The 144,179-nt window shown below is 37.0% G+C and overlaps 6 protein-coding genes across 7 annotated transcripts in view; 2 read left to right on the top strand and 4 right to left on the bottom strand.

Moving 5' to 3' along the window:
* LOC122048482 (NADPH--cytochrome P450 reductase 3-like) overlaps positions 1-1,695 on the bottom strand; it is a 3,802-nt gene extending 2,107 nt beyond the window's left edge. Inside the window, exon 1 of the mRNA XM_042610044.1 lies at positions 1,684-1,695. Within this exon, the coding sequence (XP_042465978.1) occupies positions 1,684-1,695 (12 nt within the window). The remainder of the gene's footprint in view (positions 1-1,683) is intronic.
* A 34,673-nt stretch (positions 1,696-36,368) lies between these two features.
* LOC122046476 (mitochondrial fission protein ELM1-like) lies at positions 36,369-44,622 on the top strand. The gene is made up of 10 exons (XM_042607193.1): positions 36,369-36,746; positions 37,264-37,502; positions 41,824-41,920; positions 42,003-42,152; positions 42,227-42,353; positions 43,219-43,331; positions 43,411-43,474; positions 43,550-43,643; positions 43,721-43,829; positions 44,098-44,622. The coding sequence occupies exons 1-10, from the start codon at positions 36,534-36,536 to the stop codon at positions 44,197-44,199; spliced, it is 1,308 nt and encodes a 435-aa protein (XP_042463127.1). The 5' UTR covers positions 36,369-36,533; the 3' UTR covers positions 44,200-44,622.
* Positions 44,623-51,450: 6,828 nt separating this feature from the next.
* LOC122046475 (protein CLT1, chloroplastic-like) lies at positions 51,451-68,484 on the bottom strand. The gene is made up of 10 exons (XM_042607192.1): positions 67,919-68,484; positions 58,300-58,445; positions 56,354-56,391; positions 56,157-56,272; positions 55,710-55,809; positions 55,600-55,635; positions 55,401-55,451; positions 55,191-55,314; positions 53,359-53,484; positions 51,451-51,788 (listed from the first exon to the last, which is right to left on the bottom strand). Exons 1-10 carry the CDS (start codon positions 68,332-68,334, stop codon positions 51,625-51,627), a joined length of 1,317 nt encoding a protein of 438 aa, XP_042463126.1. The 5' UTR covers positions 68,335-68,484; the 3' UTR covers positions 51,451-51,624.
* An 11,173-nt stretch (positions 68,485-79,657) lies between these two features.
* Positions 79,658-81,405, top strand: LOC122046474 (serine/threonine-protein kinase-like protein At3g51990). Its single transcript, XM_042607191.1, has one exon. The coding sequence runs from the start codon at positions 79,700-79,702 to the stop codon at positions 81,296-81,298; it is 1,599 nt and encodes a 532-aa protein (XP_042463125.1). The 5' UTR covers positions 79,658-79,699; the 3' UTR covers positions 81,299-81,405.
* Positions 81,406-83,313: 1,908 nt separating this feature from the next.
* Positions 83,314-99,492, bottom strand: LOC122046473. 2 transcript variants are annotated; one of them, XM_042607189.1, is made up of 2 exons: positions 98,555-99,492; positions 83,314-83,661 (listed from the first exon to the last, which is right to left on the bottom strand). In XM_042607189.1, the coding sequence occupies exon 1, from the start codon at positions 99,327-99,329 to the stop codon at positions 98,568-98,570; it is 762 nt and encodes a 253-aa protein (XP_042463123.1). In that variant the 5' UTR covers positions 99,330-99,492; the 3' UTR covers positions 83,314-83,661; positions 98,555-98,567. The 2 variants fall into 2 exon arrangements, with proteins under 2 accessions (XP_042463123.1, XP_042463124.1); XM_042607190.1 differs by having other exon boundaries at positions 83,314-83,658; positions 98,555-99,490.
* A 23,145-nt stretch (positions 99,493-122,637) lies between these two features.
* Positions 122,638-129,174, bottom strand: LOC122046472 (ruvB-like 2). Its single transcript, XM_042607187.1, has 2 exons — positions 128,285-129,174; positions 122,638-123,552 (listed from the first exon to the last, which is right to left on the bottom strand). Exons 1-2 carry the CDS (start codon positions 129,046-129,048, stop codon positions 122,913-122,915), a joined length of 1,404 nt encoding a protein of 467 aa, XP_042463121.1. The 5' UTR covers positions 129,049-129,174; the 3' UTR covers positions 122,638-122,912.
* Positions 129,175-144,179: the final 15,005 nt, after the last annotated feature.

Genomic DNA, 144,179 nt, shown 5'->3' with positions numbered 1-144,179 from the left:
GGATCGAGCGGTGAATCAGAAGCACAAATCTCCGATCTCTGTTTCTGTCTGCTTCGAATTGGGAGAATAAAGGAGGTCGAGATTGGGTCGGCGATGGGAGGGGAGGAGAAGATAGAGGCAGAGAAGGTGAGTCGCCCGAAGACAGCTCTCTCTCTCTCTGCCTCCCGTGGACGGCATCATATAGGGTTAGGTTAGAGGGAAGAGTTGAAATTTTAGCTAAGTATTGGTGGGAAAATTATCATAGACATCAGATTTTAAAACCCGATGTTAAAATCGGTGTCTATTAACGAAAAAACGGATGCTCATAGACATCGCCTAAAAAACCGATGTCTATGAGCGAAAATCTACGCTCATAGACACCGGTTTTTGAAAAAATCGGTGTAAAATACTCAAAGACATCGGTTTTTGCTTAAAACCGTTGTTGTTCCACTGATGTCTATGAAGGTTTTTGTTGTAGTGATGTTACAGTTGTTCAAAACTCGAGTGTAAGCTTGCTGGCACAAACAATGCAAGTTGCAAGTTCAAAGGATAAGAATCCAATTATAACATACATGATGTATTATGGTGTGATACAAGAAATATGGGAGCTCAATTACCATGATTTTCGAGTTCCAATGTTTAAGTGTGATTGGGTAGAGAATAACACTGGTATTAGAGTAGATGATAATGGTTTCACCTTGGTAAATCTTAAGAGAATGGGATTCAAATCTGACCCATTTATCTTGGCCACTCAAGCAAAGCAAGTATTTTATGTAGAAGACCCTCAAGATCCCACATGGTCTATTGTCCTTTCAACTACAAATAGAGAGTATTTTGAATACATCACTGATGATAAGTTAGGAGATCCTTCAATCCACTACCAATGCTTCACAAAAGGGATGCCATCAATGGATATTGACGAAACTGATGACAATGAACCATCCTGTATTCGTGGAGATTGTGATGGGATTTGGGTTGAGAATGAGAATTTTTAGTTTGGTAACTTTATGTATGGTTTATATATGTGACTATTTACTTTATTTTGGTAACTTTGGTTCATTGTTTGGTAGTAGTTTTTTTAAAAAATATACGAATGTTTACTTTGTTGTGATTTTGAATGATATGCTCTGCTCTATTTCAAATTCTCACTGTTATGATTAGGTTTTCGACACAATGAACACTAGAAAAAAGGCCCATTTAGCACGTGAAGATGATAAGTATTCACACACAAATGCAAAAGACAAAGAACAAGATCAAAAAGAGGGTGCTGAGGATAGCCAGGACATAGGATCAGACGGGACGACCCAAACAACAAGATCAAAAAGAGGTCGTACACAAATGAATAAGCTTGTTGTTCAAAGGATTCAGGGAGTCAAACAAAGTGTCAAATTTAATGAGTATGGACAACCAGTTGGCGAAAAGGCTTCTGAATTGCAAAGTTTTATTGGTGTGCTTGCTCGAGAAAAAGTTAATATTAATTACAACTCTTGGAAGCAAGTGCCGAATGAAGTTAAGAACATGATATGGGAATCCGTCAATGTAAGTAACATGAAACTTTCTTATGTGATGCATTTTTTTCTGTTCTATTATTTATATACTTAAGATATTTGTTTGTGTAGTTGACATACCAACTGGACCCAAATGGAGGAATGGGTGTTTGATCTCTGCAAACACCAAGTGGCATCAGTATAAAACTCACCTCACCAGGAAATTCATCCAGACAAATAGAAATAATCCGAAGCTTCTCAATAAGGTACCTCAAGGGAATTGCATTTCACGTGAAGATTGGAGTAGTTTTGTGATTAATCGGATGTTTGAAGACTTTATAGTAAGTTGTTTAAGGTGGTCTTTTTAAATTCTAGTTGATATATGTGGTTATAATTCATCTATCACTATGTAGAGGAAAAGTGAACTACAAAGTCAGAGAAGCAAGGCAAACTTACACCCTCATCGTCTTTCTCGAAAAGGATATGCGGGTTTGTCTGAAGAAATAGTAAGTATTTAGTTAACATTAATAAATTCCTACTTATGGTTGTCATAGTTGGTGTTGAGTACGTTGACTTCATGTGGTTTTTGGTATCAGTCCAGTGTTTTATGTGATGACGAAGAGATAAACAGAGCCATCCTCTGGAAGAAAGGGCGGCTCAACAAAGCTAGGGAATATGTTGGCGATGAGTTGAAGCAAACAGTGAATAAGATTGTAAGCAAAAGTATACATAAATTGCTTATTTTGTACATATATGATATATGTATATATTTAAAGTTATTGTATTTGGATGCATGACAGGATGATTATATTGTCCAAAAGAAGGATGGTAAGATGCCCTTTACCAAACCATTTGAGGATATTCTCACGAAGGCCTTGAATTCTAACGAACATGGTGGACGTGTGAGAGGCATAGGAGCAAATGTCACTCCATCATCCTTCTTCAAGCTTGCTAGAGGGAAGGTGCAAATTGATAAGGCTGCCTATGAAAGGCAACAGAAAGAGTTTAAGGAGGCAAAAGCTATGCTTTCTGATCAAGGTGACAGAATAGAAAAATTGGAAGCAATGGTGTTGAAACTTTCTGGTCGAGAATTTGAGAGTGAGGAGAAGGGTAGCTCCTCAGTTAAACCACAATGCCTCCTCGATATAAAACCTGAAGTTGAACGTCATACGCGCCTCTCAAATGAAGGCCTAGAAGAACATGATGATGATGATGTGAAAGTTATTGAGAAGGATTCGGCTTTACAGGTTAAATTTATATTTCACGTTGATATTATTATCCCATCGTTAGTATCTAATGAATCTGGCAGTGATGTTGAAGATTCATAAATTGTTTGTCTTATAGGGAAAAGCAGTGATGTTGTTATTGCAGCCTAATGACAAGACTGTTGCATATGGGACAATTGTCTCTGTTAATGGACCTGGCAACTTTATTGATGATGTTCCATTACCTGTGAATTGCATGAGGATTGCCATTGATAAAGCAATTGATAAATCAGCACCACTGCCTGTTGCAATCCCGTCTGCATGTCAGAGTATTGGGGATGCTGTAGGTGGCCATGTGGCTTGGCCTGTGCACTTAATCAGCATGCGGGATGAGGTAAATGTGATAAAGTGTTGTCTAAATTTTGTGTACATTTAAAGTATGTCACATATCTAATGTTGGATCGAGACGCGCTAGAGGGGGGGGTGAATAGCGCTCGCGGCTATTTGTTCGATTATCGGAACCGTAAAATGTTTGTAGAGTAATTAACGCAGCGGAAAGAAACAAACACACAGAAAGACAAGGGAATTTACTTCGTTCGGAGCCTGTGACGACTCCTACTCGAAGGCCCGCGATCCTTGATCGCTTTCCGTGGGCAACAACTATAAGCTCGACAAGAGTACAAGTATTACAGTTAAGTATAATGAAAAAGTACAGTTATACCGACGACAATATCGTAATCTGAAGATTTCGGAGCTCCGGGTCGTCGGTGTCTCGTAGCAGCACTTCGGGATCGTCTCGTGAGCAGCTTGTAGCAGAAAGATCACTTGGAAGTTGTGTCTTGAAGCTGCTGGTCGAGACCCCTTATAAAGGGGGTCCAAGGCGCCTTAACTGTTCACCAAGGCGCCTTGGACGAGCCGAGTCACCCGCGTGGATCAGCACGGACCTGGTCGAACTCTATGTGGTTCAAGGCGCCTTCAGCCTATCCAAGGCGCCTTCAACCTCCGGTCCAAGGCGCCTTGAACTCCATTCAAGGCGCCTCCAGTCTCAAGCGCCTCGGACACTGTTCATCCGAGTTGTAACTTGCTCCTTTGTTCCTGCAAAATGTGTTAGTCCCAAACACATACCCTGTAAAACAAAGTTAGCACAGAAACATAATGAATGAAGTATAGAAATATTTGACAGTCTCTGGACTGTCCGAGTCTGACTTCAGGTTTCCAACCGGAAACCCTAGGTCTTACCTGTTGCCAGTACGATCCTCCAGATCGACTGGACTTTTGCTCGGCACTCGATGCTTTCGGACTTTCTGCTGAACATCCGCTTCACCGGCCAGTTCAGACTTTCACCTGGTTCGCGACACCAGGACTTTCCACCTAGGGTTACCACCCCCTAGGCTTTTACCTTGCCTAACCGCAGTTAGGACTTTCCTGAAACACTCAGCAACAACTGTCAGATAACAAAGCACCTTAACTTTGAATCCTTTGCCATTATCAAAACTTAGGTTCGATCGTCGGATGCTTCCCGCACCAACAATCTCCCCCTTTTTGATTATGGCAACACGTAATTCAAAGTTAAGAAAAACAACATATGTAATAACTGTATAAAGTTAACCAAGCTTAAGTAAATAAACTTCAAATGCAATAACAGTTAAGCTGGAAACTTTTAACTTTGTAATATTAGACTCCCCCTTAATAAAAGCACTCCTTTTATTAAATACTTGAATTTAACTTTACTTTTACCTACTCTCTGCTTTGAATTTTCCTTTAACTTTAATTTACCTACTCTCCCCCTTTGCCATATATCAAAAATAAACCAGTTTGAAAGTAGATTTGTATTTTTCTGAAGGAAAATTTTCAAAGAGGGAAAAGGATTAATTTTCTTCTTAGCAAAAACGACTTAGCTTTTTGAGTTTTGGAATTTGCCAAATTTGAAAATACTTAGCTATATACTCGGCTTTGAAATGATTTGTATTGAAAAAATATTTTGCCAAATAGCTAAGTTTAGAGTACAATCTAACTAAGTCTAGTTAAAATAGTCTTAAAATTAACTAACTTTGAAAATATGAGTACTTGAATTTTCAAGAAAAGGATTTGCTTAGAAGTTATAAAATATGAGGTCATTTTTAAAAAAATAAATTTAAAATGTTATAAAAAGGTGACTAGATTTGAAAATATTTGAATACTCAGTTACATGGACAAGTGTTTTGAAAAATTGTAATTAAGTTTTGAATACTCATTTTGAAGAAAATTTGATATTAAAGAAAAACTATTAAGTTTTAGGACAGAGGGAGTAGCAGTAGTTTGGTTTCTAGTCCAAACATGAGTCAAATTAAATTATTGAGTTTAATTTGATTAAGTATCAGATCCTTAAAATAATCAGGTAAGGTAATTTGATTAGAACCTTAAAGAACCATCATGCTTAAAAAAAATTGAAACACACTTTTCCCAATTGTCTAACCTTTAGCTACTTGCTGATTGCCTAGAGGGCAGTAGCTTTCACATGGTTAGTCAAATTAAGTCCATTTGGTCCAGTTAGAGTTGGCTAGAGCTGGAAGACTTGACTTGATTATGATGTGTTTAACGCCCAGACTCATATCGATGCACAAATATAAGCATTCCTGAGTCCAGGCTGTACCCTATGCATCTCACGCCATTCTAAGTTTGTCAAACACAAGCAAGGTATACCTAGGTGATTGTGAGATGCTCTGGCTTTAATCTAGGGGTACATGATATCTAGGGGAAAACCTAGGCTTAATCCAAATTTTTTTGAAACTTCTAAGAAATTGGAATTTTGAAATAAGTATTTTCCTAGAATTTTAAAAGCAAATGATAAACCAATTTAAAAAAACATTGTCTATTCTACCCAACACATTCCTATTTGTCTTCTAAGTGAGCTGAACTCAAGTTCAGGTAAGGGTTTTGTGAAGATGTCAGCTAGATTTGATTTTGACTCAACATAGTTGAGTATAATATCACCCTTAGCTACATGATCCCTTACAAAATGGTGCTTCACTTCTATATGTTTAGTCCTTGAGTGATGAATTGGGTTTTTTGTTAAATTTATGGAACTTATATTATCAATTGAGATTTTTGTGTTATGATAGTTCAGTTGATAGTCTTTAAGAGTGTGCATCATCCAAAGCAATTGAGATGTGCATTCACCTAAGGCTATATATTCAGCTTCAGTGGTAGATAAAGCAACACAATGTTGCTTTCTACTTGACCAACTTACTAGGCATTGTCCTAGAAATTGACAACTACCACTTGTGCTTTTTCTATCTAACTTGCATCCGGCGTAATCCGAGTCAGAATAGCCAAGAAGGTCAAAGGTGCAAGTTCTAGGGTACCAGAGTCCTATATTTAGAGTACCTTTAATGTACCTAAGTATTCTTTTAACATAGGTTAAATGTGACTCTTTTGCACAAGATTGGTATCTTGCGCACATACCAACCGCAAATAATATGTCGGGTCGGCTTACAGTTAGGTAAAGCAAGCTTCCTATGGCACTCCTATAGTACTTTGGATCTACTGGTTTTCCTTCAGGGTCAGAGTCTATGTTAATGTTGGTGGCCATTGGAGTATTTATTATTTTTGAATTTTCCATGCAGAATTTTTTAATTAATTCCTTTGCATATTTAGTTTGATAAATGTGTATTCCATCTTTAGTTTGTTTTATTTGTAAACCTAAGAAAAAATTAAGTTCACCAACCATACTCATTTCAAATTCATTTTCCATTAATCTAATAAATTCTTTTAAAATTTAGAGTTATTTGATCCAAAAATTATATCATCAACATAGATTTGAGCTATGAAGATGTCTTTTTCTACAGTTTTTACAAATAGAGTTGGATCTATTTGACCTTGGTTGAAACCTTTGGATATTAAGTGATTTGATAATCGTTCATACCATGCCCTAGGGGCTTGTTTAAGTCCGACAAGGCCTTTTTAACTTAAATACATGATTAGGATATCCTAAGTCCTCAAATCCAGGGGTTGGCTTACATATACTTCCTCCTTAATAAATCCATTTAAGAATGCCGACTTGACATCCATTTGGTATAGTTTAAATCCTTTGTTTTGCATAGGCTAACAACATTCTAATGGATTCGAGCCTAGCTACTCTTGGGCATAGGTTTCATCATAGTCCAAACCTTCAACTTGGCTAAATCCTTTAGCTACAAGCCTAGCCTTATTTCTAATTATTTCGCCTTGATCATCTAGCTTGTTTCTAAATACCCATTTTGTATCGATTATTGATTTATTTGAGGGTTTAGATACAAGTTCCCAGACTTGATTTCTCTCAAATTGGGCTAACTCTTCCTGCATAGCTATGATCCAGTCCGGGTCAGGTAGTGCTTCTTCTATTGTTTTTGGTTCGATTTTAGAAAGTAGGGCAATCTGACTGTGGATTCTATAGGAGGATCTAGTTCTGACTCCTAGATTTGGATCACCCAAAATTTGATCAGATGGGTGAGAGGTGCTGGCCCTAGTTGGTCTTATAAGTGGGTCAGGGGCTGGTTCCTCTGGTTTATTAAGATTTGGTTGAATTTCATCATCTTCTATATTTCTTGGATCAATATCAATATTCTCATTTATATTTGGTAGATTATTTTCTTCATCAAATATTATATTAGTTGTTTCTTCAACTTTTAGGGTGTTTTGATTGTAGACTCTATAGGCTCGACTGTTTGAGGAGTATCCTAAAATATTCCTTTGTTAGATTTGGGTGTGAATTTTCTTAAATAATCTTTAGTATTTAAAATGTGAACTTTACATCCAAATACTTTTAAATAATTTAAGTTAGGAATTTTATGATAATATAGTTCATAAGGGGTTTTCTTGTGAAATTTGTTGATCAAAATTCGGTTTTGAATATGATTTGCAGTATTTATTGCTTCTGCCCAGAATTGGTGATTTAAATTATATTCATTTAACATGGTTCTAGCGGCTTCTTGTAGAGTTCTATTTTTACGTTCCACCAGACCATTTTGTTGGGGGGTTCTAGGACATGAAAATTCATGTTGATATCCATTTATTTTACAAAATTGGGTAAATTTATGATTTTCAAATTCCCCTCCGTGATCACTTCTTATTCTTTTAATTTTAGTATCTTTTTCATTTTCTATTAATTTACTAAAGTTACTAAATATTTCATAGGTTTCATCTTTAGTTTTTAGGAATTTTACCCATGAAAATCTAGAGTAGTCATCAATTATTACTAAGCAATACTGGTTCTTGCTTAGTGACTTAGCTCCATGTGAATCAAATAAGTCAAGGTGAAGGAGCTCAAGTAAGGAGCTGGTTCTTTCAAGATTTGTTGATTTGTGTGTTGACTTAGTTTGTTTTCCTTGTTGACAAGCATTACAGATAGAATTTTCAATGAATTTTAGTTTTGGTAAACCTTTAACTAGACCATTATGACTCATTTTTGAAATGAGTCTAGTGTGAGTGTGACACAATCTTCTCTGCCACAAATCAGTTTCCTCTTCTTGTGTTAGAAAACACTTTGTTGAGGATGTCGGTAGATTAATTGAATACATATTATTTATCCTAAGTCCCTTAAGTAAGATTTCAGGATTTTCAATGTTTTTAACTAAACACCTGGTTTTGTCAAAAGTTACTAAGTATCCGCTATCACACAATTGACTTATACTTAGTAGATTAAACTTGAAATTTTCAACTAAAAGGACTTTTCGAATAATAAAATCGGAGTTGAGTTCGATATTACCTCTTCCGATTACCTTAAGTTGACCTTCGTTATCGAATGCAACTGATCCTAAGTTTTCGTACGTGAGTTTAGTAAACTTCAATTTATCTCCAGTCATGTGTCTGGAGCAGCCACTATCCAACATCCATTGATCCAATTCCTACATAGGAAGTGGTTGAATTGTTTTAATGGATTTCACGATAGTTAAATTGAAGTAAACTTGTTAGAGATAAATTTTGAAAGAGTTTTGAAATTGATTTTTTTTTTTAAAATAATTAAAGTAATCTTGAAATTGAGTTTTAAAGATAATTTTGAAATTGAGTTTTAAAATAATTTTGAAATTGAGTTTTAAAATAATTTTGAAATTGAGTTTTAAAAGTAATTTTGTATTTGAATTTTAAAGATAATTTTGAAATTGAGTTTTAAAAATAATTTTGAAGTTGAGTTTTAAAATAATTTTGAAGTTGAGTTTTAAAATAATTTTGAAGTTGAGTTTTAAAATAATTTTGAAATTGAAAAAATAATTTTGAAATTGAGTTTTAAAAATAATTTTGAAATTGAGTTTTTTTTTTTTTAAAATAATTTTGAAATTGAATTTTAAAATAATTTTGAAGTTGAGTTTTAAAATAATTTTGAAATTGAGTTTTAAAATAATTTTGAAATTGAGTTTTAAAATAATTTTGAAATCGAGTTTTTAAAATAATTTTGAAGTTGAGTTTTAAAATAATTTTGAAATTGAGTTTTAAAAATAATTTTGAAATTGAGTTTTAAAGATAATTTTGTATTTGAATTTTAAAGATAATTTTGAAATTGAGTTTTTAAAAATAATTTTGAAATTGAGTTTTAAAAATAATTTTGAAGTTGAGTTTAAAATAATTTTGAAATTGAGTTTTAAAATAATTTTGAAATTGAGTTTTAAAAATAATTTTGAAGTTGAGTTTTAAAAATAATTTTGAAATTGAGTTTTAAAAATAATTTTGAAATTGAGTTTTAAAAATAATTTTGAAGTTGAGTTTAAAATAATTTTGAAATTGAGTTTTAAAATAATTTTGAAATTACTTTTTAAAACTTAGTCATCTCACCCGATCTAAATTTTCAATCAGGGAATCCTATGATTGATGTGAGATGATTTATTGTTGAATTCAGGAGTTTTGGTTTAACTTTGTGTTAGATTCAGATTTGGCTTTGGGTTCAACAAGTAAGCATTCTTTGGATAAACTTCTGGGCTATGGTGAGTCACAAGGAGCTCATTAAAGTAACCATGCCTTTGAGGTTTTCCAAATAGTCCTACCCATTGAACTTAATACCAATCCTTGGTCTAACTAGTCAGGATCCATTTAAGGGTAACTTCGGTCAGTTCCACTTGGCCAAATGCACCAGGTCGAAGTCATATCTTCCTAGACATGCGATGCCCAAGCTTCCCTAACGTACTATCATCCAAAAACTTCACCAGTACTGTGGTTCAAGTTAACCTTAGTCTGTTTTAATCTAACCTTAATTACCCTGCCGGGTAATCTACTCTTGTTTTACCCATTTCGGGTAGTTTAGTTGGGGGTGCCAGCGAGTCTGGAACCTCCATCTTTATTTTGAGTTTTAATTTATGATTTTATTTTGACTTTCAATTTCGAATTTTGAATTTAACTTTAATTTTTAATTTCAATTTTGAATTTAATTTTTAATTTTTAATTTAAATTTTGAATTTTGAATTTAATTTTTAATTTCGAATTTTGAATTTCATTTTCGAATCTTGAGTTTAACTTTAATTTCAATTTTGAATTTTGAATTTAACTTTAATTTTTTATTTCAATTTCGAATTTAATTTTTAATTTTTAATTTAAATTTCAAATTTTGAATTTTGAATTTAATTTTTAATTTCGAATTTTGAATTTCAATTTCGAATTTAATTTTTAATTTTTAATTTAAATTTAGAATTTAGAATTTTAAATTTTTAGGATTGTTTTTCTTTTTGCTCCCCCTGGATCATGGCCTCGATATGGTCTATCGAGGTAGTATATTTGATCCTTCGGAACCCAGTATTGGCCAAGTCCAACTTGATTGACCAAGTTAGACTTGGAGACCCATGCTTGGACTGATTTAATACTTTGTTTGTTTATTAGTGATAAATAAGATCTATATTTACTTTTGTATCCCAACCCAGTTCTGTTGTAGACGGCTCTTTGTGTTCCAAGAATCAAGTCCAAGTTCTTGGAGCCCAAAGTAAACCGTTCTAGGGTATTTTCTAAATCTTTAACCTGATTTGTTAGACTTGAATTTTCTTCCTCAAGTTTTTGAACTTGAGTTGGAAATTCAGTCTGACTCTGGTCAGGTAAGGGTTTGGTGTTAGCCACTTCTTTAAGGACACTTACTTCCTTTAGAAGTGACTTAACTTTCAGGTTTGACTTAGCTAATTTGCACAATAAATAGCTAACTAAAATGTTCAACCGGGAGATACTTACAGCGGGGTCTGGTCCTTCGGAAACGGATACGGATCCGTGGCTTTGCTCGGACTCTGCCTCAGACTCGCTCTCGCATCCGTATTCGACGACTTGGTCCCGTGCCATTAATGCGAGTAGACTCATTTGTTCGAGCTCGTCGTCGTCGTCCTCTGATGAAGATTCGTCCCATGTTGCCTTAAGGACCTTTTTCCTTCTTTGCTTTTTGACCTCCTTCAGGTTAGGGCAGTTGGATTTGATGTGCCCTCTTTGGTTACACCCGTAGCATGTAACTTCAAACTTCATCTTTGTATTTTGTGGGCCTTCCTTTGATTTTACTGCCTTCTTTAGATCCCTTTTGTCGAATCCTTTCGTCTTGTAGAGCTTCTTCACGAGGTTTACCAGCTCGGTTGTAATGTCACCTTCTTCATCGTCAGAGTCTGGTTCAGCTTCCGATGTCGGTTCGGTTCTCCGTCGTGGTCTCGGTTCCCGGGTTCGGCTTGTACCTGCAACCAAGGCAATATCTTTCTCGGTTGGCTGTGCATTAGTCTGCTCATGAAGTTCAAATTCACTAAAAAGTTCGTCTAGTTTTAAAGAAGATAAATCCTTGGAAACTTTGTAGGCATCTACCATTGATGCCCACAATGTATTCCTTGGAAACGAGTTTAGCGCATACCTTATTACGTCTCGATTTTCTATCTTCTGGCCAATTCCGTGAAGAGAGTTAAGGATGTCTTGTATTCTCGCGTGAAGAGAACTCGCCGTTTCGCCATCCTGCATTTTTAGATTATATAATTTATTAAGTAAAAGATCTCTTTTACTTAGCTTTTCCCAGAGCTCCTTTGCAGAGGAGAACGGGCCAACTCTGTTGAGTTCTTCCTTGGTAAGACCACACAGGAGGGTGCAGGTAGCTTTGGCGTCGGCTTCCACCTTTTTGATTAAAGAAGCGTCCCACTTCTCGCAGGGTGTAGTTTTGCCGTCGTCATCGATTGGCAGTTTCAGTCCCGTCTTTATGATCATCCACGTTTCGAATTGTATCTTTAGATACGTTTCCATTCTTCCCTTCCAGTAGCCAAAATCCTCAGGAGAATAGCGGGGCGATACAGGTTGAAACCCTCTTGTTGGGCCATTTATAATATGTAACAAAAGAAAACAACAGAATATGTTCCAAGACTAAGTCTTGGATTAGTAATGCTTGGAATAAAGAATAATAAAAGCGAGCTCGAGTGGTGTTGCACCTACTTGAGCAAAAGTCGATCGAGGAAGCAAATTAGAATATAGCTATAAGGCTAAATTCTAATTCGACCCAACGAAAAATATGAAAAATTTGTTTTGAAAGGTGGTTGCACCAATTCAAACCGACCGCCTCGATACCAATTGTTGGATCGAGACGCTAGAGGGGAGTGAATAGCGCTCATGCTATTTGTTCGATTATCGGAACCGTAAAATGTTCGTAGAGTAATTAACGCACGGAAAGAAACAAACACAGAAGACAAGTGTACAGCGTTCAAGACGACTCCTACTCGAAGGCGCGATCCTTGATCGCTTTCATGGCAACAACTATAAGCTCGACAAGAGTACAAGTATTACGGTTATAAAAAAAATGCAGTTATACCGACGACAATATCGTAATCTGAAGATTTCGAGCTCGGGTCGTCGGTGTCTCGTAGCAGTTGGGATCGTCTCGTGAGCAGCTTGTAGCGAAAGATCGCTTGGAAGTTGTGTCTTGAAGCTGCTGGTCGAGGCCCCTTATAAAGGGGTCAAGTATATGCCCAAATGCTGGGCTGATGGAGAAACTCCCGTGGATCAGCACGGACCTGGTCGAACTCTATCTGGTTCATTCACCTATCCAAGGCGCCTTCAACCTCCGGTCCAAGGCGCCTTGAACTCCATTCAAGGCGCTTCCAGTCTGCCCGAGGCGCCCCAAGCTCCATGGAGGCGCCTCGGACTCATCCGAGTTGTAACTTGCTCCTTTATTCTCGCAAAATGTGTTAGTCCCAAACACATACCGGCAAAACAAAGTTAGCACGAAACATAATGAATGAAGTATAGAAATATTTGACAGTCTCTGACTTCGGGTTTCCAACCGAAACCCTAGGTTGACCCGACGCCTCCTCTACGGGAACGCGTCCTCACCTACTCCACTCGGAAGATTTACTTGATGACGATCCTCCAGATCGACTGGACTTTTGCTCGGCACTCGATGCTTCCGGACTTTCTGCTGAACATCCGCTTCACCGGCCAGTTCAGACTTTCACCTGGTTCGCGACACCAGGACTTTCCACCTAGGGTTACCACCCCCTAGGACTTTTGCCTGAAGCCATCGACCTACCAAGACTTTCCGCATAGGGTTACCACCCCCTATGACCTAGGGTTACCACCCCCTAGGCTTTTACCTTGCCTAACCGTAGTTAGGACTTTCCTGAAACACTCAGCAACAGCTGTCAGATAACAAAGCACCTTAACTTTGAATCCTTTGTCATTATCAAAACTTAGGTTCGATCGTCGGATGCTTCCCACACCAACATCTAATATATATATGGTTGCATCTACATATGTAGAAGACCAGGAAAAAACAAGTTGACAACAGACAAGAGAAGTCTAAGTTACAATCGTCCAATGTGCCAAGACCCTTACACATCTTATATAGTTATTTTCAGCGTCTTGATGAAACAGAGAATGTGATTTTGGAATTAGTTCCTGATGTATTTGGCATGGAGTGCACAGTCCATGTTAATTCTGATGACATATTTCCCTTTTGTGAATTGAAGCCAATCACAGACACTTGTATAGTTGTGTATATGTGGTAAGCTTTCAATTGAATTGGACTTTATTTATGTGTTTCATTAATTTAGATTTCATCATTTTTTTGGGATATTTTCTGTCTCAATAGTCTCCTCTCTTGTAATCCTTGTCGTCTTTATGTTTGACATTTTGATGAATCATGGCTTGTCTACTATATCTCATTACACAGATTCACCAAATGCTGCCTCCCTATGAATGCATGCTGCCTCAAGTTTTTGTACAACTTCCCAGTCACCTAGAATTTCAATCTTTCATACAGATGAAACACTTTGTACTCTTTGTACACCATATTGAGTGATCAGGAATCAGTTTTGATCATTCACTCAAACTAGGAAATTATATCTCTAATTTACAGATTTGTGAACTCAATAGTTTCAGAAAGCATATGGTGAATTATGATAGAGAGAACATGTTGTTGTGGCACTGTACTAGGTATTAAAGTCTAGCGATAGAATGATTTAAGCTGCTTACCACCTCATGGATGCAGACACACTTGCCACGGGTTCTCGAAAGGCATGAAGCATTTTAAAGCATAAATATGAATTATTACCATGTCTACTTGATAGCAAGATTATCTAATCACATGGATGTTAGTACCAAAACCTGTGGAAACATTATTGACAAACTAAACCAACGTTTAGAATGTGTAGCCTAGTGACATTCTCATCCATTGCATGGTTATTGTAAATAACCATTCTTGAGCTCAGATCCACTCTTTGTAGGCATCTATATAGAAAGATGCAGGAAAAGATGTTGCTGCAAGATTTCAGATTGGTGGATCCAGTGCCTGTGGAATATGTACCATCAAGAAATCAGAATAGAGATTTCATCTAAGAACAGTTGAATAAAAGGGCTTGTTACTTAAGCAGTAGGCTAATTGGTACCTCATCTGGTCAATTGGTTGTTGTGCCATGCAACGTTGGGTGAGTAAGAATAACATTATATATCACTCTCACTTGCATATTTTGAGAACTTGCAAGATGCATATATACACTAATTATATTTCTTTGTGTAGTTTTCACTGGATTTTGACTATCATCAATGTTGAGAAGGAGATTATTTTTTTGTTGGATCCTCTTAGTCACCGCATTCGTGATCAAGATTGGAAATATGTTGTCAACATGTAAGTTTTTTGGCTTCTTTTCTTACCTTTGTTGAAACATGTAAGTATTTTGATGTGGCAATACAATTCCCACGGGTTATATGCATGTAGGGCCTTGAAAATGTATAATGCGGAGGCTGGAAGGAAAGGGAAAAAACAACCAACATGGGTAGCTGTCAAGGTATGTCCTTTTGATTAGCAACTGTTTCACTATCCTTGAAGGAGTTATTCCAATATTTCTTTTCTAACATAGGCTCCTCAACAACCGGATGCGGAGCAATGTGGTTTTTATATCATGCGATATATGAAAGATATAATTGAAAATTTTGGAGTTGACCACAAGGATTCACTTCCAGCAATGGTAATAATACAATATTTACCCCTGGTGATTTTAATAATTTCGATTTAGTTCCCCTGGTGCTTGCTATGATTTTTTGATACAAACCGGATGCTATGCTTTTGTTACAAACCAGATACTAGTTGGAGACTAAATGATTGCCTAAGAAGAAAGGAATTAGAGATTAGGAGATGCAGTGAGTAGAGTGGCTGGATAAGCTATCTTAAATGGTAACCTTAGGATTAAAGGATTGATTACATTTTTTGAACCTGCTCAACTTCCTCTAAATATCTAACACATTGATACTCGAATTTAACCTAACCTATTAAGATAAATGGGTAATCAATACTAATCCTTATTTTGATTGTTTAAATGTTGGGCTCCTGTTTCATAGCAAAAAGTTCATTTTGTGACTCTAAACTAAGTTTTTTTTATTGTTTAAGTGTATTTTCTGAATTTTGAGAACCAATTTTTTTTTTGTACATCTACCATCAAGTATGACCCTACTTTATTAGATGCTATCATGTTTCTTTTTTTGCTTCAATTGACAATCTGGTGGTTCGCAGAATCTGGAGTGTGGACAATCTGTTAAGGTTGTCTTTAATCAGATTTCGATTGTGCTACTAGAGATTCATAAATGAATATTTGTCAATCTAATCAGCTGGTTTGGCTTAAGAATAAGATCAGTAATAGCCAACCAAATTCTAGTAAAAATGCCCTCAAAAGTAACTAGAGTGGCCGAAAAGAGGGAATTAGAATTGGAGAAAGAGATGGAGATTATTAAGGATATCAATGTATATATTAGTCTCTTTCTCTCTTTCCTAACAACTTAGCTTTTAGGATAAATAGTCAGCCAATCAAATTTGAGAGAAAAAGAGAGGAGAACCTTCACTAGTGCAATTGCCGACCATGCACCACTCTTCATGCACATGGGTTTTGAAGATATACACTTTTAGACCCCCATCTTCATGCACATGGCTAACTGTAACCCGCGAGGTCTTCTGACTTTGTGTTTTTTAGTTCAGGGTCTACTAGTTTACTTATCACTTCTGGGTTTTGAAGATACTTTGTGGCCTGTATAACATAGAAGAACAATGAGCCGTGGATATATAGCATGAATATACTAATATGAATCACAAACTGTTGGATCAAGAAGGATATATCTTGAGACTAGCGAACCCAAAGGGCAAACAATGTTATGTCTTTTCCAACTAATGAATCTCCAACGGGAAGATAATGTTGAAAGAAACTTGTGATTTGCAGCGAGGCTATGGTTTCCTCAGTTGGGATGTGATAAGGTAGCTAAATAGAGGTAATACAACCTTTAACTTACCCTGACTATTGTATGAACTGATTAGAGGGCTCGTTGAGAATTAAGCTTCTAAACTACATGGAACAAATGATTATTGGAAGTTTGTAGGAAATAAGAACAAATTTGGGTTTATGCCCTCAGTATCTGTTACAAGAAGCTGATGCTGTTTTTGAGTATCAAATATTTTCAAATATGCATCTTACCCAATTTATCAGACACCCTCTTTCCTTGCAATATGGAGGTCTTCCACTGATTATTTCCAGTAAAACTACTCCAAAAGCAAAGATGTTAGCTTGAATTTCCATTTCTTGTTGCTCTCAAGGAACATTATATTCTGGAAGAGAGACTCTGCTGAAGTAACCAGCACTTTTCTTAGATTCTGAGAAAATAATTTTCCAGCTCTCAAAATCAACCAACTGAAAAAGAAATGTAAGAGGGTTTTATAATCTTAATCCATTCCGCTAATACAAAGATGTGAAAAAACAGAAACCAAGTTAGCAGCAAAAATCACTGAAGGAATTATCTGGGAAAGATGAAAGCCGCAAAAAAAGCTCAGACTTGAGTCATGATTTGCTGCAGTTCCACTTAATTAACACTTTCACTGCATATCAACCCACCTTGTGTTTGCCTGCTTCATTGATTGCGTGGTGATGGTGAATTTTATAGCTTTTGCTCCTTATTGTATTATGTCTATTAGCCATGTGTATACAAAGGGCACAGTTGCATTCTTGCTTATGAGATTTGGAAGATGGCATCAGAGGTAGTACAATAAATAGTATATCTCTTCATTTGCATGTTAACTATGAACATTTTCTTTGTTCTTCTATGCTTCCTTCACTGTTATATTCGTTATCTTCCACAGCAGCCTTTAAAAACTCAGTATTCTATTTTATTTGATACATGCACACATTTGTTTTAGTTATTTGACATATGGTGGATTTATGTGTTTTTACAGTTTACAAATCTCAAGTACTCCAGAGTTGAAATTGATGAAGTGCGGTTCGAGTAGGCTGAATGCATGCTAGATTACATTTGAGACAGTTATATCTTGATGTGTTAACAGAATGTTATACTTTGATTTTGACATCTATTAGCTAGCTTTTGATGTAAAAAGAATGTTTGGGTATTTTATGGATATTGCTGTAAGAAGATTATTTATATAATTTGTGAATATTTGTGTATTTTATGGATATTATTGAATGAAGAATATTTGTACAATTTGTGAATATTTGTGTATTTTTTTTTGTTATTGTCGGTTTTAAAAACAAATCTGTGATGTTAAAAAATATACATGTTACATCGGTTTTCCACCGATGTAAAACCGGTGTTATAAAGTAATATTACATCGGTCATTTACCGCTGTCAAAACTGGTGTTATTAACATACAATATTACATCGGTTTTACACCGTTGATGAAACGGTGTCGTTAAGTGATACTACACCGGTTAATAACCGATTCGAAGACCGGTGTCGTTAAGTGATACTACACCGGTTTTAAACCGATGTCTAAAATGGCAGACTTTTAAAATCGGCTTCATAGACATCGGGCGAAAATCAAATAGACACCGGTGGAAAACCGATGTCTATGAAGGTTTTTGTTGTAGTGGAAATGCAAAAAAGCAGTGAGTTTAAGAGAAACAAAGGAGGCTTTAATAAGGGTTGAAACTTACCCTTATCACATCATGGACAAAGTCGTCCACCAAGATGCTCAATGTTTAGTTGGTAGTTCATCCCACACAATCCTCCTAGGCGGCAGCAAGTTTCACCTTTAATCTAATCAGGTATTATCACCCGAGGGGGGGGGGGGGGGGGGTTACTGTACAAAATCTAATCAGGTATTATTACCAATTGTTGGTTGCTACTCGAAAAACCTAATGGTTTCACTGTACAAAAATTTTGTACAAAGGTCTGAACCTTTTCCTAGCTACCATGTGTTCTTTTAAATTAAACTCGGATCGCCTACGGAACTTAACACGTTTGATCCTAAGTTTAATTTATTTGTTCTTTTAGGTTTAGACTTGGATCTCCTACAGAACTTAACACGTTCGATCCAAATCACCTAGGTTATTAATTCCATTAAATATTAATTTCCAAAATTGGCTTCCAGGACTGCATGGCGAGGCACATGGCCTTCTTGGATATGGGAACAGCCACCACCGCCTAGACAAAGCCTTTTAAGGAAAACTAATATTTAATTTCCTTAAATAACTTTAGGTCAACCAAAAGGAATAATCAAATCACAAGGAAAACAAAAACAAAAGAACACAACATTGAAAACTAATTCGAAATACTAGAATCGCATGTCTCTTGTATTTGGTATTTTTACAAAGAAATAAAACTAGTATGATGCGGAAATTAAATACTAGTTTACCTTTTCTTTTGCAAACAAAAAACCTCTAGGTCTTCTACCGTATTCCTCTTCTAACCTCTGACGTTGTGTGGACAACGATCTTCCGAGATGAGAAACCACCAAAGCACCTTCTTCTCCTCCTTGCAAGGTTCGGCCACAACAAGAGCACCTCCAAGGATGAAGAGATTCAACCACCGCCAATGCTCCAAGGGATGCTAGAAAAGAGACTTCTTTTCTCTCCTTCTTCTCCTTCTTAGATCCGGCCACCAAAGCTATCTCCACCAAGAGAAGGTTTCGGCCACACAAAGGAGAGGAGAGGAAAAGGAGGGGCCGGCCACACCCAAGGAGAAAAGAGAGGAAAAATAGAATAGAGTCGTTCACCCATGAAGGCACCTCTACCCCCTCTTTTATAATCCTTGGTCTTGGCAAATAAGGAAATTTTAATAAAAACTTCCTTAATTCTTTTGCCATGAAAAGGAAAATTTAATTAATTAAAAATCAATTTTATTTTCTCAATTCATATGGCCGGCCACCATAAGCTATAAACAAGGAGAGTTTTAATTAATTAAAACTTCCTAATTTGTCTCCAAAAATTTATAAAAATTTCTTCAATAATTTTAATCCCTTCATGGTTAGTAAAAAAAAAATTATAAATTAAAATCTTTCTTTTAAACATATAGATAAAAAGAAAGTTATCTCTAAAAATTAAAATCTCTTTTAATTTACAAATAAGGAAAGATATCAAATCTTTTCTTAATCTTTTGTAGAAACTTATAAAAGAGAATATTTAATTTTTTAAACTCTCTTTTAAATCATGAACACGGTTAAAAAGGAAAGTTTTCTTAAAAATTTAAAATCCACCTTTTAATCAACAAATAAGGAAAGATTTCAAATTTTAAACTCTCTTTTAAACATGTGGATGATTTACAAATAAGGAAAGTTTTTATCAAAAATTAAAACCATCCTTTTAATCTACAAATAAGGAAAGAGATTAATCTCTTCTCTTAATCTTTTGTAGAAAGCTATAAAAGGAAATTTTTAATTTTTAAACTCTCTTTTATGATATCCACATAAGAAATAATTTTAATAAAAATCCTTTTTAATATTCTAGTGGTCGGCCACCTAAGCTTGGGACCCAAGCTTTGGCCGGCCACCAACTTGGCTCATCCACTTGGTCTTGGTCGGCCCCATTGGCTGGGTAAGAAGGTGGGTATAAATCTCTATATACAAGAGGCTACGATAGGGACCGAGAGGAGGAATTGATTTTGGTCTCCCGATGAAATTAAGCATCTCATGTTCGCTCCGAACACACAACTTAATTTCATCAATAATAATTCATTCCACTAAAGAACTATTATTGAACTACCACACCAATCCCAAATTACATTTTGGGCTCCTTCTTATTATGAGTGTGTCAGTCTCCCTGTGTTTAAGATAACAAATGTCCACTAATTAAGTAAGTTACTGACAACTCACTTAATTAATATCTAGCTCCAAGAGTAGTACCACTCAACTTCATCGTCATGTCGGACTAAGTCCACCTGCAGGGTTTAACATGACAATCCTTATGAGCTCCTCTTGGGGACATTCTCAACCTAGATCACTAGGACACAGTTTCCTTCTATAATCAACAACACACACTATAAGTGATATCATTTCCCAACTTATCGGGCTTATTGATTTATCAAACTAAATCTCACCCATTGATAAATTAAAGAAATAAATATCAAATATATGTGCTTGTTATTATATTAGGATTAAGAGCACACACTTCCATAATAACTGAGGTCTTTGTTCCTTTATAAAGTCGGTATAAAAGAAACGACCTCTAATGGTCCTACTCAATACACTCTAAGTGTACTAGTGTAATTATATAGTTAAGATAAACTAATACCTAATTACACTACGACATTCCAATGGTTTGTTCCTTTCCATCATGGTCGTGAGCTACTGTTTATAATTTATAAGGTACTGATAACATGATCTTCTGTGTGTGACACCACACACCATGTTATCTATAATATAAATTAATTGAGCAACTACATTTATCACAAATGTAGACATTTGACTAATGTGATTCTTATTTCTAGATAAATGTTTATACCAAAAGCTAGGCTTTTAGTATACATCCTAACAATCTCCCACTTATACTAAAAGACTAAGCTGCTATATCTGCTGCCATACATCTGATTCTCATCTCTTCAACATGCCCATCAAAAGCTCTTGCCTTAAGGGCCTTAGTGAAAAGAAGGTCATCATCTGATGCAATTTAGGCAGCAACAACTTCTCCTCGTTTATACGATTTCTCGTATTGGGTGGTACTTGCGCTCTATTGTGTTTATTTGCCTTATAGACTCATGGTTTCTTCGAGTTTACTACTGCACCACTATTATTACAATAAATTGTAATAATCTTTGGACAAACTAGAAATCATATCCAAGTCTATCTTGAGGTTATTGAGTCATTCAGCTTTTATAGCTACCTCAGAGGCTTGCCATATACTCAGCTTCTATGTGGAATCCATAAAAATACCTATGCTTATCGCTCTTCCATAGTTATGACTTTTACCTCCTAAAGTAAACACAAAACCCCGAGGTTGACTTATTATTATCCCTATCCGATTGGAAGTCAAAAACCGTGCAACCCACAGAGACCAAAATAACTGCCTTGTAAGCTAGCATATAATCTCAAGTGCCTCTAAGGTACTTCAATATATGCTTTACTGCAGTCTAATGTCCTTGTGCAGGGTTACTTTGATATCTGCTTAACTATGCACTAGGCAAAACAGATGTCTGATCTCGTACATAGCATACATTAGGCTATCCAACTGCCGAAGTATAAAGAACTACCTACATGTCCTCAATCTCCTTTGATGTCATCGGAGACATCTCTTTAGATAAAGACACTCCATGCTTAAAAGGTAGAAAACCTTTCTTGGAGTTTTGCATGCTAAAACGAGCTTGTTATATAAAGCTTGGGATAAGCACAACATTCTTTTCTTGCGAACCTTGTTCCCAAGAATATGTGCTCATTTTCCTAAGTCCTTTATAACGAATTGCTTGGACAACTATACCCATACTTCCGATAACACCTTGATATTGTTTCCAACTACCAAAAATGTAATCTACGTATAGTACAAGAAATATCACCACGTTTCCATCACACTTTTTGTATACACAAGACTTATCCGGTTACTAAATAAATCCATAGGTCTGGATTACTTTGATAAATCGGATGTTCCAAGACCTTGAAGCTTTGCCTCAGTCCATAGACTGATTGAGCTTGTACACAAGATGCTCTTAGCCCTTTGCAATGAACCCTTCTGGTTGCTTTATATGGATGCTTTCTTCAAAACTTCCTTTAAGGAATGTTGTCTTGACATCCACTCGCCAAATAGATAAAAGAATCCGGATAGACTTAAGCATGGCTACCAGTGAAAAAGTTTCCTTTTTCATCAAGCCTTGCTTTGAAAGTTTCTACCTTCCTGTCTATCCCTCTTTTCCTATTATAGACCTTTTTACACCCAAAGGCTCTTACACCATTTGGTGGTTTTACAAGCTTCCAGATTTTATTAGAATACATATATTCTAATTCTGTTATTCATTACTCTTTGCCAAGATGTTGCATCTTTATCTTGGAGTGCTTCGTCATATGTCCGGAGATCAGGTTCATGTCCTCCAGGGATCGAGTCCAAAAACTCTCCCAAAATATGAATCTTTTTAGGTTGCCTAACAGCACTCCCACTACGACGAGGTACTTTCTGCAATTGTGTATCATTTGTGATACGTGTTGCAGTTTCTTGTGATATTTCATCTTGTACAGTTAGTACTAGGTTAGACATGTCCTTTATTATTTCCTTAAGAACAAATTTACTTATGGGCACGTGGTTTATTATATAGTCCTTTTCTAAAAATCGGTCATTGATGCTAACAATGACCTTCTGATTTTTAAGACTATAAACCTACTTTCATTTCTCTAGGATAACCCACAAACAAGTGAATTCTTGTCCAACTTATCATTGTCTCTCTTCAGCATATGTGTTGGACTACCCGAATCCGAATATGCTTCAAAATAGGCTTACGCCTATTCAGCAATTCTATATGAGTAGAGAGTTCTGACTTTGGAAAGTATTATGTTCACTTCTGTTTCCAGAGTATATCTTTAAAATGAATTTGGTAATTTTCTAAATAACTCATCATCAATCTACTTATTTCCATAAGAGTCCTATACCTTCCTTTTTCTACACCATTCTATTGGGGTGTACCAGGTGCAGTTAGTTGGGATTGAATCCCTACTTCTGATAAGTGACTCCTAAATTCTCCCAAGAGGTACTTGCCACTACGATCTCACCGTAGTGTCTTGATACTTTTACTTTGACGTTTCTCCGCATCAGCCTCGTAGTCTTTGAACTAATCAAAGCACTTAGACTTGCGGCACATCAAGTAAATATATCCGTATCTCAAATAGTTGTCTATAAAATAGACGAAAAATTTGAAACAACCTCTTGCCTGGATAGTCAAAGGTCTTCACAAATCAGAATGAACCTATTCCTATATATCTTTGGCTCCAAACCGTACCCCTTAGACTTAAAAGCTTCTTGGTTATTTTTCCTTCCAAGTAAGACTCGCAGGTTGGAAAATTTTCCTCTACCAATGAACCCAAGAGTTCATTGATTATTATCCTTTGAATCCTACTCAAGTTAATATAACCTAGCCTTAGATGCCAAAGATATAATTGGTTCATTTCCGAAGGTTTCTTTTTCTTAAAGTTAGAAGATGTGTTACTAATTTCCATTTATTGCATCGTGGGAGTTATTGGATTTATAAATTGCCAACCAACATACCAGAACAGATAACTTCCCTCTTTTTCTTAATAACAACTTTGTTATTAAAAGAGGCAGAATATCAAGTTCTTTGAATAGTTTAGAAATTGAAAACTAGTTCTTTCTAAACTTGGTACGTAAAGACAATTACTTAAAATCCATATTTTATTCCTATCAAAGGATAAACATCTCCCACTGCAACAGCTTCCACTTTTACAACAGTGCCCATTGGACGGTGATTTTCTTTCATATAGTTGTCAGGTTTCCTGGAACCCCTGCAATGAATTGCAGACATGATCAATGGCTTCTGTATCTACACTTCAGGTTATGGTAGATAACACCACTAAACATGTTTCAACTAATGAATTAAATACACCTATATTGTTCTTAGTTCTAAGAAGACAGTCTACCTTAATGTCCAAGTCCTATTTCCAATCATTTCAATTGGGACTACTAAGTCTTTTCTATAGTATAACAACTAGGGGATTGACAAACATTTTAAATCCAAATAATCACAAAAATATTTGGTCAAGATCAACTCCTTAAAATCCCCATGAATTTTGTATGCCACGATAGTGTGGACGTATACAAAATCAAAGAGGAAATTTTATCCATTAATTTTATTATCTCGTCAACTTTACTTTATGACGAATAAAATTAATAGTTGATCTATCTTTGATCAAATATTTGGTCAAAACTTTTGAATTTAAAATAACATTGATTCCTCAAACAATATTATTTAAATTCACTAACACCGTGAATTTTGCATGCCACGATAGTGTGGACGTATACAAAATTAAACATTTGTAAGAGGAGGGGTTTACCCATTAATTATCTTGTCAATAAATCTTTATGACAAATAAAATTACCTCAAACACCATGAATTTTGTATGCCACGATAGTGTGGACGTATACAAAATCAAACATTTGTAAGAGGGGTTTTTAATTTTATTATCTTGTCAACCTATTTATTTGACAAATTAATAGTTGGTTTTCTTCGGTCACACAAATAATAGCAGTGACTCCGATGAGGAGGATACTATTAGACGTGCCTAAGTGTATACCATTACTTGACACTAAGTCCATTAATAAGATTGTGCCCCTTCCGATGGGGAAGATCACACACTCTTAATTAACTTCCTATAGTCATCCAAAATGGAAGTTTAATCTAGTGATCTGCAAACAAGTTCATCCGATATGGAGGAAGGCACTCAGAGCCAACGCGCAAGCTTGTTGCATCACTTATAAACTAGTAATGGAGACCGTGGAATTTATTTAAAATAAATCTCTCTCCCACTTAGTTATTTAAAGTGAGGAATTTTGACTATGCGAGCCTACTTAACATGCATACTAACAAGCACACACAGCACAGCATAAAAAGCAATAAATAGAAAAACTAATTTTCAACTATTATGGCTTTTATCTATTGTTGTCCTCCGTGTGTCGCTAACCCTAGCTGCTGCCATCTTTGGCCACCGCCACCGGGTCTAGTTGTCGCATCCATCTTGCTCCTTGTTCCGCTGTGCCTTTGATCCTCAAAAGGTTCCACGCCTTGCAAGATTCGATCCGCGACATAAATAGAATTTTACATTTTTTGATCCTATATTCCTCGAAGGAATGTACATGTATCTAGATCAAAAATAAAATCCTAATAAAACTAAATACAGCTCCTGCTATATTTTATAATATAATCATGCACACACAATAAAATGCCCTTGACATGTCCAAGGGTCCAATCACACACACAATATCTATAAGCCATAATAGTTGAATCATGCATCCACAAAGTTAGCACATCCTACTATTATCCTACCTAAATTATGTATGACATGTGCATAATTAAACTAATACCAAATACACAGAGGCAAAACCCTAGCTCTGATACCAATTGTTGGTTGCTACTCAGAAAACCTAATGGTTCCACTGTACAAAAATTTTTGTACAAAGGTCTGAACCTTTTCCTAACTACCATGTGTTCTTTTAAATTAAACTCGGATCGCATGCAGAACTTAACACGTTTGATCCTAAGTTTAATTTATTTGTTCTTTTAGGTTTAGACTTGGATCTCCTGCGGAACTTAACACGTTCGATCCAAATCACCTAGGTTATTAATTCCATTAAATATTAATTTCCAAACTTGGCTTCCAGGACTGCATGGCGAGACACATGGCCTTCTTGGATATGGGAACAACCACCACCGTCTAGACAAAACCTTTTAAGGAAAGCTAATATTTAATTTCCTTAAATAACTTTAGGTCAACCAAAAGGAACAATCAAATCACAAGGAAAACAAAAACAAAAGAACACAACATTGAAAACTAATTCGAAATACTAGAATCGCATGTCTATTGTATTTGGTATTTTTACAAAGAAATAAAACTAGTATGATGCGGAAATTAAATACTAGTTTACCTTTTCTTTTGCAAATAAAAAACCTCTAGGTCTTCTACCGTATTCCTCTTCTAACCTCTGACGTTGTGTGGACAACGATCTTCCGAGATGAGAAACCATCAAAGCACCTTCTTCTCCTCCTTGCAAGGTTCGGCCACAACAAGAGCACCTCCAAGGGTGAAGAGATTCAACCACCACCAATGCTCCAAGGGATGCTAGAAAAGAGACTTCTTTTCTCTCCTTCTTCTCCTTCTTAGATCCGGCCACCAAAGCTATCTCCACCAAGAGAAGGTTTCGGCCACACAAAGGAGAGGAGAGGAAAAGGAGGGGCCGGCCACACCCAAGGAGAAAAGAGAGGAAAAATAGAATAGAGTCGTTCACCCATGAAGGCACCTCTACCCCCTCTTTTATAATCCTTGGTCTTGACAAATAAGGAAATTTTAATAAAAACTTCCTTAATTCTTTTGCCATGAAAGGGAAAATTTAATTAATTAAAAATCAATTTTATTTTCTCAATTCATATGGTCAGCCACCACAAGCTATAAACAAGGAGAGTTTTAATTAATTAAAACTTCCTAATTTGTCTCCAGAAATTTATAAAAAATTCTCCAGTAATTTTAATCCCTTCATGGTTAGTAAAAAAAAATTATAAATTAAAATCTTTCTTTTAAACATGTGGATAAAAAGAAAGTTATCTCTAAAAATTAAAATCTCTTTTAATCTACAAATAAGGAAAGATATCAAATCTTTTCTTAATCTTTTGTAGAAACTTATAAAAGAGAATATTTAATTTTTTAAACTCTCTTTTAAATCATGAACACGGTTAAAAAGGAAAATTTTCTTAAAAATTTAAAATCCACCTTTTAATCAACAAATAAGGAAAGATTTCAAATTTTAAACTCTCTTTTAAACATGTGGATGATTTACAAATAAGGAAAGTTTTTACCAAAAATTAAAACCATCATTTTAATCTACAAATAAGGAAAGAGATTAATCTCTTCTCTTAATCTTTTGTAGAAAACTATAAAAGGAAATTTTTAATTTTTAAACTCTCTTTTATGATATCCACATAAGAAATAATTTTAATAAAAATCCTTTTTAATATTCTAGTGGCCGGCCACCTAAGCTTGGGACCCAAGCTTTGGCCGACCACCAACTTGGCTCATCCACTTGGTCTTGGCCGGCCCTTGCTTGGGTTCCAAGCTTGCTTGGGTTCCAAGCTAGCTTGGTCGGCCCCATTGGATGGGTAAGAAGGTGGGTATGTGGTGGGTATAAATCTCTATATACAAGAGGCTACGATAGGGACCGAGAGGAGGAATTGGTTTTGGTCTCCCGATGAAATTAAGCATCCCATGTTCGCCCCGAACACACAACTTAATTTCATCAATAATAATTCATTCCACTAAAGAACTATTATTGAACTACCGCACCAATCCCAAATTACATTTTGGGCTCCTTCTTATTATGAGTGTGTCAGTCTCCCTGTGTTTAAGATAACAAATGTCCACTAATTAAGTAAGTTACTGACAACTCACTTAATTAATATCTAGCTCCAAGAGTAGTACCACTCAACTTCATCGTCATGTCGGACTAAGTCCACCTGCAGGGTTTAACATGACAATCCTTATAAGCTCCTCTTGGGGACATTCTCAACCTAGATCACTAGGACACAGTTTCCTTCTATAATCAACAATACACACTATAAGTGATATCATTTCCCAACTTATCGGGCTTATTGATTTATCAAACTAAATCTCACCCATTGATAAATTAAAGAAATAAATATCAAATATATGTGCTTGTTATTATATTAGGATTAAGAGCACACACTTCCATAATAACTGAGGTCTTTGTTCCTTTATAAAGTCGGTATAAAAGAAACGACCTCTAATGGTCCTACTCAATACACTCTAAGTGTACTAGTGTAATTATATAGTTAAGATAAACTAATACCTAATTACACTACGACCTTCCAATGGTTTGTTCCTTTCCATCATGGTCGTGAGCTACTGTTTATAATTTATAAGGTACTGATAACATGATCTTCTGTGTGTGACACCACACACCATGTTATCTACAATATAAATTAATTGAGCAACTACATTTATCACAAAAGTAGACATTTGACTAATGTGATTCTTATTTCTAGATAAATATTTATACCAAAAAGCTAGGCGTTTAGTATACATCCTAACAGAAGAACCGATCTTGTAAAACTGTGGTCACCTCCCAAGTAGCATCATCCATTGGAAGTGTTTCCACTGAACGAGGCTTTCTTCAACAAAAACACGACCCTTTTTTAACCCAATGTGTATCCAAGATGGCTTCAGGTTCCAAAACATTTGCATCGTCAACATCAGCAAGTGGCAAGTCAAGTGTAGAATTGTGAGAGTCCCCCACCTTCTTCTTAAGCAACGAAATATGGAAAACTGGATGAATTTTTAATCCTTCTAATAGCATTAATTTATATACAACCTTCCCAACACGTTCCTCAATCGGATATTTCCCATAGAATTTAATTGAAAGTTTTTTAGAAGCCCTGCGAAAAATAGATTGTTGTTGATAAGGATGGAGTCGAAGGAAAACCATGTCGCTTATTTCATACTCAAGGTGGCGTCGCTTGGAATCTACGATTTGCTTCATGTGTGTAATACCTCGATTATGAGATTTTGGTTAAGTATGACTAAAAAAGATTAGATAGTACTATCTATATCACCAAGGTGCACCTTCCTTTTCGGAAACCTAAACTTAAGAACTCCAAAGTTAAATGTGCTTGGGTTGGAGAAATCTGGGGATGGATGACCTCCTGGGAAGTTTTCCAGGATGCGTGTAAGTGAGGACAAACCACGCTAAAAGGACCTCCGGTGGTCTGTAGAGTTAGTTGTCAACCCGATGACCAATTCTGGTGGCGTTCCCGGTTCGGTCCGGGTGGGGCCCACACGCGCTGGGGGTGTTACAGATGGTATCAGAGCGACCTTGTGACCGTGAGTGTGTCTGTGGCAGGAGCACCCAGGACACCACATAGCGAGGGAGATTCTGGGATTTGTCTGTGGTGTAATTCGTGGTTACACAACAAGGACGTTGTGTCTTTAAGTGAGTGTGATTGTAATACCCTGGTTCTGAGATTCTGGTTAAGTATGACTTAAAAAGGTTAGATAGTACTATTCATATCATCAAGGTATACCTTCCTTTTTGGAAATCCAAACTTAAGAACTCCAAAGTTAAGCGTGCTTGGGTTGGAGAAATCTGAGAATGGATGACCTCCAGGGAAGTTTTCCAGGGTGCGTGCAAGTGAGAACAAATCACGCTGAAAGGACCTCCGGTGGTCTGTGGAGCTAGTCGTCAACCCGATGGACAATTCTGGTGGTGTTCTCGGTTCGGTCCAGGTGGGGCCGGCTTGGGCCAGGACGTTACAGATTTTGGAATCTCAAACTTAAGAACTCCAAAGTTAAGCATGCTTGACTTGGAGTAATCTGAGGATAGGTGACCTCCTGGGAAGTTTTTCAAGGTGCGTGCGAGTAAGGGCAAAGCACACTGAAAGGACCTTCGGTGGTCTGTGAAACTAGTCGTCAACCCAATGAATAATTTTGATGACGTTCCCGGTTCGGTTCGGGTGGGGCCCGCCCGAGCGGGGCCATTACAATGTGGTTCATAGTGAAATGTAAGTTGAGCTTCAACTGGCGCAATATGTCATCTCAGGAGGCTAATTGTTGGTCAACTTTAGGAACTGGAGATGTACCTAACTCATAATGCGAAATGGTTGGAGGTAATCACCCATACAAAGCTTGGAAAGGGGGCATCTATGTTGAAGCATGGTAAGTCGTGTTATACCAAAACTATGTCCATGGAAGAAAACAAGTTCATTTGCAAGGTTGATGATGCACAAAGCAACGAAGATACTGCTCAACACACCGGTTAACAACTTCATATTGTCCATCCGTTCGCGGGTGGTAGGAAGAACTCCTGTTTAATTTTGTGCCTGATAACTTGAAGAACTCCTACCAAAAATGGCTAATGAACATCGGATCCCTATCAATAATAATTGATTGTGGAATTCCATGCAGCTTGACGACACCATCAATAAACATTTCAGCTACCAATTTGACTATGAAAGGGTGTGTCAAAGCCAGAAAATGTGATGATTTACTCAAACGATCTACCACTATAAGAATTGTATTTTTGCCATTGGAAGTTGGAAGTCCTTCGATGAAGTCCATTGTAATGTTGTCCCAGACTTGACATGGAACTAGTAATGGTTGAAAGAGGTCTACTAGAGCTAGAGTTTCAGATTTAACTCTTTGGCAAATATCATAGGAAGAGACATATGTTGGTGCGGTTTATATTAACGGTCTAACTCAGTTTTGATGAATGACAAGTAAGTTAAGTTATGTTTTGTTGTGATCTAACAATCTAATTAAGTGTGCAGAAGAAGTCCAAATAGGTCGACAGACTGACCAAATATTTGGCAGGAAATCTAGTTAGGTCGACGGGCTGACCGGATAGTTGGTACGAAGCCCAAATAGGTCAACGGACTAACCGGATATCTGGCAAGAAGTCCAGCTAGGTCGACGGGCCGACCGGATAGCTAACATGAAATCTAAGTAAATCGACGGGCTGACCGAATGTCTAGCAAACTGGTAAGTTAAGGTAAGTCACTAAAGGAGAGTGACCAAGTGAGGATGCGTCCCGGTTGAAGGGACAGTAGGTGTCGGTCCAGTTTAAGTCCATTTGGGATCCCTAAGTTGAAACATTGATTAGTTCCTGGTCCTGAGAGGATAAGAACTAATTAATATTCTTTATTATTATTAAATTATCATAATACTTATTTTGTATGGTATTTTGGACTAATATTATTTTGTAGGGCAAAAAAGAGAAAATTACCTTCGATTGAACAATGTCTGATGGCGCCTTCAAGCAGTGAAGGTGCCTTCATACTGTTCATAGAATGCGCCTTCCATGGCTATGGAAGGTGTCTTCCACAGGATAAATTTTTAGCATCACAACGGATAAGTGTCGGGTTGTTCAAGATCAAATTTACCTCATTGGAGGTGTTTTCCATGGCTATCGAAGGCGCCTTCTATGCCCTTTATAAGGCTATCTCGAGGGCATTGAATAACAACTTCTATACGAGCTACTACGTGCCCATTTGAAGTTCCGATCCGATTGCTCCAGGCTCCTGCAACGACTCTGCTGCAAAGCTGTTGCGCCCGACGACTACTCCGAGGACTCCTAATCACAGCCGACGGACCAACATCGACACAAGCGCTCCTAACTTAATCTTTAAGTGTCGGTAATTTTCTTTTGTAATTAATTACTGCAAAAAGGACAAGTGCAGTGTGTTGTACTTGTTCAACTTTCTCTGTACTCGATTTACTCTTCCGAAGGTACCGAAAGAGGCCTTTAGTGGATTACACGTCGATAGGTCCACGAGACCTGGGTCTTGGAGTAGGAGTCACCAAAGGTTCCGAACCAAGTTAACCACTCGTGTCTTCTTATGTTCTCTTTCTTTTTAGTTTTCTACTACATTCGTACTTTGATTATAAAATTAAAAAGATGAGTTTTTAAAAATCACATGATTCACTCCCCTTATACGGAACATTGATGGCCAATAAAACTGTTGAGCAATTCTTTTATAAGTTTGTAATACCCCAGAATGACCACCAAATGGAGAATCATGGAATTCGTGCAATAGTGCCCCCGCGGGCTGGATCAACCGGTTAAGGCGTGGCATCCTTGCACAATGAGTTGTAGGGTCGAAGGTCCACGGACGCGCACTGGATGAATAATCTGGGCCGGCTGTGTTAAATTCCGGAGACACCACGCTTTACCCGGGCCAGCATTCACCGCTGATTTACCTCCTCCTAGGATCCCTGTGGGGCCAGGCCTAGGGGGCCGCTGGGCGGCGGGACCCGCCTTTTTTGCACAATGGAATTCGTGCAATAGCTTTCTAATTAATGAAAAATTTGGAGGTAGGACCACCCTATATTTATAATATACTAGCCCATTCCGCCATATGTAAGGAATACTCGGTCTTTCAATTGCCAATTTACCAATTTTGTCTATGTAAGGATGTTCAACAACCTCTGCCTTGATTTCATCCCATAATGAAGATTGAGAAGTAAATAAAGCATTAACAGAAGGGTTACCCCTACCCTGGAAAGTGCATCTACTGTTGAGTTCTCTTGTCCTGGTTTATAAGAAATTTCATAATCATATCCCAGTAACTTTGTGACCCATTTTTGCTGTCTCGAAATTACTATTCACTATTCTAGTAAGTATTTGAGGCTGGATTGATCCGTTAGTATATAGAATTTTCATCCCAATAAGTATTGCTGCCAAGTTTGAATAGCATGAACAATAGTCAGCATCTTTCAAGCACTCCCAAGGCTCAACTTATAAAAGCTATTGGCTTTCCCTGCTGGGTGAGAACAACACCAATTCCCTCTCCTGAAGCATCAGATTCATAACAAAAGGTTCATTGAAATTAGGCATAGTAAGTGTAGGAGTAGAAGTCATTGCATCTTTGAGCGCTTGGAAGGATGTTTCAACACCCTCTGTCCATGTGAACGACACTTTTTTTAACAGATTAGTGAGTGGTCGAGCAATGTTGCCATAGTTATGGACAAACTTCCTGTAGTAACCGGTAAGGCCTAAGAATCCACGTAGCTCGGAAATATTAATAGGTCGAGGCTAATTTAGCATTGCTATGATTTTTGGCTTGATCCACTTTAACACTTTGAGAAATCACAATATGACCCAAATACTCCAACTCTTGTTAGCCAAAGCCACATTTGCTAATTTTCACAAAAAATTTGTGTTGGCACAATTGGTGATGTTTTCAATTTTGTGGGAGAAGAAGAATCCAAAGGTGAATGGATGGCTGATGGAAATCTTGTGAATTTGCGCTAGCGATTAACTTGGTCATCTTTCATTCTTGCCAAACTGATTGCTTCCTTTAATGATTTCAGTCCGAATATACGAATACCATCGGCGATTTCTAATTTTAAACTCCCTATAAATGTACCAACTAGTACTTTTTGTGTCTAGTCATGAACTCGATTTCCTAGTTTTTTGAATTCTCATTAGTAGTCTTGTAAAGAGCCCACATGTTTCACCCTTGATAAAGCCTCATCAAAGTTTTCGCACTCCGTCGGTCCAAAATGAGCCCAAAGTTCTTCAAAAAATTCTACCCATGTTATTTCTCTTTGTTCTTCATTATAGGATCGACGTAACCACTACCACCACTGATTAGCTTCACCCTTTAGATGAAATGACGCAAGTGACACCTTTTGTTCTACTAGAGTGCCCTGATATTCAAAAAAATGTTTCACTCTATTGAACCATTATGTTGGATCATCGCCGGAATACCGTGGAAATGCAAGCTTAGCCAATTTGGATGAGCAAACTTGTTGTTTGTTTTCTGCATGATCTCAAAAAGTATTTTGGAAACTGCCATGATGACGATTGGCACTGGTGTTTGATCCTTCTTTGTTAGACAACAAAGCTTCAGATATTTTCTGGATAGAATGTTCCGTTTGATGCAACTTACCATTGATACCAAGTTCCATCCAGCTCATTCCATCTTGAAGTTCTCCTAACCCAACTTCCAATTGTTGGATCCTTTCCCTGTTGGTTGCCATTAGAAGTCTATGAGAAAGGCTTAAATACAACTTATTTCATAACCTTCTCCTACTTTTAGGACAACTACCTATATGCATAAAATAAAAACTAATACATGAAAACATAATTAATAACCAATAGAAACTGGTTATTTTAGTGTTTATCGGAATCAAACTACAACTGCAATATATTGATTGCAATTCAGTCAATATATTTCTGATTCGGCTGAGGAACATGTTGAGATTTTCGTGATTGTTAAGTTCTTGGCTTATCAGATTAGGTATTCTGACAAATTTCTTAGCTCCCATCTGTGAAGAGACTACAATGTCGTCAATCTAAATCTTTTAGAAGATCTGTCCCTTGCTCTCCCTCTTCTTTTGCAAGATTCCCGAATTCATGGACGACACATAAAGACGATAACTTTTCTATTGCAATCAGGTCTATCGTCTTATATTATGTATTTATATTTTATTGTAGATTTGACGTGAAGAGAAGTCTTAGCGCAACAATAAAATTATTGTTATGTGACCAAAAAGATCACGGGTTCGAAGCTTGGAAATAACCTCTTGTAAAAAGCAGGGTAAGGTTGCGTACAATGAATCCTTCTCCGAGATCTCGTATGACGGAAGCTTCATGCACCGGACCGCCGTTTTGTAGATTCGACGTAACTAGATCCTTGTTACTTTATTTTCCTATATTAGAGTTCATACATGTTCTAAAATTCATGCGACTAGTTAGGAAAATTTAATCCCAACATGATAGACTTCCCCTTCTCTTTGGCCTGGTTCACAGTAAACTCTAGTTGATCCAGAGGTTTAGTCAGCGTCTCTAAAATATTAGTAGTCTCTAAAGAGAGATCAAATCCTTTGTTCCAAAATTCCCTTGTCCCTGTATTCCATCGTCGATTTGATGGACTAAATCACATCTCAAGAGTATAGTACATACACATCACGAGGATGTTTAACTCGTCCAATCGATGATGAAACTCGGGGACGTAGAAATCTTGGAAGAGAGAATTTGATTTACTCCAAAGAACAGGGGGCTCACCGAGCTATATTATCATTCATTTTATTGCACCTCTTGACACATTCAGTTTGAGACAAAAACAAAAACAATGTCATATAATGTTACTTTCTTTTGCAGCACTTCTCCCACATATTTTAGAATGGGATAAATATCTGATCTTAATATAGTGGTCTTGGAAAGATCAAACTGTAACATCGAAAAAAATTTAAATATCTTCATATTTATATAATATTGTCCACTTTAAACCTCAGCCCTCATAATTTTACTCTTGAGCTCTATTCAAAAGGTCTCATACCAATGGAATTGTGCATAGTCAGTGATTAAATCTTCTGACAGTCCGGACTCTGATACCACTTGTAGGATCAAAAGAAATTTAGATATCTCCACATTTATATGATATTGTCCACTTTAGACCTAAGCCCTCATGGTTTTACTCTTGGGCTCTATCCAAAAAGTCTCATGTCAATGGAGATATATTTTTCTCTTTATAAACCATGATTTTTTCATATATTTTACAATATAAAACTATATTTGTAACCTTGTAAATCTAATACAAATATCCAATAAGATATTTGTATAGAAGACATATTGCAACAAAAACTCATATAAGAACCAAACTGCATAGCGGTCTTGGAGGTCAAACATCCAATTTTATGGGAGACATATTGCAACAAGATATTTTTATCGGAGATATATTGCAACAAAAACTCATATAAGAATCAAACTAATACAAATACCAATTACGTTAACATACCGAGCAGAGCTACTCTTCTTACAAATATAAATATAAATAATGAAATTATCTGAGATTAGTATCCCGGCTATGCGCTTTTAATTATGTATCTATATTTACCTCCATTCATATTCATAAGACCGACTCTAGAGAAACCGTTGATGTAACGATTCCATATTTTTATAAATATAAATAATGGAGTATTATTTGGGAGTAACCCAAAGTCAAGTGTGAGATTTGTTTTTATTGTTTCAATAGTATGATATCACTTTTAGCCAACTTGATTTAAACTATTCAAATTAAATTTTAATTAAAACCACTTCAATATTAGTCAAAATTATTTTAATATTAATTATAGCAACTCTAATATTCATTTAAATTAATATTTCAATTCTAGTATACCTATTTCAATTTGATTGTAATCCATCGATCACAATTGTAATTTTGCTAAAATAAAATATTATAATACAGAGCTATTTTAATTAAAACTAGCATAAGGGAATAATTTAAATAAAAGTATTATAATAAAAGTTATTTTAATTAAATTTTGATTAAAAGTACTAATAATATTAACCTAGTTAAAAGTATTTTAATATTAATTAAAACTACTTTAATCTATCAAAATTATAATTTTGGCGAAACTTATTATAACGTAAAGCCGTTTTAATTAAAAATAAATAAAATGGAATAATTTAAATTAAAACTACCGCAAAAAAATAATTCTTTTAACAAAAATTATTTTTTATATAAAATAATTTAATTAAAATTGTTTAGAATGATTTTGATTGTAATTATTTTTTATATTGGGAGATGAGAGTATGATAGTATAGTAGGAAAATATTGATATTTAAATTTGAGTTTGAAAATTATCGACTTGAAATTTAAAAATATAAAATGTATGAATTATTTCCTCGAATTATTCGGATTTTTAATTTAAGTATATTTAAATTAAAATTATATAAAAATAATTAAACTTTGATTTGAATTCGGCTCACGAGTAAATTAAAGAAAATATAATGGGTTGAGCCGAACCGGAAAGCTCGCGAAGAGGCTCGAATCGGGAACCGATGAGATCGACTAAAACGCAAAGCAGCAGAACTTGGCGTACAAGGAAGCGAGCGCCTATGGAACCCTAATTTATTTGTCGTTCCAAAGCCATCGCGTGTTCGGGGACGATGAGATTGATAGCTCTAGTCGCATGAGCCTCCGATCCTAATTGGCTCTTTCGATGATTCGGACGACTGGCTCCTCGATAGCTGCGATGAGGCCTATCAGGCTTCCGGAGCCACCGACCGTCTCGACGGGTATCCCGGATATCTTTGAGGGCGGAGTTAACGTCGTCAGACGGGCTATTGTGATCGGTAACGGATTCCCTGGGGCAGAGAACCAGAGTATTGGCTTAGTTCGTGCCTTAGGGCTGGCGGACAAATTTTCAATATACGTAAGACTTCCCTTAACGTTGTTAACTTCTGCTTTGTATTTGATTTCCTGAAAATCGTCGATGCGTGGCTTGGGAATTTACTGAATCTAATGGGAGAAATGTTCCAGTTGTTTATTTAACGAAAGTTCAATTTTGATTTTTCTGGCGGTATAACGAGAACTTAGATTTAGGGGAAATTTAGTTCTCAAATAATTGTAGCACCGAGATGTAAATAATCAAAAGCAAACGTCTGACCATCTGCCTTATTGGATCCTATTTTTTCTTTTATAGACACTAAAGATGGATAGATACTTTTTGTTTATAATTAACTCAAGTGAAATGTTGTCGAATTTTGAATAACCTAATGTAGAGTTTGATGGCAAAATGTTCATCTTGCACTGTTACAAAATTAATAATTTTCTATTTTCAAAAAAGAAAGACATGTTTGACAACTTTATAAGGGGTTCTATTTCTTGTTTGTTATGTTCAGATGCTGAACCAACCTTCTTTTTTTTTTCTCTCTTGCCAAAATCCATAGCGTGTAACCAGACCAAGAGGTGGAGTAAATGATTGGCTCCATTGGCTTCCTGTCTCACTTCATAAAGTTTTGGAGAACCTAATCAGACAGATATTTGGCAACTCAACATTTGGCATGTTGCTTCGAGGGAGGAAGTTGGATTATGTTTGTGTTCAGAATGGTGGATATGTTGGTTTGTCATCCATTCTGGAGGCAGATGCAACTAAAATTGCAATAATTGCTCGTGAAACTTTTGAAAAGTGAGTATCTTTGGTTTAATGATTGTTTAATGTATTACTAAGTTTGATTTCTTCAACTGTTGCGGTGCAGGATTATTTTGCGTTTTGTATTTACAATGAGTTGCATGCTATATTAAATTTATACAAAAGTCGGTGAATCTTGCATGCTTTTATTCTTTATTTCTATCGTAGGAGATCTTTGAATTTCAAGTTATATTCTTGCAAAAGTTGGTTAATTTTTGAATCCACTGCAAATTTGATGATGATTTCTAACTTAGCTGATCGCTTGAGCATGGAGCTTGGATGGGAAATAGGTGCCCCCACGGGCGGGATCAACCGGTTATGACATGGTATTCTTGCAACATGGGTCGGGAGGTCGAAGGTCTGCGGCAGCAATTGCGATAACATCAATATCTGTCCGTGCTAAACACCTTCGACCGCCATGTCATCGCCGGGCCCGTATTCACCGTGATTTACTCCCTCTCATACTCGTGGGGCAGGGGTGAGGGGGCCGCTGGGCGGCGGGACCCGCCTTTGCAACTTGGATGGGAAATAGGTGGTAGATGTTTTTAATGAAAACTTAACTAAATAGAGATCTGATTACCTCATTGACTAAGATAACTTGCTTGATTAATTGTATAAGAAACCAATCGATCAACCTCAAGTGGACGACTCATTAAATATTGTTACACATAGGCAATGGTTCTCCTGCCCATTTCCGCTACTATTGTAACACTATTAGGTGTTGAATGTGATTGCTATGGGTGGCAAAGGTTGGTGTTGCCACATACATAACCACATTAGGGGTTGTCTTAATTTCACATTGAGCATGAACTTTCCAAGAGTCTCCAAGTAGGGGTGTAAATGAGCCAAGCCGCTCGTGAGCTATTCGAAGCTCGATTCGATAAAAGCTCGTTTGAGCTCGTTTAATGAGGCTCATTAAGATAAACAAACCAAGCTCAAGCTTCACAATATTCGGCTCGTTAGCTCGTGAACATATTCGTTAAGCTCATAAATCAACTTTTAAATAAAAAAAATAATAGTTTTAATATCGAATTTATAGATTTTACACTCTACTTATGAAAAACATAGTCAAATGCATTAAATTTATTTATTAGAATAAAATTATAAATTGTAACAAGAATATTATAATTTTTTTAAAATATATAATTTAATTTTTAATGAATATTTAAATTTATAATTTATATTTATTAAGCTCGTTTAGGCTCGATAAAAGCTCGAATAAGCTCGTGAGCTATGAATATATTCGTTAAATAAAGCTCAAGCTCGGCTCTATTATAAACGAGCCAAACTCAAACATCCAAGAGTTCGGCTCGGCTCGGCTCGATTACACCCCTATCTCCAAGATCACTAGATTGGATTTTTTTTGCCATAAAATGCTTTAAATGTATTGGCTTGGATAATTTGGAAATGTTCAATGGCATTGACTAGCATTGTTGTTGGTGAGGCTAGTGGGAAATGACGCTTTAAATGTTTACCTATTATGGTGATAGCCTATTATGTGTCATGGAGGAGTCACCCTCTTGTAACTTGTGTGTTGCCCTATTACTTGCCATCATAACTTCCCACCATGACTTTGCCCTGATTTGACTTTTTGAGACACCCCTGGACTCTCCACTCACCATGTGTTTTGTAGAATGACCCAATCATAAAGGAGGAACGCTAGTGACTTTGCAAATCGGCTATCCTAAGGGCTATTGATAAATATTGGTTTTGAGAGGGGGCCATCTTCTTAGTTCATAGGAATGTGATGTTGACTTAGGATTGGATGCTTATGGATTGCTGCTTGGATATGTTCCAAGATTTAGGAGGGAGCAGGGTTGACCTTAGAAGTGGTTAAAATCAGAAGAATAGGTGACTTAGAAAGAGTCTTTTAGTTGATTGGTACATAAGTAGCTAGGTGGTCGACTTAAGGTTGAGCAGAAACAAAACATTCTATTTGGGTTTACTTGAATTTTAGTCGACTTATAGTCTGGTTGACTGTTAGTCAACTAATACACTTGATCACTTGACTTAGGACTGAAAAGAAGCGATCAAAATATTTCTGTTTGGGGCTACTCGATTAGTCAAGGACTAAAGCTAAGTCAGTTGCTTGGGTGGCTAGGTCAGTCAACTAATGAGCAACTGAGAATTTGGAAAAGAGCCGTTATATTCTAAGCTCTAAAGGAGCTGGAATTTGAGGCTATAAATATGGGGCCTTAGAGACTCGAACTGGTTACTGAAAGTGTTCTATTTTGTGATTCCTAAGCTCTGTATTCTTGTTCCATTGTGCTTTAATCCTCATCCTTCTTTATATTCAATTTTTAATCTTTTATTAGAAGTGTAAAGGTTTCTCTTCCTCTTGTTGTTGGTCGAGAGGAAGGAATAGTGCTTTATGTTAAGGGGTGATGTAGTGACGAATTATAGGCCGTGGAATTATAGTGCATATTTTAAGTGTAAAGGTTTCTCTTCCTCTTGTGTTAGTTCGCGTGACATCTCTCCGCTCTAGATAAGCTTGATAAGACTGAAACTTTGGTTTGCCTAGAAGTCTTGCTTTCTCCTAAAGAGGTCTATCCAATTTGGTTGCTGAAACTGGTAGTCCCCATTTTACAGCAATATATGGCTGTATGAATTGAAGGGGAGCCTTGGTGCAATGGTAAAGTTGTTGCCATGTGACCAAAAGGTCACGGGTTCGAATCTTGGAAACAGTCTCTCGCAAAAAGCAAGATAAGGCTGTGTACAATGGATCCTTCCCCGGGACCTCACATGACAGGAGCTTCGTGCACCGGGCTGCTTTTTTTTTTTATATGGTTGTCTGAATTAGGAAATGTGCACTATGTCACTCAAGGGTCTATTTTGCATCATCTTGTCTCTCTTGAAACTGAAAAAAATTCACAAAAATGTTTATTATTTTTGAAAAAAAAATGATCCTAGTGGTTAGTGACTGAAGCATATATCTGATCCAATATCTTTGATTTTGATGAATGAAGTTCCTTAGTATTTCCATTCTTTCTGATTACTTTTAAGAAATCATAGAAGCCTTCGGGCTATGGTCATCCAGGCACCTGCGGTTTGATCCCCAGCTATGGCGAATTTGTAGAAATTTTTCTTCCAAATGGGGCGCGCAACCAAAAGGATATTGGGCTTCTTGGTTGTCCGCCACGAGCGCTTCTCGATTTACCCTGGTGGCCGGTGGAAAAATTTTGTGGGGCCGGGCCGGTCACCCCAGGGCTAGCTGGGTTTATCGTTTTTTTTAAGAAATCATAGAAGTACAAAGCAAGATACTTGAGATCGAAGAACTTCTATTATTAACAGCGTTGTAAATAACGGTAGGCGGTGGCGGGGAGGTCAGTGACCGCCTAGGTGGTTGATTTTTTTTTTTTTTTACTATTTTTTATAATCATTTTTCTTATATTTATTTTTAATAAAATATATTAATTAAAAATTAAAAAATTTAATCTAAATATTTTTTAAAAAAAATTATATATATATATATATATATAATGAGATAATTTTATTAGACTTTAATTAAGTCTTTTTAAATTATCTCAATCATAGTTAGGAGTTGATTAAAATTATTAACTTAAACTTTAATTATGGCTCGGGCGACGCTTCTGGGCTCGTTGTCGGGCTCAGGCAATGCTTTCGGGCCCGTCGTTGGGCTCGGGCAACGCTTCCGGGCCCGTTGTCGGGCTCATGCAACGCATTCAGACTCGTCGTCAAGCCTAGGCGACTCGTCCGTATGCATCGCGATGGCAAAATGGCGGCAGCAGCGGTGGCGGTTCCAAGTGCGGTGGCGGAAGGAGGTGAGTTACTATCTAAAGCACCGCCTCAGGCAAAGGCGGTGTGGTTGATACCCACCTTCCGCCTAGGTGGCCGCCATTTAGAACACTGATTATTAATCTTGTCTATGTTAAGTTTATTATTCTATTCATCCTGTAGCAAGATTTTTTTTTTACTAGTTCAGATTAGATATATTTTTTCTAGATACTAGGGCAGGAATTCTTTCTAAGGACAGTCTAATTATATTTTTTCTTCTAATTTTTGGGCTTACTTCACCTTTTTCTGTTAATATATCAAAAAACAACCATTCTACTTTTTAAATCTATTTTATTGTTATGTAAGTTGAATTTTTCTGTTCTGGTTCCAAATGGCAACTCTCTAGCTGATTATCTGAATTATTTGTATATTAGTAGTATCCTGATATCTGTTGATTATTGATACTAATCTTCTCTAGAAAATATCTGCTGAAATATGTTTTTATGACCTTTAAGTGGGCTTCAATTAGACTGGGGATAAACTAACTAATTATTATATTATCACATTTACTTTTCTCGTTCAGAGAAGGTCCACTCTTGGTAGTTTCTTCTGGTCGGGACACCATATCAGTTGCCAGTTCAATAAAACGCCTAGCATCAGAAAATGTTTTTGTCATTCAGGCCAGTAATTTTACAGATCAGGTTGGTTATCAGATTCATCTGTTATATTTGTTTGTTAATGTCATCTTTCATTTCATTTCAGATTCAACATCCAAGGTCGAGACTTGACAGGTTTGACTTGGTTGTAACTCCTCGTCATGACTACTATGCTCTAACTGCCAGTGGACAACAAGAGATTCCTCGTATTATGAGACGGTGGATAACACCAAGAGAACCACCTGGCAAGAATGTGGTATGATTCTTCTTCATTGTTGTTTTTAATTTTGCTCATTTTGTTGGCTTGGAGATTTGACTTAGGAATTTCAGGTCGTCACTGTTGGAGCACTACATCAGGCTGATTCTGCTGCACTTCGTATTGCTGCAACTGTTTGGCATGATGAATTAGCTCCTTTGCCAAAGCCATTACTTGTAGTTAATATTGGAGGGCCCACAAGTAATGTTCCTTTAATTTGAGTTTATTTTCTTGATTCTTTTTGTTTTAGAGACTTGTATTTGGCAAGCTATATGTTTATTTGACATTGAGAACCTATTCCCTTCCCCATCTAGTTATTGCAGTTTGTAAGATGTTAGTTTTGATGATTGGTAGAATCATAACAAATATATATATATAAGTGAATTATGTTGCTGTTGAATATTTTGGAAGATTTTTTTTTTATGATAAATGACTCTAAATAGGATTTTTTTTTTTTTTTAATGCACTAGTGTGAGCAAAACACATTTAGCAGCACTACTACTGGCCATTTTCTTTTCAAACTATTTTGAATAGAAAAGTAAATAGTATCGGGTAAAGAATTATTTATTATGCTTGCAAAAAACTGCAACCTTTTCAATAAATATCAAGTGTATGTCTTGGGATGTGATCATCTTGTTTTGAACTAATTCATCTTTATGATTGTAGTCAATTCTGGTGATTTGAAATTTCAACTGTGCTTGGAAAATAGGAAATGGAAATGTTCTATTAAGTTGTCTTTATTTTTTATGTGAGAGCAACTGATAGTGGCACAAATTAATTGACCAATAAAATTAAGTATAGGGAGGAATTTTAGGAATTATTGTTCCTAACAAAGGAATTTATTCATTTATTGTTGATTTAGTCTGATTTCCAGTTCCATAGATATATCGTTCCTAGCCAGATTGGTTGGGTTTATATTGGAAGTCATTGATATGTTCATAATACTGATATTCAGTCTGAGTGATTCTTTTCAATACTGAAAGAACTACTAAATTAGCACTTTTCTTTTATCCTGACTAGTTTGGCTTTCAGTATTTCATTGAATTTAGATTTGAAATTCTTCCAGGGAACTGCAAATATACTTCAAATCTCGCTAGACAGTTGGTGGGCTCACTTCAGAATGTGCTTGCAAGCTGTGGAAGTGTTAGAATTTCTTTCTCAAGGAGGACTCCTAGAAAGGTTACAGGGTTTAACTTTAACTAAATTTTTCATTCATTTTGCAAATCACTGAGATAAAATGTTTAGTTACTGTTGGCAGGTTTCTGAGATTGTACTAAGGGAGCTTGGTGGCCATCCAAAGATTTATATTTGGGACGGAGAAGGTAGTTTCAAAGTATGTTGTATAAATATTTATACCAGGTGTAAATTTTTTTTCTCTCCATATTACGATGTTTTAGATCCAAATCCACACATGGGGCACCTGGCATGGGCCGACGCATTCGTCATCACTGCAGATTCAATCAGTTTGGTTAGCGAAGCTTGCAGCACAGGGTATTTATATATAATTTCTTGTTGTGGTAATTTGAGAAATAAGTTCGTGTTATTTAGCCTCTTAGTTTGTACCGCAGGAAGCCTGTTTATGTTATCGGAAGTGAGCATTGCAAGTGGAAATTCTCAGCATTTCACAAGACACTACGTGAACGAGGTTTAGTGCGGCCATTTACAGGGTTAGAAGACGTAAGCCACTTCTCTTTAAATCCAATTTGTTTAAATTTATTCGAGGTGTGTCTTTTCAAGTTTGGTTATGATTAGCTAACTAAAGTTTGGTTGGGGAAGAATTCATTCAACCTTGATGGATCATTTTTCTCCGTAATAATAGTAAGACTAGGATATCCAATATTCTTGCTGCTATTAGTTTATTGATATTGATATACTTCAGCATGATTCTATTTCGAAATTAGATTATGTGCGCTGTAAATAATTGTCAAATTCTTGAATCTGTTAGATTTCGGATACCTTCAGCTACCCACCTCTGAATGATGCTGCTGAAGTTGCTGTTCGGGTTCGCGAGGTCCTTGCTCAAAGGGGGCTTACATTACGTCGTTAGACAGTCATACAATGCCAAATACACAAGTGGATTCGACATGGTCACAGTTGAGACCGTCGATCAGTTTATATTGTTTTGGTTGTTCCTCTTTTGAGTTGAGAAATAAAAAAAAGAAGTGAATATAGTGGCTACAACAGCGGCGTCTATATGCTTTTGTATATTTGAGCGGTAACACGAGGGGTTAGGCTAATTAATTACTATCATTATTGAGATTTTTTTATAAGGACAAGGATCTTTATTTCTCAATAATGAGCATTGCTGACCTCAAACAATTATCATTGTGAAATAGTTTTTTTAAAAGCCCAGACGGATCTTGCTCGTATGGGATAGTGCCTAAAGTCATGGACACATTTCAATGGTTGAAATTGTGGATCTATGTAATCGACCTTTGTACATGATTATCCACCAACTCGTTTTCTATCATCTTCTTGATCATTAGTATTAAGTTAATACGTATGATGAGGTGTTTATTTACTATATAATTATAATCAAGAGTTGTTGGGGAATATGTACAGATTATGGTAATGCTAGATTTTCTCCATTAATAAGATTTTTTTTATGGTTCACTATTTTTTAAAATTTTAAAAAATCTAACAATTCTGGTATCCTTCTATTTGGATTTTTTTTAAAAAAAAAATATTTTATTTCTTAAAAAAATAGGACAAAATTTGAAATAATAAGTTTTGTTTATTGGAATTGTGAAAATGATTTTTTTTCCCTTCCATTTATTATCAAAAATTAATTTCAGTCTACCTCAGAATATTTTTTAAAAAACATATTTTTATTTTTGGTGTTGTCTTAGTAGTACTTATGAGTTTGTAATCGTTATAATTTCATAATTATTACTGTTATATAATTATATTTCATAATAAAAAAAAATTAGAACCGTCATATCAACGGCCCCTAAAACCGGTCCCACGAATATGGAGAGAGGTAAATGCAGGTACACAGCTGAAAGCGCATAGTCGGGACGTTAACACCAGGCAATGTCACCCCGAGGATCGAACCCTAGATCTTTCGACCACGAAATCATACGCCCCCAGCTGTACTACGCCCTAGGGACTTTATATTTCATTATATATATATATATAGTGGTGATACTCTACACATCTCGTTCGTGGGCAATTGCTAGGTGACTTTCACTGAGTCCGGGCATCCAGATCACTCTCGGCCAGTCCGAATGGATTTCGACCACTTAGAGTGTTAAGGTGTTTGGGAGGGGTCCAAACGCTTAGACTCAGTGAGAGTCGCCCAACAGTTGCCCATGAATAAATGTGCAGGGTCTATATATATATATAGAGAGAGAGAGAGAAATCTTATGCTGCGGTGCCTTATGTGCGGTTTTGCTGCGGTACTTGCCACGTCAGCGGCCTGGACCGATCAGGCTCCAACCTAATCGGTCTATGGACCGATCAGGCCCTAGGGTGATCGGTCCCCAGACCGATCAACCAACTCTCTGTGAGAGTTGGCTTCGAAGCCTGATCGGTCTGTGGACCGATCAGGCTATAGGTGGATCGGTCCACAGACCGATCTCCCTACCTTTTTCTGCCTCCTGACAGGCTATAGGTTGATTTTTTTTTTGTGTTTTCTCGCTGACGTGGCAAGTACCGCAGCAAAACCGCACATAAGACACCGCAGCATAAGATTTCTATATATATATATATACACACACACTATGCTGTGGAACAAATGATATGTGCCTAGCGATCTAGGCGCCTTGATTTCAATTTTTTTTTTAAAATCAACATTTTTTTAAAAAACTAACATTATATCACGTGAGATCTAAAATTTTTTTATTGAACCTTAGACAAAAATATCTTATTGGCTTAAACCACTATAACTCAACTCTTAAATTTTAAGATCTTAAATCCTAAATACATATAATATACCTAAAAAAAATTTTAAAAAAAAACTTTCTAGATTCAATTTAAGAACCCTGAATCCGCATAATCATATAGCAATGAGTCCACGACACATAGAAATGATTCTGGCCCAGTAGAGCCCTATCAGGCGTCGACCTCCCCTATCTGGGCCCTACATGCTAGCCAATGCCTCCCATGACAATAGGGCCCTATGAGGCGTCGACCTCCCCTACCCACACGATCACAATGGTTCCCAAACGATGAGGAATCTGAGCCGAGCTGTTTCTCCCTGACCTCAACCTCCAACAGTCCTTGGCACAAAACCAACCACTGCAAGGTTGCTTACCAGGAAAGTGATGTCAGGCTAATGACTAGACAACATCAAGAGTACAGCCCGACAATTGTCTTCCTTAATGCAATTGACTAGTAGATGATGCTTCACTGGTGCAGTCATCCACACGATCTGCCTAAGGTTCACATGACATCTTATATAGACCTTCCACTTCCACGACTAGTTAAGGCTCCGTAAAGGAAAGTGAAGGTATGTTTTTCTTCTCTCACGCGAAAGCTATTCTTCTCTATCTTTCTTCTTCTTTGAGCTCTTATGCAATGTCGACCCTCAACTGACACATTTTGATTCGCAGGACACAGGAAGCGAGCAAGCCGTAGGATTTGCCTCAATCACGATCCTAGAAGGAGAGGAAGAAATTGATCGGGTGAAGGACGCCATCAAATTGACGTCATCTATGGGAAAAGATACAAAAAGTTATGATGGAAAATACTAGGAAAACTACGAGGGAACATCAACTTAGATGAATTTATGGAAAAATTCGACCTACCCAAGCAGCACATGGGGGAAGTATATACTATGCACGAGGGGGAACCCTCCTTTGTGACAGATTAGGAAAACAAAATCATCAGAGTGGTTCCTTCTTACCTCGAACAAACCACTTGCATTTCTAAATAACTCTCCCTCGAGCAGAGAGAATTCTTAATTAGTTGTCTGATGAGAAATCAAGACATCTTTGCTTGATCCTTGAAAGATCTAACAAGTAGTCCCTTCGGATGGGTCTAATGGTTAGCGCATGAAGTGTTGCCATCATGAGGTCTGGGGTTCGAATCTCGGCAAAACTAAGGTAAATGTCTCTCTTATGTACTAGTCACTATTCCAAAGGCTAGTAACCGCCCGTGATTTACCTCCTCTGTGTTGACCTTGGGATGGATTGGTGGGGACGTTGGGAGCGAATGTATTCACCTTTTGCCACCTTGAAAGATCTGACAAGAGTCCGAACGCATATAACGGAATACTATTTGCATGTCAAGTCGGACGCCTGCACAATTAAGCAAAAAGACACTACTTCAGCTTAGAGAAGGATAAAGTCATACATGAAGAAATGCAAAAGTTGTTGGAAGTCGGACATGTGCGGGGAGTACAGTACTCGAGTTAGTTATCAAATGTAGTATTGGTACCTAAGCCATTCAGAAAATAACGCATGTGTGTCGACTTTTGAGATCTAATAAAGTTTGTCCTAAAGACTGTTATTCCTTGTCGCGAATGGACTTGATAGACTCCGCCACTTACCACAAGTTCATATTCATGATGGATGCCTACCAAGAATATCATCAAATTTCCTTGACCAAGGCCGAATAAAGTCAGCTTCGTCACGATGACATTTTTATTATGTCGTTATGCCATTCAGATTAAAGAATGTCAAAACCATATATCAAAGACTCATGGATCGAGTCTTTGTCAAGCAATTGGGATGAAATATCGAAGTATACGCCGATAATATACTCTTCATATCTCTATTGGCTGGAGTCTTGGTGCTTGATCAAGAAGAGACTTTCATGATTTTGTAGAAATTCAAATGAAGTTCAACCTCGAGAAGTGCACATTCGGGGTAAGGAAAGACGATTCCTTAGTTGTATGGTGATCAAGCGTGGAGGCTAATCCAAAAAAAATCGAAGTCATTCAACAAATGCAGCTTCCATGGAACTTAAGCGAAGTGCGAAGACTAGTCAAGCGGATTACAGCTTTGTCCTATTTTATTTCTAGGTCAGCTGATAAAAGTCTCTTTTTCTTCGAAATTCTCAAAAAGTCACGTGGTTCCTGGTTCCAATGAGACGAGAAATGTGACAAAACCTTCTTGGAGTTGAAATTGCCATTCTTGGCTAAACACCGTCAGGGTGAGGAGCTACTGTGTATCTATCAATATCAGGAGTTCGGATCCTCTGTCCCCAAATTTCTCTGTCCCCGTGTCTCCTTACCGATCGGACGGACCAGATTACATCTCAAGGATGTCTTGCACATCACGAGGATACTGCACACATCTTAAGGATGTCATGATGCCTTGAGATGTAATCTGGTCCGTTCGATCAGCAAGGGACACGAGAATAGAGAAATTTGGGGACAGATGATCCGAACTGCAATATCAAATATAGCTATCTGTACTATGCCAATCTGACAAGAGTGAGGAGAGCAATCTCATATGAAATACATAAGTTATTTATTTAAAGAACATGAAATTCGTTATACTGGTCTTGAAAAATTTACTATGAGGATAACTTGGATAGCTCGACGTCTACGCCCCTATTTTATTTTCTATCTCATCTCGTTGGCATGCTTATCAAAATTCCACTCAGTCGAATCCTCACACACCCATAGACTACCGGATAAATTATTAAATAGACAACCGAGCTCAGTGAATATAACATTGAGTATCGACTGAACCCACTGAATATAACATTGAGTATCGACTGTGCCCATCTATCAAGACACAAGCCCTTATTGACTTCTTGGTAGAGTTCGTGCGGGACGATAAATACGAGCAATGGGTGGCCTACACAAACGGTTCTTCGAATAATGAAGGCAGCGGAGTCGAAGTCATTCTAATCTCCCCACAAGGAGAAGAAATCACGTTGGCAATACGACTCATCTTCCGAGTATCAAATAATATGACCAAATACGAGGCCTTGTTAATTGCCCTACGCGCCGCATGAAATTTAGTGTCGAATGGATCCTGGTCAATATGGATTCCTAACTTGTGGTACAACAAGTGAATGGAGTTTTCAAAACCAAAGATGAGAAATGCTGAAAATACTGCACAGCCATGGAAAAAGTCAAGGAACACTTTGTTGAAGTCTTATTAAAATAAGGCATTTGGGCATAAACTAAAAAGTAGATGAATTAGTTAAATTGACCAGCGCTTTGGGAGATTGGACCTCCCGAGAAGTTTCTACCTCAACTGTGAACCAAGTCAGAACCGATGGTATGCAATTGGAGGACCAACTTTTTGACATTCTTTCATGAAGGAAAGCTACCTATCGAGCCCCTGCGAGCGAAGCAACTCAAATATATAGTCACAAGGTTGTCTCATTAAAGGAACCCTATTTAAGCGATCCAGAATGGGTCCCCTCCTATGATGCTTGGGGGAACTATGATGCATGCGGGAATCACAGAGGTGGTTTCTTACTCGCTTCGAAGATATTGTTGGTCGGATATTTATGGCCACCCAATGAAAAGACACAATGCAATTAATAAAGGCCTATGAAAGTTGTCAGCAATGTCACACTTGGCATACCCAACTAACTCAACTGATGAGGTCATAGGTAGCTACTTGGGAATGAATAGAACCTTTCCCACTAAGAACAAGACAAAAGTTCTTGATAGTGTCATCGACTATTTTTTTAAATGGATAAAAGGTTAACTATTAAACCGTATTACCGAGCAAGCTATCACAAAGTTCTTATAGTAAAATATTATATGCCAATTCGGTATCTCTCAAGGTTGATATCAAATAATAGATGACAATTCCAAGAGAAAAAGATACAAGATAGGATAAAGAAAATAATCATGCACCAAAGGTAAAGAAAATTGAAGTCAAAGAAATAACTATCCATTGTAGAATATGTTGATTGTCTTTTAGTCAGAGGCTTTATCTCGAACTCGAATCTTATAAGTATAGAATACGAAACAAAGCTAAGGATCTATAATACATGAATCAATCAATCGATCCATCTTATTAGTAATTTCATTTACTACTAATTAGTTAACTCTTTATTGATATCTACTCAATTATATATGATTAATAATTCAATTAACCTTAAATGAATTAATTAAATCACTATACAATCATTAACAATTAAATATCTAATTCATTGATGACCAATTAACTCATATAAATTAATCGTTAAGCAATCAACATTAACCATCTACTAATAAACCCATTGACCAACCCTAATTTATAAGACTTATTAATTAATCAAATATTGTATGTTAATTGATTAATAAATCAATTTCGATTAATCCAGCTATAGTTAATTAAACTATAACCTAATAACATTAATTAACTTTATAATATTCATTTAATCATCTGATTAGTTATCAATTAACTAATTAATCTCAATTATTAGCTAGTTATTAAATGGATTAACACAATCGATTAGTCATACAAACCCTAATTAATCAATTAATCAAACCAAAATCCTAATTAATCAGTACGCCTAATATAATTCCTTTCTTCTGTCTTTGGCAGTTCACAGCGGTGAGGCCGACTGACGATCAGCTACGCATGGAGGCCGTGGTGGCGCCTGTGACATTACTTAGCAAAGGGGCAAGCGAGGACACGAACAGCGGCCACAATAATGGAGGGTCGCGCAACGTTGCACATGTATAGATAAGTTTAAAATCAAATAACAATTTTTACAAAACTATTACATGGGGCGAAAGCACTTCTATGTTTCCTAAACAAACTCGAGGGTCAACTACAAACAACAAATTTGAATACATGCAACAGTAAAATAACAATAGGAATACCTAGAGAAGGACTGTATCATATATTGAAGAAGGAGAAAGGTCAGTAATGGTAAAGAGGCAAAGCAACATTTACAAAGGGCATAATCAGTGATGGAAGGTCCCTCAAGATAGTACGGTGATTGAGACATGAAATTATATGAGATCTTGAAGTCGAAATTCACCGTGTCCGAATATATTTTTTCCTATGCCTTGACCACTTATACTAATGACTAGTAGCCACCAATGATTTACCTCCTCCGTATTAACCTAGGAACGGATTAACAAAGACACTAGGAGTGAACGAATCACTTTTTGTCACATAACCAATGTTGAAAGATAAAAGAAAAAGGTATACTAACGTAGCAGTATAAAATGAATAGGCTAATATTTCAACAGACATCAATCAATTTAAGCAAAACATAAACTAAAATCTAGTTTTTTGGGGTGATGCAATAGTTTAGTGGACTTAAAAAGGATAAATTTAATAGATAACATAAAATGAAACACTTTTTTTGATAAACAAAAAGGGGTGTTTGCTTTGATAATTCAGTAAAAAAGAGTCCTTTGATAATTCGGTAAAAAAAAAACACACCCTTTAATTTTAAACATCATTATATTCTTGGATCGATAAATTTTAGGGCAAATTTTCTTTTATTTGTGATTCAAACAAGAAATTCCATCTACCTCTCTCAATCAAGAGATCTAAATGAGGCACCAAAAAAAAGGAACCAAGGTAAAGAGAGGGATGGGCATCCCTAAAATTCGAGGTCATGATACTTTATTGTGCGTACTAGTGGTCAGAGGTGGACACCAGCAATAGAGGAGGAGACCACTGACAAGAACGATAGCTCCAGCGATGAAGCCAGAAGGGAGCGACGACGCTACTCCAATGTATGGCAGTGGCAGTGTGAAGACATAGATGGAAAGGGGAACTGAACACAAAATAACAAACAATTAAAGTTTTGTTTCACTGTTGAACACAATGATTTATTGGCCAACAATAATAGCAACCTATGCTGCTTATGTACTATCTGTGTGCATATAAAATAAATGATTCCAAGTGTGAAAATTGTCTAGCACACATGTAGTTTCACCGCATAAATAGTTAAGAAACATTTAAATAACTTCCACAGTTGTTGTAGAAAAGATGGTAAGCCTCATGCCATTTTGACAACAATCTTCAGCAACCCATGAAATCTGACTATATGTTTAACAAAATAGCCATCACAAGGAACTAAGGTTGCCACTAAGCAAAGATATCAGGGCAATTTACCAAAACAGAACTAAATGTTTTGTAACCATATACCACCTCAATAATCAAAATTTACCCAATATCTTCCCTCACTATTTTTTTTTCCTATTTTATCCTTCAATTTCAGAAAACCTCTCCAAAACTTATTCTCAGTAATTTCCACAAGCCAATTCACAAATAATTTACAGATTAAGATTTTCATTCAAAATTAGATTATTTGGGTTCCTTTGGGCATCCTAATGATGCATACTACAAGTAACTATTCATTCATTCGAAGTTTCTCACATGCTAATGGTGCACAAGTGAAAATGTCTCTGCCCTAGCACAAAATAGTTTAGTTGATTTTTTACATTATCTTATGAATGATTTTCACACTGTTGATTTGTTAGTTTTCCATGGCATTAAAAATGTTCAATTTAGTGGTTCTCACATCCTAATGATAATAAGCGAATAAATCAACTTTCATTGGCTACTTAGCACAAATTGGTCTGCCAGCCAAATTTCAAATCAATTTGACACAGTTTTCATTTAAATTCACCACATTTGAGTTTGTTAGCATCTAAAATATTCATTTTTTTAGGTCTCACACATCATAAGGGTGTTACTATAGTTTGCACATGTCAGCACATTTCAAAATCATACTGCATGCACAGGTCTATGGTTTAGGTTGATGGTAAAATGGTAAGAAAAGAGAAAGAGACCTTGTTTGGTAAATTCTAAGTATTGAAACAAGATTTGATTAAAAGAAGCAATTTGAAAGGGCATGTTTTAGTAAATTACTCTAAATATGATATTGGTGTCACCGCACTTTAGTGATAAAAACAATGTTCCAATTAAGAATAAACTAAAAAAATGTGAAGCAAAAAATAATCTGCTGTGGTCCAGGGATTCTTGTGCGAGCTAACCACCATTTACCAGTTAAAGCTATGGATGAATTTTTTTGTCCCATGTCATTCAAGACATGTCTATATTTACTTTTCAAGCAACATGTGTTAACTTGGCCACAAAAATCAAATAGAGACTGATACGATAACGCAATCCTCACAAGACTAATCAATGCAGTCACATTTTGAAATTGAAACCTAATGAGGAAATGCTTTGCTAGAAAACCAACTGCGAATAGGTGTTTATAAATAACCATCATTACTAGAATATATATATATATATATATATATGGGCACGAATTCATTAGGAAACAGAAATTTTGATAACACAAACAAATAGTACTGATAAAATAGATAGAAATGAACCTGAAAAAGTGGATGCAAGGCAAGAGACTACTGCTGAAGAAATCTTTAGAAGATGTAGCAAAGATATGTTAAATGCCATATTAACAATCACAAACAATATAGGTAAAAGTGGTGCACCCTGGCATCCTGTAATAACAAAACATTATAAACACTTTTTTAATGTAGCATTTAGCATAAAAATATTATAACATTGATTTCACTAATGGATTACTTGTGTTGGGAATAGTGAAATAAGTAAAGAATGTGTTTCCGAGAGGTATAATCCAAAAGACCCTAATTACAAAAAATTAGCAACATAAGGGTACATGATATGTTGCATATACAGACTATTAGTTGCCATAATTTTAAAGACAAGAAAGATTAGGGCTGGAATTTTATCATGTCACATTTATCAATCATGTCGTTGTTGTCATTTCATTATTTTGATATAAAATCATGTAAAAGAAAAATAAAATAAACAACTATTATCATTTCTGAAAATAATAAAAGGTCAATTTATACAACGTTGCAAAGTTACTAAATTTTTTAAATAATTGATTTTTTTGATAAATGGGTTGAATTAATCATATTGAATCATGTTCCTTAAGATTTTGTCTCCATATATCGTGTTTGACTTGCCATAGTATCTATTATTCATCATGCAGTCAAATTTAAGTGTTTATTTTTTTTTCCATTAGCACTAAATATGAACTCACTAGACACATCCAATAAACCTTTGTGATACATGACAAATGTAAATATAATAGATTCAAAATTTGAATTAAGGAGAGAAATTTTAGAAACCTAAATTTAAGTTACGTGGAATTAAATATAAATGTAGGAAAAGTAGTTTCAATAAAAAGAAAAACAACAATCAAATAGTTCTAGATATCATAGATATTCAGTTCACCAATAGTCCAACAAGGAGATGATGAAAATAACATTACAAAATATATAATGGATGATTAGACCAGAGAAGAGCTTCTGTTATGTAATGATTATGTGCCCCAGCAACATAAAGAAAAATCCTAAAATACTCAACTCAAGATGACCAATACCTTGTAAAAGCATATGCATGTTGCATGTAGTCTAGCTATTGTAAAACGTACATTTGATTTACAGGTTAATAAGTGAGTCCAGAATAAAAATATAAAATATTTAAGTTTAGGTCAACAAATTGTTATACCAAACTAATTAAACCCAAACATATATAAAACAAATTATATCCACCACATAATCATTCAAATGATTCAATTTTATGTATCTATATTAAGGAAACTTGAACAACTATCACATAACATATCAAATTAATCAGCCTAGCTATCTATATTTGGGATAACTTTTATGTCTACTAAACACAATAGTGTATTACCAAAGATCAAGTCCTCATATTGAGTTATGTAAGGCAGACTCACAGATAATTCTGTTCTAACTCATAGTTGCTAAAATGAGCAGAAAATAGTACCATGCATAATGCTTTAACCAGTGCATTCATTGTCTATTGAACACGCATGCCATCAACCTTACACTCATAAGTTAAGATGTTGCTGCAATTTAATTTCATAGTGTACTACTATGTCAACCTTCATTTCATCCAAAATAGCACAAAGAATGTTAATTAGAATCAATTAAAAAAATTAATCATCTTTCATTTGTAAAGACAAAAAAAATAATAGCATCAATTGGTAGGTGGTTAATTTATTTTACTACATAGGGTACTTATGGGCAATAAATGTTGCATGCTGCAGTTAAAAAGCCTTTCTGAGCATTTGAGCATTACAAAATTTTATGACTATGGGATATAGGTATTTGAAGAGAAAATTGTTTCAAGCAAAGGAGTACAGGTGATGGACCTCCTGATAATGATCCAATATTTAGAAAGCAGGCCGTTCCATCTCTAATATACGATGGCAATTGATGGAATGGAATGCCCCATAGCTTCGACATGAATGGCATCAAAAGGCATATAAATATGGCCTGCATTAACCATAGCTTTAACATCATGGTAGAAGGAAGTTTAAATAACCATTAATAAAAAAAAATAGCCAAGAGTAAATTTTAACCTGAAAAGCAGATCCAAAAGAATTTACAATAAAAAGGTCAAGAGAACCTCCCTGACATAGGAAACACAAAGTATTAGTATCCTGAACTCAAGTAATTCTATTGATAAAATTATCATGGAAATTAATATAAGAATAGCAGCATATATGTTTGGAACTCAGCAACTTGGACTAAAAAAATCTGATAGGGACTGGAATATACCTTCAGTTTCTTAGCAGCATCCAGGAATATAATCTCCTAAATACACAAGACAGCATATTATAGAAACTGTGCATCGATAAGGCTGTAAATTTATCCATAAAATATACTACCTTCAAGATAGTGTCCGCAGCTTGAAATAGAAATGAAAGAATCATAAGAAGTGACCAAAATATTCCAGCATTTTTTAATGAGGTACCAGCACCAGACCCACTGCAGAAGCAAACATGCTTTCTGATTAGTGTTGCCTAATTAAGATTCGTTAATTGTGCAATACTGGTGTAGGGAGGTCTAGAAAGAGTATAGTGATGGACTTTGAAAATAACATCTTATATTGAGTGAATCATCATAGTTGACTCATATTTTATGTACTTGTGAAGGTTAAGTAGTAGAAGAGAATCATAAATTATATACCCTTCAATCAAAGAAGGCAGAATTGGCATTCTATTCATGCCATATTGTACTCTATCGTCATGAGGATGCCAAAGACCAACCAGGTTTCAAATATCTAAATTTAACTAAAATTAAAATGAACTTCATTTAATATTTTATGAGGATACCTTGCCACAGTTATTACCACTCCGATGGTCACAAGAAAGCACCCTAGTAGTTGGTTTAGTCGAAATCGCCTCTTAAGAAATATAACTGAAAAGATAAGCTGCCAAACAAGAAATGTCTGCAAAACATGATTAATGCCTGTTATTTGATGGATGCTTCCATAAATTTCTTAAGGAAAGTGATTATAAAGCCTCATTACCTGAGACAGGATTGGTATTGATGCCCCGGAAAGAACAGCTACTCTAGCAAAAAGGCAAATAAACAACATAAATCAGAGCAGATCTATGAGTAAATGTTTTTATATGAAATTTCATTAAATAAAAAGTATGAGGGGAGAGAAGCCAACTGTCAGAAAACAAAAAAAAAAGAGGAATCTAAATAGGAACATAACTTATTTCTATGTTTGTGTATGGCGTCATACATTTCCCAGTTGGGACAAAATATCATCCATGTGTTAATAAGAACTTTCTCTACCTTTCAAAATAGCATCCATGTGTTAACAAGAATTTTCGCTGCCTTTCCTGATTCTCATTTGCTCTTCTCATGCATGCATAGCGACATTTTTGGAGAACACACTCAATCATCAGGAGAGAAATGTGTTTATTTGAAGGCATAACTAAAAAGGAAAAGAATCCTTTTTTAATGAAAAAGAAAAGTCCCTTATTTGAATAAACTAATCCTCAAAATTGGGCTGGACGAATGTACAGAAAAACTAAATAAGATCTCTCCAATTTTCCATTCATTTACCTAGGTAAAACAATTTGAAAGGAAAATTAACCAGCAATTCGTTCACTTCTCTATCTTCCAAGTAACAAAAAGAAGAAACCTCATTTTTTTTCCCTCCACTTTCCCATCCATGTTCCCACTTCCACAGTTTTACTCTTTCAATTTGAAATGATGCCAGTGCACAATCTTACTAATCACTAAAGCATCTACTTCTTTGAGGTTCTGAAGTACACATCTAGTTCAACATTTTGAGCAACTGATTGTTATGAATTCTTTGAAAAAAGTATGAAGATTTTTCATTAATGATTTACTATCCTTTGAATAGGCAAACCACATTAATCGATACAAAGACCTGGTGTTTCAAGATGAAGCACAAAGTAGGAGAGTGAGTTGAATTGGTACAAAGAACTAAAGTTCAAATTTCAAACTTTTGACTATTTTACTGCTTGCTTCTGTGACTGCTATTACTTTCCTTTGTGTAGGTGGACTTGGTGCTTTGGTTTGCTATCTTGTCAACAAACAAGATGCATAATGATGGGCTCAATCAATTTTTAAATCAAATACTCTTCTGGACCTTCCAAACACGTAATAGATAGTAAGATAATTAATGGAACTTTCATGAACGTTCCAAGCTGTGCATACTGTAGAATATGTGAACCGCAATCATTTGATTATTCAGGTTTATTTTCTGAATCAAAGTGACTAAATGAAAGAAAAAGTTCAAACAGTTATCAGAATCTACTGTTTTCAGCACATCTTACTAAACTTGTAGATATTTATTAGATAGGATTGATCATACTGATCCTAAAATCTTACTATGATTCTTTAAAAAAGAATTATGATATCAACTTTGGATTTCTTCCAAAGTGATTTTACATGTAGGTCACAAGAGATACACGAACAAATGGTATATGATTTTGTAGTAAGATGGGCATAAGCTAATTTTGTATTGCTTTTTCATTTGCATCTAAATACTAAATACATAAACTTAATCATGTTGGTATAAGATTGTTATTGAGTTCCTCATTTAACATAAACTTAGGAGACATTCAATGATGATTCATGTATATTGTTGTTGTTATCATACTTCCTTTGATGCTAGATTGCCAGTATAACTTCTGCAAAAGTTCCAAATATTTGCATAATTAAAATAAAGAATCAAAGCTACAGAATCCATAAAAGGGAGTAAACTAAGTTCAAATAACTAGGGCAGAATTGGTTTTGCCTTCAGGATCAAAAGGAACACATACAAAGTTTAGATCAGACAGAAAATACAAGTATATCATGCACCACCTCTGCTTATGCTCTAATGATGCAGAAATTAACAGACCTGAGAGAAAGCTACTAGAAGATATTATATGTATGAGATCATCTCACAAATTTGTATACTTGCCAAAAAAGGAAATTAGATTAGCATACCTCCAGCAGCCATTCCCGATGCAGCAGCCAAAGCTTCCAAGAATCCAACTGCCAAAAATTTGGTCTTTGGAAGCGAAAGCATCTCATCGGTTACAATGCCAGCTTGATAACGAGTGTAAAGGATTGAGAAGTAAACAACCAAGTATCTGACAAAAAAAATCTACAGTTGAAAAATAACATGCAGGTAATCTTATTGATAGCCTCAAGTAAAATAATAATAATAATAACAACAACAACCACCTTGGCATTTAAGATTTACAGAATCCTTTTTGGAGGAAGGCAAAGATTACTTTTAAATTAAATACGGACAAGCAGATCATGGGTGAAGGTTTTGCACTTATAGCATGTACAAGTATCCCATATCATGGCCTCCCAAGTTAGGAAGTTCGGATAAGCCAAGTGTATGCTCCTGTTAATTGTTTGTTTGTATTTTAAAGATGTCATTGTTTGATTACTTTAGAAGCATATTTTCACAACACACCCAATTTCAAGCTCAAAAGAAATTTCAGATCCACCCTTTGGCTTACTCTCTTGGCCTATGGTCTTGGCTTATAGTATTTTCTAGCTCCTTCCTTAAGATCATTCTAAATATTTCTCTAAAATCTTTTCATCATGACAATATCTTGTTGGTATAATCAAGATGCATGACAAAGGGTTTAAAGTTAAGTATTGAAAATTTGACTTGGGTGTTGAGTGAGCAAGCCACTTAAGAGAAAAAACTCTGGTGGATTAGAAGGACCAGGCACTAGGTAGGAAAGTCTTAGTAGATGTGGACCAAACACCAAGCAAAGGAAGACCAAATGAGTTGATTAACCGGACATCTGGTAGGACAAATTTGATGGGTCAGCAAGGACCGGACATCAAAATAGAAGAAAGCCCTAGTGGGTCAATCAAATAGCAAACGGGTCAACAGGACCGAATGTTTGGCCAAGTGAGAAAAGCAAAGTAGTTTAGGAGAGGTCCTTCTGAAAGAAAGTTGTGAGGAGTGTCTTAAATCTTGGGACAAGGATAATCCTACAACTAGCACTGATCTGACCAAGAAATATGAGTTTCAAAGTCGAGATCAAACAGTATCAAAAATAGAGCATGCATATCATTAATATTTCTATTTGTGCTAACTCTATTTTACAGGAGTTAAACTTTCGATCGGACGAAAGCTAAGTTCGGTTGACCGGACGATTCAGGCGATTGAACCGTTGGCTGAGCCGAAGCTGATGAGGGATCAGATTTGCTAAAAAAGCTAACATGGCAGCCGATGTGTCCAATGACATGACATGATAAACTTCAGAAAGCTAACGTGTCGCGTATAAGAATTGTGTTGTTGACGTGGCATCTGATGTGGTAGAGGATAAGGCTTGAGGTGTTGACATAGTGGCTTTCAGGCGACCAGAAGTTGATTCGGTGCTTGGATTGATCCGATCAACAAATGCATCTAGAAAGAAAGCTAGCGTAGACAAGGATCGATCGACCAGCACTGTTGATTGGGCGACCGATAAACCGATCAGTTTATCAAGCAGTATAAACTATGGATCGATCGACTGCATGAGTCAGTGCAGTAGACCGAAAAAAAAAAAGAGCAGCCCGGTGCACGAAACTCCCGCCATGTGGGGTCTCGGGAAAGGATCAATTGTACGCAGCCTTACCCTGCTTTTTGCAAAAGGTTGTTTCCAGGATTCGAACCCGTGACCTTTTGGTCACATGGCAACAACTTTACCATTACGTCAAGGCTCCCCTTCTTCAGTAGACCGAAAAAGATCTATAAAAGTGATTCAAAGTAGAGACTCAGAAGATCAATTCAAGTCATTCTTTCTCAAGTTCTGCTCCTCTGCACCCAAAGCAACTACAAGTCCATTTCAAATCCATCGAGCTTCAAAATTCTATCTACCTAGATTTGCATTTCATTTATAGAGATACAATAAATAATTATTGCAATCTCTTTGAATTGTAAGGGGGTTATCCACCTCCGAAAGGTTTTCGGAAAGGAGAAGATTCAAAAGTGATTTTCAAAGAGCGATCCACGAATCGTATGCTTTGGAGTAGCAATTCGGAGGGATTGTGAACCAAGTAGAACTTTGTGTCACTTGTGTCTACATTTTCTATTCTTTTGTTACGTTGCGTTCTGATTCTTATTTCAAAGAAAAACAAGTTTTAAAAATAAAAGCGATATTAACACCACCCCACCCCTCTATCGCTCTATATGATCCTACATATCTAAATAATTTATAGGGCATTTCTATATATGCAATATAACAATGTTGGATCAAGTTGATTTAAGGTGTTTACTCAAGAGTAGGATGGCTATAAACACCTCCCTACCTTTTACTTATAAATCATCCTCAAGGGTATCCTCAAGGACATCTTCAATAATATTAAGTTCTCTTTACTCGAGCCCTATCAATTTCTTTTAACCTCTATTGTGTAGATTCCTAGCAAGTTAGGCCTCCTTAGCAACTTTGCAAGAATAAGTTGTCAAATGTCATACAAATTAATGCCACTAAAATTAAGCCCGTGACAATTGGTATCATAACCAAATTCCCACCATTTAGCATCTAACTATTATGCTTAGGGCAAAGACTTCAAACACTAGAGGAGTAGTGCACGCAAGGTAGACACAGCAAGGCTAAGGCAACAAAGGTGGATGCTATTGAAGCATGGGTTGTTACCTTGGAGTAAGTCATCTCTAAGATGCAATCCACTATAGAGGTGATTAGTATTGATAGCTTGGAGAAATGTATCTTTGAGGTAAAGTCCATTATTGGAGATCTCATTAACCGTCTATATGAAATAGAGACATAGTCTAAATAAAGTAGAGCTAGAGTATGGTGAGTTAAGCGTTGCCACCAAGAAGGTCATCCCGATTGCAAGAATGTTCACCATGTGAAAAAGCAAGTCGTCACTAAGCTCATCGAAGTTAAGGCATTCGTGGAGCAGGAATTGTGGGATTTATAAGAAGAAATGGAAGCACAGACACATGAGGAGGGGCATGGGCAAACATGCGAAACTAGCTTAGGACATTCAAGTGCCAGCAACTTCAACTCTTTTCCAATGCCAACATTAGTTGTCTACAAGAGTGCTCATGATATCAAGGAGGTTGATAGTTTCTTGTATAAATTGAGAGATTTTTTTTTATTTTAAAGGCATATGAGGTGATTCCTCAAGGGCCAATGGTGCATCCATCTACTAAAAAATATTGCGTGCATGTGGTGGCAATTTTAGCAACAAGAGAAAAGATCTTCACTCAATAAGCACTTGACTTAAAGAGGAACTCAAGAAGCAATTCAGTTCAACCAACACTGAGAAGGAGGCACACGGTCATTTATGACAACTGAAGCAAACTAGTAACATTCGGGAAAGGAATTTGCTTCATTGCTATTAGAGATTGATGACATGTCCCATAAAGATTATCTCTTCTATTTTGTGGGTAAATTGAAGATTTGTAGAGATGGGGTGTGCAAGATTTGGAAGTTGCTACCACCAAGGCTGAGTCACTCATCGACTACTCTTCCCAATCAAAGGAAAAGAAGATCGACTATGACAAGAATGGGGGAGAGAAAAGTGAACATAGGGATTGTATATTTAAGATGGTAACAAAATGGACAAGCTAAAGAACAGTAAGTCGAATACACCCGAACCTAAAAAGTCTTGCTTCATTTGTAATTGTCTATATTGGATGAGGGATTGTCATAATGAGCCAACACAAAGAAAGTTACTCTACGACGAAAGGTTTCAAGCTAACATGGGACGCTTTAAATACTTAGCGCTCTCAAGGCTAAAATCATCACTCCAACCAAGAAGAGGTCTTATGTTTGTAAGTGTAATGATTAATGGCAAAAAGGTTCTAGTCATGAGCAACTCACAATTTTATTTCCAAAGACAAGGCTAAGTAGTTGGGCCTCCAAATTACTAGCGATGGGTGTTCCCTCAAAGTTGTGAATTTGTAGGTTCGGCCCATTGCTGGTATCGCCAAGTCGATTCAGGTTTACCTTAGACTCTGTTTACTTGGGAGAGTGGAAAGCAAAATTAAGGAAAAGTTTTCACGGTGGAAAAGTTTCCGTCGTTTATTTCATTAAAATTTTTCGAAGAAAAAGTAACGCAATCCATCAGCGGATAATTTTGGAGTCAAAATCAATCACCTCAAAATTGGACGGAAAGCAGCGGATGGGAAAAAAAATGACGCATGTACCCCTTTTGCATTCACAAAATTACATCATATACCAAAAAAAAATGACGCATGTAGCCTTTTTAACTCACAAAATTACACTATGTACCAAAAAAATGACGTATGCACCCTTTTTTATTTACAAAATTACATCATAAGTATTCACCTTCCTCTATCAAGGTAAACAAGTGTGCAAAGGAAAAGATTTCTTCACCTTTTCTTTTCTCTTCCTCCAAAGATAACTTTCTATCGTTGATTCCTTTCCTTTCCTCATCCACACTCTAGAGTAAACATAGCATTAGAGAATGGAGGGGAAGCCTAGATTTCTCCATTGTATCGATGGATGACTTTCAAGTGGTGCTAAGATTGAAGTTCTTTAATCAATGACTGTGTTTCCTCTACACGCAGTGAACTCCCTTTAACAAACTTGTAGGAAACAAGGCATGTGTGGTTCTAATAGAGTGTGCCGTGATGGTAAAGCCCAAGGCACTATCAGCCCTACAATTTAAGTGAGGGTTAAAGTTGAAACCGAGTTACCTTACCACTATTCGAAAGTTGAACGATGGGGAAGACTTTGCCAAATCCATGGAGCGAGTCCCAGAGGTCATATAAGCAGTTCTTGAAGCATTCAAGGATGTAATGCCACAAGAGCTTCTAAAGAAGATTCCACTAGAGCATGAGGTAGATCACTAGATTGACCTAAAGGCTAAAGCTAAATACTAAGCCATTGACCATGGCACTTTATCACATGGCACCTCCTGAATTAATTGAGTTATGGAAACAACTCAAAGACTTGCTAGACTTGGGATATTTCGTCCTTCCAAAGCTCCCTTTAGTGCACTAGTATTGTTTCAAAAGAAGAAGGATGGGTCTGTTAGCATGTGCATCGACTATTGAGTAGTTAACAAGATCGCCACAAGAATAAATACCCCATCCCTTTGATTGTTAAAACTTATTGATCAGTTAGGGAAAGCTCGATACTTCTCTAAACTAGATTTGTGGTCAGAAAATGTCTAAGTGTGGATTGTAGCAAGGGATGAGCCCAAGAAAACATGTGTAACAAGGTACAATGCTTTTGAATTCTTGGTTATTCTCTTTAGTTTTACAAATGCACTAGCTACATTTTGCACCCTTATGAATAAGCTCTTCCATCACTAGTCTACTTGGATGGCATTCTAGTGTATAATACAATCCTTGAAGATTACTTGTATCAGTTCAAACAAGTCATCCAAATGCTACGTGAAAAATGAATTGTATGTCAAGCGAGATAAATATTCATTTGCCCCAACAAGATGTGGAGTTCCTTAACCATAGAATCTACAATGAGAGGCTTATAATGGATCAAGACAAGGTAAAAATCATTCAAAGTCGGTAGCCACCCACCATGTATACAAGTGAGATCATTCCATGGATTGGTAAACTACTATTGGTATTTCATCAAGGGATTTTCTAGCAAAGCCACACCCTTGACCAATCTCCTCAAGGAGGATAGCTCATGGAAGTGGACAAAGAAGTGTCACCAAGCATTTAAGCAATTGAGGAAGGCTACTATGATGAACTAATGTTGATATTGCCTGACCATACCAAATCATTTGAGGTACACATTGATGCTTCAGAATTTGATATTGGTGTACTTATGCAGGAAGGACACCCCAATGCCTTTGAAAGTTGAAAGTTAAACAACACAAAGAGGCCCTATACAGTGAAGAAGGAAATGATCGTTGTCATGCGTTTGCTTTTGAACATGGCGCCATTACTTACTAGGTTCACACTTTGTCATCCTAACAGACAATCTTACCACAAATTATTTTCACTCAAAAGAAGCTCAGCCCTAAGCAATTTCATCCACAATATATTTCTTGGCAAAATTCGACCACCAACTCAAGTAAAGTTTGACAATAATAATATGGTGGCTAACGTACTAAGTAGGAAAGCAGAGCTAACTACATGAAGCATGAGTCAACCACAAGGTACATTTGTCGACCACATCAAAGAAGCATTAAACCAAGGTTCCCTTGCCCATCATTTGCTAAAGTTGGCTAGATAGGGGAAGACACGATGCTTTTGGATGGATGACGGCTTACTCCTTACCACCAGCATCAAAAATTTTATTCCCAAGCATGACAACTCGAGAAAAGAAATTATCAAGCAGTGTCGTAATTCCAAGTGGGTTGTCATTCGGGTATGGCAAGAACCCTATCGCTCGTGGTGAACACATATTATGAGCCATGGATGTGAGATGACATCGAGACATATGTGTGGACTTATCTTGTTTGCCTACCAACACAAAGTGGAGCATCAACACCTAGCAGGACTATTTGAACCTCTACTCAGTCCAAAGCCCCCATGGTAAAGTGTCTCAATGGATTAAGTCTAAAGGGTACAAAAGTATCACGGTTGTAGTTGATAAATTTAGCAAATATGTCATTTTCATTCTTGTCTAATTAGATTATACTGCGAATGAAGCAACACACGTGTTCCATCAATATGTAGTGAAGCTTTGAGGACTTCCACAAAACATAGTAAGCAAGCAATAGTGAGCTTCGTTTCATTGGATATTTTGGACCAAGAGTTTCAAATTGTTGGGACAGATTTAAATTTCTCTACAAGTTTTCAACCCCAAAATGGCAAACAAACTAAGCACATCAATAGACTGCTTAAGCTTTACTTAAGGCACTATATTTTCATTAGCAAGATTGGGCAAAAGTTGCTAGATGTAGCTTAATTCTCTAATAACTTACAAAGGTGCAAGACAACAAGTAAAAGCAAATCAAGATTATGATTCAGGCAACAACCAATGATACCCAATATCATTGCCTTGACTTATGAAGAGAAGAGCCTAGCAATCCACATCCAAGTTGAGGGGAATGAGCAAACCAATATCTCAAGGCTTTATTTAGACAAAACTGCAAAGAAAATGAAGAAATAGACAAACACAGAGGTGGCATCTAGAGTTCGAGGAAGACAATATGGTACAAGTGAAATTCCTACCCTAACAATTTAGTCCTTACAGAAAGTGCACAAAGGGTTGGAAAGAAGATATGAAAGCCCCTTCCTAGACATTAAGCATGTGTGAATGGGTAAGGTGTCTTACCAAGTCCAATCTTCCATGTAAGCATTCTCAAGCCTTATAATGAAGACAAGGATGACTCCAACGAACCTAGTCTAAGCACACACCAACAGCAGTTGTCACCTCCAATAAAAATGTGGAGTACATTTCTGCGGATAGGATCATTCAAAGGAAAGGAGTTCTAAACTACATTAAATATTTGGTGAAATGAAAGAATCTACCAAACACTGAAGCAAGTTGGGAATGAGAGTATACCTTGTGACAATTCACTTAGCATATCAAGCAATACAATTTCAAGCCCAAGAGAGGTTTTTGATATACCCTTTGGCTCACTCTCCTGGCCCGTAGTCTTGGCCTATAGTGTTTCTAAACTTTCCTTGAGATAATTCTGAATACTTCTCTAGAATCTCCCCATCATGACAATATCTAGATATTTTATAGGATCTTTCAAAACATGTAATGTACATCGTTGGATCAAATTGATCCAAACCATTATTCAGAGGAGGATGCCTATAAATACCTCCCTTCCCTTTATTTGTAGATCATTGTCAAGAATATTTCAATAATATTAAGCTCTCATTAGGTCTCAAGCCTTCTCAATCTCTTTTAGCTACTCTTGTGTGGGTGTCTAGTGAGTTAGGCTAACTTATTAACTTTGCAGGGATAAATTCTATAAGTGCCAAGTGGTGAGTGGTGTTAAAATTGAGCCCGCGACAATATGGTCCAAATCCATCAAAGCCCTCCCTCTTAATAGCCATGGACTTCTCAAAATCAAGAAGTTGAGAGCTGTAAGGAGCACATCTATAGATGATAGGGGTTATCCTCGGGAGAGATGAACAATTCTCCAATCATAATCATGCAAAGGTGCAATAGATTAGCAAGTAGGTCGCAAAATGTGCAGAGAGTAGCAAGTCTAAGGGACCTACAGGAGAATATATGGAGTATAATGTATTAGAACCTCACCAATACGAGCCTATAATCACCTCAAATGATATACATTAAAGAAAAGTTATCATTAACACATCTTAAGCATAACCATAATGGTGTCAAGATTAGCAAAAGTACTAAATATAATTAATGTACTAGAACCTCACCAATAAGAGCCCATAACCACCTCAAACGATATACATTAAAAAAAACTATCATTAATCATCTTAAGCATAACCATAACAGTGTCAAGATTAGCAAAAGTACTAGTTATGGATCTAATGTCTATTCTATTTTGATTTGAATTGAATGCCAATCTATTGATCCATAGCCTGCCACATGTTGACTAAGCGAAGAAAAAACTAAAAGGCAACAAGACATGAAGGGTAATTGCTCCAACAACCTAATCTTGAAAAAATTCAAATAAGGCAATTACAAAATGCCCTAGCAAATCACTATCTACATGAAAGATTTAGATGAATCCAAATACTTTTGAAAAGCAAGTAAAATATTAATAATCTTTCAACGCATGAATTTCATCATCTATATATTTCTGAATTGTCTTTATATTTTTAGGAACGCATGTTTGAGTTCATATATACAAGGATATTTGAATTAAGACTAGCTACCTATCTATTCACCGTAATTACCTTTGCAGGCTCTACAGAAAAAAAAAAAAAAATCAGACATAGCGAATAATAAATTATTAAACCGTAGGTGCCCTTTGTTCTATATAACTCCAAAATAACAACTTGTAACCATTCCGTCTATTTTTGTCCTAAATATCTTCACAATACATCATCTAACCAATATGTCTCTATCAATAAGAACTTCATTGCCCCCGGGGCAGGTTGAGTTGGGTAGATATTGCTACAATGGACAAGCAGTCGAATCTCGGCAAAGCCGAAAAAAATGTCCTCCCTATAGTGGTCCACTGCAGCTTCCCAATTAACCTCCATGGGACCGATTGTGTGGGGGTGGGGTGGCGGATTCCACCTTTTCTACAATAAGAACTTCATTTAGTTCAACTGTCAAAATCATTAATAAGTAAGCTGGTCCATTCGAAATAAGAGGATCCAGAGAAACCGTCGCACTCGTTAATTTTATTTCCTTTTTTTATTCAGCAGAAGATATCTTCTTTTTTCAGAATGTTTTTCTCGAAAAACTTGCACGTTCGCAAGACCAGCCGAGCTTCCTTGCTCTGCAGCTTTAACTCCCCATCCAAAGACCGACGCTCCCCGAAATGAGACACGCGCGAACGAGTGGCAAAAGGCGAAACGCAATCACGGATGTCTGAGGAGACAAACACGGAGGAGGAGGTAAATCACGGATGAGTAGATGAGGGTGTGAGTTATATGGAGTGCAGGGATTTCCGCCCTGTCAGCTCCAAGGTTTGACCCCCTCGACCTCAAGTGGTATCTCCGCGGGACACGCGCGAACGAGAGAGAGAGAGAGGGTCTTACCCGAACGTGGCGAATTGAGCGAGGAAGAAAGGATACTCCTTGAGAGGCACAAGCGCGAGCTTGTAGAGCACCCGGTTGCCAGTCCCCAAGACCACCGTGACCACCGCCGCGGCCACCAGTTCTGCCGTCTTCCGCCGCCTCCGATCCACCTCTAATTCCCCAAGCACATCTCCTATGGCATCGATACCTTTCGCTGACGGAGATCGCACTCTCAAGAACGACAATCCGCCGCCGTCCTGAAAGCGAGCCACGACCGGCTCGGAGAATCGCGAACTGACCTCGACGCGGAGGGTACGGGGGACTCCATCGCACAGCGCCGAGCGGACGGAGACGGGCTGGAGACGGGAAAACCGAATCCGCAGATCCGACGGCGGGGGGATCGAAGGAGCAGAGAGCCGGCGATAGCACGAGAACATCGCCGATCCCTTGCGCCAAGGGCACCGATCGCGGAGCGGCAGAGACGAGGAAGGATTTCAGTAGCCCGAGGACATCGCTTCGCCGCCTCCTCCGCCCTATTTTATGAATATATTTTTCGAATTTAATTCAGCAATCGAGGCGCACTAAGGTTCCAGCTTTCCCAAAGACCGCACACTATTTGCATTTGGCTACATTTTAAAAATCAATATTGTACCGCGACTGTGATCATTTTAAAATTTATACAATGTTAATTTTTAAAATACATTGACAGTGATGATATTCTTTTGAATAGAATTGTTTTTTAAAATCTAATATTTTTGTGAATACAACCTCCAGTGGCACAGTAAGATCAGCTATTATGCCGATTAATTTTAAGATGATTAATTCGATGTTATAAAAATTTTCATCCATCGTAATAATATAATAAATTAGAAAGTATTTGATTGGTTGATCCTTGAATATTTAAAAATTAAAGAAAACGTCATGTCAATATATCATTGTCCGAGACAAAAGCCTACTTTAACTTTAATCCAATCTATTTTAGATAGGGATGTCCATTTGTATAGGTTATGTAGATTTGGGTTGACTTGAAGATCTAGTTAAAAAAATCTCAACCTACTCGGTCTAAATTCCAAATCAATCTATAAATCCTAAGTTCGAATATGAATAACTTGAATAAGTAATAACTCATCCAACCGGTCCAATCGGGAAAAAATATTTTTTTAAATTATTTTTTATAATTTTATAATTTTATCAAAATATTCCTCATACTATATTTTATTATTTAATACATAAAACATTTTAATTTTCAAAATAAAATTTAAATTAACCTAAAAAAATCTATAAATACTAAATTTAGATCCATCCGAACCCGACCCGAAACTAAATTAATCCAAAAAAACTCCAACTCAAATCCGACCTAAATATGAAAACCACTCATCCAAATTTAACGTTTTTTAATAGACTTAGATCAGATTGACGGATCTAATTATTTTTTGACACCACTAATTATAGAGTTTAGATAAGAAGTCTGGCCTTGGGACAAGATGTCATGGTTAGAACCTTCAGTGATAGATCAGAGATTTAGAGTTTAAAATTCAACTGTGATGTATTATTAAAAAAAAAAAATTATTATTTTTGGTAAAATACCTTTAACCCCCTGTGTTTTCTATCCAATAACATTTTATCCTCTTATATTTAAAAAATATTATTTAACCTCCCTTTGATCAAAAGTTAGATGTGAGAAATCTTGTAAAAGATAATTATGCCCTTGTCTTTTTTTATCATTTTTTAATAATAATAAAGCGGAAAAGAATATTGAATTGACTATTATATCTTTCGGTAAAAATTCTCATAAAATTCATACATACATTAGTATAAACACAGAAAACAACGACTCTGAAAGAAATAACCAGCAAAAAACTCATTCCACCACCCTTACCAAACCAAAAAAGAGTCAAAATTTTAAATTGATGAATCAAAATTAAATGAAAATGGAACAAAGTTCATCATTAAAAATCTCCTCTTCATTATCAAATGTGGCATACAATGAAGTAGGAGTGATTTTAGTTCATCAATTTAGAATTCAAGCTCTTTTTTGGTTTGGTGAGGATGGTGGAATAAGTTTTTAGTTGATTATCACTTTTAGAGTTGTTATTTTTCTGTTGTTTATGCAAATGCATGCATGAATTTTATGAGAGATTTTACTGAAGGATATAATGGTCAATTTAATTTATTTTTTCTCTCTTGAGGTTATTATCGAAGAATGATAAAAAAGAAAAAGACACAATTGTCTTTTATTTATTATCTGCCACATTTGATGAGGAGTTTTAATGATAAACTTTGTTCTATTTTCATTTGATTTTGATTCATCGATTTAAATTCTGACTCTTTTTTAGTTTGGTGTGGATGGTCAAATGAGTTTATGGCTGGTTATCCATTTTAGAGTTACTGCTTTTCAATTATTTATGCTCGTGGATGTAAGAATTTTATGAAAAATTTTATGATCAATTCAATATATTTTTCCCCTTGTGAGGTTATTATTAAAAATGATAAAAATAAATAAATAAAGGTACAATTGTCTTTTACAAGATTTCTCACATCTAACTTTTGATTAAAGGGGGTTAAATATTATTTTTTAAATATAAGGGGGCAAAATACTACTAGATAGACAATATAGGAGGTTAAAGGTATTTTACCTTTTTTTAGATAAGAAGTCTGATTTTTTTTATTTATTTAACTATTTTAACTATTTTTAGCTTATCAATCTTACATCTCCAAATCAAATTCTATCGTCCATCTGGAATTTATATATATATATATATATAATTAAAAATAAATACACCATTTAATAAATTTGAAAGTTAATAAACATCGTCGTGTTCACCGGGGGCGTGATCGAAGAAGCCTCGTATCAAAATCAATTGATTATTGACATGTGTGGCTTTGTAGTTCGCAATTTAATAGCAATGTTGCATCCGATAAGAAGGGATGATGCATTCGGAAGAGGGGGAGAGGAGCAGGTTAGCTTCTCAATACCTCGCTCATCATTTGCTTTTGCTCAACAATGGGGACAACTAGCGGACTATAACTGAGTCTAGTCTAATTAAATTTTATAGTATTTAAATTTATTTAATTAGATAATCAAATTAAATTGAGTTGAGTCTAAAATAAATTAAATCATTGAAATGATTATTTAAACTTAACTTGGTTCATTTTTTATAAGTTTGAGCTTGGTTCGTTTAAATATTATCAAACTTTCAATTCGAGTTTATTTGATTGTTTGAAACTTTTACATTTTAAATTTGTTTGGTTGGTTATTGAGTTTGATACAAACTTATTTATTCATTTTAAAACTTTATTTTCGGTTATTTAATATGTTGATAAGAGTTTTATTAATAAACATTGTTCTCGAACATATTTGCGAATGTTGTTCGCTAACATGTTTATGAATATTGTTCATGAATATTAACAAGTTGAACACATGTGTTTAAGCTTATTTATTTAGTTTAACAAATTCAAACTTGTTCATTTAATCGATCTTGTGTGTATTGAACAAATATAAACACGCTCTTACCAAGCTGAATATTAAATTTGTTTACGAACGTCTGATTCATTTACATCCCTAAATATCGATATTAACCCTATTAATTGGTGCATTTGTGACTTGAAATGTAAGTAAAGAATAACTTGGATTTTGATGAAAAAATAATCTTCCAGATTGAATTATTCAAAGTTTCCATTAGCAATTTTTTTTCGTAGAATAGTTTTCTGAACTCCTAGTATTGGCTCTTCCTTTGCCTTCAATTATAGTATCCTCTTTCACTGTACTAAAAAAAATTATATAGAATTTGAAATTTAAACTAAATTTATTACCTTTTGAATCTATATTAGAGTTTTCCTCCATCAAACTCTCGCATAATAGGTTCCGGTTCAGTTTCATCTTCAAGTTGATCCTCCCTGAGCTTGTCTTCTAGCCTTAAGGGTTCCTCATGGAATTCAATCAATCAAGTCCATAGATGGTATACACTTTTGTATTTTCCTAATCTACATGTAATTTTGTTAGGAAAAATATTAATTAATACTTTTATTACCTTTTTATTTGCTTCAATATTTCAAGATGATTTCTTTAACGCCTCCCGGCTATTGAAGTCTCCATTTAACATGAATCATTTTCTTGTAACTTGGGTAGTAATGATGTGTTGCTAGATGCCGCTCATTACTTATGCTCCTAAATGAGTTTAGGGGCATTGCCAACGTTACAAGAACCTATAGGGTCACACACTAAGGACAATTAGATGGAGATTTGGTTCATACGATGAACCAAGAGGATTAGATTCATTTGATGAATCAAATTGGATTAAGAGTAATCCAAATTGGGCTAATTGAGTTAGACTCAAGTTGATTCATGTATTTAATGAGTCTAATTTAGATTATGACTCATTAGATCAATTTAATTTAATGAATTAGTTTTATTAAGTTGGCTTGAATCAAATAATTAGATTAGATCAACCATGAGAGAGATTGAGTCAAGTTTGACTTGACTAGAGAGGAAGAGGAAGAGTCAAGTTTGACTTGACTCTTTACCACATCATGAGTGAGGTGGCAAGATGTGGACCAATAGTGTTGTTCCACATCATCTTGCTTTGCCACCTCATGGAGGTTACAAGCCTCCATTGCATTTAATGTGGGTTGGCCACATTAAATGAGTGGAGGTTACTCATTTGCCACATCATTGTGAGGTGGCAAGATGTGGACCAATGGTAATGGTCCACATCTTCATGATGTGCCACATCATAGGAGTTACACAACACCTCTTAATGGCTTCACATTAATTGTGATTAATGTGGAATGGGAGTTACACTCCATGGAGTGGCCGACCACACAAAAGTGGTGAATGAAATTTGATTTTCATTCAAGGCATTACTTCTTCTTCTTCTTCCTCAAGAGAGCTCTCTCCCTCTCCTCCTCTTGCCGTGACCACACAAGGTGCTAGCACACCTTTGTGTGAGGTCTTCTCCACCTACGTGTCCATGTGGATACTTCTAGAGGACCGACGCTTGACGGTTTAGAGATCCGGCAACTCCTTGGACGAGCGGGAACGCGAAAGGGCACGCAACAAGGGTAAAGCTCTCAACACATAGATCTAGGAATAGATCTAAAGGTTTTTTTTTTTGAAACTCGTACTTGTATTTCTGTTCGGTTTTCCTTGCACGGATCTACGGTTTTGGGTGATTCGGGGTTTCCGCGACGCTAAAAGCGGTTTTCGCGGCCCGAAAAGCCCAACACCTCCTACATGTTCCAATTTGATCTTCAGACCCTAAATCAATTCGTTATTAGTGACTTCGATTTGTCTATTACTTTCAGAATAAGCTACCAATGTAATGACTTATTCAATCCGAAGCTCTCTACACTACCAATCCTGTATTTTCCTTCCTTGGAATTGCTTCTCATTATATGAAATTAATCGTTGCGGAATGTTGATATCAAACTCAATAATACAACTTAGTGGTTTGGCTTCTACCCACTTAAAAAAATAATCAATGGTCACTATCAATAATCTTTTTTGTCCCATTCCCCGTGAGAAATGTTTAATCAAATCTATTCCCCATTGGTCAAAAGGGCAAGTGGATACATATGATCTCATCAACTCAATTGGTTGAGTATGTCATGTGTGGTATCGTTGGCACCTTTCATAAGTTTTCACTAGCTGCATTACATATTTTCTCAAGGTGGGCCAAAAGTACCCAACCAACACCGCTTTTTGATCTAAAGAGCAACCTCCAATATGGCTTCTACAAGCTCCTTCATATATTTCTCGCAACACAGTTAGCTTCTTCCTCCCCTAAGCATCTTAAGAGTGGACCCGCGCTGGCTCGTTAATAGAGGGATCCATTAATGAGACAAAATGTGATTTTTTATCTAAACTATTATATTAGTCACTACTTCCCAAGAAGTCCATTCTCCCAAGGAGTTGGCTAGTTTAGCCAACTCATCCACTTCTATATTCTCCGCTCAGAGGGCTAATTTAAGCACAACCTCATAGAAGTGTTCTTAGCCTTTTCCACGACTTCACTATATTTATTTCGCTTCTTATCCTTGATCTCGAAAACTCTATTGACTTATCGTACCACTAGCTAGGAGTCCATGTTAATCAAGACACACTCAGCACCCACATTCCGAGCGATGTGTAAGGTGGTGAGCAATGCTTCATATTAGCTATATTATTTGAGGCCTGGAAGTTGAGCTAGATGATCAACTTAATTTCTTCTCCTTGGAGTGAGATCAGGACCACTCCTACTCCACTATCTTCATGGTTTGAGGAACCATTAGCGTATGCTATCCAATCTGCTTGTGCTTCTCATCTTGCACCAATTCTACCAAAAAATTTGTTTGGGCCTATGCTTTGACGAATGGATGTGGCTGGTATTAAATGTCATATTTGTTGAGCTCAATGACCCATTTAATAAGTTGTTTGATAGCTTTAGGATGAGTAAGGATCTATCCTAGGGGAGTATCAGTGAGTACTGCAATTTTGTGATGCACTGAGGGGGGTGAATATTGCTCGTGGCTTTTCACTTTTTTTTGGAAAACAATCAAAAGAGAAAATGTAGCAGAATTAAGATAATAGGAAAAGGAAATGAATGCTAACACAGTCAAGTTGTTTACTTGGTTCAGAGTTTGTGACGACTCTTACTCTAAGGCTCACACTCGTTAAATGCTTTTGATGGGCAATCCACTAGTAGTTCGAATGAGGTTACAAGAATTAAGTACAAGAACTACAATGATTTAAATTATGTAAATGAAACTATACTGATAGCTTAAAGATTTGAAGTTGCGAGTTTTTGGTCATCGGAGTAGCATTTCGGTGTTATAGAGTCGTTTCCGAAGTAGCGCGTAGGAAAGAAAGTCATTTGAATTATTGTATTCAAGGTGTTGGTTGAACCCTCCTTTCCCATCCGGGCACCTAGATCCCCCCGGGCGCCCCCACTAGGATGACGTGGCGTGCTCTCATCGAAACTTCATCTGATGAATTTTATCCATCTCCGAGCACTCGGACCGATCTAGGAACCTAGACCGGTGACGTGGGTCAGCCAGTCGACGCTCTCCAACTCGACCTGCAGATGAAGTTTTGCTGGTCCGGGCGGTTGGAGCAACTCCGGGTGCCTAGACCGTCCAGGTGCCTAGACCGTCCAGGTGCCTAGACCGTCCAGGTGCCCAAGGTCACGAAGACTGGCCGCCCAAGCTCACCCTCATAGCCACTAACCCGGGTGCTTGAAGTACCTCCGAGCGCCTAGACATTCGGGCACCTAAATAAGCTCCAGGCGCCCAGAGCTCTTTTTCCATCCACCTTTCACTTTCAATACCTACACCACAGAGTTAGAAAAACACTCAATAATATGTAAAGAAGGGTAAATTTTAACAGTTTATGGACTGTCCAGTGCTGACTTTGAGTTTTGCTGAAACTCTAGGTCAAACTGATACATACTGTTCCTTCTATGGGGAACGTGTCCTCACTTATTCTTCTTAGGAGAGATTACCTTTTTCTAAACCAGTCCTCTAGACCGTTTGGACTTTTGATCATCATCTGAGACCTCAGAACTTTTCGCTGGACGTTCTAACCCCAACCCATCCAGTCTTCCGCATGGTGTCCGCAACCCCTAAGACTTTTACCTAGTATCCTCGACCCTAGGATTTTGCCCAACATCTTCGACCTGTTAAGACTTTGCTTAGTCCCACGAACCAGGACTTCATTACCTAGTCGCAAGTAGGACTTCCCACTTGCCTAGTGTCCACTAGGACTTCTTTGCCTAGCCTCAACTTACTTCATATCCTCTGTCTCCATTTTTCTCTCTCCCCGTGTCCCATTGTTGATCAGACGGATCAGATTAAATCTCAAGGTATCATGACATCTTTAAAATATGTATAGTATTCTCGTGATGTGTAAAGTATCCTTGAGATTTAATCTGATCCGTCCGATCGACAATGGACACAGGGACAGAGAGAAATGGGGACAGAGAATCTGAACTGGCCTCAACTATGACTTTTACCTTGTCTAAGATCACTTAGGACTTTCCTACACACTTAGTTAGACTTGTTAGATCACAACACAGCTTAACTTTAAACCTTTGCCAAATATCAGAATACAAGTTTGAATAGCTAGTGCTTTTAGCACTAACAAGTACTACAATCCGATGGGATAGCTTTTCTAGACCGATGTAACGAAGCTCTGACCCTTTGAATAGATGACTTAGATAATACACGAGATGTTGCTGTTGGATCGTGATGATTCGATAGAGGGGGGTGAATATCGAAAAACGTTCGAAACGAGTAAGCGCAGCGGAAAAGTATAACAGAAAGACAATGCTAACACAGGTTCTTTTTACTTGGTTCGGAGCCTGTGTCGACTCCTACTCCAAGGCCCGTACTCGTTGAGTACTTTCGTTGGGCAATCCACTAGCAATTCGAATAATGTATTAAAATGATTAAGTACAGAAAAGCTAGAAGTAGAATACCGACAAATGTAACACAATAAGAAAGGAATGGAGCTTGTCGGAGCAGAGTCACAGCGTTGCAGGAGCGCAAGAGAGCAGATCGTCAATTCAGAGTTGTTGTAGAAGCTCCACCCCTGCCCCTTCTTTTATATGAAACTCGGGGTGCCCTGGATCCCCTCCGGGCGCCCTGGTGGGACGTGGCAGGTCCAACCAGTGAGCTCCACGTGGCGACGACGAGTTTGGATAAAATTCGCCTCCCGGGCGCCTGGATCCCTTCCGGGCGCCCGGATCCCCTCCGGGCGCCCGTACCACCTTTCTCCAGGGACCATCTTTCCTGCAAGACAAGGTTAGTCCTAGGCAAATAGATAATGTATATCCTGCAAAGCAAAGTGTTAGCACAGTTTATAAGTTCAATATAAAAAGTATGACTTAGATTCCGTCTTTCCGAGACCGGAGTCTAGTCACGATCTCGACTTAGACATCCGAAATGGATCTAAACCGGATCGACGTCTAATGTTCCCTCCCCGGGAACGCGTCCTCACAGTCACTCCCTTCCAGTGACTTACCTTTACTCACCTGCCAGACGTCCGGTCAGCCCTTCGACCCGTCTGGACTTCTCGCCAAGCGTCCGGTCAGCCCGTCTTCCCGCTTGGACTTCTCGCCAGCTATCCGGTCAGCCCGTCGACCTAGCTGGACTTCTCGCCAAGCGTTCGGTCAGCCCGTCGATCAGCTTGGACTTCGTGCCAGACATCCGGTCAGCTCGTTGACCTGTCTGGACTTCGTCTGCACACTCGGTCAGAGTGTTAGATCACGACAAACCTAATTTAACCTGATTTGTCATTCATCAAAACCTGAGTTAGACCGTTAGTGCTAACCGCACCAACAGTTGCTTGTCATTTTCTTGTCGGATTGGAACAACACTAACAGTTATATTTGAAACTGCCAAGTATATTTAGATAAGTTGGGTAGTTTAGATAAGTAATCCTTCAGCTCCAGGAAAGCTTTTATTTGCCGATCGGGAAATGAAACAAGACAATGTTATAATTTGTCTAACTAACCTTTGTACCTCTTGCAAGTTTTGAGGAGGCTACATTTGCTAAATGATTTCGATCTTCTCGGGGTTAACCTCCACTCCTTGCCTGGTAACCAGATAGCGAAAAAGTCGGCCCCTCTTTACCCCAAATGTATTTTATTTTCGAATTGAGCTTCATCTGATATCTTTGCAAGGTTGCAAAAATTTCTTCCAAGCTGGGAATCAGGTTGTCCAACACCCAGGATTTGACATGGATGTCATCTACATATATTTCAACATTTTCTTCCAAATTGTTCAATGAATACTTGATCCATAAGTCTTTGATATGTGGTTCTAATATTTTTCAACTTGAACAACATGACATCATAACAGAAAGTGTCATTAGCCAGGATGAAACTGACTTTGCTTTAATCTGCTTTAGCCAAAAGAATTTAGTGATATCTTTGATAAGCGTTCATCAAGTTAGGTATCTTACTTCTCTTATATGTCCAACACCTAATCATTTCTTGACTTCTTGTATAATTTTGTTTTTCTCTAGGCCAAAATGATGCCTTTTTTACTTGACTGGCCAACCTTCACCTAAACATGCAAGTGATGTTCCATTATTTTCGGCTAAACTCTTATCAAATTAATAAGGACAAGGCAAAGATGTCTTGATTCTTAACTAAGCATCTGACTAAGGACTTGTTGTTCGGGTGACAAGTCTTTAGAGATATAAATGACCTTCTTTGGATAAGAAGGGACCAACCTAATAGCCTTAATTTTATGATCCGTCACGAAGGAAGGGTAGCCTTCATCTACTGCATGTACCTTCTTGATATGTTGTCTTTGATGGTATCTCTTTTCACTTGCTTAGAACCCCTTCCTTCTTTCCTCCTCTCTTGTCGCTACCGCATGTACCTTCTTGATATGTTGTCTTTGATGGTATCTCTTTTCACCTGCTTAGAACCCCTTCCTTCTTTCCTCCTCTCTTGTCGATGGTGGCAAGGTATCCTTCTCAAAGCGAGACCTAGAGATCAATGAACATCAATAGGAGGCCTATGTTACCTCTCCAATGGTCAAATCAGTGAAGGGACAAAATGGAAGTGTGAGGAGCTTGAAAAAGAAAGATAGAAAGAAGTAGTCTTTACACGTGTCTAGAAAATTATACCTTCACTTACCTACATAAAGGTTTATAAAGCCTCGGTTGACATGTCAGCTGCCACACCAACATGGGATGGGCTACGTGGACGATCATACGCTTGAAGTGTCATCCATTGGCCGACCATACAAGCAAGTCTTCTCAACTACTACAATAGTCATTGGTCCGTACTATCAATTTTATCTAATTGTCAGTCTGGTGTCACTTTCTCCGAGAGACAACTAGTGGATACTAACTCTGCATCATAAGCGATGCGAGGTGAATCCCCAGAGGAGCCAACTTAGCTGAGTTACTTCATAGTAGGTCCATGATGTGGTCATTCAGCACAAAGTCACTGGACCCTCGATTAGAGAGGGTCCAGAGTGGCCCTCCATTGGAGCGGGTGTACTGTATTAGAGTAGGGTTTTGAAGGTCTAGACAATGAGGCTTCATGGTCAATGAAACTAGATGAAATGAAAAAAAGTCAAGTGGGATAGATGAATAGTAGAGTTCGGATCCTCTGTCCCACTTTTTCCTTGTCTCCGTGTTTCACTCATCGCCCCCAACCCATCACTGCCGGCCTCCGGCAGTCGAACCGGTCAAAACTATACCCTGGAGGGAAGATGTACTTAGAGGGATCGCCATCGGCGCAATTAGTGCCAGAATCCAGTCGAAGTTGAGTATGACTTTCCTCTGCCGTCGATCTGAGCTCCAGCTCAAATCCTGTCAGATTTCGACGCCAATCATGCTAATGGCAATCCTTCTGAGTTCACCTTCTCCCAGGATATAATTCTGATTGATCTAATAATCAGAGGCCGATGATAGGTTGGGGCGATGAGTAAGATACATGGATATGGAAAAAGTGAGAGAGGATGATAATATGTACATCTGGACCATTAATCTTTTTCGATTTCTAAATTGTTACAAGAGAAAAAGTTGACAAACGGCTGATATTAATTAAATTTCAACTCGATGTATAATATTTTTAACAAGTCGATTAAAAAAATATCTATTGTAATATAACTAATATATATTGTATTATCTACCGATTTTTTTAAAAACGAGTGATATTTTATTATTATTTTTAATTGGCATCCCTATTCCGTTTACGCCGACTTGACGGTGACCGACCCGGCCGAAGTCTAATTTAACAACCCGGGTGGTAGCTGCTTTGCTTCGATCGGCTCTCTCCCAACTCTCTCTCTCTCTCTCTCTCAATGGGGTATCTCTCCTGCCGCGCCGATTCCTCCATCGCCACCTGCCGCTCCGCCTCCGCCTCCGCCGTCACTACCTGTCAGAAGCCCCAAATAAAGAAAGGCCTGAAGGAACGGCAGATCTCCGATCTCGATCCCGGCGGCAACTTAACCCACATCCGCCAATTCGACTACCAAGAGCTTGAATCTGCCACCGGAAACTTCTCCGACGAAGCCCTCCTCGGACGTGGAAGCCACGGCACTGTCTATAAGGCGGTTCTCCGATGCGGTCGTTCCGTCGCGGTCAAGCGCCCCTCCCGCCGCCATTTCCACCTTTCCTCTCCCTCGCCCCCTCCCGCAGGAGCCGCCGCCCCCACACGCAACGAAGTTGAGAACGAGATCGAGATCCTGTGCGGCATCCGCAGCTCAAGGCTTGTCAACCTAATCGGCTTCACCCCTTCCACCCCCGACTGCAAGGAGCGGCTCCTGGTGGTGGAATTCATGCCCAATGGTACGCTCTACGATCTTCTTCACTCGAATCCTCATCCACCTGGCTGGACTCGTCGCCTCCGACTCGCGCTTCAGACGGCCAAAGCCCTCAACACTCTCCACTCCGTGCAGCCGCCTGTCATCCACCGCGACGTCAAGTCGGCAAATGTATTGATCGATCAGAACTTCAATGCTCGGCTCGGGGATTTCGGTCTCGCCCTCCGCGACGAAGATAATGCTAAATTCCCCTCGTCTCGCTCGACGCCACCCGCTGGCACGCTTGGCTACCTCGACCCTTCGTACGTCACTCCCGAAAACTTGAGCACCAAAACAGACGTATTTAGCTTTGGGATCTTACTTCTTGAGATAATGAGCGGCCGGAAGGCAATCGATGTCGCCTACTCTCCGCCTTCGGTTGTGGAGTGGGCCGTCCCCTTGTTGAGAAAAGGGATGGTCGCCACGCTTTTTGATCCTAGGATTGCACCGCCCAAAGACCCGGTGGCGAGGAAGCAGCTGGCTTCCCTGGCTACGAGTTGCGTAAGGTCCTACAAGGAGATGCGGCCTTCCATGCAGGAAGTGGTGGAGCAGCTCAAGGTGTTGAGCAAGACAGTCCCTTCTAGAGCATGGAATGCTCTCTCGGTTGGCAACCCATGCTCGGTGGTTGATGTGGAGAGGACCCTTACCAAACTGAATGCTAGTAGCATGAATAAAGATGAAATTTTGGGTTCATGTTCTAGTATCCTTGCAGACCAGGAGCCAATTTCCAAGGATAAAGATCTACCTGTTGTTGTAAAGAAACCTCCAGTGTTTCTGAAACAATCTCGTTCTTTAAGAGCAAGGGATGTTCTCTCTGAGAAGACAAAAGGAAGAATAAATCTGCTGGATCTCATGGCTCAACCTAATGCACCACTAGTTAAGGAATTGGCACCATCTGTTAGCGGTAACAATAGTTCAACTATCAGCAGGGCTAGGACCTTGCGAGTTGTTCATGATTTCCATGAGACTGATGCAATTTTTCAGTTGAGGAACCGAAGTATGACAACGAACCAATTAAGACCGTTCTTCTCATCCAATCTATCTATCAATCCAAAGAATAGATTGGATGAGAAGGCTCATGATCAAACTAAAGGTTGATTTAACCTCAATTGGTTTCTTACAGACCATGTTTGTTGTATTCAATATGTACTATTGTTGGATTATCATTTTTTTCACTAGGGAGAAAACATATTCTTCTTTTCTTATGTTGTTTGCAATTACAACTGCACAGGTATAGGGATTGTTTTTCTGTATGTGCATTCTGGTTGCGAAAATTTGAATTTTACACCTGTTTCTAATCTATTATCTGTTCCACAATTTTTTGATAAACAACTCACATTCGATACTCTTATTTGATTCAATCACCATCATTCTTGTGAACTTCCTCTAGATTTTCTGTAACTAGTTTTTGCTGATCTATGGTCTAAAAATATGCTTTAGTTGTGCCTAGTTACTTGATTGGCAATTCTCATTCCATGAGTAGTATGGCTTTAAATTATTTTTGTCAATTCAGAAGTTGTAATTTGTCAAAGTATGGCTTCCAACTGAACTGCTTTCTGTTAATAACTGAAATCAATATTTTTTCTGCTTCATTGAACTGCCCCTGTTCAAACATGCATTTATAATCTACATTCTGTTTATAAGTTATAACTGAAGTGCCAATTACTATTTGTTTTTTTTAATCTTAAACTCATGTCTTCTAGTTTAGAGCACCTTCCGAGTATGATAGATCACTAATTGGTGCAAGTAGGCATGATTTATGACCTACTTGCATGTTTTTATAAATCTGAAAAGTTTTCTAATCCATTGTGTACCTGCCCCAAGCTAGGTTTGTTGAACTTCTAATTTTCTATGACTTAATGTTCAATCACCAGAAATCTTTTCAATTGATCTTTAATGAGTGTGAGGATAGAAATCCCCAGCCTGAGAGTTTGCTCCCTAAATCACCTACTCAAGCTTCTCCTGGTCATCGGGTGGCTTCAAGAATCAACGACCTAAGATGAATTGGTTGGTTGGAGGTTTTTTTAATTTGTTTTAATTCGTCATGATAACTTCATCAATCCTACTTTTGGACACAACTTCAATCTGTTTTCTACACTAATCTTCATTTTTAGTTTGCTAGTTCCATTGGAAGTATAACTTGCTGCCATGATTAGTAAGTCCAATGACTCATGACTGCTATTTACCCTTGTAATCTAGTTGTGGGATCTAAGCTTGAGTTCTTGAGGTAACATGAATTCCTAGTTCTCGGATGGGGTACGTTGATCCTTCAGGTGAATTTATTGTCTTCCCTGTGCATCTTCCATTCTTTTACCTAGTCTGCTAGCGTTGCTAACATGGAATCAGCCAATTATAATTGGTATGAAAGCTAGGTTACTTGAACCAAATTATTCTATTCATCGAACCATCATGTTTGACTTGGCTACATAATCAGCTGACTTGCTCCAATCAACTAATGCACACATCTAATCGATCGAATTCAATCCTTATAAACCTTAGAAATAGTGGAAGAATGGTAAGAAATCTCTAACACTGAGGGAAAAGTATTTCAGAAATTTCGAAGTAATCTATCTATCCTCCTGAGTTAAACAAGCACCCCATCCAGCTTCCACATGATTATAACTTTCATTGTAATTAATAATATTAAAGTTCCTCCAGGATAGTCCAATGGAAATTATGTACCGAGGGACTAAATTTTCCAAGGTCATACCGAAACCACTTCCTATAGTCTTCAGTCAACATGCACGTTGGCTGACCTGTTTTTCGTTCTCTTCTTTCCGACGAGAGCCATCCATCCAACTTGTTGAAGGCCGAGAGCAAAGGGAGATCTGAATATCTATCTTCACCAACATAAGAACAAAAGAAAGTAAGACCTTCTCGAAAGTTATATCCCTTGACCATTGACTTCGAAATCCAAAGATTGTTTTGGTTAACCATGGTCCACCACCCTGGCCTGTACCAATCCTCTCATGCCTTCTTCCTATTCAAATTTTAACAGCAAGAAGCCATCCAATAGGTAGCAAAATACATCACGGGCAGCAAGCCCCACCCACACAAACCAACGAATTACATTCAAATGGCTACTTTGTTCATGCCGTCACTAATCAATAGCATTTGAACCTACGCCGGCTCAATCATACAGGCGTAGTATAGAAGCTCAATAAGAATCACTGTGAAGAAAAGCAGTGTCTCGTCTTCCTTGCTGATGCAAGATAAGGCCATCCTCTATAACTTTAACCTGACCGAATACAACACATACAAGATTGCAAATGTGTCCAAAAGTGGGTTAAAGATAATTGTACTGTCATGTTATGTTCCTCCTCCCTCAAAACAAAGTTCAATACTAAAGCTAAGATGAGAAAATACTGAAGCTAGGATAGTTGCCAACGGAAACCAATTGCTTGTGAAGCTCTAGCTTCCACCATCGCCCATTTCCACATATATTATTCTGCTTATAACTGCTGCAAATATAACCAATTTTGATTTATCTCAGTATTAAGAGCATGAATATAAAGTGTACAACTTACATCAACTTGATGTTCCAGCATCACGTATGTATTAATAGAAGTACCAAAATTAAAAGCATAAACACTACGAAGCTTGGTGCAGTCAATGACTGCAGTCCATGCGTTGACTGAAAAACTGTTTATGAGTATGTGCAAAGACGACGCTAGTAATGTAGGAAAAATAATTATATGCAACAGGCTAATGTGACAGAAATATAGGAAGATGAAGATTCTTGAGGATGTGAATGAGTTGTCTGAGCCACACATTAGGATCCGATTATATACGATGAAGCTCCCTATATAATTTTGAGACTTTTCTTTTGGCTTAAGTAGGATGTTGGGATAATGAGCTCGCCTAACTAAACATATTGTTAAATATAAAAAAGGAGAAGATGGTTGACATCAATTGGATACAAGGCAATGTGAGAATTGAGCCTTTGTAAAGCTGAAATAGAGGTATCAGTCGTAGCAATCAACTGATGAACCTTGAAACCCCAAGTTAAGGGTTTGAGGGGATGATGCCATTGTTGCAACGAACATAATATCTGGAACTCGAATAATCAACTCGATTGATCATCATTCAATTGATGGGTAAGAGCAGTCGATTGATGACACTATTATAATGAATGGAATGTTTTGAACTCAGCTACGGCACTCGACTGATGCAAAGTTGAGCTGGAAAGAGCCGTTCTGCAGGTGAAACAATCAAATTCAGAGGGAGCAATCGACAAATAGATGCATGCAGTCGACTAATAGGTGAAAAGCAGCTACGAATTGAAGCCTATAAGAAAGGGGTTTGTGAAAGATTTTGTACGCCAGTTCTTGAACTTTTTGAGGAGAGTGTTTATTTCCAAAGAAGGCAATCCAAAAGCTACAAAGAGCTATCAAGGCCCGACTTAGCGTAATTGTTCATTTCGATTTCTTTTGATATCATTTGTACACTTGTTTTTGCTTTGTAAAGAACATATGTTGTAAGAGGTTTCTTCACCTCCGAAAGGTATCCGGCAATGAGAAAGGATAGTGGAGTATCGCTAGGATTAGGTCATGGAGTAGGAATTGGGGGTTCTGAACCACGTAAAAACGATTTGTTATTGTGCTTGTTTCTGTTTTGTATTTGCTTATGCTATTTTCCACTACATATTGATCTGTTGTGGATAAGCACACAATCAATAAGTGACAAATCGCTATTCATCCCCCCTCTAATGACATCACTAGTCCCAACAATATCTTCGATCCAATCTGAGTCTTAAGGTCAATATAACAATTTCAGCAAGTTTTCAACTGCAGTGATATAAAGCTATGTTTGAAATGGTTATGATGGATCAGCTTATCATCTTATTGACGTACCAAAAGTTCCTTGATATAAACTATGCTACATATAAAACAAAAGAGTATAAGAATGAGATATCCAGTGAGAAGTCAACGAACTCCTGACCATTTGTTAATGTGAGATGTATCAATATCAAGTGACAGTGGAGAAGTTGCTAAACAAGTTACCCTTACTGTCTCTAGAGAACCATACATGAGATTATTGATTGCTTGTCGAATCCTGGATCAGACAATGACTTGGCAAATACAATGCTGCATAGAGTTAACTACCATTTCCATCCAATACATGCAGGTTGCTACAGGATTTAATGATTGGAGAGACTTGATGTTGTGCAGTTGGAGCTGTGATAGAGTTGTTATGTAGTTGGTTACGTTTCAGTTTGAGCTGGTCAAGTGCATTTATTAAAATATACCATATGCAACACAACCAAATCCCCATGCTGGGCATGCTTAATTTAAAGAGCTGCCTCAAAATAAGTATAAAAAATGCATTTGACAATGTCATGGGTTGTTGATTCAACACTGCACAGCATCAACAATATTCCATTTAAATCCAATGCCATGCAGACGGTCACAAAATATAATGACTGGAGAGACCCGTTGTGCAGTTGGTGCTGCAGGAATGCAATGTAGCTGCTAATAGCAGATTTGTTTCATCATGAACTGGTCAAGTACTGGATCTAGAATTTTAGGTGGAATTGGTTAGTGGTTGTGGAGGATGATGGGAAAGGAAGGATGAGTATATGAATAGGTGTTGATGTGTATATAAATAGGTGTGGGGATGTGATGAATATATAAATAGGTGTTGATGAGATGAAATGAATTATCTGTTGCACGAGACACCAAAAAAAAACTTCTCATTGTCTATGTCTTGGAGTTCTGCCTTTTCTTAGTCATCTCTTTCCTTTGTGGAACACGTTTATTTTTAGCACACTCACCAATGTGAGCACACTCACCAATGTGACACTTAGACAACTTATGCCAAGTAAGCCTAAGTTGCTAGGGAAAAAAAAAAGTTCAAGGCAATTGAGAGGGTTTGAAAGCCTACTAAGTAAAGAGAGCTTACTTTTATTGAGAATGATTACAAATGAAGAGAAGTGAGCTATTTATAGGCATTTCTTCCCCAATAGACCGTTAGAATCAATTTGAGCTAACAATATATATTACATGTCTAAAAAGTTCCTACAAAATATCTAGATTTTTTATATTTATGATGAGAATATTTTAGAGAAATGTCTAAAGAAAGACAGTAGGCCAAGAAGGTGGGCTAAAGAATGAATCAGGAGTGGGTTGTGATATTCTCACCACCTAAGCTTGCGACGTCCTTGGCGAGTTCTTTTTCCTTGTAGCACTTGATATACTTGACGAATTTACTCAAGCATCCTCTGGTTCCAATTAGCCTTAGTGTTTGGTAGATTCTTCCAATTCACCAAATGTTTTGAATAGTTTGGAAAGGTGAATTTCCTTCGCATGACCCTATCTGAAATGATGTAGTCCACATCTTTATCAGGAGGTGACAACAACTATTGGTGCACGATTGGACTTGTTCCTGCTTGGACCATCCTGGTCTTCCTGATAAGAATTAAAAATGCTTATATGGAAGATAGGATGAATCTTAAGCTTCAACAGAAGATACCCTAGCCACATATTTGATGACTAAAAAGGAAACTTCGTGTTTTCTTACTAGCCCCTTGTGCACTTTCTTACTAACCCCTTGTCACATGAGGTCGCGGGGTCGAAACTCAGGGTAGTCGGGGCGTAAATCCCCGGTCCCTGTGCAACTCACCCCACCTGTCACATGCTCGCTCAGGATGATGTGATTTACTTCCCTCGTGATGGCCTTGGGTCGGATGCGGCGGGAGCGCTGGGGACGAGCGATTTCGCCTTTTTACCACTTGAATTGTTGGAGCAGCTTCACAAGTATCATGCCGCCTTCCTCAAACTCTACGTGTCACTCTTTGTACCTGTCAATTTCTTCATCTACTTGGTGACTTTGTCTAAATAAGCCCTTGAAATTGCACGTCACTCCTTTGCTAGCATATGAGTTGTTCAACTCTTCCTCCAAAGTCAAGGCAATAGCGTTGGGTGTCATGGGTTGTTGCTTGGTTACAGTTGTCTCAAATGGATTTTTACACGCTTCCTTACTTTGTTGTAAGTAATGGGAGAATTGGACTACATTAAGCAACTTCACCCAATCTCGTGGGTAAGCACTCACATAGTACCTTATGTAAAGCTAAGTAGGTCATTGATGCACTTAGTATGTCCATCACTTGGAGATGGAAGCTTGTAGAGAAACCCCAACAACTTAAAAGTTCAATCCAAAATCGTCCAAACAAGGATCACGATCACTTATATGTTTTATGGAAGTTCCCAAAGCTTCAACATGTGTTGAAGGAATAAGCCTGTTGCCTCATCCATGGTACAATCCAGTCTGACAAGTATGAAATCAATTGACACCATAATGCTTCACTACCCTTCGAACTTAGATAAGGCTATAACGAACAAATCTGCACAGAAATCTTGATGTTATCCCACATTCGTTGTTAATAGTATGTTTCACCTCCCCATATGAGTCATGACCAACCCACTTGGAATTATGATGTTCCTAATAATTTCTTTACACAAGTTGTCATGCTTGGCCATAAAAATTCTATTCCAATGGTGAAGAGTAGGCTATAGTTTACCAAAAAATGTCACGTCTTCCTCTCACTAGTCAACTTTCATAAACTCTAGTCAAGGAAATCATAGTATAATCCTTTCTTTATTAAACTATGGTTGACTCATGCTTAATGTAACAAGTTCCATTTTCCTACTTAGTACATCGATTACCACATTAGTTCTTGCTTAGAGTTGAGCTTCTTTCAAATTTGAAAATAACATGTGACGATGTTGTCTATTAGGACGAGGAAGTGTAAACCAAACAAGTACTGGAATTATGTCTATGACAAGTCATTTCCTTTTGCATCATCTATAGCGCTTCTCAATGTTGTTTTTGTTATCGAAGGTAATGGGGTGTCCCTCCTGCATAAGCACTCCACCAATAGCAAATTCTAAAACGATGTGTACCTCAAATGACTTGGTGTGGTTGGGCAATACCAACATTAATTCCTCCATGATAACCTTCTTCAACTCCTTAAATGCCCGGTGAAAAGATCGATTAAGGGCACAACTTTGATAGAAAAGCCCTTATAGTAGTTTATCAATTCAAGGAATGATCAAAGGTAACTCTCAATGTTGAGTGACTTTTACCTCGATTCATCATGGACTTCCATTGCAGATATGGCCAAAGAACCCCAACTCTTGTTGTTTCTCCCACTGGACATGCAACTCATTCTCATGTAGCGCTTAGAAGATTGACACTATAATGTCATGCAAATATACTACCACGAAGGAGTCAAGACATGTCATCCAAATATATTACAACAAAGGAATCGAGACAGGAAAGGAAGAGTTTATTCATAAGGGAGGAAGCTAGTGCATTTATAAGACTAAAGGACATAACTAAGAATTCAAGAGTAACCTTGTTATACATGCTGTCTTAGGCACATGCCTCACTGCAAGTAGCACTTGATAGTATCCTGACCGCAAGTAGTTAGAGAAGTATCAAGCTTTCCCCAACTGATTAAAAGGTTGAATTATCAAAGGGAATGAGAATGAGTACTTGTTCTTAACGCTAATCTATTTGAGTGTTCGATAGTCCATGCATATGCAGAGTCTCATCCTCTTTTGAAACAATGTTGAGGCACTAAATGGAGTTTTATAAGGACAAATATAGTCTGTATCTAGCAAGTCCTAAAAAGTTGGTTCTATAACTCAGATAACTTAGGACGTGTCATGCAACAATGAGTCATGGTTAGTGGCTTAGTTCTTGGCTCCAAGTCAATTTGGTGATCTAACTCATGCTTTGGTAGAAACTTCTTTAAAAGCGCTTATGGCATTACATCCTTAGATGCTTCAAGCACTGCTTATATGACCTCTAATACAGATTCCTTGAATGAATAGTGGCAAGGTAGCTTGGTTATGACTTTAACCCCGCTTAAATTATAGAGCTGATAACGCTTTAGACTCTACCTTGGCGGCATACTCCATTGAAACCACACATTTCTTGTATGCTCAAAGAGTTAGTTGCTGGTAGAGGAAAAGTAAGCACTTGATCAAAGAACACTAATCCTGTCACCACTTGAAAGTCATCTGTCACCACAATGGAGAAATCTAGGCTTCTACTCCAGTCTCCAATTTGAACTGAAATTGACTTAGCAACTCCAACAACGGGCCTAACTAGTGAGTTCACGGCTTTGAGGGAACCTCCACCATTAGTAATCTCAAAACTCAACATCTTATCCTCGCCTTTGGAAATCAAATTTTAAGTCGCTCCGTTGCCCAATATGGCTTGAACCTTTTTGTTATTAATGGTTGCGTATATGAACATAAGGCCCTTCTTGGTTAGGGAAAGGAGTTATGGCTTTAGACTTGTAAGCATTAAGTATTTAAGCGATCTTATGTCGACTTGGGACCCTTCGTCATGGGATTGGATTTTTCATGTTGGCTCATTATGGTATTGAGGGTCTAGCACTTAGTGTGATCCCTCATCCAATGTGAACCGTCATAAATAAGGCAAGGTCTTTTAGGAGACTTACTTGTCTTTGATATGTCCATCTTGTTACCATTGCTAGACTTACAATCCTTATGCTTGCTCTTCTCTCTCCCACCTTTGCCTAGTTGCCTTTTTTTTGCTTGATCAGGAAAAGTAATAGATCAGTGATAGAAGCTTCGAGATCCTTTACACCTCGTCTCTCCAACTCTACATGTGCCCAATCCTTCAATGAATCCATGAAGTAGAAAAGGGAATTTTTGGACATGTCATTAATCTCTAATAGCAACAAAGAAAAACTCCTCAGGACAATCTGTAACATTGCCCATTTGCTTTAGTTATCATAAACCATATGTCTCCTTCTTGGTGTCAATTGGATTGAATTGCTTCTTTAGTTCCCACTTGAAAGCCTTCCAAGTGACTATTGAGTGAAGACTTTGACTCTTGTCGCCAAACTTATGACACCACCACAGTTGCACAACATCTTATAAGTAGATGGATGCACCAATGACCCTCGACACATCATCCGTATGCCCTTGAAATAGAAAAGCTATCAAAATTCTAAGAAACTATCAGCCTCCTTGGCATTGCAGGCGCCCTTGTAGAAAGTTATTGTTAGCATTAGGATAGCCTTCATGTTGTTGGCACTTGAACAACTTGAGCTACTCTCATATGTTTGCTTGTGACCCTCCTCATGTGTGCATGCTTCCATTTCTACTTGTAAATCCCACAACTCTCGCTTCACGAACGACCAAAATTCGATGAGCTCCCGAGTGACGGCTTTCAGATCCACATGGTAAGCATTCTTGTAATCAAGGATGACCTTTTTGATGGCAACACCTAAATCACTACACTCCGTTTCAGCACCATCTAGACGGTTAGTGAGATCCCTATAATAGATTGGAAAAATCTTCCTCTGAGCTTTTAACACTAATCTCCTCTATGGTGGATTGCACCTTGGAGATAACTTGCTCTAGGATAGCAACCCATGCTTTAATAGCATCCACCTTCGTTGTCCTAGCCATGTCACGTCTACCTTATGTGCATTGCTCCTCTAGTACATAAGATGAGATTGATTTCTCAAGGCCTCAATGTCTAACACTTGCTCTAAGCACAATATTTAGATATCATATGGTGGGAACCTAGCTTTCATATCAATTATGATGGGCTCAGTTTTAGCGCCACTCACTTGTGTGAAGACAATTTATTCATGTACACTTACTAAGTAAGCATAGGTTGCTAGAGACCCACTCAAAAGAAGCTAAGAGAGATTGAGAGAGTTTAAAAGATTAGTAAGTAAACAGGACTTAATATTCCTAGAATGATTACAAGATAAGAAAACAGAGAGATTTCTAGAAATCCTTCACCCAAATAGATAAATGGGATCAGCGGTGTACATTATGTGTCTAAAAAACTCCTACAAATTATCTAGATATTTTCATAAGGAAAAGATTTAAAAAAAAAAAGACAAATGATCTCAAGAGAGAGTCTAGAAGAAAGACTATGGGCCAAGATGGTGGGCTAAAGAGTGGATCAAGAATCTCTATAGGGTTGAAATTTGGTGGGCTAAAGAGAAGATCAACAATCTCTATAGGCTTGAAATTTGGTGGGCTTGATATTTGGCAAAAACTTATGGAGCCAAAGAACACTAATTGATAACACGAAAAGTGGATTCATAAAATTGTAATAGAGACTGTGACACCTCAATTAATTACCATTTTCTACTAAATAATAATTGAAGTTATTTATAGTATCTAGTTGGATTTCCTACCATTAGTATTAATAAAGGCGTGAAAAACTTCTACTGATTGATTCTAAGGTTTTACAAAAAGGTTAGGGATTGGGTTGGGTCTAGACAGCAATGTAAAATTGTCAAAAACTTAAAAACATATATCTTACCTCTTATTTGTGTTAGGCTACCATTGTCTGTAAGTGACGCATGTAGTCCTCACCACCCAATTACCTCAATATATAAAGGGTGAACTAGGTGGTCACCATAGTGACATCACATTAGGGCCCAAATGTGATGCAAGAATAAGCAGGGTTCTCATGTTATTTGGGAGCAATGCAAGTAAAGGAGTTAATCCAAGATTATAGGATTGGACTAGCAACTTTGAATGTAGAAAAGGTTTTGGGAAAAGATTAAAACTAGTAGTTGCTATGATAGGTAGAAAAACAAGCATAATAGTCTCACAAGTAATAAAATAGATTTGGAAAAAGGTTAGAAAATTAAGTATAAGTACTTATGGAATACTAAAGAAGTTAAAAATAAAAATAGAATAAGTAGATGCTAAATGTACAAGTATTTATGCTCCTCGAGTAGGATTAAATGATTAAATCAAAAAGGATCATAGGAGATCTAAATGAAATTATGCATATCTATGACTATATAACTTACATTTGAAATTTAAATGGACATGTAGAAAGTATCCAAGAATACAATGGTGTTTTTAGACTTGGTAAAAGAAATAAAGAGTAAATGATTTTGAATTTCCCATAGTTTTTTTCCCATCACTAGAAAGGTAAAATTTGATTGTGTAAAAATTACAAGATAATACCTATGAAATGCTTTATTAATTAAGAGCATTTACTAATAGGATTAACTATGTCTTAAAAATGCAATAAAAAAATTGTTTTAAATTTTAGAAGATTTTATGGTGGAATTTTAAACATTATAGTTTTAGTTTGGAAAGGAAAACAACAATATTGATCCTACGTGGACTTAGATGACAAACAAGATCAAGAACTGAAATAGATCGATTCAGAGAGAAACCAAGGTAAAGGTGAAACATAGAGAATCAGTGGTGATATTCTCACACAAAAGGCAGTAGTTTAAAAATAAAATATTTTAAAGAATAGAAAAATTGTAGAAATAAAAAAAAACGAATATGCATAAAGTGACAAAAACTAAGGTAGAGGAGTTACAAGCATAACAACGTTTAAACCATATAATAAGTTCTATAATAATCTAGGAACTAAGAATGCAAGAACCACATTTAGATAGCTAGGAAAAGAAAATGGAGAGACTTACTTAATGTTATATGTATAAAAGATGAAAGTTCTAATTGATAAAAATGCAATTAGGGAAAAATGAAAAAACAAGCATTTTTATACACTTCTTAATAAGCATTCCAAAATAATTTGGTTTTGATTTGAAAATCTTGCACAACAATACAACAACTAAGCCTTATCCCACTAGGTGAGGTCGGCTATATGAATTCTCTTACATTATTGGATTCTATTTCCTGCTATATTATGATCTATATTTAAATAAATGTTATCTTATTTTATCGTTATTAACCCAGTCTTTTTTTGCACTTCCTCTTTTAATATGCGTATTTGTCATAGTTTCACATGCATTCATTAGTCGTTAAAGTGCATATCCACATATCTTAAAGGTATCTCTTGGAACTTTTCCTCAATAGATGTAATCTTGACTTTCTTCCTAATATTCTCATTTCTTATCCTGTCGATCCTCATATACCCCATATCCATCTTAACATCTTCATCTCTGTCATAGTTATTTAAGGCGTAAGATGCCCAAAAGTACATAAGTGTTATGGGGCATGAGGCGCACGCCTCACCAAAGGAAGGCACTCTATGTATAAATTTTTACAATTGGAATATATATATGGAATTTCTACCAAAATATTTCACTAACAAAACTATAGTCCATAAAATATTAAATAATAATGTAAATATAAAATTCATTAGCAAATAAATACGTTATATGCATAATTCGAATTAAAGAAAAAAAACTTCAAATATTTAAATCATAAAAATCTTTATCATCTTCTTCAATTGTATTATTATCATCATCACCAGATGTTTCAGATTTATATAACTGAATCTTCATCGATTTCCTCAAGATCTATTTCTTTCTCCTCTTCATCAATAAGTTGACTTATAGAAAATCTTCTCTAGTTCCTTTTGATGTAGTTGTCCTTACTTTTTTTTGACTTTTGAAGAAGATAAAACTTGAGATGTAAAATTATAGGCATCTTCACCAACCCCAGAAGCTCATGCAACTTCATTCAAGTCAAATTGTCATCATCAAATACTAAATCATTTTCCTCATCAGTGTCATCATTCAATCCCCCCATCAACTATTCATTGCTATCATCTATCTTATCCAAAGAAATATGATCGACAGTGTCACGTATATCATATAGGCACCTTATAATCCTATTGTATATAATAAAAACTAAATCATTTAGTCATTTTTACTTCAACCTGTTTCTTCTTTTGGAATGAAACTTCACACAATACAAAAAATTATTTTTATTTTTATTTATTTAATATTTTCTTAAATATTTATACTTGTATGTTCAAAATCACTCCAGTTTCATTGACAAGCAGAGAAATAAGTGTCGCATGCATGCGACGTAATTAATTAAAAGGGTAATTAAAGGTATGGGCTAGGCTTTAAAAAAAAAAATTGATCTGATTTGTATTTGTACATCTCGCTTCAATGAGGCAAGCACCTCAAGCGCACTTGTCACCTCTCACAAGGCACGTGCTTAAGGCGACCAAGCGCAAGAGGCTCGCCTGACTATGTCTTGCGCCTAGGCGTAGTTAGGCGAGCGCCTTTAATAACTATAATCTCCACAACTCTCAACTTCTACTCGTGTGCTCGAGTGATTGTCCAATATTCAACTCCATATAATATAGAAGGTTTAACCGTTGTTTTATAAAACTTTCCTTTAAGTTTTAGAGGTACTTTACGATTACAAAGAATACTTGACGCTCTCTTCCATTTCAACCATCTTGTCTGTATTATATATAAGACATCTCTCTTAACCCCTCTATCTTTTTGCAAAAACAATCCTAAATACTTAAAACTCTCGGTTATATGTGACTCATTATCTCCTATCTTAACAATTATTTTATTACGTCTAATATTGCTAAACTTAAATTTCATATGTTCTATTTTTACTCTAATAAGTCTAAAACCTTTCACTTCTAATATTTCCCACCAAGATTTAAGCTTAGAATTTACTCTTTCTCATGCCTCATCTATTAAAATAATATCATTTGCAAATAGCATACACCGTGATAACATGTCTAGTGAGTTCATCCATGATTAGTGTAAAAAGATAGAAACTTAGATTAGAACTGATCCTTAATGTAACTCTATCTTTATAGGAAAAGCATAAAATATGTATGAGAAATGTTTAAGTTTACATGTAAAATTCAACATCAAAACAATTAAACTATGAAATTCATATGGACAAAAAATTTTACATCCACCATAGTAATTGTTAAATTATTCAATTTAATCAATCAATACAGATGATAATTATATATCTATAGAAAAAAATGAAATTGATCAACCCAACAATCCCTATATATTATTTTTCATATAACATATACCAAAATGTATATGGATAATAGAACCTTTCAGGCTTATAAGTTATAATTCCACGATACAAGGCTAACACTTAAATCATTGAACCATAAATTATTTATAGAAGTAAACACCACAACTAATTTCCCTCTTTTTGAGAATTTATTTAACAAAAATATATCAGTATGTTCAACAATAAGTTCCTCATCATCAACAAACCCACCCCCACCCCCTCCCCCTCCCCCTCCCCAACTCCACCCTTTCATTATATTAGCAATCGAAGTTGATTAATAAAACAATGTTATATTTGAACACGTTTAACCAAATAAATTTGATTTTCACTCATAATGGACGCCTAGAAAGTTTGCATAATGGGTCATCTAGGTTGTATTAGACACTTTCAAAGTTGGACCACTTTAACCATATATTTATCCCATATAGGATCATTCCACATATTTAGGTTATATATAAGATATGATATTTGCTCCTACAATACATAACCTTGTTAGAAATAGTGTCAAAAGGATACTACCACCATGGTTTGAAATTTCATATTGTGCTTGGCAAAATGTATTGCTTTGGTAAATTACCGAAGCTCGATACCATTTGGCATAAACAATAAAACTTCCTCTGCTTTGTCTCCTTCTTCCTTCAACCTTTAATCCATTACTACTAGCATGCATTAAAACATTGACATGCTATTGAAACAGTATTTGTCTAGTCAAAAACCGAAACTCCAACTCAAAATTTTAAAGCTTAACTACTATTTTCCATAATAAGTGGAGTTTTGGAGCAACCATTGCTAACGTGTGACAGTTCACAAGTTCGAATCTCGGAAACAACCTAGAGCAAAGTAGGATAAGACTGCATACAATATACTCTTCCTCGGGACCCCACATTGGCAGGAGTTTCGTGCACCGGACTGCCTTTTTTATCCTTTATTTAGAAACTTTAAAAATATATGGGGTTATAGAAATGAAGTATTATATGTAAAGAAAGATTATGTTATATATCATGAAAATAGGAAAATAATCAATAATTTATTAATCTAAATGATTTAAAATATCAATGATTTTGAAGATTATAGATATAAATAAATGAATTCTAAAACATAATAACAAATAATTTAAGGCATTAAAAACATAGCAAACAACAATGTTATTATTTACTCAATTGAACATGGATTGAGTACCTATTTTATTAATACAATTCATTGATAAATAAAAAATGATGATAATTTGATACAAATAACCAAACAGGTTATTTAATAAGAAAATATATAATATAAACCATAATAACATAATCATGGTTATCAAAATAGGTATTGGAATTGCATGGTCAAAAAAATCCAAGTATTGGTCGTATGAACCTATAGGATCAATGAAACAGGAATGGTAAAAAAGTTTAAGTGAGATGGCAAATTGTGTTCAATAAGTAGGATGTACATTATGTTTGATCAAATATCATACAATTAACAATATATATAATAAATAATAGAACTAACACGATTGATAATACATAATATATTATCACAATATTAATAATAACTTATTATTATCACTACCAAGTTAGTGATATCATATTATTGATATTATTTTACAAAATCACATTTTACAACCATTAGGTAGTAGTAGATATGTGTATGTATTGGATCACTAAAAATAAAAAAGTATTATAATAAAAAATATAAAAATATCAAGATTGATTACAATAAAATTTAAAATCATATTTCTTAATATAAACTTACAAATAACATTATGCTACTAATATTATTTGAAAAAAAAAATATTATTAATAATTTATATTATGGGCCTTAGTTGCAACTAAAATAACATTTGGTTCAAGTCTATAGGATTTCTCTCGATAACAATAATTTTTCTCAAGGACATCTAAGAGAAATAGATATGATTTGGTCTAGTTAGCGACTATTTACAAGTAGTAGGTTGAGAAATTTAAGTTAGAATTCAAGAGGGTGAAGTAAACTCTTGCACTCTCATGCGCATCTAATAGAACTCAAGCTAGAATTGGCAAGAAGATTGATAAATCCTTGAGTTTTCCCAATCAGTTAATTCAGCCAAATTTCAACCAATCTCATCAATTTTCGCTGTTCATTTGGCCAAATTTCAATTGTTTCCATCTAAATTTTAGTGGAAGATACCTCATTTCTAAGTAATTCAAACTTATATGATGATATTTGTGAGACAAACTATTTCTCAAGAGTCAAGAGTGGTTGAATTGGCCTCTGTCGATAGTGATCCAACTCAAGCAATCCCTATTAATATTGGCTAATCTTGACAGCCATATTATTACCAAGTTTTGTTAGTCCAACTAGCTGGGACTATGTCAAACTAGTAGTATTAAAAACTTCTAATTACATCACAACATCAAGTCAGGATAGAGTCATGTACTCATGTTTAAGATTTTGCCATGTTTTTATGTAAATTACAGAAGGTTGACTTCATGGATTTTGTTACTTTATCAAAACTTCATGAAAGGTTATCTCACAGATAACATTCAAATCTGTTAAAATCACTTTGAATTGCATTACTATCTTGTTTTAAACTATTAATAAATGCTAAAAATAGAATAAAAGAAAAGAACAGAGAAATAACTATATATATATATATAGTATTGATTAATCATAAAAATATAATATTATTTAATTATTTTAATATTAATGCATTAATATTAAAAATAGTTATGCTGAATATATCATATAATATATTTCATCATTGTAACATTCAAGGATATATCAGTATAGCCGTACTCAATTTAATAGTTTAAAATATTTAGATTTTATGGTTGAACTTAGAATAAATATCCAAGGTTCAGATTAATTTTTTGTGAATGAAGTTATATATTATAAAATGAACCATTAACTAGTAAATACATAATACATTCCTGTCTACTAGATTAACAAGCCATTTCTTCTCCTTCAATCTCTTACTGATTTAAATGTATTATTTTTCCAATCATAATCAACAAGTAGAAGGGTTGCTTGCCTAAATAGTTAATGCTCAGACAGGGGATGCTAGTTTGAATTTGTGGCGCATATTTCTTTCTATATGTGTTTGATGAAGTTGCCAATTTTATCAAATAGTCTTGTTCTGTTTATCTTCTCCTAACTTTCTCTCAACTCTTGTTCCCTAATCTATAATCATAACCCCATATATTCTCCTACATTGCAGGTTGATTTACTGGGATTGGTTGGATGTGAGAAAGCTAGTTGGAAAAAATTCTAATTGACAAATTTTAGAACTAATAAGTAATAACATCATTCTTTGAAACTGCAGTGGTTTCTTATCCAAACCCAAACAATTGCAATTAAGGATTAGCCAAATGAAAGCATGTTCAGACCATACAAGAAAACTATCTCAATGGGAGATCATTTCCCTGAAGCTTTATGATAAGTAGAGGCGCAATCCTTGGTACATTGATTAATGTTTGGTTGTAACTGTCTATCTAAAACCCAGTTTTTCCATTGTGTTTATTAAAACAGTATTCAGAAAGAGGAAATATTAGTTCTCATATGAATATTGAAAGAAGCAGCAGAAAGTATAATTAACTTGAAGAAATTTTACCCATGTGATCCATTCAACGCATCTTCTCTTTTCCTGAAAACTGTTTGGCAGCGTCCCTAACCTTCTCAATGTATCCTTCAATAGGCGGCGTCAACGTGGCCATGAAGCGATTAGCAGGGAAAGGTGTCAAATCTGGGACCAATGCAGCTTTCTGGAGGTGGTCGGGCAGCGCGGCGATGGCCTCCTTCTTTAGCTTCAAGAACGCAGTCTCTGCCGCTTGCCTAGCTCGGTGCTTCCGCATCAAGTGCCGACTGTACTCCTTGGCAAGCCGGCGGCCATCCTCGACGGTAAGCTCGTACTTGGGGATGGCCTCTTTGTCGACAAGGCCAAGAGTAATATAATCGAGGCCAGGCGCACCCATGATGACCGGCTCCTCTTCGACGGCAGCCTTGCCGGCCTTGGCAGCGGCCTTCGCCTGATCGATCTCTCGCTGGCGGTCCTTGGAAATGAGACCGAGCTTCTCGCGCTCGGCTTCACGGAGGCGGTCCTTGGCAGTGAGATAGCGGACAGGGGTGGGCGCATTGAGGCAGGCCTCCATCATGCGCTTGACGCGGTTCTCAGCTTCTTTGTTAGAGCGACCGCCGCTGGGAGCATCGCCAGGGGGGGCACCCGCCTTCTTGATTCGGATGGTGGAGCGTTTAAGCGGCTGCCCAGTCTTGCTCTTAGCCTTGCCCTTGGCGGTACCGCTGACGGGGAATCGCTGGAGGAACTGGTGGTTCTGCAGCGAAATGAGGGATTTGAAGGAGGAAGAGATCACTCGCGAGACAGGCAACATCCTCGCTTGCTTGATTCCGGACGCCGAAGTTTCAAGCTAAATCGCCGGTGAAGAGGCAGAGGCGGCGCTGGGATTTTGATTGCTCGACCGTAGAGCGGAGGCTCGCGATGACTGCGAAGCGGATCTAGGGGATGGCAACAGCAGCTAGGTAGTAATCGGTACCGTGCTACGGCACCCTGATCCGTTTTATGGTTTCGGGTGTCGATTGCGTGGTACAACTCAGAGTCCGATAGGAAATTCTCCAAATACCCCCTCCCGGAAAAAAAACGAAAAATAGTAGGCGCTTTTTTTTAAAGTATTACTAATCCCGTTTATAGGGTGGTAAATAATCCAAGCCTAGTTAAATTTTAAGATACTCAAATTTATTTAGTAAAGTAATCCAGTAAAATCAAGCTGAGTCCGAGTCTAAAATAAGTCAAGTTATTAAAATAATTATTCAAGTTTGATTTGATTTTTTTTTTATAAATTTGAATTTGTTTAAATTTAGTTTGGACTTGATTTATTTAGATGTTATCAAATTTTTAATTAAAGTTTATTTAATTATTTATTTTTTTTACATTTTAAATTTATTTGGTTAATTATTGAGCTTGATAATATAAATTTATTTATTTGTTTAAAAATTTTATTTAATATATTAATAAGAGTTTTATTGATGAATATAATTTACTAATATTGTTCACGAATATTATTTATGATCATTAACGAGTTATATATATATATATATATATATATAATATCGATATCCTGCGCGACGTGCACAGTGCACAATTGTGCGCGTCACGCAAGATATCAGCACTTCTTTTTTCATTTTTATTTTTTTAAATTTTGAATTAAAAAAATAATTAAAATACTTTTAAAAAAAATTATTTCTAGGATTCATGCTTCTCAATTGGGTTATAATTTGTAAGCTATTTTTATTTTAAAGATTTTACCTTTAGGGTTCAGATTTTTCAATTGGGTTATAGTATTTAGTAAAAAAAAAAAATTAAAAATGAAATAAATTTTAGTATTTATGGAGTATTGTAATGTGTTTAGGGGATATATATTTATGAATTAAGGATTTATATATAAGGAAATATTGATTTTTTAAAATTTAAAATCGAGTATGTTATTATTTGTTATTATTATTTTTTTAAAATTTTGAATTAAAAAAATTAATTAAAATATTTTTTAAGATTTTATTTTAGGGTTCATGCATCCCAATTAAGTTATAATTTTCAATCTAATTTTTTTTAAGATTTTAACGTTAGACATCCGGGCTATAATATTTAGTAAAAAGAAAAAATAAAAAAAAATTACAAATTATATCCCAATTGGAAAGTATGAATCCTAAAAATAAAATTTTAAAAAATATTTTAATTATTTTTTTAATTCAAAAATTAAAAAAAAAATAAAAGACTGATATCCTGCGCGACGCGCACTGTGCGCGCAGGATATCAATACTCAAAATAATTTAAAAAATCAATATTTCCTTATATATAAATCTTTAATCAATATATCCCCTAAACACATTATAATACTCCAAAAATACTTAAATTTATTTCATTTTTAATTTTTTTTTTACTAAATACTATAACCCAATAGGAAAATCTAAACCCTAGAGATAAAATCTTTAAAAAAAGAAAATAACTTACAAATTATAACTCAATTGGGAAGGATGAATTCTAGAAATAAAATTTTTAAAAATATTTTAATTATTTTTTAAATTCAAAAATTAAAATATTTTTAAAATCTGAAATTGATTCAATGGAGCCATCCTTTTTTTTTCTTTTTTCTTTTTTTAAATTTTTTAATTAAAAAAATAATTAAAATATTTTTAAAATTTTATTTCTAAGATTCATGCTTCCCAATTCGGTTATAATTTGTAAGTTATTTTCTTTTTTAAAGATTTTACCTCTAGGGTTTAGATTTTCCAATTGGGTTGTAGTATTTAGTAAAAAAAATTAAAAATGAAATAAATTTAAGTATTTATGGAGTATTGTAATGTGTTTAGGAGATATATTCATGGATTAAAGATTTATATATAAGGAAATATTGATTTTTTTAATTCAAAAATTAAAAAAAAAGAAAAAAAAAAGAAAAAGTGGCGCACTGTGCGCGTCGCGCAGGATGTCAATACTATATATATATATATAGTCGTGATATCCTGCGACTTATAAAACGCGCCTGTGCTGGCACCAGTGACATGGCTTAATTTAATTTTTTTTTTCTGTTCTCTGACTTTCCACTTCACAGAACTTCTGTGAACTTTTAATTAAAAGTTCGAAACGAAACTAGGGCAAAGGCACACTCGTCGCCCTAGCGTCGTCCTCGCCGCACACCTTCCTCCTTATGTTTTCGTTGGCTTCCTTCCTCCTCACGCCCCTCGCCTCCCCTCGACCGCGAAGACTAAGGCAGAGCTAAACTCGTCGCCCTGACGAGTTCCTCACCGCGACAAGTTCTGCAAGCCAAAGGGACGAAGCTAGGGCACGCCGTCCTCGCCGCGCACCTTCCTCGGAGCTGTTTTTGTTGGCTTCCTTCCTCCTCGCGCCCCTCGCCTCTCCTCGACCATGAAGTGTCCAACTCCTCGTGGCTTAGAAATGGGCAATCTCTCTCGGTAAACCTCCGAAGCGAACCTAGGGCACGAAACTTCCAGATCGTTGTGAATTGAACCGCCTCGCGCGACCACGAAGATTCCAGCTCGTGCCCCTCATCGCCTCGCGCGACCACCAACCCCTCTCTGTAAGACTCCTTGTCGTGCCCCTCTCTATTATTTGATCTTTATTCATCTCGGTTTTCTCGAATGCTTTATTTGTTTAAAAAATCTTCTAACTTGTTGAGAGATTGAGAAAGGTAGGTTTTGTTGTACTGCGGACTTCCTTGTCCTGTTTTTTCTTGGAGTACCTTTGCCTTTTCATGATCAAATGCACATAGAAGTGGAAAAAAAAACATGCTACAATACCCTTCTGTAGCTGAAGCTAGCAGCAGTAATTCGGTCTTCAACAGGTACTTTGCATATTGAGCAGCTATCTCAACACGAGTTTGTAAATCTGGTAGGGAAAACATAATGGTAGAATCAAAGCGGCTGGAAGAAAGAAAAATAAAAGTTGAAACCCAGCATGTAGTTTATAACTATCTGAATAGCATGTTTAGAGAATTATAAAAGTATGAGTGATGACCAGATTGTAAATCCTTGCACCTTATAAGAGTAGGATCCAGATCTTGTCTTCTATTTGTTGCAGCTATAATAACCACTAGTGTTTCCAAGAAAATCAACATGGATCTTTGTATATAATTACATTTTTCTAATGGTACTAGTCTTTTTGTTGTGTATAATTTAACCATTAATAAGTTGGTCACAATATACTGCTTTAATTTGATTAGCTAAAATGTACAATACAATGACCTCATGTTAGAGTTGCAATATTTATAGTTTATTTACATGAACAAATTATAAAACTCTTTATTAATTTATTTTTATCTTCCAAAAATGAAGTGTTGTAACTTCGGTTCCTTAGTCCAATGAAGTGTTATGAATAAAATTTAGTTAATAATACAGAAATGTTAAATTGAAACTAACACCATGCAATTATTCCAATTATAGGAATTGAGATGTTGGAAATTCAATTGTATAAGGTGGGAAAGGTTATGTTTTGTCTATCGGTTGCATCAATATTATACCAATCAGTTATGTATGAAATTCCTCTAAAGTTGACATGTCTCATTTGGATTTCAACATTTTTTCTTTGATAACTTATATTCTTTTGGTTCTACATTTTATAGGAAACTTGCAAAACTTTGACTCTTTATATCCAATCAATGGTAATCATTTCATTTAAGTTCTAATATATTGTCTTTATAAGATTCTAAATGTTGTTTTAAATATAGGGAAAAACATATGTTGTATTTGTTGGACGTGAACCGGGAATTTATGAAACGTGGGCAGAAGCTTCTGATCATGTTATTCGCTTTAAGGGTGCCATATACAAATCTTTCAAAAGTAGAGAGGAGGTAGAAAAAGCTTTTGAGACATAGATAAAAAATCTGCACCAACTTCCTTTGCACCAAGTCGAAATAAAATATCATGTACAACTTCAAGTTCAAGGTCAAGTTCAAATTTAGAGAGAAAACTTTCAAAAACTGAAAAAATTATTAAGTTGAAAGATGCATTGAAAGAGTTGGAACATCAGTTGGATTCTCTTATGATCAGTGATGATAATGATGATGATTTGGCATGTTGTTTCAAGTCGTTATATGAGTTGAATTTTAAACACTAATTTTATTTTGTGTAGTTGCAAGTGTTGTATCGAAATTAAAATGATACTTTAAGCTAAATTGTTTTCATGATGTGGTTTGTTGCTATGGTAGAGTTGCTATGCACCTTGAGAATTAATGATTTGCATCAAAATATTGTTAATGCTAATACTTTTAGCGTACTGTCTGTATGCCTGCTTGATGGTTATAATCATCTCTTGCAATTGGAAATATTATCTGGAACTGATCTTTAAGATGTATACTGTATAAGAAAATTGTATTATCTGGAACTGATCTTGCAATTGGTTATAATCGTCTTTATAATCGTCTCTTGCAATTGAATGATGCTCTTTAATGGACTGCAATTAGTGGCTTTGTAGAGGAATGATTGAAGATTTGTTTGTATGCAAAGGAAAAGGTAAAGACCTTGCACGCTGCCTTGTCTCCTTGGTCAAGTCGAATAGGTCGAGGCTGCAACGACCACTGCATCTATTTGATAATCCAGTGTTTTTAAAAATCGTAATAATAAACGATCATAGCAAAAATTCCCAGGGCGAAAAAATAATTATACATTTTTATAATCAACAATAATAATATGAATTCGAATACAATGACAAGAAATTTATTATGCATTTAAATGATTCAATCAGTGAACCAGAGATTGCTCTGGAGCTTGTTCATGTAGCCAAAGAAGTTCATATAAGTACCAAAAACATCGAAATCCCTGAGAAACTAGTGAAGCCTGTGGCTAAGTATGCACATTGTCATCTAGTTGCGCCTTTCAGCTAGACGATAATAACTTTCGGGCAATATCAATAACATGATAGACGATAATATCTTTCGGGCAAAAGATCGATAAGCAGATAAAACCCTGGGATCGATAAGCAGATAAAACCCTGGGATTGATAAGCTAGCTGCTCCTTTGAAGAGCCTTTTATTGGATTTGCAGAAAGGTTTGATTCACACTGTCAACCGACAGTATGCTTGTATAACACAACAAGCCTGAAAATGTCACACTAAGAACTTGCAACATAGACAACACTTGTAGAATATTTGAAAATGTCACACTCGGATTTTTTTTGGTGGCGAGCTTCCACAATATCACGCCGTAACCATAGACGTCTGACCTATTTTTTTGTTCCCAGAGAAGAAGAAATTAGTAATCCCTCCTGAATTACTAAATTGAACATCATTGTGAACTGAAATGCCAGCAGAATCAACACAAGAACATACTTCTCGTCTGAAGGTTCATTTCGAAGAACTTCTGGAGCCATCCATTGAGGCTAAAACAACAAGAACAAAAAGAAAATGTTTAAGCTTTATGAATAATCCGCTACCTCAATAATTGTATTCATTGTTAAGGTACAAGGACAGTACCGTTCCTTTCCCCGATTTGGTGGTCAAATATGTTTCATGCTTCAAGCGTGATAATCCAAAATCACCAACCTGTTTAAGGTAAAGGCAGTTAATAGAGTTGATAAGTAGCTGTTAGAAGTGAGAAAGAGCCCCAGTGGTGTGGAAGCAAAGCCACCTTAACAGTCCAATTCTTGTCAATCAACAAATTTGATGACTTCAAATTGTGATGGACGATCGGAGGGTTGCAGCGATGAAGATAATTCATTCCCTTTGCCTATAAAACAATTAAAACACAAGACCACAACTACATACATGCAACTAAAAGGGGGATTTATGTGCACAAGATGACCGACAATGCAAATTTTGAAAGGGTCGATGCATATAACCTTACAAAGTCATATACATGTGAATTGCTAATATAATAAACATTGGTGTGTCAATTTCACAAACACAGACCCAGAGACAAATTAAAATAGCAACACCCAATTTTCATATAGTCAACACCTAATTTACAAAGAGTTCACAATAGCCTACTCAAATGTGAAAAGTATGACAATAGTTCACAATAGATACAGAAATGATTAAAGAGTTCAAAACAACCTGCTCAAATGTTTCTGTTTCTGCATCACCAACTCAAGCTTGTTTTTGTTTCTGCATCAATCAATCAACCATTAATTTTTGTTTCTGCATCACCAACTCAAGCAAGAGGAAAAATGATACTGAATAAACATAATATTACCCCATCGAATTATTTGCCAACGAATATTGTTAGAATATTGTTAGAACCTACAATAATAAAGACAATTATTAATTTTAATATCTCAATCAATCAACCACTAACTTTAAATTAAAAATTGATAGTACTTGCCTGCTATGTTTTTTTTTCCACTTCTATGTGCATTTGATCATGAAAAGGCAAAGGTACTCCAAGAAAAAACGGGACAAGGAAGTCTGCAGGACAACAACCTACTTTCTCAATCTCTCAACAAGTTAGAAGATTTTTTAAACAAATAAAGCATTCGAGAAAACAGAGATAAACATATCAAATAATAGAGGGCCACGACAAGGAGTCTTACAGAGAGGGATTGGTGGTCGCGCGAGGCGATGAGGGGCACGAGCTGGAATCTTCGTGGTCGCGCGAGGGGGTTCAATTCACAACGATCTAGAAGCTAGCTTCGTGCCCTAGGTTCGCTTCGGAGGTTTGCCGAGAGAGATCGCCCGTTTCTAAGCCACGAGGAGTTGGACGCTTCGTGGTCGAGGGGAGGCGAGGGCGGGAGGAGGAAGGAAGCCAACGAAAACAGCTCCGAGGAAGGTGCACGACAAGGACGGCGTGCCCTAGCTTCGTCCCTTTGGCTTGCAGAACTTGTCGCGGCGAGGAACTCGTCAGGGCGACGAGTTCAGTTGTACCCTAGTCTTCGTGGTCGAGGGGAGGCGAGGGGCGCGAGGAGGAAGGAAGCCAACGAAAACACGAGGAGGAAGGTGCGCGGCAAGGACGACGCTAGGGTGACAAGTGTGCCTTTGCCCTAGTTTCGTTTCGAACTTTTAATTAAAAGTTCACAGAAGTTCTGTGAAGTGGAAAGTCAAAGAACAGAAAAAAAAAAAAAATTAAGTCACGTCACTGGTGCCAGCACAGGAGTCGAGCACAGGCGTATTTTATAAGTCCGCAGGATATCACGACTATATAGTTTAACGAGTTATTTAAATTTGTTAATTTAATTGATCATGTATATTTTCAACAAACAAACAAGTTTTTACTAAGTCGAATATTAATTTTGTTCATGAATATTTAGTTTATTTACTATCCTATATGTTTATTTGAAAGGATGGAAATAAAAATTGTGAAAAAAAAATTATGATGAAAAACTTCCATTGTTTATTTCATTAAAAAAAGTGATTTTTTTCACCTAATGTGTACACGAATTTATGAATCTATCGATATATTAATTTTTTTATTTTTTTTGTCAATCCAAATCAACTAAAAAATAGTTTTGTCCCTCCCAACTGTCCACCTATGTAACCAAATTTATCCCAACTCGTGATCATACCACATGTGGCAACAGAGGCCCTATGTAGTCACCAACAGAAGCCCCGTGTAACCATCGATGATTCCACAGTGTAACCACAGATGATGCACCTGCGTAGTGGTAAATGACGACCCTGCGATCGCTGCACCTCGATCATTTGTTCCCATGTATTTTTTTATAATTTAATATCTAAAATATCTCTATTATAGTTTCAACTCTAGATTTTTGATATATCGTAATTAATTTTGATCTAAATTACTCCTTAGAGCAGTTTTAATCAAAGTTACTCCAAAATTACGTAAATTTAATCAAAGTTGTTCTACAATGGAGCGCAAAGAATATTTCAGATATTAAAATATGATTAAGGTGTTGTTTTGATAAATTTTAAAGGAGAAATGACTTATTTGATGATATAGATAATTAGAGGTGCTTTTTAATTTTTTTATCCCTTATTAAGGGTAAAGTGACCCAATTTTTTTGATTTTGTATGAAAATGACCTTCTTTTCATAATACAGTAAAAAATAATTATATTTCATTTGGACATTATTCATAATCTGTCCACAAATTATATGAAAATAGGTAAATTATAGAATCAATTTATAATCGATCATCAAATAACTAAGAGATGAGAAGAATTTTTTTTCAAAGACAGACGCTCGCTTTCTCTTTATAAAATCATCCCCATGTGTCCCATGTAGGTATTTAGGTGGTAAATCAAGGATTTTGCATGAGCTAGTTCGGGGAATTAGAGTGCTGGTCAATTGGTAAATGAGTATTAGTCCACTAATGAACTCGAAATCCCAAAATTATGATTTAAGTTAATTTGGAGTTCAGGTAGTTGCTTAATGTTGGTTAATAATTGATTGATGTAGTAGTTGAGTATGTAGTCGACTTGGACTAAAATCAGAACAAATAGAATATTTCTATTCAATTTTGGTTGAAGGTCCATCAACTGGGCTAATCAATTGATGCTTAGCTGAAATGTGCCATTAATGAAAAATTATAGGAAAATGATCGGATTTTGATGTGGCAAGTGGGGCAATAAGTTGGAAATGTTTCAACAGTCAACTGATGAACATTGACTAGACTAGTATAGAAACTTATAAATGTTGGTGCAATCAGTCTCTATAATTTAGATATTTGATAATATAATTTATATTTTATGTTTGATCAAGGTTGGCTAAGTAATTTGGTCAAGGTTGGCTAAATTAATATAAAGTCTAAGTAGATTAAGGTGACAAAATACTTGACAGTTGAGTGAGAAGTCCTGTAAGTCAAGGGTGATCTGGGCAAGAGAAAATCTAGACATGTCAAGAGTAACCAGATGTCTGACAAGAAAAAAATCCAAGCAAGTCAAGAGTATCTAGATACTTGGCAAAGGGGAAATCTTAGACTAAATCCTAAGTAATAGGAAGACTTAGAGGAGTAAACTCTGAGCAAAAGAAAAAATTATAAGAGAGTAAACTCTAGGTAGTAAGAAGTCTTGGATGAGTGAACTTCAAGTAAGTGAGTCTAATAGGTCAAGTAGACTAAGTACGAAGCATTATATGTTGTTTGTATATTTGTCTTGTGGGAAACTGAAGTTGGATGAAAACTCAAGGATCCAAGTGACCTAAATCTCCAGATGTGATCAAATCTAAGCAAGGTAGTCAATGGATAAGAATTTACAAAGCTTCAAGTAGAGGGTCTAGGCTATTGGTGCATTTGACACCAATGATCAAATCTGAATTTTGATGAATGATAAATGGATCAAAGTTAGATTTATTGTTGATCTAATCTTGTTATCGAGTGTGTATGATTGACTAACTTGGCAGGTCAAGAGGACTAGACACCAAGCAGAAAGTCCAGTCGAGATGTGCGATTCCCGATTGGAAAAGTCCAGATTTGGGATTCTGGCAGAAGGAAGTCAGGATGTGTGATTCTGGTAGGAAGTCGGGAGGTTTGATTCCCAATTGGTGAAGTCCATATGTGCGATTATGGAAGGAAGACCTGGTGGGTCGGATTGGACATCAAGAAGCTAACTTGACACTCGGTAAGTGAAGGTAAGTCACTGAAGGAGGGTGACTAAGTGAAGACGTGTCTTGGTTGAGGAGACAATAGTCTTCGGTTCAATTTAGATCCATTTCGAAAACCTAAATTGAGACTTTGACTATATCCTGGTCTGGAGGACAGGATCTAAGTTATAATTTAATCATATTATTATTATGCTAACCTTGTTTTACAGGTTAAATATTTTTGTTGCACTAACACTTTTTGCAAAAAAAGGGAGCAAAAATTACCTTGGGTGTATCCGAGACGCTTTCCATGCAACGAAAGGCGACTTCGGTATTGTTCATGGAAGGCGCCTTCGGTGCTATAAAAGGCGCCTTCTAATGGATAAAATCTGACTTCGTCGAAGATAAGGTGCAACGACTTCGAGATAGAATTCTGCCTATGCAAAGCACCTTCAGGGCTATGAAAGACGCCTTTTCACACTCTATAAAAGAGGTGCTTGCCCAAGGCTTTGGATAGATCTTCCATACGAGTTTCTATGCCTCCAATTGGCATTTTGACTGCTCCGACTTCTTGCTGTTGCCCCACTACAATGTTGTTGCGTCTAACTACTGCTAAGGAGTCGTCTAACACCGAGCCTAAGTCGATCATCTTCAAAGGTGTTGGGTAACAAAAATTAAATATTGTACTTACTTTCTACAAAAGGAAAAGTATAGCGTGTTACACTTGTTTCGATTTTTTTTATATTTGGATTCCCTCTTCTGGCAGTTTCGGAAGAGGTATTTAGTGGATTATCCATTGATAGGTCCATGAGACCTTGGCCTTGGAGTAGGAGTCGTCGAAGGCTCTGAACTAAATAAAATCGATTGAGTTACATTTTCTTGTTTTCTGTTTTGTGCTTAAATTTTCTATTGCGTATACTTTGATTTCAAAATCAAAAGATAGTTTTTAAAAAAAACACGTGATTTGCCCCCCCCCCCCCCCCCCCCCCCCCCCTCATGTGCGTCATGATCCAACATAGACGATTGAGAGTTGAAGTGGATCAAATTTGGAGCCAAATCAGTGAAGGTCTGGGCAACTGAACAAGTGTTGATAGGGCTCTATAATAGGAAGATCAAGTCACCTATTTCAGACATCAATCTATTCACATTTATTCTCAAGTTCTTGTCATCTGAGTGATCTAAGAAGTCTCAAGATGAGTGTCATACGTTCAAGTCTTCTAGACTGATTCTACTTTTTGTTTGTGCTTCCTTTATTCTCGTATTCATTTTATTATATTTTAATTGTTTGTTTTGTGAAAACTTGTAAGAAGTTTCTGCACCGCCGGAATGTGTCCTAAAGGGAGAAAACAATAGTGCTCACATTGAGACATAGCCTTAGATGTAGCAACCCTGAAGGGTTATGAACCAAGTAAAATCTTGTGTGTATCTTGTGTTATTGAAGCAACCCTAGGGGTGTCCCTAAACCCTTTTTTAATGTTTAACAATATATTTAAGTTAGATTAACCACTTAACATAACTTCTCAAGTCTTATACCAAAATTCAAAGAATTAAGGTTTCTAACTTAAATGGTTCTTCTTCCTCGTTGGCATACATAAAAAAAAAAGTAACCTACCTTTTAAACTAAAGTCTAAGAACCTCCTTAGTTGTTCCACTAACATTATGTTATTTTCTTAGTCAAGAATAGACATCCTTTTTACCTTCTTGAAAGACCTTTTCCTAAAAAGGTTGATTCCAAGGAGACTTTAAAAGAGGGAATTTGACATGTTCTAAAGTGAATGTTGTAGTATTCTAGTCTTTCTTGAGCCAAAAAAGAAAGTAACAACCAAGCAATCAAAAGAAAAGTTTCATTCTTATAATTATTCATTTATTGTATTTATTTTGTATATTTGTATTTTGTTGCTTCATAACAACAAATGGCTATTGTAAGAGATTTCTTTACTTCTAGGAAGTATCCAAGAAAGAGAAAGGTAGTGGTGATTGTGAGTGATCCAAATTATGTATCATAAGTCATAGAGTATGAACTAACAGTTTCGAACAACGTAAATCATTATGTGATTTGTGTTGGTACAGTCAACACTAATAATCAAACTAAGGTGTTTTGATGTATGACAAATGGTTAAAGTTAGTTATTGTATTTTAAGTTGTTTATCAAGTATGCAGGACTAAAGACTTGATGAAACCTGACAATAGGCTAAAGTCCAGTTAGATCTAGAGGACCTGATAATTGGCAAGAAACTCAGATAGATTGATATATGGAAAGAAGTCCAGTTGGGTCCACGGGATCTAACAACTATTGAAGTCCAGATATGCATATGATAGGAAGACTTGGTAGGTTAAGAGTTGAGTAAGTTTGCAATTGGTAAGTGAGATAAGCACTGGATAAGAGAGATCTAGTGAGGACGAGCCCCAGTGAACTTCAGTATTACTTGGTTTGCAACTAGATAGTTGCTAGTCCAAGAACTATGTAAAAGCACTAAAAAGACTTCTTCGAGCAAAGCGTCAGAAGTGGAGTGACCTCTTACAAAAGTTAAAGCACGAACAGGAAATATAATTATAGAATTCGAAAGTTTAGATTGAGTGTGTTATACTAACTTCGAGGACCAGAGCTCTATTTATAGTCCACTGGTCAAGTATAGCCATTAGCTGACGTGGCAGCTCCCGGGCTCCTAGACCTGGTCCGGACGCCTGGATTCGGTCACCTCCATCCTCTTCACAACTACAATGGCTCATCGTCATGGCCTAGATACCTCCGGGCACCTAGAGTTCAAGCACCTAGATAGAGTCAACTCTGCGTTGACTTGTTCGGTTCCTCCTTTTATTACTTGGATGATCCTCCGGGCGTCCAAAGTTGAGCTTACTTGAACTCAACTCCGAACTTCACCTTGAGTAGTCTTCCTCCCGACTTCTCATCCCTCGAAAGCGATGTACGCGTCCTTCTTGTTGGGACAATTTCCCTAGGTCAAGTTTGACAAGTTTGACTAAACTTGAGTTGAGTCAAGCTTGAGTCAAGATTTGAGTTTTGATATTTGACAATATAAGGAGATTGCTGGAGCAATCGTCCGGTTATGGAGATGGTCAAAGGGATGACCAGATTGATGAAAATACAAGTCAAGTAGGTCAAGGTTGACAGGAGACTTGACTGGGAAAGTCCTAACTGGAGGTTAGGCGTATGGAAGTCCTAACTGGAGGTTAGGCGTATGGAAGTCCTAACTAGAGTTTAGGCAGTGGTGGAAGTCCTAACTGGATGTTAGGCAAATTGGAAAGTCCAAGTGTGATCTTGGCAAAGGAGAAAGTCCTGGTGAGGAGCCAAGCATTTGGGAAGTCCTGGTGAGGAGTCAGGCAACTGAAAGTCCAAGTGTGATCTTGGCAAAGGAGGAAGTCCTGGTGAGGAGCCAGGGAACGGAAAGTCCAAGCATGTGGTCTTGGCAAGGTTGGTCGAGTGTGGTGGCATAATCCGACAACTAGGATGAGACCGAAGGAAGGTCCTGAAGGCAAGGCGTAAAGGATGGAAGATATCCGAGAGACGCAAGGCTGATGGAGGAGGCTAGAAGGCTAGTTCGAGGTTGGTCGGGTGTAGCAAAGTGCTAGGCATGGAGACCCAACAGGTCACGGTTGACCGGGAGTTGGGTTGGAGACTTTGGACTTGAGTTTGAGTCAAGTCCAGGCTGGTCAATCGATCGGGCGATCGATTGAACCAAGGTCCAATCGATCAGTTGATCAATTGGAGTGTGCTGCGATTGAGGAAAGTCCCAATCGATCGGTCGATCAATTGGGATGTGAAATCGCGAGCACAGAAGCTTCCCCAATCGATCGAGCGATCAATTGGGAGCTGCCGATCGATCGGTCGATCGATTGGGTAGCAGAAGCTCTCGCGCGATCGAGAGAGTACAGAAAGGCTCTGAATCGATCGAGCGATCAATTCAGGTAGTCCCAATCGATCGGTCGATCGATTGGGAAGTGAACGTTGGGTAGGAAACGAGTGATGGACGACTGGGATGGAGCGGTGCTGATATGACAATCGATTGAGGTTGATTTGGATCGATTGGGAGCACAGGATATAGCCGTCGTGAAGCGTTTTCTCCGCAGTTCTTTACGAACTTTCTTCCTGCAATTTTGCTGCGATCTTCAGCGACTTTCTCCGATCTTCACCGCCAGTTCTTGAAGGCTCTTGAGAGTGTTCTCTCAAGGTTCAAGAGGCAACTACAAGCACAAGTAAGCAAGAAGAGAGTGTATTCATTTGTATCTGTATTTCTCTTTCTTGTGTGAGTGTTGTGTTGTAGTGTGAGTTTGTACGAGGCTTCTCTGCCTCCGGCTGTGACAGAGAAGGAGGTTTTTATAGTGGAGATAGCGTGTCATGTGTGGATCCTTGGATTAGTCACCTCATCTTGAGGTGGATACCAAGTAAATCTACTTGTTAGCATTGTATAGTTTGTCTTCGAGTTGTATTCCGCTACACATTATCAAGACAAAGCAAACCAACGCAAGCGCAACGAGCCTCTATTCACCCCCCCCCTCTAGCAGACACAAAGGTCCCAACACTTCTTGTCAGCCAGTGTACTTTTCCACAGCTCCTCTTCCCTTGGATGTACCGAGCCCATCGACTCGCTTCCCTTGTCATCTTTCTCACTCGTTGTATCTTCCGCTCAAGTTCTTGTGTTTCTAAGTCCTTGCACACTTAGAGATAAGGCATCAAACCACAGAGTCTAACTTAACTCGGTTGATTATATCAAAACTCACCCGGGGTACTTATAATCTCCCCCTTGTTGGATCGAAACATGCGTGAGAGGGAGGGTGAATCACGTAGTTTTCAAAAATTTATCTTTTTCATTTTACAAACAAGAGTATGTAGCGGAAAAGAAGTAGACAAATGAAAAAGACACGAACACAAGGATTTTTCCTTAGTTTGGAGCCTTCAGTACTCCTACTCCAAGATCCAGGTCTCGTAGACCTATCGATGGATATCCACTAAATACCTCTTTCAGAACCGTCGAAAGAGGAGATCGAGTGCAAAAGAGTAGGAGAAGTGTAACGCACTATACTTCTCATTTGTAGAAATTAAGTGTAGTAATTAATTCGTTACCAAACAGTGTTTGTAGTTGGTTGGCTTTAGCTCAGTGTTTGGGTGGCTTCTCAATAGCAGTCGAGCATAGCAGAGGCAGAGCAGAGCAACAGCAGCAAGCCGGAGTAGTTGAAAAACCATTCGGACGTGTAGGAGCTCGTATACAAGTTGATGAAGAAGCCTTGGGAGAAACATCCTTTTATTGATCATGGAAGGCGCCTTCCATAACCTTGAAGGTGCCCCAATGTGAGGAATCTGATCCCGAACCACCTGCTCTTTATCTGCGACGAAGTCTGAATTTTATCCTATGAAAGACGCCTTCCGTGACACTAAAGACACCTTACATAAACAATGCAAAGACGCCTTCCATAGCATGAAAGGTGCCTCGGACATTGTTCACTCAAGGCCTTTTGTGCTTATTTTGTCCTACAAAAAATATTAGTCCAATAACATGTAAGACAATGTTAGCACAGTAATAATAAGGAGTAGTAATTAAACTCTGTCTCCCCGAGACCAGGATCTAGACAGGGTCTCAATTTAAGTTTTAGAAATGAACCTAAATTAGATCGACGCCTACTGTCCCTTCGAATGGGGGCGCGCTCTCACTTAGTCACTCTCCTCCAGTGACTTATCTCCACTTACCAGATGTAGAGTTACCTTCCGAAATCAAACATTTGGACTTCAAGAATCAAACAACCCGACTTACTAGAATCACACATCCAGTTTTCTCCAATCGGGAATCGCACATCTTGACCTATAGGAATCACACATTCGGTCTTCGAGAATCGCACATCCCGACCCTTGCCAAAATTCCACATCTAGATTTTAACCTATCAGGAATCGAACATTCCAATTTGTCGAAATCACACATTCAATCTTCAACCGATCAAGAGTCGAATATCTTGACTAGAGTTAGTCAACCATGTATAATTGGTAAAAAGGTTAGATAACAACAACACTTAACTTAACTCACTTATCATTAATCAACATCTGAATTATACCGTTAGTGCAAATTACACCAATACCCCTTTTTGTTGTGAATCAACCCAAGCTAAGTTAGGTTTAAACCAAACAATAAAACAATATTAATTTGCAATAAAAAAGCAATCAATTCAATTCAAGCAATAAAAAAAATTAAATTATATACCTTTCCTTAACTTAATCTCTAATTTTCTTCCCCTTTCATCACATTAAAAATATATTAGGAACAATATAAAAAAATGTTAAAAAAATATTGAAACTTTTTCTATGTATTTTTTCCAAAATTAATTTTTAAAAGAAATAAATTTCATCAATTAATCCACAGTTTGGAAAAAATAATTTTAAAATTATTTTAATATCTTGAAAAATCTTGAAATTTTTTGAAAATAACAATCATAAGGATTAAAAACAGGATAAAAATTTTCATGTTCAACATATTTTTATTTAAACTGTAATAAATATTTTTGAATAGATAAACTCATTTTCAAAATTAAATATTTAAAAATAATTTTCAAGTCCTAAAAATTTAGTTGATTTTTATACATATTTCTAATACACGGTAAATTTATTAAAAAAAAATAGGTTTTTCAAAATTAGACTCCCTAAAATTTTAAATTTTAAATTATATTTTTTTATCAAAAATTCATAAAAAAATCATATAGCAGTTAGAAAATTTCAAAAATATTTATGTGAGTAGACAGTGTATTTATTTTTCGTAAAAAGTAAACTTCAACACAAAAGATAAATAAAAGGTATACGAATTAATTAATTTTGTAATCAATGTTTAGAATTAAACTAAATTTAAATTTTAGCATGCATAAAAATTAATTTAATCAGAATAAGCGTGATTTAGAAACCCAAAATAAATTTTTATCTACTAGATTTATTAAAAAATTTCTTAAAATACTATTTTTAGCATTTTTATAATTTGGCACCTGTGATTTTGTAAATACTAGTTAAGCCCATAATTGTATCTAAGATAAGAAATATTCAAATTTGAGCGTGTATATTTTTTGTTCAATAAATCAATTTTTTTTTAATGTTATATTTTCATTTTTAATTTTATCAAAAAGTTCTAATAGACATGCATTAACTAAGTTTATCTTTAACTCATTGTTTTCTATTTTTAAATCCATACATTTAGTTCATAGTTTATATAATGACCTAGATAGTATTTTTATACGTTCATACATCTAATCAAGAGGTAAGAGTCGTACCTCACTTACAGTGTCAGACTCATAATTTGAAGCTCTCCTTTCATCGATGCTCATCTCGAATGAAGTTTTATTGTCTTCTCCTTCTTGATGACTTGCCATTAGAGCAAGTCCCACGTAAGCTTCGACGTCAGATTTTCATGATGTTTCGTCCCATATGACTTTCAAATTTTTATGCTTTGATTGTCTTGGTCCTTTGTATTTTTCCTTGCTTTTTAGATTCAGGCAATTATCCTTAATGTGTCATTCTCCTTGACAATTATAACATATGACTTTCCTCTTTCCCAGAAGAAATTTCTTGGCCTGCGACTTATTAAATCTATTAGTTTTAAAAAACTTATTTAGTTTTCTTACCATAAAAGCTTCTTTGTCTTCTTCGAGTGAAGAATTTGACTCCAATTCGTCTTTCTTGTTGGCTTTCAACACTAAGTTTAACTTGGCTCCTTTTCTTTTCTTATAACTACACATTAGACTCGTGTAATTCTAATGTAGAAAATAAATCTTCTAAGTACTTACCTCCAGGTCTTTTGAGATATAGTAGGTATCTACTATTGATGTCCACTCTAGAGTTCTCAGAAAAGTATTAAGTGCATAACAAATTGAGTCTCGATTTGTTATCGATTTGTCGAGGTTGATAAGTTTGGTGATTAGCTCCTTGATTTTTGCGTGTAGTTGAGCCACCATCTCTCCTTTTTTCATTCAGAGGTTTGTTAACTTATTTCAAAGGATGTATCGTCTTGCTAGCTTTGATTCTGATGTGCCTTCATGAAGCTTCAAGAATTTCTCCCAGAGTTCTTTAGCCGAGGTGTAGCTTCCGATGCAGTTAACTTCTTGAGATGATAGTATAGTCAGTAAATGGAATTTTACTTTTCTGTTGGCCACAAATTCGCTCTGCTCTTTCTTGTTCCAGAGGTGTTCTTCCTTCTCCTCTCCATGTTGATATTTGGATGCTGAAAAGTCATATTTAATGGTTAGTAAAATTTCAAAATCAGTCTTAAAAAATACCTCTATCTTTTTTTTCCAAACGACGAAATCCCCTTCGAACTTCGGTGGATGAATGCTCACTTCGACCATCTTATTGCTTTAGTTAGTGGTTAGTTCTTCTAAAGTGCACATTGCTCTGATACCAATTGTTAGTCCCGATGAAGTCGACCAGAAGGGGTTGAATAGCCTACAAGTTAGAATAAAAAAAACAATCTCTTGCTTTCTTCTTACCAAAGACAACACATGTTAGTTAATAACAAACAAATGCATAAAAATGAAATAAGAGACTAGAGATTACTTGGTTTGCAACTAGATAATTACTAGTACAAGAACTATGTAAAAGTAGTAAAAAGACTCCTTCGAGCAAAGCGTCAAAGGTAGAGTAGCCTTTTACAATAGTTAAAGCACGATCATAAAAGACAATTACTGAATTTGGAAGTTTAGATCGAGTGTGTTGTACTAACTTTGAGGATCAAGGCTCTATTTATAGCCCATTGGTCTAGTGTAGTTGTTGGCTAACGTGGCAGCTCCCGGGCGCCTGGATTCGGTTACCTCCATCCACTTCGCAACGGCTAACCGATAAGTGTTTATCGGTTCCCGGGAGCTTAGACTTGGTCTGAGCACTTGGAGTCGGCTGACATTGACTCCAAAGTTGATCCTCACTACAACGGCATGTTGTTGTGGCCTGGACAGCTTCGGGTGCCTAGACCTGGTCTGGACTCCTGGACAAAGTCAACTTTATGTTGACTTTTTAGGTTGCTCTTTCGGTCGCTTGGGTGATCCTCTGACCATCCAGAGTTGAGCTCACCTGAATCCAACTTTGACCTTCTCCTTGAGCAATATTCCTCGTCGGCTTCTCGTCCCTTGGAAGTGTCGCATCTGTCATTCTCATCCTGTACACTTAGACACAAGGCATCAAACCACAGCCTAACTTACCTTGATTAATTATATCAAAACTTACCTGGGTACTTACACTAACTCTGTTTTGCATATTACCTTTTGTTGTTTAGACTAACGTGTCTTATGAGAACAAAGTGGATGAGTTAGCCTTGGATGAACAGTACTTGAGACATCTTTGGAGCTGATTGGAGGTGTCTCAGAGTTGAACGGAGATGCCCTTGCGCAGATAAGATTTGAAGATAGAGTTTCACTATGGGGAGGTACCTCGGAGTAGATTGGAGGTGCCTTAGAGTGCATTGGAGGTGCCTCAGAGCTGATGGAGGCATCTCGCACGGATAAAGACTGAAGTGTTCAGATCAGATAAGCGCCATTGGAGGCGCCTCCAATGATGTTTATAAGGAGCATTCGGTCAGCAGCTTGAACAGTACTTCTACACGAGCTCTTACGATTAACGACCTCGTGCTACTGCTATATTACTACTCAACTACGTCAGACCACCGTCGGCAGACCGACACCAACACACGAGCATATCCATTTCGACATCTTCGTATTGGTAATGAATTCTTTATTGTGCATACTTAATATACTTGTAAAAGGAAAGTATATGGTGTTACACTTTCCTCGTACTTTGTATTCGAGATTCAAATTTAGTAGATTACCCATTGAAAAGATCTAAAGGGCTTGGATCTTAGAATAGTAATCGCCAAAGATTCCGAACTAAGTAAATCGATGTGTTTTGGTCTTTCTTACTTAACTATCTTGGTTTCCATTACGCACTAGTTTTTAAAGTTAGAAAAAAGTTTTAAAATACACGTGATTCAACCCCCCCCCCCTCACATACCTACGATCATACTATGTGTGTGTGTATATTTTTCTTTGTTCTATTGGCTATGATTTTATTTATTTCATTGTATAACTAACCATTATAAATGAGAAAAAATTGACGAAAGTGTGAAAGACTATTCACCTCCTCTAGCCATTATATTGATCCTAACACTGTTGGATCGAGAAGCGTTAAAGGGGGGGTGAATAGCGCTCGTGGCTTTCACACGTTTCGGATTCGAAAATCGACAAGAGTAAAGCAGCGGAATAAGAAATAAAAACAAGACACAAAGACACCAAGATTTACTTGGTTCGGAGCCTTGGGCGACTCCTACTCCAAGGCTCACGCTCCTTGAGCGTTTACTTTAGGCAACAACTAATATAGCGCAAAAGAGTACAGTTGAATATTACAATAAGTGCAATAAAAACTATACTGACAACAAAAAGGAAATTTAGAAGCTCCGGGTCGTCGGGGACTTGTCGTAGCTTAGCCGGGTCGTTTCTTGAGCAGCACACGAAGGATGAATCGCTTTGGAATTGATGATTTGAGCTGCTGGTCGAATACTCCATATAAAGGCTATTGGAGGCGCCTCAAGCTCCATGAGGGTGCCTCGGGTACTGTTCATCCGAGGTTAATCTTGCTCCTTTGTCCCTGCAAAACATGTTAGTCCACATACCAACCACATATCCTACAAAATAAAGTTAGCACATACAATAAACATAATAATATGAAAGTTTGACAGTCACGGACTGTCCGGTTCTGACTTCGGATTTCCGACCGGAAACCCTAGGTTGAACCGATGCCTACTATTCCCTCTTCCGGGGAACGCGTCCTCACCTACTCGATTCAGGAGAGCATACCTGATACCAGTCTGGTCCTCCAGACTGACTGGACTTTTTGCCTAGGGTTACCACCCTCTAGCACCTAGGGTTACCACCCCCTAGCACCTAGGGTTACCACCCCCTAGGATTTTCCCGCCACCTAGGGTTACTCCCCTAGGACCTAAGGTTACCCCCTCCCCTTAGGATTTCCTCCACCTAGGGTTACCACCCCATAGGACCTAAGGTTGCCGCCCCTTAGGATTTTTCACCACCTAGGATTATCATCCCCTAGGACCTAAGGTTACCGTCCCTTAGGATTTTCCACCACCTAGGATTACCACCCCCTAGGACCTACGGTTATCACCTCCTAGAGTTTTCCACCCGCCTAACCGCAGTTAGGATTTTCATGAAAAATCTTATTCACACATGTTAGATAACACATAATCTTAACTTTGAATCCTTTGTCATTATCAAAATTTGGGTTCGATCGTCGGATATTTTCTGTACCAACAAACACTACCTACCAAGTCAACCAACTTAGTTGCACCAAGTCAAGCTTCTCTAACACCACTTCAATGTTTCTCATCCTATCCCTCGGATGCCTTATGTAATCTTCTTTAAACTTCATCAGATTTCCAAGGTATTGAGTATATTGCATTTTCTATCCAAGTCATTATTCATTCTCGACCATGTCAAGTCCCAAGTTTCATTACCTCGTTACATGTCTTGTCAAGTTTCTGCATAACTTAACACACATATCAACCATATATGCAATGTCTAACTTAAACCTTTTATCCAAACATTAAAATCCAATTTAGAACTAGCCACTTAAGGCACAATTGCACTAATAAGTTTGAGAAAGATTATGTTTACTTAGATGCACTACGAGGGAAATGCAACAATTAAGACTTGTTATTGGATTAGATGGTTGATATATGAAGGGGCATTCAAAAGGAGTCTTGTTGATTGTTGAGTGTGCAAGAACACATATAGAGCTTGAGGAGCTTGTGATTCGTTGAGGTCGAGTTATGATATGGATGATGAATTGGTATGATGAAGGTGGCATGTGTATGACTTAGAGGTCCATGAAGATTAAAGAAGATTGTATGAGGCAACTGAAGGATTACAAGACAAGGAGTGCTGAGATGGTGCTGGAGTATCTATGGAGCATGACTTGACGTGGCCAAGTTTGAGGTTCAACAACTCAAGGTCCAAAGAGATATGAGAAGATTGCACAAGACAAGTGAGGGACCACAAGATGACGTGCATTATAAAATAGCTAGGGTGACAAATAAAGGAAGAAGTCAAAGGATCGTGTGCATTCAAAGAACAATAAGTCTAATAAGAGACGATCTTCGTGCAAAATCAAGATATGATGCATGTAAAACTTCATGGTGAGGTAAACTTGTCCGCATGAGATGAGGTGAGGATAAAATTTAGGTGGGTTCGATCAGTAGAATGATTATAATAAAAAATTCAATTGGTTGGAATTGAAATCCAATTGACTGATAAGACAAGTTAGTCAATTGGCAAACCCTAAATAGTTTTCAAGATTTGTGGTTTGGACCCACTTATGATTTGGTGCAATCGACCGATGTAGAAATCAGAAATCAGTCGACTGAGTAAGTCCCGAGAAGCCAATGAATAAAATATTTGCATTAGAAAGAATAGTTGATAAAAAAATTTCTATTCGAAAGAATAGTTGACTAAGCAGTCAAGTGATGGAAAATCAATTGATTCATTTTGGAATCTGGTCGACGACTAGCACTCCAGATGAAAAAGCAGAAACGAACTATTAATATATAAGGTTATGGTACGGTCAGATATTAAACGGCTACTGCATATAGACTGGTAAACCTTCAAACTAGTCAACTATATGCAACAGACAACAAAACAAGTGTTAAAGGATGAAAGGCTAGGAGGTCGTGGTGGCTTCAAGGTTGAGGATTCTACATTGGCTAAATTTATTTTGAGCCTTGTATTTTAGAGGTAGGATCTTCTGGATCACTTTTCGTGGTCTAGGAAATGTGTCACTCTCATTTGCGGTCGAATCATGATCGTGATCCGGTCGTAAATGGTTACGATCTCCACCTGGGTTCATCGTCCCCACTAGATTATAATTTTTGTTCGGAGCGAGCGACCGGAGACCGCCCGAAGGACACCCTCGCTCGATGCCCAGTAATCTGACCACTTATCCACCACGGGAGGCCTTCAGACGACCTCCGGCCACCCGCTCCGAATAAAAACTATAACCTAATGGGGACGATAAATCCTAGAAGAGATCGTAACCATTTGCGACCGGATCGTAGTCATGATCCAACCGTAAATAAGAGTGGCACATCCCACATCCTCTGGACCACAAAAAAATGGTCCAAGAGATATGTGCTCTTGTATTCTATTCTTCATTGTAATCTTTGCTTATAAGAGATTTCTCCATTGACCAAGAAGAAGAAAGTGATGTCTTCTAGTAATGATTCACTAATAGCTTATGAGCCGTGAAGTAGAAATTTTAAAGGTTATCGAATCATGTTAAACAATGTACTAGATCGATAGCAAGAATAGATGAAATGTATTTATAGGTATATACTCAGAATTTATCACTTCATCTCAAGCGTCCAACCATTTCATATTTTACACATGGATCGCCACCCGTCTATTAGTTGATGCTAATTGGAGGGGCAAGTAAAATCCGTCAAGCGTCTATGTGCCATTGGTCCATATGCCAGTGTTTCAATATGGCTAACCATCCATCATATAGCAAGTATATACCAAGCATTATGTTATTTGTTGGTGCACAACGGCAGACAATGGATGCAAAATTTTTGCAACAGTAAAAATGAGGCCAGTTTATGTTTCAGTCCTATCAAAACGAAATAGTAGGATACCACTCCGCACCATTTGGAAAGACCCTTCGGGAATGAATGAGCAACCATTTCCCTCGACAATTGTTTGCAATCCTGAGAAATACAAGTTTCAAACTGCTTGACCTAATGGGACACACGGTTAAATATAAACAGTGCACCACAAAAAATTAACCTACAGACTACCGCCACAAACACTAGCCTAGTTTCATAATAAATCTGCAGCGCAGACAGACAATAGTATCTATCTCCTATTCGGGCAGCATCAGCATCTCAATAACACAGTATGTCAAGGACCAATAACAGCTTCAAACCTCTTGTGCAGGGACTAATTATTCCATAGCCTCTTCTTCACCTACCCTGGGTACTTCATTGAACATATACTGGTTCTGATACTCCATTAGGTACTGCGTAGATCTCTTCACATCAAGAAACAGCCCGTAAACCCTGCTTACGTCTTCCATCTCCACTGTTTTACCCTTTCGCTTCTGGCAAGCCAGTGCAGCCGCGGTGATTAGGTGAATGGCGTACCTCAGTGATGTCTCCACACCAATTTTCGTCAGCAAGAGCTTTGCGTCCTTGGACATGTCCACCTCTTCTTCGTCACACCTGATTTCAAGAATCTTACCGATTTCTTCCTCAGTGTATGGCTGGGTGGTTATAATGAGAAGGCGATCCAAGAAATCAGCTGGAATTCCATGAGGTGACCGATAGTTGGTTCCTCGGATTGTTGTGATCCCACGATTTGTTGCGATCACTAAAATTGGAGCCATCTCATTCTCCAAGGCATTATTTAGGAAGGAAAAGCATTCAATGTCTAGCATATGGACCTCATCAACGAATAGGACACCTGGAATAATCTCAGCCTTTCCTTCCTCTTTCCACTCTGAAACCTTCGAGTCTATTTGTTCCCTCACTTCAGCTCGGATCTCACCAGTGTCACCAGTAAAAAGTGCAAGAAAACCCTGTGTTCTGAAATTTACATAACACAAAGACAGGTGTATCAGCGTGAGGCAGCTTGAAAATAAGGAAAGTTTTGTCACCATGACATCCGTGTATCTTTAGATCAAAGTTGGAAATAAATAGGATAAAATTGCAGAACACGTTCCAGCTAATCCACTGAATATGCCAACTTTTACTAGTATCGCTATGAATGCAAACAAGGCAAATGGGAAATAAATGGTGTGAAGAAAACATTTGCCAGCTTAATTAAGCTGTTGTCTCAACCCTGTGAATAACTAATAGGAAAAAACAAGTACACCAAAAGGGCACTATCATGTCATAATACCAAATATGTGAGACGGTAGAATTGACAAATGGAGCATTGGAGCTTGATAACATGAATGTAAAGAAGATTTTGCAACACCAAATCAAGATCACACTACTGTAGACGAATCAACAATGACAGAAATTTGGCACAATGCAATTGGCAACAGTGCCAAGCAACATCAACAGGCTGCAAGCAAAAGTGAACAACCATGAGTAGCAGTTCTTTCTCTAAAGCATCTAGTGCCATAATTATGGTATTGCTTCAACCTCTCCAATGGGTTATAATTGCTGAACAGTGCAAGAAGTCAGACGGCATCACAACAAGAGATACATAAGCACTTCACTGTTCTATAAATACACAAATATCAATGCACTTGATCTGTGCCTCATTGTGTTATCATGAAATTGTTCATTAGACAGTAGAAGAGCTTAAATAACCAGGAATAATTGAATAAAGATTTATCAATATTTTCAACAATCTTTACAGGCTCAACAGTGATAACTCAAAATCTGATCAGGATTCCAAATTCAATACGTCATCAGATACCTTATTTTATTGGTTTAAATTGTTTCCAGATAAAAAAAATGTACATATAGCTCAAACAAGTAGTGGACTCCATAGAACCCATGTTGTTTGCCTTATCTAGAGCAAAAATGCCAGGACAGAAGTGACGACCATAATTACCAATTGAATAGGTATGTAGAATTCTAAAGCTGAAATAAGATAACAAACAAATCAAATTTGAATCAAATCCCTGTGAAATCATGATTGGTAAACAATCATGCTAATATATTACAGTCAAGTAGAGTACACCATTTTAATATTTCAGATAGAAGAAAACCAATTTTAACATTTTTGACTTAGCCTAAAGGCGTGAATACACCAAACTCTAGATGTCTGCCAACTAAATGTGTACCTGTTGTGCTATTTTTCACTAAATCCTATAGGATTAACGTAATAGGACGTCTTAAAGTGCACACCCTCTTAAACACAAGTACAGAAATGAATCTATATTGAACAAAAAATGTTGGCTAACTTTTCACGGTCAGAAAGTTATACAACAACGACTAAGCCTTATCTTAGTATGTGGGGTCGATTATATGGATCATTTTACGACATTGAGCTCTATCTTCTACTATATCATCATCTATACTTAAAAAATTTTATTTTATTTTATTGTTGTTAACTAAGTCTTTTTTGGACTTCCTCTTACTCATTTGATATACGTGTTTGTCATAGTTTCACATCGTCTAACTTGAGTATTTATTGGTAGTCTAAGTACATGCTCGTATCATCTTAAACATGCCCCTCGAAGTTTTCCCTTAATAGATACAACTCCGACTTTCTCTCTAATGTTCTCATTTCTTATCCTGTTCATCCTCGTATGTCCACACATCCACCTTAACATTCTCATCTCTACAACTTACATCTTCTACTCATGTGCTCGAGTCATAGCCCAACATTAAACTCCATACAACATAGCAAGTCTAACTGCGATTTTGTAGAACTTTCTTTAAGTTTTAGAGGTATTTTACGGTCACATAATCTCCTTCATTTCAACCATTCTGTTTATATTCTATGTAAGGCGTCTCTCTCAATCCATTCATCGTCTTGCAAAAATGATCCTAAATATTTAAAACTCTCGGTTCCGAGCAACTATTCATCTCCTATCTTGGCAATTGTCTCATTACGTCTAATATTGCTAAACTTAAATTCCATATATTCTGTCTTTATTCTAGTAAGTCTAAAATCTTTCTCTTCTAGTGTTTCTCGTCCAGATTCTAGTTAAGCATTTACTCCTTCACGTGCCTCATCTACTAAAATAATATCATCTTCAAACAACATGCACCACGGTAGTGTGTCTTGAATGTGTGCAATGAGTTCATCCATAATTAATGTAAAAAGATAGGAACTTAAAGTGATCCTTAATGTAACTATATCTTTATTGGAAATGCTTCAATTACTCCACCTTTATTCTGGTCGTTACATCTTCATACATATCCTTAATTAGTTCAATATATATCACGCTAACACTTCTGTTTTCTAGAATTCTCCATATAATTTCTCTTAGACTCTATTATAAGTTTTTTCTAAGTCGATGAATACTATGTGTAAATCTTATTCTTGCTCCCGATATATTTCAGTTAATTGTCTAAGATGTATAGCTTCTATTGTCGACCTTCCAGGCATGAACTCAGATTGATTTTTAGTTGCCAAGGTCACCTTCCTTAATCTTTTTTATATTAATTTTTCCCAAAGTTTCATGGTATGACTCATTAGTTTAATACCCCTATAATTTGTACAATTTTGTACGTCTCCCTTGTTCTTATATAACGGAACTAAAGTACTTATCCTCCATTGATCAGACATTTTTTTCGTTTACAATATCATATTAAATAATTTTGTAAGTCATTCAATACCTTATTTCCCTAAGCACTTCCATACCTCTATCGAAATATCATCTAGTCCAATGGCTTTTCCATTGTACATCCCATTTAAAACTTGCTCTACTTCTGAAGTTTGAATTCTACGATAAAAATTTAAATTTCTATGCTTATTTGACCTACTTAAATTATCTAAGTTAAGTTAATCACCTAAAACATCATTAAAAAATTGATAAAAATACCTATTCCACCGCTCTTTTATTTCTCCATCATTTACTAGTACCCTATTACATTCATCTTTAATACATTTTATTTGGATAAGATTTCTCATATTCCTTTCTCTCACTTTAGTTATTCTATAAATGTCTCTTTTCCCTTCTTTTGTATCCAATTTTTGATATATATTTTTTTAAGTTTACCTTATTTTTACAAATATATAATTCTTTATAAGCTATTTATTTTTCCTTCACTTTCTTTTGTACTTTCTCATTCCACCATCAAAATTCCTTACTTGGTGGTGACCGAGTATAAGTCAGAAAGTTATAAAACATAAAAAAGTTCTAGAGATAAATCTCAGTTGTAGCTAAATTAAAGGAACTCATGGCCAAAAAGCAAGTGTTCTAGTTATTTGGAGACAATCGACAAGGAGAACAATGTAAAGAAAACTATATTACCTTTCACCGAATCAGACTAGAAAAATCCATGACAGCAAAATCTGTAGTAATGGATGACTCAGTTCGAGTATCAAATATAAAAGTCACAAACTCTTGGACAATTTTCTTTAATGTTTCAGCCAAGACATGACATGATGTTAATATCTTGTAGAGTTTACTAGTCCCATGATAATTTCAGAGTCTATGTACAATGACTATACCCTGATTGGATTCATTTTCACTTAGGCCATGTCTACTAGAAGGAAAGGGAGCCATAGCGGAGGGGAAGAGAGAGGGAAAGATGCTACTCATGAAAATAAACATATAGCAGATGCCAAATTCTTAGAGATGATTATTCAAGTACTGAAAAAACTCTGGAATAGTTATATGGCTATACACCTTTATTGACGTCAATATAAAAAAAAAAATTGGGTAATGGTGACAAAGTTGAGAACACAGCATCATAAACAGAAATGGATATTATTCCACAAAACAAAAAAATGATGAGGATTATACATTTTTGATCAAATTTTACAGAACACTTCAACAAAAAAACTAAGATTTTCCTCAAAAATCTACAAAATGCAACACAAATCTTTCTGCAGTAAGTCTTTTTTTTTTCCTTAGCTCAAAACTTTACCAAACGAAATTTAAGCAAGCAAGCAAAAATATATGCAGCATGAACCCTCTCCAAGAAACAAGCTAATTTATAATATCAATGCATTGGTTCACTTGGGTCAAAAATCTGAAAAAACAAATAAATAAATATTTTTTTATAAAAAAAAATCTACAGTTCTAAGCTAACCATTTGATCATAATCAATAAGAATGAACACTGCATAAGCTTAAATAAGATTGAATCAGTGTAACTGAATTTCATTAAATAGTCAAGAATAACTTCGTTCTTATGTTTTCTAATGAAATGAATCTCTAAGGTAGAAATTGTTTCTTCAAAATGTGAATAATTTTCTATTTTAAGTATAGACCTAGTTCCAAAATCATCAATCTCTACTTGGAAAATCAAGTTTAGAAAATATTTGATAAAACTTACACTTAAACTACTAAGCATATTGCACCATCAATCACAGTCAAATATTTTAATATGAAGACACCAACTTCCAGAAGATTAAGCAAGCATGGTTAGAAATAGCCCAGATAATAGTTCATGGTTATAAAATTATTCCAATCTCATCCTAGTGCAAAGCAGTCTTGCTCAATTAAGATATTATTTCAAATTAAGTTATACTTGCATAATAGTTGAAACGAAATAGGGCAAAATACGTTAACAGCTCTCACTTAGTCCAACAAAGAAAGAAATCATAAAATGGCCTCTCCTTAAGTCTTTCTATATAATTGGAATAAATCTGTATCAATGCTTGGCGGAAGAAAATGACATACCTGCTATTGATAACATCAATCTCATGGAGGTTGACACAATGCACAACCTCTTTCCTCTTCTGCAGCTCTCCTTCTGGGCACCTCACAAACTTAGTGCTAGGGCCGGTGGCATCATAGTCCCTCGATCGTGTAATTGACCGGCCAAGCTTTGTGACCTTCCCAGAGGCCCTATCCAGGGTTATCACGTCTCCACTCTGCACCTTCTCCTTTCTAAGCGCCTCTATCATCTTCCCTCCGAGTTCATAAACTGTCTCCATGTCGGTCGTCTTCAGAGTCAATTTCCCAGTTTTCGAAGAGGACTGGCCAGATGATGCTCCAGATGCAGGGCGGTCGATGGAAATCTCGACAACCTCACCCTCAATGATCTCTGCCTCCTCCTTGATGCGGACGCCAATGGCCTTACGGAAGGCCTGAGTAAGGGCCTCGGTCTTAGACATCTCGAGAGAGAAAATCTCGGAAGCAGAGACGGACGCAAAGGGTGTCTCCGCCCCGAGGGATTTGGCGAGGCCCATGGCAACAGCGGTCTTCCCGGTGCCAGGTTGGCCGGCGAGGAGGATGGCGCGACCAGCGATCTTTCCTTCCTTAATGAGGTTGAGGATGAGTCCAGCGGCCTTACGGGCGGCGCGTTGGCCTACCATGCCTTCGGAGACATCCCGGGCCTCGAGCGCGGCGTCAAGGCCGAGCCCTCGGATATGGGAGTGTGCCCCGATGCGCTCGATACGCGTCAAATCCCGTGCCTCGGAAAGATTCCTGAGCTCTGCCATGGGCGTCGGTTAGGGAAGAAAACCAGGGACGGGAAAGAGTGCTAGGGTTTACAGCCGAGCCGAGAGGAACGAAGCGACGGCGAGGACGAGAGGTTTCCTCTTCCGAAGGGTTTTATCGCGGATGGGGTGACTACAAAATGACACAAAACCCCTGACTATTGTTATATTACGTTACGCTCCAACCCACAGCGTCCCATATGTTTCGGCTGGTAAGGGCGCCCATTAGGACGGTAAATGAATCCAATCGAACTGAACTTAAAAACAAAAAAAAATTAATATTCAAGTTCGAGCTCGAATTTGAATAGAGATATTGGAAGTTAGATTCGATAGAAAGTTCAAGTTAGAGCTCAATTTAAAACTTTCGAGATCAAGTTTGAATTTTGTTCGTGTCAGTGATAGATTATGGCTCGAAAATAAAAAAGGCTTGGTTTGAAGTTAGGTTTGGCTCGAAATGTACAATATTATATAAAAATTATATCCTTTTAAAGCTCGTGAGTAGGGCTATAAATGAGTCAAACCGCTCGTGAGCTATTCGAAGCTCGATTCGATAAAAGTTCGTTTGAGCTCGTTTAATTAGGTTCGTTAAGATAAACAAACCAAGCTCAAGTTTCACAATATTCGGCTCGTTAGCTCGTGAGCATGTTCGTTAAGCTCATGAATCTATTTTTTTAAAAAAAAAATAATAATTTTGATATTGAATTTATAGATTTTACACTCTACTTGTGAAAACACATAGACAAATATATTAAATTTATTTATTAGAATAAAATTATAAATTTTAAAAAGAATATTATAATTTTTTAAAAATATATAATTTAGTTTTTAATGAATATTTAAATTTATAATTTATATATATTAAGCTCGATAAAAGCTCGAATAAGCTCGTGAGCCATGAATATATTCGTTAAATAAAGTTCGAGCTCAACTCGATTATAAACGAGTCAAACTCAAACATCCAAGAATTCGGCTAGGCTCGGCTTGATTACACCCCTACTCGTGAGTGGCTCGCGAACTTTCATTTGCAGTCCTAGCATCAACTCTCGTGGAAAAAATCTAAAAATGAGATTTTTTTTATTTTTGGTAATTGGTATATTTTTACATATTGTCAGGATAAATTAAGAAGTGGTCACGAAGATTTATGAAGGAATTTGGAGGGTTATCAAATGACTAATATTTTTAGATCTAATCTATTTCTTATTGAAAGGAAAATTCATGTAACTGAAGCTCGAATCATAAATTACTTGGTTATCTATTAAAGGGCACAACCATTGCACCGGAGGTTGAAAAGTAAGATTTTTTTTATGTTTTTTAAATGTCACATCATTGCACATCAAAAGTAAAAAAATTCTCTCTTTTCTCCACTATAAAAAAAAACTTTAATATAATTTATTTTATAGATCAACACTCAATAATTCGCCTATCTTAAAAAAAATCTTAATTATTTGACCGAATTTATTAAAAAATATTATTAAAAATTTATAATTTTTTTAAAGTACAATATTAAATAATAAATTATTATAAATAATTTTAAAAAATTAATCTTTTACTGATCATGTCGTAGTGTTTCTAAATATACTTAACCAAGTCGATTCAAAATTAATGATGTACTCGATTATCACGTAGTTTGCAGTTCCTCTGAAGGTATTCTTGAAACTCTTGGGTAGAGTCCTGAAATATTTATGTCGGAGGATCTTTTTCATCATTCAACCAATTGATTACTACATCTCTTTATCCTTAATAATCATCTTGTGTATATATATATATATATATATATATTTCAAGTTATTCTTATACCAAAATTGTCTTGAGTCTCCGATCATTGTCCAATGAGATTAGAGCATCCCAAAGACTCGCTCGACGTCCTTTCTTATAGCTTTTTGTCTTTGCTTGAATATCTTTCTCTTGGAATCTCGGAGGCATGGAAAGCTCTTGCTGAAAGCGGCTCATTCTATGTAAATCCCATCAGTTAAATAATACCCTTTTGTTTATTATATGTCATTTGCTGTCAAATTAACTTTCAGTGCATTTCCTTATAGAACATTGTTAAATAAAGGTAATTCATTAAACACATTGATATCATTATATAACTCTAATTTCAAAAAATGTGTCATATCCATAAATCTACAAATGCAACCACTTCATGCACAATGTTAGGACCCATTATCACCTCAAGTTAACTGACCTTTTCAAGCAATGAGACAATTTCTCCATTCTCAATGTATATAATCAATGCTACCCAACATGACATGGAAGTTGTGTCACAATTCATGCTTTTCAAGTTAACGTTGGATGTAAGAAATATTAGGTCTTCTTAAGTATTGTGGCCCAAATACTTTAATCACACATTGACAAAAGTTAACCAAACAATTTAGAGCAGTTGTTTCCCCTATTCATAAGTACTCATCACAAATGTCGACAAGGATCCATATGACAATTGACAAATAGCGGCTATACATTTCTGAAGGGATAACAAACCATGTCTTCCTATTACATCAACTCTCCATTCAAAATATTTTAAATGTTCTCAAGCCATTGACTATGCTAAGGAATAATCAATCATCTTCGTATATGAAATCGTTGTCGAATACCTCATTGGGATATATCGATTGATCAAAGAAGTAATCATTCAAGAGGTGATCATATTCGGCTTCATGATCTCGATTTAAATCCCTTCTATGAGTTCTAAGTCATCATCTGAATCCATCAAAAAATGTCTCCACTGATCGCAGAGAATAGAACGCCTAGAGTAATTTTGACTGTTAGATATTTGAAATAAATGAATATAATCAATGTGGTTTAAGAAGACAATGTTAGTAAAATAGATGATTCTAGCTTCTATACATGATTGGTCGTTGTCATGAACTCGAGTTTAAGGTCGCCGCTCAACCGCTGGTGGAGACAAGGTTTTAACGTCGTCGCTCGATAACTTGATGTAGAGTCGGGTTTAAGGTCGTCGCTCGACTGTCGGTGGAGAAAACCCGAGTTTAAGGTCGCCGCTCGATCGCCTCCACCTCTAGGGTTGAGGGGGAGCGACATTCATTAACTCTGGAGAAAGAAGAAGCTTCTACCTCCGAGTCAAATGAAGAAGAAGATGGTGTCACCTCCACAAGTCAAGCAAAATCAAATGAAGGATCATGTGTCACCCCTATAAGCAAAGGTATAACTATTTCAAATTTAGATAATAAAAATTACATTATATGCTTTGAGTGTAAGAAGAAAGGGCACTACAAAAGTAAGTGTCCTAAATTGGTCAAAAAGAAGGGCAAAGTAGCACCCAAGGCCAAGGAAAAGGCCAAGGAGGTCGGCCCCATGACTAAGAAGAGCAAGGAACACATTTTGTGTTTCTTGTGCAATTAAAGAGGACATTACTGTTGGAGCAATCCCAATGGTCCGTGGGACCATGTGTTTTGGTGTTTGGGCAAAGGGTTTAAGTTAGGTTTACCCTCGTTATTTGATATGTGTACTTGAGTTGTGCAGGACTGCAGGTGACACATGTGACTCAGATTGACGGCTTCGGGTCCGGTGAAGGATGGAGCATCCGAGGGACCGTGGACAAGGCAGCAAGGACAAGGGCCGAGGGAAGCGACTTCGAGGCATACGCGAAGGATGGCATTGGGGACGAGCCGCGGGCTTGGATGCATCCGAGGGACGAGAGCCAAAGGAAGTAGGCTTGAAGGCAAGAGGTCAAGGTTGCAAAGAAGAGTCAAATGAGTCGTGAGGGTACGAGTGCATGAGAGATTGTACTCGGAGTAAAATTCTAGTTTTAGGGTTTTACTGTAGCAGCACTGTAGCAGCACTGTAGCGCTACTGTAGTAGTCGACTGGTGTAGTCGACTGGGGCAGTCGACCGGGGCAGTCGATGGCAGCGAATAGAATGTCACCGATCGTATGGAATCGAGCCGTTGGGATGTCTGATTTGTTCCAAGCTCTATAAGAAGGAGCTTGGTATGGCCGGCCAAGACGACGAAATTAGACTTGGTTAAAGCCTAATTAGTAGTCACAAGAGTTCTCAAGTGTTTGTGGAATCCAAGAGGTCTTGGTGTGTTGTTGTGAGGTTTCTCCACCCACAAGGAGCGACTTCAGATAGCCGGAGTTTGCCGGGGGCTAATCCACCGACGGATAGGGATCGTCCACCTCAAGGACAAGCCGTGGAGTAGGAGCCCTAATCTCCGAACCACGTTAAACGAACGTGTCATTGGTTTGCTTGTTTTTCCTTCCTTTAGTGTTTAGCTTTCTTATTTGTATTTTGTATTGTATTATTCCGCTTGCGCACTAACGAATACATAGGAAGCAACGATTTGGGGGTGCTGTCTATCCAACCCCCCTTCAAGCCGGCCACCGATCCTCCAACAATTACCAGAGTCAATATCCTAACAGGAAGAAACTGTTGGATATTGGGGCCTTAATGGACCAATACGGTTTTGTGGAAAAATTGGAATGCCATCAATAGATAAAAGTCGTAATTGACTTCAAAATTGAAATCTACGTTTCGAGTAGATAAATTTAGACTATTAATTTGCTCAAAACTGATTAAAGGTGAATGACAAATTAATTGTTTAAAGTCGGCCCAAATAAACATTAATTGTTCATTAATGATATATATAAGGAAATGCATGGGAGAATAGTCCCACATCGGAAATTTTTGATGTGCATTCTTTGCTTATTAATGATGTTGTGTTAATGGAGTTAACTCAGAAAAAGACCAGGTGCTCTCTTCTCAGGGGCGAGCAGGTGCTCGCACCTGTGAACCCGCCACGTGCGCAATGGGCGCTTTGTAGGCGCACTTTGCACTTCGCACGTACACGTCGTCACGAGGACATCCACGTGGGCAAGAAGAGATGACTGGACTGTTGATTGGGCAAACTGATGGCAACCGTTGATCAAAGAGGTGTGATGGATCGCTTGTGATGCGATCTAGAGCGTTGGATTGCGAAGAGTCACGATCTGACCGCTTGGGATGAGACTTGATCTGAAGCGTCAGATCGAATGGATCAGTAGATCCAGATCCATGGTTGATGACAATAGGCGAGATCTGATAGATGAGATTAAAGTGGGATATGTGAAGGGTTATAACTCTTCAGAATGGATGATCCAGATCGATCCAGCCCAAAGAACACATCCCCTCACCCAAAAAGGCATTCAACCTCTTCATTTGGTATAAATAGAACCCTCCAGATGCTATCCGTTAGCACCGTAGCGGAGCAATATCGTTTACGGATATAGTGTTGAACATTAGCGTCGACGATCAGTATCAGTTAACGATATTTTGCAAACTGATATGGCTACTTCCAACGACGTTCCGACCGCCATTCCGCCAACATCAATTCCGCATGGAGAAAAGATGCTGCAAACCACGTCGCAACCTCTCTTGAGGACTTGGATCTCACTGCGGTCGTGTTTGAATCCAATACAGTGGAGGATAACCCGAAGCAGTGGTGGATCGATACTGGAGCAACTCGTCATATCTGTTCAGATAAAGCGATGTTCTCCAAGTATACTCCGATAAATGGAAGGAAGCTCTATATGGGCAATTCCACGACATCTCCGATCATCGGACTCGGAAAAGTTGTTCTGAAGATGACGTCTGGAAAGGAGCTAACTCTGATTGATGTGCTCCATGTTCCCGACATCAGAAAGAACCTAGTTTCTGGATCGACACTTGTTAAGGCCGGGTTTAGACTAGTGTTCTAGTCCAACAAATTTGTCCTTACGAAGAATGGTGTCTTCGTAGGAAAGGGGTACTTAGAACAAAGTCTATTCAAAATGGTTGTAATAACTGTACTCCAAAAATTTGATGGTAATAAAATAATTGCTTCCAGCTATGTGGTTGAGTGTTTCAATTTGTGGCATGATCGACTCGGACATGTGCATAATAATACTCTAAAACGTCTCGTCAAACTAAATTTATTACCGAACGTCAATGTTGACGAAACACACAAATGTGAAGTGTGTGTAGAAGCTAAAATGATGAAACTACCTTTTCATTCGGTGGAAAGGTCAACGACTCCTCTAGAGTTAATACATAGTGATCTATGTGACTTGAAATTTATGCAAACTAGAGGAGATAAAAAGTATTTCATTACTTTTATCGATGACTGCACGAGGTTCTGCTATGTCTTTCTTTTACGAAGTAAAGACGAAGCCTTAGAGACGTTCATAACCTATAAAACAGAAGTTGAAAATCAACTTGACAAACGAATTAAGATAATTCGTAGCGATAGAGGTGGAGAATATGGTGACCGTTTGATGAATTTTGTTCAGATTATGACATTATCCATCAAACAACGACGCCTTACTCACCTCAATCGAATGGTATTGCTGAACGTAAAAATCGAACACTAAAAGAGATGATGAATACCTTATTGATAAATTCAGGATTACCTCAAAACTTGTGGGGGGAATCAATATTATCAGTAAATCGCATTCTCAACAAAATTCCTCAAAAGAAAAGTGATAAAACTCCATACGAACTATGGAAAGGCCGCAAACCATCGTACAAATACCTGAAAGTGTGGGGGTGCTTGGCAAAGGTCGAACTACCTAAACCAAAGCAAGTAAAGATCGGACCTAAAACATTTGATGCAGTATTTTTTGGATATGCCCATAATAGTAGTGCATATCGTTTCCTAGTTCACAAATCAGACATTCCTGATATTCATGTGGGAACAACCATAGAATCTCGGAATGCGATATTCTTTGAAAATGAATTCCCAAATAAGAAGGAAAACATTGAAAATGATAATAACGGAAGTTCAAACGAAAATGACGTTACCGAACTTAGCTGTTATAAAAGGACTATTGACAATTAAAGTGAAGGGCCACGTCGTAGCAAACGGGCTAGAGCTGAGAAATCGTTCGGGCCAGATTTCATGATTTTCATATCGGAAATGGACCCAACACTACAAAAAATACCATTATTACCGACTGAATTTTCCGTCGGTATTCCGTCGGTATATGACATTACCGACGGAATTTATGATATCGGAAGTATTTTGGTCGGCATTCACTTTACCGACGGAAAAGTAAATCCGTCGGTAGTTACCGACGGAATTATCTATTCAGTCAGTATATTACCGACTGACTTTCTTACCCGTCGGTAAAAAGTCAAACGGCGCTAAACGGAACTTACCGACGGAATCTTTTATTCCGTCGGGGATTACCGACGGAATTATAGTTTCCGTCGGCAAATTCCCGACGGAATTACGGATTCCGTCGGCAAACACCGACGGAATAAAAGATTCCGTCGGTAAACCCCGACGGAATACTTGTTTCCGTCGGTGTTTTCCGACGGAATTACGGATTCCGTCGGGGTTTACCGACGGAAACTATAATTCCGTCGGTAATATATCAAAAAAACAACTGTACTTTTCGATAATATACCGACGGAATTTTAGTTTCCGTCGGTAAAAACCTGGAAAAATTTTGAAATCCTGCCCCTGTTTTGCTAGTTTCCCATATACAAATTTAATACAAATACAAACCATCACAGGCGATGGTATCACAAACACAATCCACACAATATATTCACAACATACAACAACAAGATCACAATATAAATCAATCCACAATCTCCAAAATACAACACACAACAAATATATAAACATAACTGAACGACAAATAGAAAATCTCCAAACTATAATAAAATCTAAGTATCAAGTTCTCACAATCAAAAATATCTAAAAATATACAAGTGAACAACAAATACAAAATATCCAAAATACATACCATGATACATCACTTATACATATATCCGAATATAATCCTGTAAAAGTCAAATACAATAGATTATGATTAGAATAAATCGATGCAAATATAATATAACTCAAACATTGTTATATATAACTAATTTTACTTGTAAAAAAAAATACCTGGATTATATTTTGGATAACCAATATTAGTGGTGATGGTGAATGTATCAGTATGAACTCCTGAAAAATGTAAAACACTTTAAGATAAACCTCTAATAATATCTCAATACAATAAATATATTTGACTTAATGAATTTCTAAAAAAATCTAAAAAAAATCAAGTTATAGTTAAACATACCTCAACAAAATCTAATCATCAGCAGAGCCTGGGTCTGATGGGTCTGGGGTCTCCTCTGACTGGGGCTGCTGTGATGGGTCCCATCGTGCAATGATTGCTTGCATCTGGGCCAATGCCTGCTCCTGTGCAGCCCACTTCTGATCCATGGTAGTCATCGGTAGTCATGAGTCTTCAAGTCTTGGTTTTCTTTTCTTAATGACTCCACCTCAGAAGAAGAAGAAGAGGAACTCGCACGGCCCCTAGGAGTCCTCAAGCGATCAAATACCACCTTGGCCTGGGAACCAAGGCCGTAGAGGGAGGAGTTCTTTGTCCTTCCACCCACAACATCATAATAAATTTCATTTATTTCCTGGGTGGATAGATCCTGTGACTCCCCTCCCTCTACTGGTGGCTGAGATGCCTGAGCAACCCTGCTTGTCATTTCATCCTGTGTAGAAAAAATATACAATTTATATATTATACACAATTATTAAAGCTAATTAATCATTATTAAAGATTAAATATAAATTGCAAGTTAATAATTCAAACCCCAATGTTCTTTGATCGATCATCAATATATGTGCCATCCTTTCTCTGGTGAGTTTTGAGAAAGATCTCCAAGCAAGTGGGTTGTCTTTCTAAAGAACGCTCCTGCATGTACAAATAAATTTGACTAAAATTATACAAGTTCATTAATAAATAAAAATTTAATTTATATAACTTTAAATTAAAATTACCAGATCCATAGCGTGCTCAACAATGGATCGAGATCCTGATGTATGCCGAGCATATCCGGTACTCGGGCCACCTGGCTCTGTATTCCTATTCGCTCGAGCTTTTAGAGCCTTTGTCTGCCATCTTTCTGCAGACCAAGTGGCCGTCCATGCACTCCAAATCTCGTCGGATACATAAGCAGGTCGTGTGCCATCCTTTCTCACATAGTATAATAGGTCTTTGTACAACTTGGCACAATAAATATTCCAAGTTTTTGCAAATTCTACCTCGTGCCCCTCCTCCCATGTATATTTTTTCTGCAATTTAAAAATAAAATTTTAGAATATTAAAGGATAAATATAATGTACACATTCAATTTACTTACCACAAATTCTTGATAATAGAAATCCTTAGTTCCAGCATCTACATGTCTCCATGTAGTCCCAGATATGCAGACTCTTTCCTTAAATTTCCGTGTGATATATGTGGATACTCGATGGCCGTCGGGAGTAAACCTACATATAAGCAGTATTAAGACATAAGATATATGTTATAAATAAAGAACTTGAATTACTAATAATAAAAAAAATACTTACGACTCTCCAACAACCCTAAGTACGGTGGATCCACGGAGTGGTGCTGGAAGATCTGCCATGATACCTTATATCTACAAAAACATATTACAGCACATCATAATAAGTCTTTAATAACATGATAAATAAGCAACAAAACATGATTAAAGCATAACTTACTAGATGAATAATAATGCTAAAATTTAATCAATCCTAGACTCTGGAAGCATTTCTACTCAACATTAACAGTTTGTAAGTCATCGTCGCTAGACTCTGTTAGTTCAACAAAATCCTCACTGCTGGATTTCTCTCCATCATCTATCTCCTCGTCAGTGGCATTACCATCTACAAGTAATTGTGATGTAGATTGGATTTGTGAATCAACCGAATGTCTCTCTACTTCGTCATTCTGAAATGCATCATGGTTTTGAGCAGTAATAGTATTCGGCATTTCTATGGTAGAACGAGACTTCAATCGACAAACAGACAACCATTCACTAGCTCTTCTTCTCTTCGTAGGATATTCAAGATAAACCACCTGACCCGCTTGTATTGCAAAAATGAAAGGTTCAAACTTATTGAACCTTCTGTTTGCATTAACCTCTACTAAATTATAATTTGGATGTATTCTGGTACCTGTTCTTGGGGTTGGATCATACCATGAACATTTGAACAACACACACCTTTTTATCGGTAATGCAGGATACTCAACCTCTATAATTTCCTCAAGTCTACCATAGTAATCAAACTCAGTGTTATTGGTATCGATAGATCCTTTAACGCAGACACCAGAATTAAAAGTTAATCTCTGCGAATCTCGTTGTCTCACATGGAATTTGAGACCATTAACATAGTAACCCGAATAGACCATTATTTGGCGTAGGGGTCCAGATGCAAGATTCAATATTCTATCATCTTGTACATTAGATATTCTTCGGTCTTTCACCTATCAAAATAGTAATACGAAAAATTAGGACCGAATTTATTTTAATAAAGAATTATGAAAATTTCTCTAACTCACATATATTTGAAACCATAATGCAAATTCGGTCTCTAACTTTTCAGCAACCTCACTTGCAGTCATTGATGGATTTTGAAGATGTAATTGTTGCTCATACAAGCTTTGAAAAAAGGTAATTATAAGAAAATTAGGATATCAAGCAATTAACTACAACGAAATAAAAGTTTGATTAGAGAAGTTAACTTACTTTATGTATGGTTTGACCTCATCACAGTTTAAGAGTATGTATGTTCTTGCAGCATGGTATTCTTGTTGAGTTAACCATCTAGAAACAGATGCACCCATTGGTTTACCAGAAAATTTGAAAATAGAAAGCATCGATGGATCTATATTCTGAGTATCATCGGAATTTCTAGGGCATTTGCGGTGTCTGGTTTTAACATTATCAGCAAAATAATAAGAGCAGAAAAAAGATGCTTCCTCCACCAGATAAGCATTACATATTGACCCTTCAACTCTTGTTTTATTACGAACATTGTTTTTTAATTTTCTCAAAAACCTTTCAAATGGGTACATCCATCTGTACTGCACAGGACCAGCTATTCGTGCCTCATATGGTAAATGTACCGGTAGATGTTCCATTGAATCAAAAAAACTTGGTGGAAATATGCGCTCCAACTTACAAAGTATGAGAGGAATGTCAGTCTCTAGCTGAATCATATCAACCGTCATAATACACCTCGCTGTCAAATCTTTTGTAAGTGCTTGCCAAACATTATTGGGAAGTAAATCATGAAAAGCTATTGGAATAAGTCTTTGCATGAACACATGACAGTCATGACTCTTCATTCCAAACATCTTTAATTTGTTCATGTCAACGCATCGAGCCATATTCGAAGCATATCCATCTGGAAATTTGATTTCTTTTAACCAACTACATAAAGCTTGTTTACCATCTTTGTCCAATGTATAACAAGCTTTTGGAAACTTATTGGTTGTTTCATTCTGATGCAACTCTGGTCTGTTGACTAGTTCCTTTAATTCCTCACATGATTTTGTAGTATCCTTAGTTCTTCTAGGTATATTCATCACAGTGTTGAAGATATTATCAAAGAATTTTTTTCTCAACATGCATCACATCTATATTATGTCGAATGAGTAGATACTTCCAATAAGGCAGCTCCTAGAATATGCTCCTTTTCTTCTAACCACACTTGCACATCCTAACAAGATATTTATTTATCTCATCAGAATTAGGCTGAGATACTGGGATAAATCCATAACTATCTATTTGTTCAATGATTTCTTCACCTGAAGCATGGACTGTTGAGGGAGGTTTTCTGACTACAACATTGTTTAGAAAATTTTTCTTATTTCGCCTAAAAGGGTGATCAAGTGGTAAAAATTTACGATGATTATCAAACCAAGATACCTTCCCACTGCAAGGTAATGAAAATGCATTGGACTTTGTCATGCAATGTGGGCATGCTAATTTACCAGTCGTGCTCCATCCCAACAACATTGAGTATGTTGGAAAATCACTGATCGTCCATAATAAGATAGCATGCAATGTAAAATTAGTTTTACTTGTAACATCATAAGTCGCCAACCCTAAATTCTATAATTCATTCAGCTCGGCAATTAGAGGTTGTAAAAAAACATCTATCTTATCTTTGGGATTGGTTGGGCCAGGAATAAGCACTGTAAGGAACATAAATTCATCTTTCATGCACATCCATGGTGGTAAATTGTACGGTGTTAATATAACTGGCCAAGATGAATATTGTTGTCCGTGACCAAATGGTTGAAATCCATCTGCAGAAAGTCCCAATCTCACATTTCGTGGTTCCATTGCAAAGGAGGGAAAGACAGTATCAAGATGTTTCCATGCAGGAGAATCACAAGGATGACACATTATACCTCCTTCATGCTCATGCTCATGCTCATGATGCCACAACATGTGGTTAGCTGTAGCTGCAGATGCATACAAGCGTTGAAGTCTAGCAGTTAACGGAAAATAATACATCACTTTCCAAGAAATATTTTTCTTCTTCTTCCCTGATATGCGATTACGATGCTTAAAACGAGGGTGAGTACAGATTTTACATTCATTCAAATCACTGTCTTCATTCCAAAATATCATGCAGTTGTTTATACAACAATCAATTTTCTCTGCAAACACCTAAACCTCGATCAATTTCTTTGTTTTGTAGAAGCTATCGGTCATTATGTTATCAGTAGGAAGCAACTCGACATCAATTGACAAATGTCATCGTAACATCTTTACGAGAAATGATGTTCGCTTTCATATTCAATAACCTTCAGTAGTGATAGTTGTGAATGACCGAAGGAATGCCTTCCCACACTTCTCTTTCACTAGCCTTTAACATTTCATATAGTTCTTGATATTCAGGGGTTGGTATTTCATCTATATTCGAATAATCAACTGCATTCATCGCATCTTGAACCATTGATTGCATTGAAATATCAATATTATTTGATGCTTGAGGAGCTGTAATATAGTCGAATCGAACCACCGATGACCCAATTGGTTCATATATATAAGGTTCTCCGTGGCAATACCAATTGTAGTAATTTGGCACAAATCCATTTCTACATATGTGCATTTTTACGGTATCTTCATCACGAAATGCTCTATTTTGACATTTTTTATTATTGCATGGACACCGTAACTCAGAACCATTCATACATTCTGGATGACTTTTAGCAAAAATCACAAACTGTTCAACTTCAGCAATAAAATCATCTCTGATAAAACCATTGTCTAATCGATTGTACATCCAAGCTTTGTTCATATACATTGGTATAACCTAAAGAGAATATAAATTGAAACATTATTAAACTTGTTGTATCACTTGAAATAAGTTTAAATAAAGAATTATGTGCACAATTTCATCTCACGATCATCATATCATATTACCATAAATCACCTCTACACTAGAACAATTAAATGAAACTATTATAAACATGTTGTTCCTTATAGCATTATCAAATGAAATAATCATACATATATGAGAAGCATCAATCAAACTACATTTTATGCAAGTACAATAGCGAAATTGATCAAAATATGTCATGACACTTAAATTTTCTAGGGTTTACATTGTGCTCAGCTACGAACAGTAAAAAAGCACCGCTACAATTGCGAGCAGGCTGCTGGCCGCGAGCAGTGAGCCGTGAGCAGGCCGCCAGCCGCGAGCATTGAGGCGCGAGCAGCCCGCTGGCCGCAAGCATTGAGGCGCGAGCAGCCCGCTGGCCGCGAGCATTGAGGCGCGAGCAGCCCGCTGGCCACGAGCTGGCCGCTGGCCGCCGGCCTCGAGCAGCCCAGGAACCCCGGAGCAGGCCGGCGGCCGCGAGCAGCCCGCCGGCCGCAAGGACCCTGCCGGCCTCGAGCAGGCCGCCGGCAGCGATCCGCGAGCAGGGCGCGACTGCCGGCCGTGTGAAAACGCAAACGAGAGAGGAGAATAGAAGAGCATACCTGAGAGATCGCCGGAACGGTGTGAACGGGAGGAAAGGGCGCCGAGATCGCTGGAGAGAGCCGCCGGAAATCGCCGCCGCTGAGGAAAGAAAGAGGTCGCGCGAAGAGGAAAGGGGCAATCTGTGCCCTAAAACGTGATTTACCGACGGAAATATAGTTCCGTCGGTAATCACCGACGGAATAATACTTCAGTCGGTAATCACCGACGGAATGGTTAATTCCGTCGGTGATTTCGGCTAGTTATCGGGTAAGGTTTAGCGAATGCAAAGAAAACGGGTACGGGGCAGAAACTTACCGACGGAATATGATTTCCGTCGGTATAATAAAACCCTAAACCCGATAATTACCGACTGAATATAATTCCGTCGGTAATGTTTACGCCCGCACCCGCCTATTCACCAACGGAATAAGAAGTCCGTCGGGAATACACAAAAATTCTAACGGCGATATTATGGACTCCCCGACGGAATAGTATTCCGTCGGTAATTACCGACGGAAATATTAATTCCGTCGGTAATTACCGACGGAAATAGTAATTCCGTCGGTAATTACCGACGGAAGTTTAATTCCGTCGGTAATTACCGACCAATATAAATCCCGTCGGTACGTACCGACAGAGGTATTTTCAGTCGGTATACGCCGACGGAGTTAAGATTCCGTCGGTACTCCCGTCGTTAAACTCATGCATTTTTGTAGTGCAAGAACATTAAGTGAAGCTCTCTCTAATCCCGATGCTCCAATGTGGAAAGAAGCTGTCAACAGTGAAATCGAATCCATCATGAATAATCATACTTGGGAATTAGTAGACCTTCCTTCTGGTAATAAACCATTAGGTTGTAAGTGGATACTAAAACGCAAGTATAAAGCTGATGGATCAATTGACAAGTATAAAGCCAGACTTGTAGCCAAGGGGGACAAGCAAGAGGAAGGCCTTGATTACTTCGATACCTACTCACCGGTGACAAGGATTACGTCCATACGAGTGCTAATAGCCATTGCAGCACTGTATGACCTTGAAATACATCAAATGGATGTTAAGACTGCATTCTTAAATGGTGAGTTGGAAGAAGAAATTTATATGGAGCAACCCGAGGGGTTCGTGAATCCAGGAAATGAGAAAAAGGTGTATCGACTTGTTAAGTCATTATACGGACTTAAGCAAGCGCCTAAACAATGGCACGAAAAATTTGACAAAGTAATGCTGTCAAACAAATTCAGAATAAATGAATGTGACAAATGCATTTATGTCAAAGACACACCTAAAGGTTATGTAATCATCTGTCTATACGTAGACGACATGCTAATAATGGGCAGTAATCATGAAATAATCATGACTACAAAGAAAATGTTGACAAAAAATT

This window comes from Zingiber officinale, chromosome 2B, assembly GCF_018446385.1.
Source record: "Zingiber officinale cultivar Zhangliang chromosome 2B, Zo_v1.1, whole genome shotgun sequence".
Lineage (NCBI taxonomy): Eukaryota > Viridiplantae > Streptophyta > Magnoliopsida > Zingiberales > Zingiberaceae > Zingiber > Zingiber officinale.
This window is presented reverse-complemented; position numbering and strand designations above follow the sequence as displayed.

Coding starts and splice junctions, on each gene's coding strand:
- LOC122046472 (XM_042607187.1), bottom strand. CDS start 129,048: ATGGCAGAGCTCAGGAATCTTTCCGAGGCACGGGATTTGACGCGTATC. Junction 123,553..128,284: donor ATTGATGTTATCAATAGCAG/GTATGTCATTTT, acceptor TGTAAATTTCAG/AACACAGGGTTTTCTTGCAC.
- LOC122046476 (XM_042607193.1), top strand. CDS start 36,534: ATGATTCGGACGACTGGCTCCTCGATAGCTGCGATGAGGCCTATCAGG. Junction 42,153..42,226: donor AACCACCTGGCAAGAATGTG/GTATGATTCTTC, acceptor TAGGAATTTCAG/GTCGTCACTGTTGGAGCACT. Junction 43,644..43,720: donor AGCGAAGCTTGCAGCACAGG/GTATTTATATAT, acceptor TTTGTACCGCAG/GAAGCCTGTTTATGTTATCG.
- LOC122046475 (XM_042607192.1), bottom strand. CDS start 68,334: ATGTTCTCGTGCTATCGCCGGCTCTCTGCTCCTTCGATCCCCCCGCCG. Junction 55,636..55,709: donor CTGCGGACACTATCTTGAAG/GTAGTATATTTT, acceptor TTGTGTATTTAG/GAGATTATATTCCTGGATGC. Junction 51,789..53,358: donor CCTTGCATCCACTTTTTCAG/GTTCATTTCTAT, acceptor TTTTGTGTTCAG/TTCCCCTTTCCATCTATGTC.
- LOC122046474 (XM_042607191.1), top strand. CDS start 79,700: ATGGGGTATCTCTCCTGCCGCGCCGATTCCTCCATCGCCACCTGCCGC.
- LOC122046473 (XM_042607189.1), bottom strand. CDS start 99,329: ATGTTGCCTGTCTCGCGAGTGATCTCTTCCTCCTTCAAATCCCTCATT.